General features: G+C 44.7%; 3 protein-coding genes and 1 long non-coding RNA gene across 13 annotated transcripts; 2 read left to right on the forward strand and 2 right to left on the reverse strand.

The window, feature by feature from the left end:
- Positions 1-6029: 6029 nt before the first annotated feature.
- PLAGL2 (PLAG1 like zinc finger 2) lies at positions 6030-20088 on the reverse strand. 2 transcript variants are annotated; one of them, XM_025469673.3, is made up of 3 exons: positions 19939-20088; positions 13978-14351; positions 6030-11151 (listed from the first exon to the last, which is right to left on the reverse strand). In XM_025469673.3, exons 2-3 carry the CDS (start codon positions 14235-14237, stop codon positions 9921-9923), a joined length of 1491 nt encoding a protein of 496 aa, XP_025325458.1. In that variant the 5' UTR covers positions 14238-14351; positions 19939-20088; the 3' UTR covers positions 6030-9920. The 2 variants fall into 2 exon arrangements, with proteins under 2 accessions (XP_025325458.1, XP_025325459.1); XM_025469674.3 differs by lacking the exon at positions 19939-20088 and adding an exon at positions 17912-18354.
- A 65-nt stretch (positions 20089-20153) lies between these two features.
- Positions 20154-49902, forward strand: POFUT1 (protein O-fucosyltransferase 1). 2 transcript variants are annotated; one of them, XM_049100471.1, is made up of 8 exons: positions 20231-20372; positions 21411-21520; positions 22203-22324; positions 27401-27583; positions 29157-29269; positions 40567-40759; positions 42527-42769; positions 46174-49902. In XM_049100471.1, the coding sequence occupies exons 2-8, from the start codon at positions 21466-21468 to the stop codon at positions 46360-46362; spliced, it is 1098 nt and encodes a 365-aa protein (XP_048956428.1). In that variant the 5' UTR covers positions 20231-20372; positions 21411-21465; the 3' UTR covers positions 46363-49902. The 2 variants fall into 2 exon arrangements, with proteins under 2 accessions (XP_025325460.1, XP_048956428.1); XM_025469675.3 differs by lacking the exon at positions 21411-21520 and having other exon boundaries at positions 20154-20372.
- An 8981-nt stretch (positions 49903-58883) lies between these two features.
- Positions 58884-74905, reverse strand: LOC112673789 (uncharacterized). Its single transcript, XR_003145048.3, has 3 exons — positions 74806-74905; positions 74381-74468; positions 58884-59298 (listed from the first exon to the last, which is right to left on the reverse strand). It is a non-coding gene; the product is annotated as an uncharacterized LOC112673789 (long non-coding RNA).
- A 49-nt stretch (positions 74906-74954) lies between these two features.
- KIF3B (kinesin family member 3B) lies at positions 74955-119953 on the forward strand. Of its 8 annotated transcripts, none has more exons than XM_035705673.2 (9): positions 74955-75102; positions 99551-101018; positions 105111-105212; positions 105635-105757; positions 105865-105983; positions 112439-112552; positions 113147-113252; positions 115491-115669; positions 116559-119953. In XM_035705673.2, exons 2-9 carry the CDS (start codon positions 99615-99617, stop codon positions 116653-116655), a joined length of 2244 nt encoding a protein of 747 aa, XP_035561566.1. In that variant the 5' UTR covers positions 74955-75102; positions 99551-99614; the 3' UTR covers positions 116656-119953. The 8 variants fall into 8 exon arrangements, 6 of the variants coding, with proteins under 6 accessions (XP_035561566.1, XP_035561571.1, XP_035561567.1 ...); XM_035705674.2 differs by lacking the exon at positions 74955-75102 and adding an exon at positions 80401-80667; XM_035705675.2 differs by lacking the exon at positions 74955-75102 and adding an exon at positions 94722-94833.
- Positions 119954-129863: the final 9910 nt, after the last annotated feature.

Below are 129863 nucleotides of genomic sequence, written 5' to 3' on the forward strand. Positions count from 1 at the left end.
CCGCCTTCTCTGTCCAACTAAAATTCTTGGGGCAGGACTGATACCTTGTTCTTTGTTCTGTTGGTCCCAGGATCATGCTCTGACACATCTGGATAGTCATTCACTCACACAAATAATTTCTGAGATGCAACAGGGCAAAGCAGTGGATAGGTAGGTCCCTGTTCTCCTGACCTGTCATAGGGAGAAGGAAGAAGAGAGGAAAACAGAACCATTTCAGAGACAGTAATATGGAGGGAATCACATGGGGGCGGGGAGAAGAGACAGAAGCAGATAAAGAATGACTTTAGACAGGCAAGGTGGGGAATGCCTCTGAAGAAGTGGCATTTGGCTGAGGCCTGGAAGAATGGAGGGAGCCAGAGATGAGAATATCTGCAGGAAGAAAATTCAAGAGAGAGAGAAAGGCAAGTGCAAAACCCCTGAGGCCGGAATGTGTTTGGCGTGTTTAAGTAGCAGCAGAGAGGCGAGTGTAGGGTGAGTGAAGAGCAGATCAATGGGCGATGTTGGCAGGAGCCAGACAGCGCTGGGCTTTGTCAGCCATGTTAAGAAATTAGGACTTTTTTTTCCCCTACTGGTGGAGAGTTCCAGATGGGGGAATAACATGATCGAGTTATTTTTTTCCCCAGACTGAAAGGTTTTTATATGTTAGCCACGCAGATAGAAGATAAAAGTGCCGTAAATCCTCTTCTGATTGGACAAAGCCACCCCATGAATATTTGTCTGTTTAGAAGCAGAGACATCAGATACAGCAATGCCCACGACATTGTGATCGCCAGGGCACAGACTCATCAGGACCTTACAGATTTCTTTCTGGAGGGTATCCTCACAGAACGTGGTAACAGCTCGCAGCCTTAGGTCCTACGAAACCACCTTATTCATACTACTTCTATGTACAGGGCTGTATTAGCAGGCCACAACTTGGCAACCACCACAAATAGCCACCGAAGTCTCCAAATGGCGTGGCTCTCCAAATGGAGCAATTACATGTACTTTCTTGTGAATGTTCTCAACTAAAAGCAGTAGGCAGGCCTGGACAGCTCAGTTTCTCCACAGGGGGGAAATGAGGAAGAAGATACATGGGATCTTATTTAAAAGCAGTGAAATGAAAAATGGCGTCCATTTTCCACATTCACAAGTCACACCTGGACCAAGGAAGCCTCCAGAGTTTCAGTGTCCCATTAAAAATTTAATTTTTAAAATTAAAAAACGTTTTTGGTGTGCAGCCCGGGTGGCTCAGTGGTTTAGCGCCGCCTTCAGCCCGGGGCCTGATCCTGAAGACCCAGGATTGAGTCCCACCTCAGGCTCCCTGCATGGAGCCTGCTTCTCCCTCTGCCTGTGTCTCTGCTCACCCCCCTGCCCTTCTGTCTCTCATGAATAAATAAATAAAATCTTTTTAAAAAAGTTTTTGGTGAATCAGAAAAGTTCAGAAGGATCAGGGGGCTCTGCTCCCTATACCCCCACGGTCTCTCAGCCACCAGAGCCTTCCCAGCTGCCTTTGGCTTCCAGTGCATTCCTCTGTGGAGAGCATCCACCACGTTTTGTTCAAGGGCTCCCCAAGTCCTCAGAAGCAGAAGACAAGGCCTTCCATGGGAAGGGAGACTTGGGGAGGCAGCTAACTCTTACCTACACAACCCCACAGTGAGGGGTTGGATCTCTGGTGGAAGAAGAAAGTAGACTGGGGTTAGAATTGGTCTGAAAGAACACAGCAGGGCACAGAACAAAACAATGAACAAGCCCCACCCCTGGGGAGGGCCTTGCTGAAGGGCACAGAGCTTGAGGAAGACCTGCAAAGACCCAGCCCGCAGCAGTCTACAGCTCAACCCTCCCTCTCTAGAGGCTGTCGAAGAGTGGCAAATTCAATAAGAAAGATGATCTCCTTAGCTGTTTTTAAAAACTTTGCTTCTTCGGTTGTTTTGATTCCGAGCTGTCACTTTAAAGCAAATGAAAAGAAAGATATGAGATCTGGGCAGGTGTAGACAGGCCCCATGACTCGAAACACCCCTCCTGTACCTGCAGCCTGGCAGCCTGAAAACAGACAGAGACTGGGGGTGGGGTGGGGTGGCGGGCTGGATTGTGTGTGAGCCCAGTGACTGAGGCTCAGGAAGGTAGGCTCCTGGGAGGGACCCCCATCATTGCCCCTGCCCAGAGTGCATGCCCAGATATGCCAGTGTGCCAGAGTTCCTAGGGAGTTGGGGACTTTCTTGTGCCTTGCAGGTGGTTATTGAGGTCCTGACAGACCTGGGAGCAGGCAATAGTGTTGGTGGCAGCCTGAGCACAACTCAGAAAAGGTGATGGCTAGACATTGGCATGGTACCACAGATCTTGACAAGCAGATGGCAGGCTCTGAGGTAGTACCAACACAGGGGTAAGAAGAGCAGCATGATTACAAAGAATGCCTTACTCACTGCTTCATGCCCTTGACCTCACCCATGCCCAGCAGTTGTCTATGGTTGTGTGACCATTCTACCAGATGCCCAGGAGCCAGTAGCCTGGGGTAGCCTGGTCTGTGATCCTGCAGTCCTGAGGCCCTGAGGATGGAGTGTCCAAGGCTGGCTGATAGCACCAAATGTGTCCACTTCTTCTTGGGTGATGAGACTGCCACAGCTAATATTCTGGATGCACAAATACGAAGCCAAACATGTTGTGGCCTTGAAGTAGCAGGCTGAAAAAAGCACTAGTCCTCCTAGCAATGATTTGTGGGTACCCATATCAAAAATAGGTGAGGAGAGGTACCTGGCTGGCTCAGTTGGTAGAACCTGGGACTCCTGATCTCAGAATCTTGAGTTCAAGCCCCGCGACAGGTGCAGAGCTTACTTTAAACAAATTAGTGAGAAGGCCATGATCAGAGGTAGGCCTGGACCACGAAGATGATGGCAGTACATATCCATAGCATTGGGTGCTTGGAAAGACACGTGGCATGTGACAGCTATGTGATGCATGAAGGCCACATGGAAACAGAAGAGCATGGCCACGGAGGCCACAACTTTGGAGCAGAGTTCCCTGAATATTCAGAGGGGCCAGAGTGCATGAAAACCAAGCAGACAGCAGATTTATGTCATTAGCCTAAGCACAGGTAGAAGGGAGTCTTATGTAGGGGCCAGGTCCCAGCAAGGGACTTAGCCAGATTGGAACCTGTAGAGCCTAGGAGGCCCTCTGTGGGCCACCTTGCCAGACCTCTCCGGCTCTGCGGGGCCTATCCCCAGCACATAGTACTGCACGGGGTTGGGCCACAGATCCTCTAATAATCTGGGCAACCTCGTCAGCCTCTGGGACACTGTGCTGGGAGAACCGGGTGAAGAAGCTGAGAACTGTCCCAGGGTATCCGAACAGGGGGTTCCTGGCCCCTGTGCCATCGGATGCAAGTTGCAACCGACACCACCGGGCCTGAAGATCTGCACTCATACTCATTCGTGAGCACCTTGTTCCAAAAGTAAGAGTTGTTCCGAAAGCGTAACTTGAACTTGCACGGTGCTGGCACACCTGAGCTCCCTCACCTCCAAATTCATCAGGTACCAGAGCTGTCTTCATCACGAGGCACGTCATGGCTGACAGCTGCGGGTGGTTCAGAAAGGCGGTCACCTAGGAGCCACGAATGTTCTGGATAACGAAGCCCCCCGGGCCCGGTGCGGGCGGCGGGCGCGCCCAGACCTGCGCCGCAGCCCAGGCCGTCCGGGTCCGCCGGGGCACTCCCTCCGCGCCTGCCGCGCCCCGGCCGCTCGCGGCTCCGGCTCCTCCTCCGGCCCTTGCGTGAAGATGGCGCCCTGCCAGTCGTCACTTCCTCGGCCTTCCCGCCGCCTCCCGCCCGCGCCCGCGCCCCCGCCCCTTGGCGCCGCGGGTGCCGCGGGCCTCGGCCCCAACGAGCCGCTTTCCGGCTCCCCGGGGCGGCGGGGGCTCCCGGCGGTGGGGCCCCGCGTGCCGCGGCTTCGCGGCCCCCGGCGCCCTCCCCTCCCCTCCCCTCCCCTCGGGAGCCTCGGGCCTGCAGCCGCGCAGGGCGCGTGGGCGGCGCCGCGGGTCCCTCCAGCCTGGCGGCGCCGGCTCCTCCGGGCGCGCCCCACTCCGGGGTGTGATCCGCAGGGGGGCCCGGCTGCGGGGCGGAGGGGCAGGGGGCCGCCTGGTGGGGATGCGGCCGCGAGCGCCAGACAGAACTGGCCCCAGATTTAGTAGGGTGTCGGAGCGGGGTGAAGGGCAGGGGTGTACCAAGCAAGGCGCAGCTCCGAGCCGGCACCAAGGGTGGGGCAGGACTCCCGTCACGGACACACAGAACGTTCCATCACAGCCACCACACGCAGCGATTACTGCCCCCCACCGCTCACCACCATCTGCAGTGGTCAGTGGGGGCCACCCTGCGCCCGCCTTCAACTGCGATTTAGGGGCAGCTATAGGAGACTTGCAGTTTTGCACAGTATAAATTACTCGAGCATATGGAGAACAGACTAACCAGACCCAAACGGGGAGCTGCAGATGATGGTAATTGCTTGGCACATGGAGGTACTAGAAATATTTATATGGAGAAAGAAACAAACTTGGAAGTAAAGGATGCTGGGCAAGGGAATGTCTCAAATGCTGCAAACCTGGAGCAAATTGGCAGGTTTGTAAGAACTGTATTCTCCTGGGCTTGTAGATGGAAAGGTGGACATCTTGTCCTGAGCCCAGGGGCTACCTCTTGCTCTATACCAGACATTTTGCAAATGTGAACTTCAGTCTGAATTGCAGAAAATGTGCTTGGATAGGATGAAGTTGGATGAACCGGCGATGCAGCCCTGATTCTGCTGCAAATGTAGCTGCACTCCTGCGGTCTTGGCTCCTAAACTTGTGCCCTTGGAGGTCAGCCTCCTTTGCCTGGAAGTCCTGCCACCTACTCCAGAAAGCCTTCGGCCTCCTCCTGCCCAATGAGTAAGGTAGCTCTCTGAGCCCCTGGACCCACCTCTCCACCTAGAGAGCAAGGTGGATTCCCTTGGGGCCCTAGCCAGGGATCTGAACCCACTGGGGTCTTAACTGAATGTTTGTGAAGTAAATGGAAAGCCAGAGATGAAAGACCAGCCCACTGCCTTTGTACACAAAACACCTGGTACACACTTTAATACTTGTTACTATCCCACAGGCTTCTGGACTCAGGGATGACTTACACTGTGTGGCTATGGCCACTGGCTCCAGATCACACAAGGTCAATCTGGACAAGAGGATCTCATTACCAGTTCCAGGGCTCAGGATGGGGAGGACTACCTTTGTCAGAGACTGGCCAAGTGGCAAAGTCGGAAGCCATGTCAGTCTCTCAACAGTTTGTCTGAACTCAGTGGGTAGGCACAAGTGTGAGCAAGGTCAGGTCCTAGCTGTGTACTTGCCAGCCATGTACCTTGGACAGGGGACGGCAGGTCTTTTCCTGGTCAACCAGCATTCATTCTTCATCCTAACTGGCCCCAATTTCCTTCAAGAAACCATTCATTTTCTCTCTCAGCTTTGTCATGACTGGCTGGTTTGGGGGAGGGCACAGAGGCCCATCAAAGCCGGTGAGACAGGAGATGCCTGGTGGGGCTCTTGTGAACACGAGGACTCCTCTCTCTTTTCTCTTTCTGGCCGGCACTGTGTGAGAATGACAGGGATGGCATGATGGCAGCATTCTACTACACAAAGGGGCGAGTCACTTTGTAGGGACTGAGGATGAAGTCCCAACTATGGAAGACAGGGCCATGAAAGATAGGACTGCTAAGGCCAACCACGTTTGAGGGGCTGAACCAATTCTAAAAACTGCACTACATCTGGCATTTTTAGTTATATGAAATTTCATTAAGCCAATTTGATTTTCCTGACCCTTACATCCAAGTTTAAGTGATAATATGCCACTTACCTCAAAGACATCCTATTAAGATCTTTCATTTCAAAGTACAAAGTTTGTAGGTACTAATGTGAAGGATTGTTACTGTTGGCCCTATACTCACCATCCCTTTGGATGCTAGATGTCTGGAGTTTCAAGTTCTTCCTCAGGCTCTCTCCAACCCTTTCCCAATCAGACAGGTTCACAACTTCCAAACACATCATTCAGAAGTTTTTAATAAACAACTTCATTATAAAAACTTTTTTTGAAAATGTAATTCTGTAAAACATTGAAAAATCTACTTTAACAAAGATACGCCCTGTGCATTTTCTAATGGCACTTATATTTTACAATTAAAAACCTTGTTTTATATAAAGCCAAAAATACTCCAAGAGGTTATTCACTGTGTTTACAAAGTGCTAGAAGGTTTTTGTCTTGTATTTTTCTCTCTTTAAATAATCTGGCGTTACGAAAGAGTGGCCCCAAAGCCTTGATCACTGGGAGGGAGGGAGGCAAATGAGAAGTGGTGTTTCAGGACTTCTGGTGCCGAATATTCAGTGGAGAGAGGCAGCCACAGAAGTAAGCTTGCATCTGAAGAAATTGGGCTGGAATACTTCTTCCAAACCCCTCCACAAAGGCACTAGATTATCATGGTGAATCCTCCTCCTGTTAGAACCAGAACACCCCTTCCCTTGCCTTAGACCTTACTCTCCAGTGGTGAAGGTCATAGCCAATTCCTTCCACAGCAGGTTCAGAGCTCCAGGAGAGGCCAGGGTGGGGTCCCAGAGGAATCTGGACTTTTCTGGCCAACACCTGCCTAAGGCAAAGTTTATTACATAAATATCCTTGTTAAAAAGCAAAATATTGATCCTGTACAATATAAACTGTTAAAAAAAAATCGTGCTTAACAACAGCTCCTAGATAAGAGGGGAAGTAGAGGGAATGGGGAAAACAGCTACCAAAAAGAAAGGGGGAAAGGGATTCAGACTACTAGAGGAGGCTTAGGGTAGTGGAAGAATTTCAACTTAGGACAATATCTACGAGCAAAAAAGTAATCACACCTGCTTCCCGGATTTCCATTAAATGCCATTTGTAAAAGGTTGGGGGCGAAACTCATTGGTGCTCCTTTTCCCACCTCTCCCCTCTTTTAAAATGTGCACAGATCCTTTGAGCTGACACAGCTGGGTTAGGTCATCCTCTAGCCCCCAGGACTGCACTCCGCCTTGACCAGCTATGTGCAGGATGGGAGGTGCCTGCCTCCCCCCCCTTCAGGGTGGTTCATCACTGACAGAGGTTGGAGGAGGTGGTGGGGAAAGGGGACATCACCCCTTTTTTCCTGGTCCGTTTGGTCTCCGCCACATGCCATGGCTCCTATTCTGGGCAGACACCCCTCAGGCTCTCAGGGCCTCAGTAAAGGTACTGAAGTGGGTTTGGTACTGAGTGTAGGATAAAGCTATTCTTATCCTTTGAACAACCAGGCCAATAAGGCTTTTTTCTTTTCCTTTTTTTTTTCTTTTTAATTTGGGGAAGGGAAGTTTAAGAAGTGGATGGGTGGCTATGGTCCAAAAACAGGTGAAGGCAGATGTTCCTCTGTACCAGCAAAGTTCACAGTGATAGGAAAATTCCTTGTGTGTGGTGAGGGCACTGAAGGAAGAGGGAAGGAGGGGTGGAAAGGGGGGGGGGGCAAGGCCCCAGTTACAAGCCTTTAAATAGTTGCTCTGCCTGTTCTAGGAGTTTCCCAGCATCACTAATGGGTGAGAGAATTCAAGGGGGGACAGGAAAGGGGAGGCAGGGAAGAGTGGACTCCTCTAAGCCTGAGACTTTGTACTCTGTGGCCAGAGACCCACTTGCCTCTATAAACGACAGGTGCAGGGAAGGTGGCAGGGAGCAGGTGAAGAGCTGCTGGGTCTAGTGATGCGGACCAGAGGCAATAAGGAGGATGGCAGCATGGAGTCCTGCTTGGACCCTCACATACCATTTCCTGTAATACGAGTCCCAGTAACATGCACAGCATGCAGGAGGTGGCTGCGTACCAAGGCGGACGCTTTTAAATAAACCTTAGTCCCTGGGACTCACTGAAACTAATTTTTAGAAGCAAATCACCTAGTCTGAATCTAACCTTGCCAGACATATTTATATCTGGTTTGTTTTGTTTCTTTTTAAAGGTATCCCAAGCTACCCTGCCTAAATCAAAACATGCTTGTTCATGCCACATTGCTTCCAATCAAGGGCCAGGGAGCTACATTTTAAGGCTTTCACCTCAAAGAGTACTGGCTGGGCTGAAGTAGAAGCCTGGATCTTGGACCTGCTCAGTTCCGGATGATAAAGCAAAGTGATTTCTAGAAGGGGGAGTAGGCGGACTGGGAGAAGGCTGAGGCAGTTCCTTGGTAGTTTGTCCTGAAACCCTAGTGGAGAAGCCAGCATGAGGCACTGCTAAGAGAAGTGCCCCAAAACTACTGGCTGCGTTTGCAGGAGTTAACAGTAAAGAGGTAGAAGTGTGTTTCTGAATCAGAGTGGAGGTGTCTCAGGAGGGTCCCACATTGGTGGTCCCTGAGAGGCCTCCCTTTGTGAGTGGGAAGAGCAAAGCCCATGCAGAACTGAGAAATGAAGCAGGGATGGGGTTCAGCAGGGCGAGGGCTGTGCTGTCTGTGGCAAGAAGCACCACAAGCCAGAAGAAAATGAATCATCTGTTGCAAGAAGCCCTAAATATTGGGGGCAAGTTGGGGGAGAGGGCACAAGAGGAAGGTGGAATTTCTTTGATGGAGAGCAGAGAGGCCTATGCACAGTGGCCTAGAGTCCACAGTAACTGCAAAGTAGTGGAGAGACAGGGATACTGCGGATAAGAGAAAAGGTTGGTATGGGAGCCAATGACGTACCCATAGGTTAGGACTCAACTATCTGCCCAGCCCTAACTTCCTGAAAACTCTTCTTCCGACAATTCCACAACTTCCTGGAAAAGGAACAAGTAGGAGAGAGACAAATCAGGGGTTCACACCCTCTTCTTTGCTATCCACACCAGCTTAGGACCCGAGTCCCTCCTTCCAAGACTGACAACAGTTCATGATGTTTGGGGTAGGGATTGGGGAATGGGGGTGATGGAAACGGGCATGCCTTTCATTTCTTCCCCTCTCCAGTTCAAGAGGAGGGGGAGGGGTCATGATGTACTTGGAGAAAAACAAAATTGCAGACCTGTGAGAAAACGGCTCCAGTCTTCTTGCCTGTCTTGTGGACACTGCCGAGGAAGGCAGGAACAGACACAGTCATGGAAGATGGCAGAGACTGAAGCAGTCCAAAGTCAGTTTATTTCCCCACAGGGGAAAAATGTGACCTCAAGTGAAGAGAAGTCAGCGAGACCCGACTCCGCCTTGTAAACAGGGCTCCAGTTAACACCAGGTACCAAATGGTTCCGGCTGGTGCCAACTGGAATGGACTGGTGGGAATGGATTCACGACGTGTAAACAATGTTCACTGCAATCATTCTAAGGCTAACAGTTTGGCAAGGGAGGTGAATGGTGTGTCTGAGACGACTGTGTAAACGGTACCGTTGCTGGACAACACTGACTGGAAATGGAGGTGTTGGTACAGGAGGGATGGGGTGGTGGGAAGAAGAGGCCCTCTCTCCTGCCCACTGGCTGGAAGCAGGCGATGGAGCCAAGTGACCCTCTCTCTGCAGCAGGGCCTGACCAACTGCTGTGGGGTCTGCAGGTTGGGACCAGAAGGCGGGCTTCTTGGGCTATTTCTCTCGAGGTCATCCAAAGTGACACCCTCTATGTCTCCAAGAGGTCGCTTCCTTCTCTGAAGAGAAGGAGGTTCTGACACTTTGGAGGGGGAGAGGGCTAAGTGTGGCTCCCGATTCAGATCAAAAAAGTAAAAGTAAAAATACCTGAAGTTCTATGGTATGAGATCTTTTCATGGGGCTGGGGCTCAAGGCTCCTCCTGGAACTGATCCTGGAGCCTGAACCCCCAAACCAAGTGCTCCATACAGATACTGGAATTTTTTCTTTTTGAACCCAGCTCTGAAAGCTCAGCTGCCTTCATGAGGGATGCAGATAGGGTGGGTACAGAGGCTCCCTGACAGAGCCTAAGACTGGACTGAGGGCCTCCTTGGGGGCTACTGGAATGCCTGGTGGAAACGAGGCAGGGTGGTGGTGCTCAGGCCAGAGGTGAAGACAGGAGGCAAGGAGTGCAGAGGTCCAAAGTTCAGTGGTCCCCCAGCTCCTGGGGAGTCTTGAGGCTGAGCTTGCAAAGTGGTGAGCAAGGGCTGTGCCTCGGCCTGGGAGTAGCCCATGACCAGGCCTCCTGTGGCCCCGGGCGGGTTACATGGGGGTAGATTGAGTGGAAGAAAGCCCAGTAAGTGGGAGAAGTCCACATTAGCAGCGCAGAGGGCCTCAGAGAGGTTGGCGGGGCTCTTGGTGAGCAGTGCTTCATCTAGGAGGGCCGCAGCTGCCGCCGGCTGAGGTGAGGCGGGCTGGGGTTCAGCGGACGAGAGAGACAGGCTTCCAGGAAGCTCCGCCAAAAAACTATCCACCTCCACTTTGGGCAATTTGTCAGGCAAGTATGAGGTAGATCCAAGCTGGTATTTTGGAGGAAGCTGAGCTGGGGAAGAGATTGGTGAGGATTCCAGAGGGTAGCTCATACCCATGGGCAGCGTGTTGTGCACCAGGGAGTGTGGCATGCCTGTGCTGGGCATGGTAGGGATGTGGGCACCATACATGCCCATGGGCAACATGCCAGGGAAGGCCTTGGCCCCCATCACGTCCCGAGAGGCCATGCACAGTACAGGGCTCAGCTCTTCCTTCACACTGACTGTGGAGCTGCAGCTGAGTAGGCCTAACATGTCCACTGGCTCTGTCTTGATTTTGAGCAGCTCCTGCGAGTGGCTCTTCTTGACGTGACGTGTCAGGTGGTCCTTGCGGCCAAACCGCTGGGCACAGTACTGGCATAGGAAGTCCTTCCGGCCTGTGTGCACCACCAGGTGCCGCCGCACATCCTTTCGAGTATAGAACCGCCGGTCACAGTGGTCACAGGGGTGCTTCTTCTCCTTGGCACCGCCTGCTACTCGGCGTGAGTGGGCCTTCAGGTGCTCTAGTAGGGCCTGGGTACTCTCAAAGGTCTGCAGGCACACCTTACAGCTGAGGTCACCGCTGCTGGCGGCATGCATAGCCAGGTGGCGCCGGTAGCCTAGCTTCGTATTGTAATTCTTACCGCACTCAGAACAGTGAAGGGCCTCTTTGTTGGGGTCATGGGTCTGCAGGTGATTCCGCAAATGGTCCTTGCGATGAAACATCTTATCACAGTACATACACTGGTGGGGTTTCTGGGCTGAGTGGGTGGCCATGTGCCTGGGGGTAGGGATGGAGGATAGAGGAGAAATAAAGAAGGGAGATCACAAGGGTTGGCCAGACAACCGAGGTGTCCATTAACAGGGAACTAGATTAAAAAATTACAGTCGAGCCATGTGCTAGAACACAAAAGGATACTATGCCAGTCACTATCTAGATTCTCTAGGTGTCCTCACCCACCTGCAAAATCACACATGTACTCCTAGTATTTGCAGCACTGTTTGTAGTAGTTAAAAATCAGGAACAATCTAAATGTCCATCAATACTCACCACTAACAACTGGTGAAATAAATTATGGTAAGTTCATAAAATGACTCAACTTTGTTTTAAAAAGTAAGGCAGCTTTGTATGTTGGGGAACATATAAAGGGAATAAGCTCTTAAGATATATGAAGTGGGAAAAAGCAATGGGACAGAACAGTGACAGAAGAGTGTCTCAAAATGGTACCATGTATAGGAAAAGAGGGAAAATAGATGTAGGTTTGCTCAAAAAGATTTCTGGAAGGATATACAAGAAACTAACAACACTGGTTGCCTATGGGGAGAAGAGATAGGAAACTTACAGGTGTGATGGAGAATTTCATTGTATACCTTTTGGTACCTTGTGAATTTCTGATGTACGTGAATATATTTCCTTTTCAAAAAATTATATTTAAAAAATTTAAAATGACACAATAAAAGAAAAATGAAATATATCTAAACTTCCTGATCTGAGAATCCCAAAATATAAGGGGCTAAGTCAAAAAAGGAAGTTTAGTATAGTGTGTAATACAATCCCTTGTGAAAACAAAAAGGGAAGGGAGTACATGTTTCAATGTCTTAGCAAGGATACACAAGAAACTGACGCCACCGGACACCTCTGGGAAGGAGAATGGTAGCTTCCAACACGAGGACAATTCATTCTTCACTGAATGCCTATTTGTACTATTTGAAGTATTTGCCATATAAACCAGCAACAATGTAAAAAACTGTTCCCATGGTATACCACCTCAGTGTCCCTTGGTTTACCTGCTCCCATCTTGAGGGACAGCAGCTCAGAGTCCAGGAGTTATAATCTGGAACTCCACAGACACTTAGCAAGACTTTGAGGACCCACCATTTACCAGGCCCTGTGTGAACTGTCATTAACCTTGTTCTCCACAAGAGTCCCAAGCACAGGACAGCCCCACCCACCAGTCAGTAAGTGGCAGAAGCTGAATTTGAACACAGTCCTTTTTGAAACCTGAATTCACTTAGGTATGCCACCAATGTCTCCACTAGAGAATGCAGTGATCCTTCCTACCTGGAAGGCATCAAACACAGCCATTACCATCATGCTACGTTTGTGAATGCTCAAACCTGAAGAGTTACTGTGGACCTCCTGTGATATAACAGACATGATAATGTATGAGAGGGAGGTGTTGAGTGATCCACAGTCCAGTTCCTTCATTTTGCAAGTGAGGAAACCAAGACCTTAAGAGATTTAGTAACTCGCCGAAGCTCACACAGTGACTACAGATGGAGTGGGGGCTCCTGCCCCCGCCCAGACCAGGACCTTTCTTGCAGCCTCCCATGGACACCCAGATTGTACTAAGAAAGTCTAAGAGGACGGCCCCACTGGAGTCCACCTAAGACATGGGAGCACACAGAATTAAAGCATTCCTGAGGACTACAGAACTGTCATAAGGACAATCCCGGTCACACACTACCCCGTTACCTGTTTTAGTTCCTTCCTATCAACTGTTTTCCAGACAAGGAACTAAGGCTTTCTGTGGTCAACTTGTTTGTTTACTTACCTACTTGCTATCTGTCCCCACTACTAAGATAGTAGTATCTTATCAAGGTGGGCCAACAACTCCCATCTGCCTGGCTCACTACTCTATCCCTGGCACTCCATACTGTGCCTGGTATGTAGCAGGAGCTCATAAATCAGCGTTGGCTAAATGAACAGATGAAGCGGTGTGCATCGGGTAGTCTATCTCATTTATAAGGGGCATGTTCCTGTTCCTCTGATGGAAAGGCAAGAATAAAATCTGAGCAGCCCCCTGCACTTCCAAGCTGTTCTGCTATATCTACTTTACACCAGGACCTTCACATCCATTTCACTTTATATGGTGCTCTTGGGCTTACAAGTTCCAGAGCAGCTGCTGAACCAGAGGACACCAGGGATTCTACAGAGACAGAAGTAATCATGTGAGTAGCAGGCTCATTCAGAAGATGAGGCACTGCAGGACCAAAGAAACTATGTGAACCTGGGTAAATTACTTCCCCACTCTGAGCCTCCACCTTAAAATTTACAGATGGGGGGTGCCTAGGTGGTTCAGTTGTTTCAGTATGTGTCTTTGGCTCAGATCATGATCTGATGGAGCCTAATATCAGGCTCCCTTTCCCTCTGCCCCTCACTAGTACTCTCTTTCCCTCTCAAATAAATAAATAAAATCTTAAAAAAATAAAATAAAATAAAATTGAAAGACTGGACCAGAGGGTCTCCTTTTCTTTCTAAAGTTCTTTTTTTTTTTTTTCCTTTCTAAAGTTCTAAGACTGATTCCTGACTATTCTCGCCATTACCTGACAAAGGTGGGGAAAGCAGTATTGACAAAATTGTTCAATCTGGATTGTTCATGACTGACTACTTCCCCATCAGAGTCTAATGTCTGAATACAAATATCAGCATTAGTTTTTAGTGAGTGACTTCAAATGGTTAGTGTTCAGGGTACACTGACGGGCCAATTAACCTCCACTCCTCTGCAGTCCTCTGTCACAGATAAAACCTCATACTCAGTGGAGTCGTTTTGGCTTTGTCCTCTGGGAACCTCAGGGCAGAAAGAAATATGGGAATGTCACCTACCTATATAGCTTGTACTTGGAGGCAAAAGCCTTGCCACAGTGCAGCTGAGGGCAGCTATACGGTCTCTGCTCTGGATGGGGGAGGCTGTGAGGCCTCAGCTTCTCCCCATTTGAGAAGGGCGTCCCCGAGATTTCACATTGGCACTTCACTTGACTCTCCGCCTCCCGGCCCCGAGGCCTGGGAACTAGTTTCCAGCCCACTTCCTCCTCCTGCTTTGCATCTTGAATCCAGGGGGGGACGCTGGTGAAAAATGTGGTCATGGCAAGACTAATGGCGAAGGGCCATGTTATTCAGAAAGCCTCCCCATCAGCTCCACACGGGCTCTCTGCTCTGTCACAGCCTCCAACGCAGCCTTCAGAAAACAATCTCTTCACCTGAAACATCAGAACACCTGGTGTTAGGGAGCCCAATACCATGAAAACATGGGCTCTGGAGGCAGACAGATCCTGTTCCAATCCCAGCCCTTCTATTTCAAAGCCATGTGACTTTCAGCCAATTACTTAATTCCCTGAGCCATCTCATTTACAAAATAGGCTTAATAAACTCCTAAATAGTAAGGATGGTTTGAGGATTAAATGAGATAATGAATAGAGAGCATTCAGCAAAAAACTGGGCACCTACTAAGTGTTTAATGGTAACTATTATTACTAGTACTATCTAGGCTAATAGTAAACAAGATAATTTGAGGAAGTAAAAGCCCTGAACTCCAACTATTCTCTTCCAAGTTCACTTTTATATCCTTTCCACTAAACTTAGAGATAGCAGCTCCTCCTCCTCCTCTTTACCCTACCTCCTCCTCACCCACTACTTTCCATAATTCTCCTCCTCATGGAGGTGCTAAAGAGCAATAAAATGCCCAAAAGGCAACAGGGAAGGAAGAAGCCTTTGCTTAGGAATTTACACCCTGGAAAGTCAGTCCCGGGAGCCAGATGTGTTTCTCAGCAGAGCATCAATAAGTAGTTCTGCCTAAGGAGGCAACAGCAGACTCACATTTCTCCTAAATGAAGACTGGTCCCATCCTACCCGCCATCACCTCTCTGGGTCTCCCAGACCATGCTTCTTTAGCAAAGCCTGTCCAACACCCCAGGTGCTGAGCGGTCCCTTCCACAGACCCTTGTAGCACATATGTATTTAATTTCTCCATTACGAGCACATAGCATACTTGCATTAGAACTCCAGCAAACTCTGATTCTTTGAAGGGTCAGATCACAGTTCTTTTGTTTCCACACACTTAGCATCTAGAAAAGGCCTCTCAACTTTCTTTTAGATGGGTAAATTAATCATTGAATGCAAGTTGATGCAAGGCTAACTTATGCTCAGAAAGTTCTGGTTTAATCTGGGGTCACAGCCCTTCCAAAGTGGGGAGCCAATATCTTGAAGTCTGATCCTTTCTCTTATTGAGGCAGGGGGAGGGGAGGTCTGTGAGAAGGGGGAAAACTAGAGCAAAGATGACAGAGCTGTTTTTCTTGACATCAACTCAAAGGAAGAGAGGATGGGAGTTACTGTATGGACTCTCAAAGGGGGACAACAGATCATATTCACACTCACAAACTCATCATAGATTACCAACTGCAAAGCAACTTGCCACAACAGGGGGGATTCCTTTTGAAGAGGTCATGCCAAAATCTGGTCATGAGGCTTTTCCATGTGAAGGGAGCAAAGAGGGTATCTGGGGATTGTCCACGAGAATCTGGGGAGGGCTCCAACCACACAAACAGCTGTGTGCCACAGAATGCTTGCTCAGCTCATTAGCACCTGCTGCTTACAGTGACCATTCATCCAACAGACTGGCCGTGAACGAGATGATGGGATCAGCGGGTTCATGCCCCAGAGAGCTTTGCTCATCATTAACGTGAGCTACGTCCTGTTCAGGAACCATTCCTCTTGTTGAAGAAACATTGCAATGTAATATGATAAACATTTCCCCATCACGAGTGGAGATTTGCCTAGAAAGATCTGCACAAAGGTGGCTGCGTTTTGCATGAGTCACATGCTGGGGAGGGGTGGGCAGCACTAAAAACTAGTCCCACTTGAGCCTTTGAGTCATCGTGGCGTACCTGCCTGCTTCACTATAAATCTCAAAGGCCTCTGACATCTGCCTTTCATGGTTTAAGTTCTTCCTTCTTCTCAAGGGTGGAATTACCTGTTTATAATACCAGTGATTACTACGAACCTTGGAATTGGGTAGAGAGCGAGCACGAGTTTGAACATCTAGTTTGGAGGGAATTTCCCCTACCCTCAAAGTCAAATTCTACTCCCCCTTGTTACCCAGAATCATGCACCTCAGCCTCTGGAAAGCTGGGAATGGCAGCCAGAGGGAAGCAAGTCCCATCACTCTGGCCAACGTGAGAGGGAAGCCTAGCCCTGGAAATTCCAAACAAACTCAGAAAGAGAACAGTACGTCCCCTACCTCCCACACGTCCACCTCTTCTGTTCTCCTGAACAAGCACAAACAAGACACAGCAGTTTAGTATGCTGCTTCTGAAAGAGTGAGTAATGGGCTTCTAGGAAAGAGGCCGGTGGTGGCTAAGGAGAGCTCACGAGGTCGTACTGAGAGAATCAAAGGGGGAGGCAGCCATGTGCCTTCCTTGATCTGCTTTTAATGGAACTATGGCTTTAAAAGGAAACAGCCAACACCCTGATCCTATTCCCCCTACCCTTTTGGGGTTTTTTTATCTTTTTTTTTAAAGATTTTATTTATTTATTCATAGAGACAGAGGCAGAGACACAGGCAAAGGGAGAAGCAGGCTCCACGTAGGGAGCCCTATGTGGAACTCGATCCCAGGTCTCCAGGATCACGCCCTGGACTGAAGGCGGCGCTAAACCGCTGAGCCATCCAGGCTGCCCTACCCCTACCCTTTTAAAAAGGCACAGCGGAAGTCCTTACCTAGAGTCATCAACAGGCTGCTGGATAACCAAAGCTTCCAGTGTTACCTTAGGAGCCCTTTTGGGAATCTAGTCTCTCTCCCTCTGTCCTTTGTCTGCAAACTCCTCTCCTCCAGGAAAATTCCTGGGCCTCTCTCCTTCAGACTTCTTCCTGGGCAAAACTGAAAGAATTCTGCTTCTCTTTCAAAGCCGCTCTTCTGGTCTCACACTCTAACCTTAACAACTGTAGAGAAGCTGACAGAACCTGTTCCCATAAAACAAACACAATCAATCCCTCCCAGTTACTGGTATAACTTGGTATATTTTCATCCAAAGATTCCTTCTGGCGCCTGATCTGAAGAGGGAGGTAGTGTGGAAAGAACCTTGGACTTGCTATCAGGAGGGCTGCCACTTACTGGCTGTGAAACCAGGGGCAGGTTACTGTGTTTCTCTGAATCTCAGTTTCAATTCCTAAAACAAAGATTTACTCCTTACCTAGAACAGTCTCATGGAGGATGAAGTACCTGACATAAAGTGTGTGAGTACATGCAGAGCCGTCTCCCGGGTCTATATACTGTGTCTGCCTCTTTTCCGCACAGGGCCTGAGTAGTACTTCTCCCCGCCCCCCCCCCCCCCCCACCCTTTAATGTCACTTCTCAGGCCTCGGTGTGAGCTTCCTTCCCTTCACAACATCTCCCCAGAATGCAGCCTTCCCCTTTTCCCTCACAGTCAAGCCGCAGCACATCCCCTCTAACCAGTGACCCCTGCGCTCCCTTCCTCCCGCACCACATCCTGGGCTGCGGTTCTCTCACTTTAGGAATCTCTTCTATTATGTTACTAAGGCTCTGTACCCCAAACACAAATGCTTTCTAAAAACTCTCAAAGACCCTCTCTGGAAGCTGAAAGGAGACAAACAGCTCCCTAGTCTCTCTGTCCTGCTGTGTGCCATGATGGCCTGCTGCCCTCTGACGAAACTATAGTTTTTATGGTGTTACATCATCTCTATAGAAACTGTGTTCTTTCTCCATTATTAGCCTGTTTCCTCATCTGTAAAGCTAAAAATACTTACCTCACAGGCTTGTTGTGAGGATTATTTTAGTCAGGTATGCAAAGGGCTCAGCATAGGGCTTGGCTTGCTGTAAGTACCCAACAAAAGGCAGCTATTATCTTTGCCTTTGTATTGAGTTGCACGTTCCCATCTAACCTTCTGCTGCCAGCAGGAAACTCTCCTAACCTTCCCAAAACTGTGGAGGAGCAGCCCCCATGCAGCAAGGAAAGGGTTAATCCCTAAGTGTTCTTAACGAGAGAGACCCATGGAGGATTAACAGCTCCACTTCAGTGACTACCCTAAAATAGCTTTTATCCCTCCAGCCCAAGAGCTACTTGGGGATCTGAAGAACTCAATTCAACACCTGCCGAGGAGGAAACACACCCGGGAACACACCCTGGAACGTTCCTTAGGGTGGACAGAATCTTCCCTTAAGCAGAACCCAAAATAGCAACTGGGAAATTATAAATAGACTGTGAGAGGGGGAAAAAAAAAAACAACAAAAAAAACAGGTCTTGACCTGAGCACCAGAAACAAATCCAAATGACACACTGACTGGCTGGAAAAAAGTGAGAAGGAAAGGGGGGAATGGGAAGAGCTGCCCGCCTCCCTCCCTCCCTCACACACACTCCAGTGGTGGGAGAATTAAATTACAGGGAGGCCGGAGAGTCTCAATGACTTGCATCATTCCAAGGGACATCAAACAGGATTAACAGGGGTTGGATTTACTCTCGGGCTGCTAGTTCTTCTGTCACTGTAGATGGGCCCTCTTTGCAGTCCCTTTGATTCACTCTTTCCTCCCATTCCCGCTGCCTCCCACTCCTGAGGAGGCCTTGAGCAAATGGCTGCAACTCACTACAGCCCCATTCTCATTACGAGGAAGCCTGGATGGACACCCCTAAGGACTCCCCCCGACAACGAGTGGCCTCACTGTGGGGGGCAGGGCTAGAAATCCAAGTCCAGACTCTATCACAGTCCCAAACTAACAGGTGGAAAAACATACAAGCCAGGAGACAGGCTACTCTTGCAGGAGAAAGCACCAACTCCCCCACACGTTGTCCCCTCATCTTCCACCTTACAGGTCCCTTTCCCCCCACCAAGCTGGGGCCATAGCCTGCGATTTTGCAGGGAATAACCAGGCTCCTCTGGCAGCTTTCAGATCACTCCACTGTGTGGTGGAAAATGTTCTATTCCCCTGGAGCTGGGAAGAGATGGGAGTGGACGCCTGCCAGAGAAGGGACAGAAATTCAGGTAGAAGTCTGGGGGAGGTCTCAGGGATGGGAAGGAAGGGAAAGTATAATAAAGAATCATTAGCAAGTTAACTGAATCTCTAAGGGACCTCCCCCTCCCCCCGCCCCAAACAGAAAGGGATGGGGGATTATGAAGGCTGGAGGATTCCAGGGATTGAAGATAATTAGAAGTGAATTCTCTAAGTTTCAATGGTCTCAAAAGCGTAACCAGATGGATGATATCTAAGGTTTGGGAGTATGGTGACTGAGGAGGGAATCATAGGTAGAGCTTATTGGGGTTCTCCAGAACCAGGTATTTGACGGAAGCCTCAAAATGGGTTATGTGGTTCTGGGAAACGAAACGGAGAGTAAAAAGCCGAGTATTTGGAGCAGGAAAAGGGGTTATGTGGGTCCGGTAGGCGTGTCTGAGGGGAGGGAGCAGGTGCAGCTTATCTGCGTCCCCCAGACCCGGGTCCCTGGTAAGGTCAGCAGCGCGTTATCTGGGTCTCCAGGGAGCCTGGGGGTTCAGGAGTAGGGGACCCTCAGGGGGGAGTCCCCAGGCCTCGGTAGGGAGGGGGCCACTGGGGTTTCCTCCGGTCCCACGACCCAGGTATCGGGTCCGCGGAGAGATTTCGTCACCCCGGGGCCTATCTGGGTCCGAACTGGCGTGGAGGGGGCCCCCGGTCGGGGGTGCGGGCGACCGCGCCGTGGGGCCCGAGAGGAGAGGCGCCGCCGCTCCGGGTGCCGGGCGCGCGGGCGCAGCGAGACGGCCTCCCGCCCCGCTCCCCGCCGTCCCCCGGGGCCCTCGCCGGCACTCACCGCGCTCGGGGCCCCGCGCTGCGGGCAGGGCCGCGCTCGGGCTCCGCCAGGCCCGCTCAGGCCCCGGTAGTGGCGGCGGTCGGGCCATTGTGCGGTGCATTGTGGGAGCCGCGCGAGCGGGCGCTCGGGCCGTGGAGGGGGCGGTGCCGCGGGCTCTCTATGATCCCGCCCGCCCGCGGGCTAGAGAGGCCGGGGCGGCGCGCGGGCGGCGCGCGGGGACCGCCGGGAGCGGGGCGGACGCTCGCGCCCCTCCTTCTCGGCCCGCCTTCGCACCACCGCGCGCTCGGGCCCCCGAGCCGTCATGGGCGCCGCCGCGTGGGCTTCGTCGCCCCTGCCGCTGCGTGTGTCTCTCCTGCTGCTGAGTCTGCCGCTCCCGGGGCTGCCCGTGGGCTCCTGGGACCCGGCCGGTTACCTGCTCTACTGCCCATGCATGGGTAAGGCCTCCCGAGTCCTCTGCTCAAATGGGGAAACTGAGGCCCAGAGAGGCGAAGGCCCTCTTCCGAGGTGCCCAGAGATGCCTTGACATGTCCACGAGAGAACCCCAGCGTGGGGGCATGGCCTGCTGCTCGCCTCTCTGCCCCAGTTCCGACGGCCCTGAGGGGCCTCTGCGTCCAACCTTCCATTTGGCAGATGAGGAAACTGAGGCCAGGAGAGGTTATGCGTCTTGTGAAAGGTTTAAGCCAGCCCAGAGTTCAGTAAATGGAATTAGTGGGGCAGGACTTGATATCATTGACTCCACGTTGGCTCTGGACGATTCTTTCATCGTTCAACAAATATTTGTAGGATCCCTACTCTGTGCCCAGCCCTGTTTAATGTTCTGGGGATACCGCAGTGGTAAGACAGAAAACGCCATGCCCTTGGAGAACCTTCATCATCGCTGGGAAAGAAAGACGATAAAAGATAAGCATTAAAAAAAAAAAAAAAGTAATTATACATAGTATCTTAGAGGAGGACGAACGCTATTGAAAAATGAAACAGAGAAGAGTTAGGGAGACTCTAAAAGCGACAATTTAAATGGGGTGGTGGATTGTCATCGTAAAAGGCCTTCCTTCTTAAAACCCTCCAGACTCCAGGCCCTGGCGATTTGGCCCTCTGCCCATCATTACCACCAGTCCTTTCTCCCCATGTCCCTGAGCTGCAGCCACTCATATTCCCTCTCCTCCTCACACATACTCAGGTCCTGACACCTGTGCTTTTCCCACTGACCGGAACACCTTCTTCTTCACTTCTGCCAAATGAACTCCTTCCGTTTCTTAGGTCTCAGCTTAAATGTCACCAGAAAGGACTTTGATGACCTCAACACAAATAACCTCCATCTTATTGTTCTCCATCACCAAACTTTTCCCATTTCTTCCTTGAAATTATCAGAATTTACCACAATACACTTATTTTACGTGTTTAATGTCTCTAGCTGGACTGTGAGTGCCTCAAAGGCAGAGACCTTATCCTTCTTGTTGAATCCTGTATTCCAGCACGAAGCAGAGAACCTCGCACAGTGCAGCCTCTCAGTATTTGTTGAATGAATGAATGGACGTCATGCTGAGGATAACGAAAAGTATCAGACAGGGCCCTTGCACCCAAGGTATTCACAGGCTGAAGAAACAGGGAAGTAGGAAAGGACATTTGAGGAAAAATAAAAAACCATAAATAGCTCCAATCCAAGGTGGGAGGCAGAGGAGGGGATTGAGTATAGCAGAGGGTTGGTGAAAGGATCCCAGTGAATGAGGCATTGGAAGGATGCCTGGGTGGCTCCGTGGTTGAGCATCTGCCTTTGGCTCAGGGCATAATCCCAGTCCTGATTGAGTCCCACATTGGGCTCCCTGTGAGGGGCCTGCTTCTCCCTATGTCTGTATCTCTGCCTCTCTGTGTCTCTCATAAATAAATAAATAAAATCTTAAAAAAAAAAAAAAAGAATGAGGCATTGGAGTTGGCCCTTCATACACAGATGAGTGAAGATAAAGGTGGAAGGGTCCTCCTGGATGAGAGAACAACAGGAGCAAAGGCATAGGGTCCAGGTGGGAAATGTAGAGCATGTCTGGGAAAAAGCAAGGAACCTGGAGCACCTGAGGCAGAAGGGTAGGTAGGATCTGAGGGCCTTGAGTGTCAGACCCACAAGTCCAGATTTGATCCAATGCTGCCAGCTCCCCTGGCTCTCTTTGGTGTCCTGGCCCTCCCCTACCCTTGGCCCTGTATCCTTTCTGAATCCTGGATGCCCCATGCCCTCAATGCCCCAGGCCTCACCTCAACCACCATATACCATCCAGGGCGCTTCGGGAACCAGGCTGATCACTTCTTGGGCTCCCTGGCTTTTGCAAAGCTGTTGAACCGCACCTTGGCTGTACCCCCTTGGATCGAGTACCAGCATCACAGGCCTCCCTTCACCAATGTGAGTACCTCCCACTGGCCTTAGCCCTTATCCAGCCTATGCCAATTCTGCTTACCTCCTCTTGACCCCACGTCCTTCTCTGGGCTTTTCCTGCTCCTCTGAGCCTTCCCCACTCCCCATCCCAAACTGTCTTCCCTGCTAACTGGCTAACACTTATCCAGTGCCTTCTGTCTGCCAGACACTGCTCTGAGCGCTACTTGAGGACTAGCTCTATTATTCCTCATCACATTCCTATGAGGAAGTGGGTTTCAAGAAGTCAGATAACTTGCTCAAGGTCACGAAGCTTGTGAGGAGTAGAGCTGGAACTCAAGTCCATGTCTGTTGGAGGCGATCTGAACCTAAAGCTCCATTTCCACCCCTGTCTGTCCCACCCTCTCTTCATCCCATTAGTCAAAGGGTGATGGATACTGTTGTCAGTTTGAAGGAGAAACTGAGCTATGAGTTAGTTAATACTGTGTTCAAGGTCACAAACTCAGCCAGTCTGGCTCCAGAACTGTCTCACCCCATCATGGTCATACTCAACATCTTCTAATTCCTTGTTTTTCTTTGTGTCTTCTCCTGATCGTCTGTCTTTGCTCACACTGTATCCCCAGGGGCCTGGCAGTAGGAACTGAATTAATCTATTGAATTGACTTTATCTTTTTGTTTGTTTGTTATTTATTGTCGTTGGGAATTTATTTATATATTTTACTTTTTTTTTTTTACTATTTTATTTAAATTCAACTTGCCAATGTATAGTATAACACCCAGTGCTCATCTGATCAAGTGCCCTTCTTAGTACCCATCGCCCAGTTACCCCATGTTCCCACCTTCCTCCTCCCCTTATGAATTGACTTAAAAAATTTTTAATAAACCTTAAAGAACTATGTTTGTATGTACAAAACACTGTATTTCATTCTTATAACCTTTTCTCTGAATAGGTTTTATTATTATTATTATTATTTTTAGATTTTATTTATTTATTCATGAAAGACAGAGAGAGGCAGAGACACAGACAGAGGGAGAAGCAGGCTCCCCGGAGGGAGTTTGATGCAGGACTCGATCCCAGGACCCTGGGATCACGCCCTGAGCTGAAGGCAGACACTCAACTGCTGAGTCACCTAAGTGTCCTTATTTTAATTATAATAATTATTATTATTTTTGCATGCCTGTATTTAGAGAGGTTTTTATCAGTTAGAGGTCAAAAGTAAGAGGACTTGAGATCAGAGTTTGGCTTTGTCACTGACTAGCCATGTAACCTGGACAGAGTACTTGACCTTTTTGTGCCTCAGTTTTCTCATCTTTAAAAGAGGCAGGTAGTAACTATGTAACCATAATGAGTTAGCGATTGTAGCATGCCTCATTGTATGCCCCTCTCTTAAAATCAGCAGTTCATCAATGCAAAGTACAAAGGACATAGGAAGTCCTCAGTAACTGGGAACCACTGATGGACTGATTTTTTGCACTCACCGTTAGAATTGAGTCATTGTCCGTTTGTCTCCCTCTGCCTTGTTTTTTTGTTTGTTTGTTTGTTTATTTTTGTTTATTAAGAGAGAGAAGCAGGCTCCATGCAAGGAGCCTGATGTGGGACTCGATCCTGGGACTCCAGGATCACACCCTGGGCTGAAGGCAGGCACTCAACTGCTGAGCCACCCAGGCATCCCCCTCTGCCTGTTTTCTTTCTCTTACCTTGCCTTCTCAGCCAAGAATCTTTCTGAGTCTCTACTTCTTTCTTTCTATGGATTACTCAACCTGTCCCAATTAGGCTCCCCTTCCCCATTGGGACTGTTCTCACAGTGGTCACCAGGGACCTCAGAATTGCCAAATCTAGGGGCATTTTCTTAGTCTTCCAGCTATCCTCCTGGTGGCACTTGGGCCTGTGAACCTCTCCTTCCTGAACATCTCTATTCTCATATTTTCTAAAACACAGCCTGCTCCTGCTTTAGTCCTCACCTCTCAACATTTTCCTCTTTGTGCTGTATCAGGGATTTCTCTCTACCCACTGTTGAAATGTTGGTGTGTCTTGGGGTACTTAGGTGGCTCAGTCAGTTAAGCTTCTGACTCTTGATTTCAGCTCAGATCATGATTTCAGGGTTGTGAGATTGAGCCGTGTCAGGCTCTGCACTAGACATGGAGCCTGCTTAAGACTCTCTTTCTCCCTCTCTTTCCGTCCTTCCACCCACCCCCCCGCCGTCGCCCGCTCCCACACATGCTCTCTCTCTCAAAAAAAAAAATAAATAAAAATAAAAATAATAAATGTTGATGTGTCTCCTCTTTCTGTTTGCTTATTAGTTATGTGACCTCAGATGAGTTATCTAGATTCTGTCTGCCTGGGTTTCTTTATAAGTAAACTGGAGGTGGTTGTATTCCTACCTCTTAGAATTAGATGAGCAAGTCCATGAAATGTGATGAGTATAGCACCTGGCACTAAGTCAGCACTCAGTAAATATTTAGTGCTATTATTACCATCATTTGCTTTGCTCTAAATTTCTGTTCAGTCTTATGGCTTTCACTATTCTCCACATACCTCCTAATTTTATCTGTGGCCCAGACTCTCTCCTGATCATAAACCTGTGTTTCTAATTCTTAAGCCCTTGAGTGTACTTGGATATCCTGGGGACACCTCAAATTCACAAAGACAGAGCTGAACTTGGCATCTTTCCCTCTCAAACCTGTGTCACCTCTTATATTCCCAGCTGTAGTTTATGTTACCTCCACATACCTGGATACCAAGCCAGGAATCTAGAAGTCATCCTAATGCCTGCCTCCTTTTACCCTGTACTCCGCTTTACTTCTCCTAAGCTGTCCGTGCCCTCCATCTTCACTTGGACTTAACGCTTAAGAATACATGGTGAGGGGCTCCTGGGTGGCTCAGTGGTTGAGCATCTGCCTTCAGCTCAGGGCATGATCCCAGGGTCCTGGGATTGAGTCCTGCATTGGGCTCCCACAGGGAGTCTGCTTCTCCCTCTGCCTGTGTCTCTGCCTCTCTCTCTGTGTCTCTCATGAATAAGTAAATAAAATCTTAAAATAAAAAGTACATGTTGAGTAAGTACTTGAACAAACAAAAGGCCCATGGCAGTAGCCTCCTTATTCTTCTTCCTCAACTAATCTTACCATCCATTCGTATTCTCCTCTACCACCAGAGTGATCTTTCTAAAAGGCATATCTCTTATCATTTCTGTTTAAAATACTTCAGTAAGGGGCACCTGGGTGGCACAATCAGCTAAGCATCCTACTCTTGGTTTCAGCTCAGGTTGTCTCAGGGTCGTGAGATTGAGCCCTGAGTCATGCTCTGTGCTCAACAAAGAGTCTGCTTGAGATTCTCCCTCTCCCTCTGCTTCTCCCCATCATGTTGTCTCTCTTTCTAAAAAGTAAATAAATCTTTTAAAAAAATAAATGAAATCCTGCAGCAAGACCTAGTTGTTAATAGTTAAGTATCCCAAATCTGTTCATTGGGGTGCCAGTGGCTCATGAAGGAAGGGTGCAGTGGTTAAATTACTTTGGGAAATTATATTCTCAATTCCCCATCCTGCAAAATTGGAGATTCAAAATACACATTAGCGTACTGAAGAAGTCCTGTAGTGAAGACATCAGCTCAACATGGCATTTCCCAGGTCTGTTTATCTCTGGTGCCTTTTGATTGCAGAACTCTATCCCCCTGAACTAGTAGAACATGCTTGGGAACCCTGATCTATAGGATAAAGTCTAAATTTTTATTCCATGGTATTCTAAGAAAATTTTTTTAATCCAGAAAAATACAGAGATTAGTACAGTCATCATCTGTGTACCCACTGCTAGAAGGGATCATCATTAACGTTTTCTCTTTGCTTAATTTTTCTTATTTTAAAGAAATACTAGAGATGAAGTTGTTTTTGTTTTTTGGGCTTTTTTTTTTTTTTTTTAGAGATGAAGTTGTTAAAAGATAAAGTCTCACATGGTTCCCCAGGCTAGTCCCACTCCCTCCTTCCAGCCCCAGAGGCAGCCACTATCGTGGATGTAATGACTTCGGAGCAGCTCCTTCTGAGGTTTTTCTTGTACTTCTGTTGTGGCAGTGAGCATCCCTATACCCATCTCATGGTGTAAAGTGGAAGAGCTTCTCTAGGGAAAATACACAGAGGTGGAAGGAACATTTTATTTTTTAAAAATATTTTATCTATTTATTCATGAGAGAGAGAGAGAGGCAGAGACACAGGCAGAGGGAGAAGCAGGCTCCATGGAGGGAGTCCGATGCGGGACTCAATCCCGGGTCCCCAGGATCATACCCCAGGCCGAAGGCGTCCCTAAACCACGGAGCCACCCCAGCTGCCATGGAAGGAACATTTTAAATTCTAGTAGTTGCTGCAAGATTGCATTCTAAAGTGGTTGTTCCAGAACAAACACTTCAACTACCACCCATGTACAGCAGCCCTTGCTTCCCCACATCTTTTCCAACAATTAAAGTTAAGCTTTTAAATCTTTGCTGGTCTAATGAGTGAGAAGTCATCTTGTAATTGTAACTTGCTTTTTTTCTAATTATTAGTTTGTACATCTTTTGAGTGTATTGGCTATGTGAATTTTCTTTTTTTTTTTTTTTTTTTTAAAGATTTTATTTATTTATTCATGATAGTCACAGAGAGAGAGAGAGAGGCAGAGACACAGGCAGAGGGAGAAGCAGGCTCCATGCACCGGGAGCCCGACGTGGGATTCAATCCCGGGTCTCCAGGATCGCGCCCTGGGCCAAAGGCAGGCGCCAAACCGCTGCGCCACCCAGGGATCCCGGCTATGTGAATTTTCTTTGCTGTGTGTTGTTTGCTTCTATCCTTTGCTCACATTTTTCCCTTATATCTTTTTTTTTCATGTAGATCAGCAAGCATTTTTTTTTAACACAAAAGATGTTACTAAAAAAAAAAGGTGTTACTATTTCTTCATTAGTTGGCAGATAAATTCTCCTAGCCTTTTTCTGTTCTAGTTTTGGTATCTTTTTCCAAAAGTTTTCCATTGGCTTATAGTCTGAACTGTCTGCGTCTTCGAGTGTATGGTTTTGATGAATGTCTTTAAATTAGCCACTAGGATACTGAAGAGGGACCTCTGCCTCTCCTTTTGTACCTTTTCCTGTAGCTCCATGTGTCCTACCAGAAGTACTTCAAGCTGGAGCCCCTCCAGGCCTACCATCGGGTTATCAGCCTAGAGGACTTCATGGAGAAGCTGGCACCCACTCACTGGCCCCCCGAGAGGCGAGTGGCATACTGCTTTGAAGTGGCAGCCCAGCGAAGCCCTGATAAGAAGACATGCCCCATGAAGGTGGGTCTGGGGACCCTTTCTGCCTGTTCCATATCCTCTAGACCCCTGAGACACTATGATAGCAATATATGGGAAAAGGCACTAGAAGGGCTTAGAGTAGAAAGATGGAGATTTAAGACCCATTTCTGACATTTGTCAGCAGTGTCACTTTGGGCAGAAGACCTTGATTCCTCTGAGCCTTTATTTCTACCTGCAAAATAAAGACACCAATCCCTGCTCTGTCTCACTCATAAATATCAAAAGGACTAGGTCCAAGAGTGCTTATAATCTGTAAAGTGCTACATCAATAACAATACCATACTTTTTTTTTTCAGATGAGTAGAAGTGGGGGTGGGGTGGGGGTGGGGGCAGAGGGTGAGGTAGGAGAGAGGGAATCTTAAGGAGGCTCCACTAGCCTGATGACAGGAAGCTTGATCTCACAATCCTGAGATCATGACCTGAGCTGAAATCAAAGAGTTATACACCTAACCAACTGAACCACCCAGGTGCCCCAAATAATAACTAATACTTCAATGGCACTTACTATATGCCAGGTACCATACTAAGAGATTTACACATATTAACCCACTTAATTTTCAAATCGTTCCATGAGGGAAGTACTAATAATATCCCCATTTAAAAAAATATTTTATTTATTTATTTGAGAGAGAGAATTGGAGCAGGAGAGGGGTGGAGAGGCAGAGGGAGAGGGAGAAGCAGACTTCTGCACAGAGCTCTGCTCTTCGCTGCACAGAGCAGGGAGCCTGACATGGGCCTTGATTCCAGGACTCTGGGATCAAGAGACAAATCTAAGATGGACGCCCAACCAACTGAGCCACCCAGGTGCCGCTTAATATCCACGTTCTATAGAGAGGATACTGAGTACAACACAGAGAGGTTCAGTATTTTGCCCAAGGTCACATAGCAAATAAGCTAGGATTCAACCCTAGGTAATTTGATTCTATGGTCTATTTTCTTAACTTATATATTTTTCTGCCTGAGGCAGGTAAATAAGAAGCTGTCATATTTTACCAGGAGAAATCTGTAATTTTCTAGCACTTTGGGAATAAAATAATCCCCAGGATGTCTTTCAGTGCTAAAGTCAATGAAAGGTGGTTGGAGGAGCCATGAAATTTGAGAAAGGAGGCTGGGCTTATAGTCTGAACGTTGCCTTCATTTGATGTGTGACCTTGGGCAAGTGTCTTACCCTATCTGGGCCCTGGTTTCCATCTTCAAAATAAGGGCATTGTGTTAGCTTGTCTTGAAAGTCTCTGGAAGCTCCAGTCCAAGATCCAAAGCCCAAATCCAAGGTCTGCTTCCTTCCTCTATCCCCACCAGTGCTGCAGGGTCAGTGGGATGTGGTATGTCAGTGAGAAAGACTCCTTTAGACACTGTGGTGAACATCTGCTGGAAACCAGAAGGAGGCCAAGCTGTACTCCTCAGTCCCCAGCCCAGGATTTACAAAGTGACATTCTTTGAGGTGTTTCAACCCAAGTTTAGTCAACCAGGGGTCCCCCACTCACAGTTTCTAGGCCCCATCCCCAGAGGTCACTCCCACCTTCTCAGTAAGTCTTTGATCACTCTCTTTCTGCAGGAAGGAAATCCCTTTGGCCCATTTTGGGATCAGTTTCATGTGAGTTTCAACAAGTCCGAGCTTTTTTCAGGCATTTCCTTCAGTGCCTCCTACAAAGACCAATGGATTCAGAGGTACTTGGAGGGGACAGTGTTGCTGGGTTTAGGGGAGGTGCATGGGGCCCCTGAGCGTGCAGCACCATCCTGGCCCTCTCCCCCTCTACCACACCCTGATGTATGAGACCAAAGGTGCAGCCATTCTGTCTGTTGAACTTGGGATCCTGTGTGATCTCTTCCCATCTCAGCGCCTGACGCGGTGGGACATTGACCTGCCACAAGGTTGAGCAAGAGTTTATCAGCCGATAAAGGATGTCATAAAAAGAATATTGTGCAGTCACATGGGTCTCAATTTCCTCCTCGAGGCGTGAGAATCACTCCCCTGTTACCTTCCTCTTCACAGGGTGAAAATTGGAAGCTGCTTCTAGAGAAAAGCAACTTTAGGTGCAGCCTGAGAAATGATGTCATCCTGATAATAATTGGCTGTGCTTTATTAATTGTGCTCCAGTAGGCCCTATTAAAAAAAATAGGTTAGCAGGGCACAGGCACAAGCTGTGAAATATTTATAGAGCGTCTGTCATGTATGAGACATAGTACTCAAAGGCCAGAGGTGATATATAAAAATAAGGAAGACCCAGCCATAGCCTTCAGGGAGCCACAGGCTAGTTATAATGATGCTAACAAACAGAGAGCGCTTGCCTTGATGCTATAGCATGGCGAGAAGGAATGTGGGCTTGAAAGTTTGACTCGGGTTCGGGGCTGTGAAGAACATATGAATTTGTACATGGTCACCGCACTTGGCATCCTGGAGACCAAGGATAACTTGATGTAGAGAAAGGAATCTACGCTCAGGGTCAGACAGACCTGGGCCTCAGACTCAGCCCTGCCTCTTTCTCGGGTGACTCGGAGCAGCCTCTCCAGCTGTCTGGCCTGAATCTCCTTGTGGTTTAATGGAAGAAGCCCTGTGGTATCTGCCTCCTAGGGCATAGAGCACATGGCTCATAGTAGGGGGCCAACCAATGTTAGCTGTTAATACTATTCACATTCACATGCTTTATTTCATACAAAACTTAGAGAAGCTTCATGAAGTGGGCATTATGATTGATTTCCATCCGATAAGGAAACCGTTCAAGGAGGTAAGATAACTTGCCAAGGGTAACCCAGCTGTTGAGAGGGCAGCTACAGTCCAAATGTAACTCTAATAGGTAATAAGGCTACCATTTATTTAGTGCCTTCTGTGTACCAAACACTGTTCTAAGTTTTCATTTCACCGCCTAAGTCTTCTAAGGTGATAACTCATTTGATCTTTCCACAAGTCTGTGCAACAGAAGTTACTGTCTTCTGTGTTTACACATAGGGAAATTGAAGCAGAGAGGAGTGAAGTCACTTGCCCAAGGTCACACAGCTTGAAGTGGCAAAGGAGGGATTTGAACCTAGACAGTCTGATTCCAGAGCACCCATTCTTAATCACCGTTGAGAATAGCTGTGCCTGTAACAGCTGCCAATTTCCACCTGGGACTTCTAAGCTCATTCAGGAGCTACTGAGGATACTTAGTCATGACAGGTTCTATTCCCCTCCCTCGTGGTTGATCTCAGAGCATTCCCATTTGATCACCTCCTTGGTTCTCCTTATTCAGTTCTGAATGACCTGGAGCTTTTTGCCTGAAGGTAGATCTGTTCTCAAAGGATGGAGATTTTTCTCCTATTGACAAAATGCCAGGAAAAACAAAAATGAAACCAGCTCTAAAAGTAGTTCTAAAAGCAAATTCCAGACAGCCAAAAATATCACACAATCCTAGTTAGAAGAGAAGGTGCAATGCTGCATGGAAGCGCCAGTTAGGAAATGTCGCTCAAACACTTGTTCAGTGCCCGCACTGCCCTGTTTGAGTTCATTGTGTTGTAGGAGTTGCATGAGGGCTTGGGAACCTTTGTACCTTACAGCCGAATTTTGGGGAAAGGAAGATGATTGGGGAAGATGAGATCCTGGAGACAGTTTCAGAGTTAGAGCCACCTGGATTGCTGCCTTCCTTCACTTCTTCCTTCTACACATTTAAGAAGTACCTCCTGGAGTGTCAAGTACTGGTCTGGACCCTGGGAATACAGGCAAGAGTAAGGCCAATAAGGTCCCTAACCTTTACGGAGCTGAGTCTAATGGGAGAGATACTGTGAATAAGTTTTTATATCAGATAATTCTAGAAGATACAGTGCTATGAAGGACATAAACAGGTGATGTGTGATTTTTTTTTTAAAGATTTTATTCATTTATTCATGGGCGACACAGAGAGAGAGAGAGAGAGAGAGAGAGGCAGAGACACAGGCAGAGGGAGAAGCAAGCTCCATGCAGGGAGCCCGGCATGGGACTCAATCTGGGGACTCCCTGGGCCGAAGGTAGACGCCCAACCCCTGAGCCACCCAGGTGTCCTGGTGATGTGTGATTGGAGGGCTGAAACCATGTCTCAGTCAGCTCAGGCTGCTGTAAGAAAATAGCACAGAGCGGGAGTGAGGGGGGTGACGCTAAAACTATAGTGTTTATTTCTCATGGCTCTGGAGGCTGGGAAGTCCAAGATCAGGGTGCCAGCATGGTTGGGTTGTGGTGATCTTTGCTTACAGCATTTTTTGCTGTGTCCTCACATGTTGGAAGAGAGAGCAGGCTCACTTATGAGGCACTAAGCTCAACACGGGGGCTCTGCCCTGATGACTTCAGCTAAACTTAGTGCCTCCCCAATGCCATACCTCCTAATATCACATTAGGGATTGGGACCTCAGCTATGAAAGGGGTGGGGACAGAGGGCAGGACATCAACATCCAGTCCACGAGAGACCTGAAGAGAAGGAGCCATGCATGGAAAAAGCTGGAGGGAAAGGTAGTCTTCATGGCAAGGACGTAGAGCACAGAGGCTCTGAGGCAGGAACAGGCATGCTTGCAGGTGGAGGGGAAGACAGAAGGCCAGTGTGGCTGATGTGGAGTGAATGAGGAGGGGAACAGAGGACTGTTCCATTGTCGGTTGCTGCAAATAAACCATTCCAAAACTTTGCTGCTCCCCAGCAGTGGGTAATTATTTTCCAGAGCTCTGTGGGTTGACTGGGCTTAGTGAGGCAGTTCTTCTGGTTTTTGGTTTTCCATTTTCTTTCTAGAATCCCAGCTGTACAAAGTTTCAATCCATGTTAATTTCTTGGTATAGCGGATCCCTGGGTGGCTCGGCGGTTTAGCGCCTGCCTTTGGCCCAGGGCGTGATCCTGGAGTCCCGGGATCGAGTCCCATGTCGGGCTCCCAGCATGGAGCCTGCTTCTCCCTCCTCCTGTGTCTCTGCCTCTCTCTGTGTGTCTCTCATGAGTAAATAAAATCTTTAAAAAAAAAAAATTTCTTGGTATAAATATCCTTTAGAATACCACCATGGATTTGGTGGGAGATTTTAAAGTGTTTTTTTTTTTTTTTAAGATTTTTATTTATTTATTCATGAGGGATACAGATAGGCAGAGACATAGGCAGAGGGAGAAACAGGCTTGTTGCAGGGAGCCCAATGTGGGACTCGATCCCAGAACTCTGGGATCATGCCCTGAGCTAGAGGCAGACACTCAACACTGAGCCACCCAGGCGTCCCAGATTTTTAAGTTTTAAATAAAAGAATTACATTTACCCATAATCCACCCTTCCTTCAAAAAGCACTCTTAGCAGCTTGGTATATATACTTCCTTCCTCCAGGTACTTGTACATACCTATGTACCTGTAGAGATTATCTTAAAATGAAACTACTGTGTGTAGTTTGTAATCGAGTATTACTTAACTGTCTTTTCTGAGGAGTAATTGATACCAGGTTAGTAAATATTGCTAGTAGGATCAGTTTTAAATATAAACAAATATGAAACTTCAAAAAATGGTTACTGGGGTATTTATGTATATTTGTGCCAATGGAGTGTGTGTGTGTATGATTTATTTCTTTACCTTTGTAACCACTTTTTAAAGTGTACAATTCAGTAGCATTAAGTACAGTGACATGTTGTGTGCTATGACCACCCCTGTCCATCTCCAGAACTTTTTTGTCACTCTAGACAGAACCTCTGTACCCATTAAACAACTACTCTCCATTCTTCCACACATCCCTGTCCCATTTCTCTATTCAACTTTTCTATCTCTGAATTTGCGTATCATGGGTCTCATGTAAGTAGAATTATATGATACTAGTCTTTTTGTGTCTGGTGTATTTCACTTAGTGTAGTATCTTCAGGTCTTGTCCATGTTCTATTTATCACAATCTATCTTAGTCCTTGTAAAGCTGAATTGTTCATTATATGCATAGACCACATTTTGTTTATCTATTCCTCTGTTGACGGACATTTGGGTTAGCTGGGTGCTTCTTGCTTTTGGTCTCATATGGTTGCAGTCAGCTGTCAGCTGAGGTTGGAGTCTGAAAGCTCGACTGAGCTATGTGTCCAAGAGGGCTCATTCATAGCTAGCCGTAATACTGGCTGTCATCTGAGAGCTCAGCTGAGGCAGTTGGTTGGTGCGAGTACACTTGACCTCTCCATGTGGTTTGTACTCCTGGCAGCATATCAGCCAAGTTCTGAGAGGGTATAACCAGGGAATGTTTCAGCCTGGGCCTGGTGACTGGGACAGTATCACTTCTGCTACATGCTGTTGGGAGGGGACATTGAGCCCATCTAGTGAGAGGAGGTTTGAAGAATTAATCTGCCATACAGGTGAGGAGATTGGAGAAGTGAGTTTAAACATTTTCTAAAGTAGCAGACGCTTGCTGTAGAAAGTTGTCCTCTGGGGGCAGAGGTATGGGTATAAGGAGAATGGCATTGGAAAGCATCAAGCTCTTGCCCAGCTCACCGTGTGACTAGGTAGATTGCTTCTCTTCTCTGGCCAATGTTCCATCTGTAAAATGAAGAGGATGAGCAAGGTCTGTGACTTCCACACTATTCCTTAGAGTTCTTGAGAAGGGCCTGTAGTGCCGTGGGGCTGGCAGGGCAGGGTGAACTTAGAGGGACTCGGATCCCTTTCCCCACCATCTTTAACCAGTAATCCTCTTGTATATCCACTAAAAGTTTGGATGGCCACAGGTCTAGGGATAGCAGGCTTTTTTTTTTTTTTTTTAAAGTTTAATTTTTATTTATGATAGTCACAGAGAGAGAGAGAGAGGCGCAGAGACACAGGCAGAGGGAGAAGCAGGCTCCATGCACCAGGAGCCCGATGTGGGACTCGATCCCGGGTCTCCAGGATCGCACCCTGGGCCAAAGGCAGGCGCCAAACCGCTGCGCCACCCAGGGATCCCGGGATAGCAGGCTTAATTTAAGCTACATGTTACAGAAAACCCCAAATAGCAGCAGATTAACAAGATAGAATTGTATTGTTTTCTTAAGTAAGAGAAATACTGGGATATCCAACCCACCGCTGGATGGCAGCTCCGTTGTGTTGTCAGGACTCAGGCTCCCATCTCTGCCCAGCATCCCAGCGCTTTTATCCTCCGTGTCCTCTCACAGGGCTGATGAAGCTTTAGCCATAGCAACCTTGCCCCAGGCAGACTGGAAGAAAAAAAAAAGGGCAAAAGGGGGCCACAGCCTCACCTTTTTAAGGAACCTTTCTAGAAGTCCCATATAAACTTCTTGTATCTCATTGGCCAGTTCTTGGACACATGGCCATCTCTTAGCTGCAAGAAATACAGAGAAACCTATTTACAATCTCACATTTACCATGTGTCCAGCTAATTCTAGGAGAAGGGGATAAGAGATATTTCTTCCCTACTAGGGAATTTCTCAGAATCCTTCTATCTCTGCTGCTTCTGAGTCTGTGAATACCCTGGCAGAGGTTTAATTCAGCAGATATTTATCACACATCAAATGTTGAAGGACCATCAACCATCATGCTGAACCATTTTCATGGCATGAGAGTAACAGGTGTATGGAGTTCTTTTTTTTTTTTTTTTTTTTTTTTTGGTGTATGGAGTTCTTAGGAAATTAGGAAATTCTATCACCATAACCATCATCATTGTCCTCTGGCTTGAAACCCACTGCAACTTTTTAGAAATTTAATTTAATGTGTTAGAGATTTGGCCACATTGATCATGTCAGCTTCTCTTGAAGTTTTCCGTTTTGCACAAGTAAACACAGCAGTGCTGCAGTGGGCATGTCCCTTTCTTCACACCCAACCCAAACACCTCCCAACCGTCCAAGACCAGCTGCCACTCCCAATCCTTAGCTCCTATGGGAGGGCTCCCTGTCCTGCTTCTCCTTTGCTGCCTTATGCACACTGATATGCTCAGCAACCATCTTCCCCACTCAACCATCAGCACTTATTGTTACCATGCTCCCAGGCTGAGCCTTCCTCAGAGACCATACACAGGCGATACGTAATTGGCAGGGCTGGGACCAGACTGAGACCTGAAGGATGAGGAGCCATCCCTGAAAAGAGTGGAAGAGAGAGAGGTAGTCCTTCATGACAGGGACATTGAGAGTAAAGCCCTGCCTCATTCATAGTCCTCCAGCCTTTGCACTCAGCATGGTGTTCACCTGCTATCTCATATAGATACTCTGGATGTTGTGCATAGAGAAACCAGCTGGGTGGGAGATCTCAGTAGTGTAGGGGTGGTGGGGAAGAACACCAGAGGTTCACTGCACCCAGCAACAATAACATGTGCCTTTTTTAGCTGGATGGTGACCAGGGTCAGATGGAATTGGTCAAGTTTTCTTTCCAAACAAGACCCTTCGTACTCCCTTTCATTCCAAACAACTCTCTCTTCTTTCATTGGGAGTAAATGAGCATATCAGTCTGTGCCTCTTGATGCTCATCAGGTCAGAGCTGATGTCCCAGTGGGGCAGCCATGTGCCAATCCAGATCTAGGGAGATGGGAAGGACATTCCAAATCTAGAATTCACCAAAGGCCTACAGGTTCTCTCCAAGAGGTCAAAGAGTGCACAGTTCCTGATTTATCCTAGTGTTCCACCCCCCGGGAGATTAGAAACTCTGGCTTTCCATTTGAAATCTTTTAAGGTGACATCGGAAAGGAGTTTGGCTGAGGGCCTGATGGTAGTAGATGTTCCTCTAACATCTGACAATCTGGCCTGGTCTTTCTGGTAAGACCCCTGAATCCTTCTCATTCCCTCAATCATGTATTGCTTGTACCCATTGTGTGTTGAGGCCCATGCTAGGGGCTAGAGATCAGAAACATAAAGTACAGACTCATTTTTTGAGGGGCTCATTGATGGCAGTAGAGTCGCTGGGAGTGAGGTACATTGCTATGAATACAGGTTCTCTGGGCAGCCCCGGTGGCTCAGCGGTTTATCGCCGCCTTCAGCCCAGGGCGTGATTCTGAAGTCCCGGGATCGTGTCCCACGTCAGGCTCCCTGTATGGAGCCTGCTTCTCCCTCTGCCTGTGTCTCTGCCGATCTCTCTGTGTCTCTCATGAATGAACAAAATCTTTTTAAAAATTTTTTTAAAAATTAAAAAAAAAAAAAAAAGGAATACAGGTTCTGGAGCAGATAACCTAGATTTAAACCCCAACCCCACCAATTCCTAGTTGCATGATTGGGCATGTTATTTAATCTTTCTGTGCTTTGATTTCTTGATCTGTAAAAGGAGAATAACAATAGTGCTTACATCACAGGGCCCTTGTGAGAACCAAATAAGTTCATACATGTAAAGCAAGTGGAATGTTGCCTGTCACATAATAAGGTTAGATAAATGATTCACATACATGTATATGTAAGATTATTATAATGAAATATAGTGTTATATAGAGACAGGATGTCAATGAACACTTGCTTATTGCTTCCTTGACACAGCCCTGGACCACTGTGTGTGGGAATTGTGGTAAGTAGAATTGCCAAGGCCCCTACCCTCATGTGCTGACAGTCGAGTGGGGAAGACGGTTGCCAAGCACAGTGTGCAGAAAGCAGCAAAGGAGAAGCAGAACAGAGAGCCCTCCCGTAGGAGGAGCTGAGGATTGGGAGTGGCAGCTGGTCTTGGACGGTTGGGAGGTGTTTGGGTTGGGTGTGAAGAAAGGGACATGCCCACTGCAGCACTGCTGTGTTAACTTGTGCAAAACAAAACTTCAAGAGAAGCTCACACTATCAACGTGGCCAAATCTCTTAACACATTAAGTTGAATTTCTAAAAAGTTGCAATGGATTTCATGTCATAGGACAACATGACATGATGGTGACAGTCAGAATTTCTTTTTTTTTTCTTTTTTTTTTTTAAAGATTTTATTTATTTATTCACGAGAGACACAGAGAAAGAGAGAGGCAGAGACACAGGCAGAGGGAGAAGCAGGCTCCATGCAGGGAGCCTGATGTGGGACTCGATCCCAGGACTCCAGGATCGTGCCCTGGGCCAAAGGCAGGTGCTGAACTGCTGAGCTACCCAGGGATCCTCCAGTCAGAATTTCTTAAGAGCTTTCTAAGTGCCCAGTACTGTTCTAAATACTTTGCTTATATTAATCCATTTAATCTTCTCAAGAGCCCTGTGAGTTAGGAGCTATTATTAGCTCTATTATACAGATAAGGGAACTGATGCACAGAATGGGTAAGTCACTTGCCCAAGTTAGTAGGTGGCATAGTCAACATTAGCACAAGGCTGTCTGGCTTGACAGCCTGTGCCTTTACCATTACACTGTGAGAAAAACACACAGAATAATACCTTTTTGTACAAACAGTAAAAGTGTAGTCATGCATAAAGCCACAGTATCTTCTGGGAAGAGGAAGTAAAGGAAGGAAAGATGATAGGATAGACCTTTTATTTTGGTGTCTCTTTTTTTAAAAATCTGAAACAAAGCGAAGTATTAATATCTGCTAATTTGGGTCACATGTATGTGGATTGTAAGATTATTTTCTGTATTTTCCTGTATGCTTTGAACTATTTAATAACTTTTTTAAAGATCTTATTTATTTATTCATGAGAGACACGGGGAGAGAGGCAGAGGCAGAGGGAAAAGCAGGCTCCTCAAGGGGAGCCCGATGTGAGACTGACTCCATCTCAGGACTCCGAGACCATGCCCTGAGCCAAAGGTAGATACTCAATCACTGAGCCACCCAAGTATCCCACTATTTAATAACTTTTAATTGAAGATTTTGTTGAGGTAATTGTAGATTCACATGTTGCAAGAAATAACAAAGAAAGTAAAAAGGAAGGGAGGGAGGGAGGGAGGGAGGGAGGGAGGGAGGGAAGGAAGGAAGGAAGGAAGGAAGGAAGGAAGGAAGGAAGGAAGGAAGGAAGGAAAGAAGGAAAGAAGGAAAGAAGGAAAGAGACAGAGAGAGAAAGGAAGAGGTCCCAGATACTCTTTACCCAGTTTTGCCTATTGCTGGCATTTTGCAAGACTGCAGTACAGTATCACAACCAGGATGTTGACATTGATACAATCCACCCAACTTATTCAGATTTTCCTAGTTTACTTGTACTCACTTCTGTATGTGCACGTGAGTGTGTGTAGTTAGGTCTGTTCAGTTTTATACATATGTAGGTCTGTGTATCCACCACTTCAGTCAAAATAACCAAACAGTTCTAACTTCACAAGGATCTTTTGTGACCAGTATATAACTACACGCGTGTGCCTAAACATGCACATGCACACACATACATGGGCAAGGACACCCTAGCCCCTGACAACCACTAATCTCTTCTCCACTTCTGTTCCCCATTATGTCATTTCAAAAATGTTATATAAATGAAATCAGGGGTGCCTGAGTGGCTCAGTCGGTTAAGTGTTTGCCTTCGGCTCAGGGCATGACCCCAGGGTCTTGGGATCAAACCCCACTTGGGCTCCCTGCTTCTTGAGGAGCCTGCTTCTTCCTCTGCCTCTGCTACTCCCCCTGCTTGTGCTCTCTCTCTCTGTCAAATAAATAAATCTTTTTTAAAAATAATAAAATATAAATAAATTTGTTTAAAAATAAATAGGGCAGCCCAGGTGGCTCAGCGGTTTAGTGCTGCCTTTGGCCCAGGGCATGGTCCTGGAGACCCGGGATCGAGTCCCACATCGGGCTCCCTGCATGGAGCCTGCTTCTCTCTCTGCCTGTGTCTCTGAGCCTCTCTCTCTCTGTCTCTCATGAATAAATAAATAATGAAAATCTTTTAAAAATAAAAATAAGTAAATAAATGCAATCAGACAGTATATAGGATTGAGGGTTTGGCTTCTCTCACTCTGCATAATTCCGATGAGATCCATCCCACATTGTTGCCTGTCTCAGTACTTTGTTTGTTGGTATTTCTGTGTCAGATTCCATGGTAGGATGCACCACAGTTTGGTTAACTAACTATTCACTTCTTGGATGTTAGAGTAGTTTCCAGTTCAGGGCTATTATGAATAAAGCTTCTATGAACATTTGTATACTGGTTCATGTGTGAATATAGGTTTTCATTTCTTTGGGATAAATACCCAAGAATACAATTGCTGGGGCATATCATAACTGCATTCTAGTTTTAGTGAAACTGTCAAACCATTTTCCAGAGTGGCTATGCCTATTTTATAATTTTAAGAGAAGGTTTTTTTTGGCTGACAGAGAGAAGGCAGTCCAGTCCAGGTATGCAAGAAGCATACAGAGCTCTGGAGCTTGAAAGTGCATTCAAGTTGATGGAACCATCAAGATGTTTGGCTTGCTAGGACAGACTCTGGATTTAGCTGAAGAGGAAGAAGCATAGGTTCGTTCCTTACTCGTTCAGTCAACAGATATTCACTGAGCTCTTACATGTGCCAGACACTGTCTTAGGCACATGGAGGCACTGCCTTCAGAAGTCTGTGTTTAGCAGAAAAGACAGGGTGAAATAATTACAAAACGTAGTGTACAAGGAGGAAGGAGAGCCGTTGGAAGGGTATGATGGGCATCTGCAGATGGCAGGTGCTTTTCATGAGGGCAGGGACCATGCCTGTCTTGTTCTTCCCTGGGCCTTAGCAGTCAACAAATACGTGTTAAATGTCGAGTGAATGTTCTTACCCAGTATACACATTGCCTGTGAGCATGACCTGTCCACAGTCCTCTGTAAAGCTGCTGCATGTCCCAGTTCTGCCATGTGGGTAAAAGGGCAGAGGTGCGGTCCAGACACCCCACCCTGGAGTGAATTACCACACCACAGATTGGAAGCCAGCATGACATACAAAAGGTTGGAATGCCCTACTGTAAATTTTTAATTGTTAAACAAGCAAAGAGGATTGTAAATTCCGTGCGGCGGGACAGTATTGTATATTGTGCCTGTTGTCACCCGCCGCAGTTCCTTATCAGCCTGTTGGGGTTTCACAGCCTCTCGTGCTTCTTGCATATTAGAGGGGCCCCTTTCTGCAGGGTCTCTGGGGTATGGTGCAACACCATCCTTTGTCCTGTGGGGGCAGCGTCCAGGCTGTCTGTGTGTCCTCTGTCATGACCTTTCCTTGTTCTGTCTCATGCCTAGATTTTCTCCAAAGGAACATCCAGTGCTGGCCCTGCCGGGAGCCCCCGCCCAGTTCCCCGTCCTGGAGGAGCACAGACCACTCCAGAAGTATGTGGTATGGTCAGATGAGATGGTGAGGACGGGAGAGGCCCACATTCTCACCCACCTCATCCGGCCGTACGTGGGCATTCACCTGCGCATTGGCTCTGACTGGGTAATTTTTCCCTTCCTTTCATGGCCAGCATGTCCCTGATTAGGGCCCATGCCTATGGGTATTAAACATTAAACACTGAACCCACTGCACAGAATCCCAGCCAGAGTAGAGAAGTTTCACTCAGCCAAGTCCACAGGGCAGTGTTCCATAATCCTGCCATAGACACATCAGAAATATGGCTTGCTTGCCAGCCCTCAATTCTAACAATGGCCACTTTTGTCCTTATTTTGCAGATGGATAAATAAAATCAAGCTAGACTCCAAGTTAGGCAACAAGCCAGAGAAAGACCCACAGCCCAGGAGTCCTGTGGTCCAGCTCAGTGTTCAGCCAGTAGACTCTTTGTTGAAAAACAGGCTCTGGAGATTGGGTGGGGCTCCCAAGAAATGAAGATGTCATCTTCCAAATTTGGAGGCCACTTAAATGTGCAAAAACTTCATCAGATTATCTTCTGTATGAAAATAATAAGGGAAATGTAGACAGTCTCTTTAATTTACATAAGATATGTGTATGTCTGTATGTTAGAAATGCTCATTGCTAAAGACTTGAAAAATATTGCAAAGCATAGAAATTAGATCAGAATTCACTCAGAGTTGTTCAAGGAAGTACAGTTGACCCTTGAATAACATGGGTTTAAACTGCATGGGCCTGCATACATGCTGATGTTTTACAGTGCAGGGGTGTACATGGGTTTTCTTTTCCTAATGACTTTCTTGTTTCTAGCTTTCTTTATTGTAAGAATACAATATGTGATGGATATAATATATAAAATATGCATTCATTGACTGTTTATGTTATCAATAAGGCTTTGAATCTGCAACAGGCTATTAGAAGTTAATTTTTGGGGAAGTCAAAATTATATGCAGGTTTTTTTACTGCGGTGGGGGGGTGGCCCCTATGCCCTGTGTTGTTTAAGGGTCACCTGAAGTCACACATTTATGCACTTGACTCTCTTCCTGCCCTCCTTTCATAAAGAAAAGAAACCAGGCTCAGAATATCTTGGCCCAGAATAGAGTGGTTTCAGCCAATCCTTTAAGAAACAATTTTCATCTATACATACTTAGAACATAAAAAGATATAAGATGTTATATTTTTATAGAGCAAGCATAACACTAAACCAAACTCAGATAAAGTCAATTCAGAGGAATAGAGCTCATTCTCACAAACATAGATGCACATACCCTAAGTAGAATATCAGCAAGTAAACTCCAGTAATGTATTAAAGAGCGTACAAGTAAACTTTATCCCAAGAATGCAATGAAATTCACTATATTAGCACCCAAAGAGGAAAAATCATATAATCATCTTAATAGAGGCCAAGAAAGCATTTGATAATAGTCAATACTCATTCATAATTTAAAAAAAAAAAAAACACCTCTTAACCAACAGGGAATAGAAGGGACCCACCTTAACTTGATAAAGGCTATCTCTCCGAAACCCACAGCAAACATGTACTTCATGGGAGCTAACAGAAGTTTTCCCACTGAAGTCAGAGATCAGATAAGGCTGCCCATTATCACCACCATGGTTCAGAATTCTACTGGAAGTCCCAGATAATACAAAGACTAAGAAAAAAATATTTTGTAGAAAGCCAATATGCCACTACACAGAAACAACTATTACTCTTTTGATACATTTTCCCCTTTCCGCAGTTCCTTTTTTAAAAAACACAGTTGAGCTTCTGTATAGCCTTTATGCACTTAGTGGCTCTTGCTTCTGGGTTCCTGGGCCGGCTGCTGTCTTTAACCCTGTCCCCTGACAACCCTGCAGAAGAACGCCTGTGCCATGCTGAAGGACGGGACTGCAGGCTCCCACTTCATGGCCTCCCCACAGTGTGTGGGCTACAGCCGCAGTACGGCGGCCCCCCTCACCATGACTATGTGCCTCCCCGACCTGAAGGAAATCAGACGGGCCGTGAAGCTCTGGGTGGAAGCACTGAATGCCCAGTCGGTCTACATCGCCACGGATTCCGAGAGTTATGTGCCTGAGATCCAAGAGCTCTTCAAAGGGAAGGTGTGTATGGTCCCAGTGGGGGTGTGGGAAAGGGAATCAAAGGGAGCTCCAGGGTGGTCCCACTGCTTCCTCTGCATGCTTCATGTCCTCCCTACACTTAGACACCCACTTCTGCTCCAGTGCCTATCCTTTCTTCAAAGCCCGACCCAGGGCAGCCTCAGTGGCGCAGCGGTTTAGCGCTGCCTGCAGCCTAGGGTGTGATCCTGGAGACCCGGGATCGGGATCGAGTCCCACATCAGGCTCTCTGCATGGTGCCTGATTCTCCCTCTGCCTGTGTCTCTGCCTCTCCCTCTCCCTCTCTGTGTCTCTATGAATAAATAAGTAAATAATCTTTAAAAATAAATTTTAAAAAATTAAAAAAACAAAAAAAAAAACAAAGCCCGACCCAAACACCTTGGCACATCCTCTCCTGGTTTCCAGCACTCTTATAGCTGTTGTGTCCCTACTGGAGCTATCACAGCAGTTTATCACATCTGCTCTTGAGGCCCTGTCTAGCCTGCATGGGGCTGGAAATACGGCCCACTTCCTAAGAGTTATGCCTCCTTAACAGTAGAGTCCAAGGGTAACTCATTGTTCTGTCCCTCGGCATCTGGGGGCCTTGCCATCACCAACATCTAGGACAGTGCCTAACACAGTAGATGCTCAGTAACTGTTGAATAAGGATGTGAAGAGTGGGTCCTTGGGAGAAATCTGGTAGAGCAGAGAGATTAACGGCCTGGACTCTGGAACCAGAGAACCTAGGCACTACTCACTGTACAGTTTTGTGCAAGTTACTTGAGCTCACTGTGCTTCCGTTTCCTCTTCTGTAAAACGGGCCTGAGAGTAGTCCTATCTCACTAGGTGGTTGTGAAGGTGAGATATAAAAAAAACTAAAACAGATCCAGTACAAAACAAGTCCTCGATAATGTTAGCAGTCACTGATAGTAGGAGTAGGTGGTTGATGAATAAAGGGAAGGCTCTTTTGTGCTTAGTAAACACTTAAGGAAATGGTGAAGAGTAAATATTCAGCTAGTAAATATTCAGTGACTAAAGAGTGGATGTGATTGGTGCTGTGTCAGGGAAGGATAGGTATTAAGTAAGTATGTATCAATGAAATGATTAAATTAATAATAAGCGTTCAGCAAGTTTTTTTAAAAAGATTTTATTTATTTATTCATGAGAGACACAGAGAGAAAGGCAGAGACACAGGCAGAGGGAGAAGCAGGCTCCCTGCAGAGGAGCCTGATACGGGACTCGATCCCAGGACCCTGGGATCACAACCTGAAACAAAGGCTGACACTCAACCACTGAGCCACCCAGGTGCCCCTCAGTAAGATATTTGTGGAATGGATGAAAGTCCTAAATGCTTATACAGACCTTAAAAGATTTGCTTTCTAGTAGGGAGAACCCTGGGCTTTATGTGAGGGGCCCCCTTCTCACTTTTACCCCAGACATGGGCTGGAAGCCCTGACTTGTAGAGAAGGTGCTAAAACAGTGCATCCTGGCCTTCCTCCCACCCACCCACTTTATAGAAGACCATCAGCGCTGGGAGACCTCAGGGCTCCTCTAACCCATCCCCTGCCTTTTATAGCTGAGGAAACTAAAGTCCCAAGAAGGGATAGGATTTACCCAAGAGGTCTCAGAGCTAATTATAGTGGGCATGACACAGAGTGGGTAAGTTTCAGAGCGTGGGTGGAATTGCTTGGGGATTTTGGCCATGATTAAACTAGTATTATTTCTTTGCTACCATCCACATAGCAAGATGATGATTTTTGTTACATCAGAAATCTCTGTGTGACAGCAAAGCACTTTCAGCCCCAGCTCTGCCCACACCCATACCTCTGTACCCAGTTGAAGCATTTGGAGAGTCCCAGGGAGTTTTTTCATGAGTTTTTAGAGTCAATATATTTGTTATGCCTGGAGCTTCTTGCCCTTCTCTGTTTCCTGTTCCTGTGCCACTACCCTTGGCCTCAGTCCCTTTCTCCATGGGTTCAGAACCCACCCTTGCTCCTCATTTAAGCTGGGTGCCCCCTGCTAAGCTGGGGACACTGATGAATAAGATGTGGTCCTGCCCTCCAAGGCACCCAGTCTAGACTCAGGACAAGAGACTTTGCACAAAACTCTAATAGATGCTACACAAAAGGCCCAGGAGCTTGAGTGGGGCAGGGACTCATTCATTCACTTGCCCAGTCAACAGATATTTATTGAGGCAGGCCCCAGCCAGCAGTAACCAGAAGACTGCGAAAGTCTCAACCCCATCAGGTGCAGGAGACAGATACTAATCAAAGTAGAAACTACAAACTGCGATGTCTGCTCCAAAGTAAAGGAACATGGTTCTGTGAGAGTATAGAGCAGAGGGACGCCTGGGTGGCTTGGTGGTTTAGCACTTGCCTTTGGCTGAGTCCCACATCGGGCTCCCTGCATGGAGCCTGCTTCTCTCTCTCCCTATATTTCTGCCTCTCTCTGTGTCTCTCATGAATAAATAAAATCTTAAAAAAGAGAGAGAGAGAGAGAGAGAGAGCAAGCATACAGCAGAGGACTCTGGCCTAGACCGGGGTCTGCAGAGGTGAGACTGGAGCTGCAGAGTGAAGTTTAAGTAAGAATTAACCAGACAAAAAAGATGAGCACCATGAACAGAGAGAAAATGCATACAAAGGTCCTGAGGCAGAAGGGAACCTGGTGGGTAGTGGCTGGAGCTCAAGGGGGAGATGGAGGGAGATAGGAGAGGTGGAGAGGTGGCTTGAACAGAGCTTTCTTTGTAGGCCCAATTCAAGATTTGTCATCTTTATCTGAAGAGCAGTAGGGCACCATTTAAGAGTGTTCAACTTGGGGTGGAGGGAGGGACAGAAAAAGTTTTCCCAGCTGTTCTGCTCTGTGGTAAGGGGACACATGAGGAGGCAAGAGGTTGTGGTGCCTGGGCCTAGGAAGTGTTAATCCACCAAGAGAAGGGTTCACTTTTAGGAAATACCTCAGGGATAAATCGAATAGGACTTAGGGCTCAGAGGCATCCAGGCAGCAGAACAGGGTGGGTGGGGTACTATTTGGCCAGATTACAGTTTGATGGGGAGAGCCATATCCTGCCAGACTAGGGCTTCATGAGAAAGGTGGAATTTGAACTGAGCCTTGAAATGTACAGGAAAAAGGCAGTCCAGGCAGAGGGAACCACACTAGTGAAGGCATAGAGGGCGAATGATGGTGTGTTTGGAGGGATGTTCTATGTCGGGGTGTGCCGAGACAGCCACTGGGCAACACTGCTGTTAGAACGCCTGACCCCAGGTCTTAATCTTCTCTGCCCACCTTTTGTGTCTGTCACTTCCTCGAGAATGGGGGAGGAAGGCTGGGGGTATAGCTTCAGGCCTTGGCCAAACTGGGTCCCCTTGGCCTTCAGCCACCCTGGTAAAAATGTTCTGCCCATCTTCCTACAGGTGAAGGTGGTGAGCCTGAAGCCTGATGTGGCCCAGATCGACCTGTACATCCTTGGCCAAGCTGACCACTTTATTGGCAACTGTGTCTCCTCCTTTACTGCCTTTGTGAAGCGGGAACGGGACCTCCAGGGAAGGTTGTCCTCTTTCTTCGGCATGGACAAACCCCCTCAGCTGCGGGATGAGTTCTGATGCTGGCTGGAGCACATCACCAGTCTGAGCTGGTCCCATTTGCCAGGCCTGGCAGCTGGCAGTGCTCCCAGGATTGATTCCCAAGAGTACAAGCTCTTCTGCTCCCTGGCCAGAGACAGAAAAGCACCAGGGACTTCTGGAGGAGAAGGACTCCATCTCCCAAGACACAGGGCTTTCAGGCCTCCTGGAGCCAGAGTATCTCTGCTCCCTGTCTGCTTCCTATTATTTCTCTTGGGAATTTCTCTTGCTGGCAAAGCAGTCCAACCTCTATCTTTGGTCTAGCCTTCTCTGAGCCCCCTGGGGGGGCTAAACTCTCTTCAGAGATTTTTTTATAGAGACCCAGAGATTTTTATAGTTTTGATATGAGATCATGATTATTCTAGAACCCACCCTCATTTTTAAAAATCAGTGAAGTTCATTAACATAGGGACCTAAAGTGACCTTGAATTAAGGATGAGGCCAGTGGTGGAGTGGTTGAATTGACCCTTTCCCAGATGACCCAGAGTAACCCTTAGAGCAGGCCAGAGCCATCTCCACTGCCTGGCCAGAGCCATCATCAACCCCTCTTCCAAGGTCATTTCCAGGGTTTGGGGCATGAGCACTCATCTCCATTGTAAACACTATGCAAACAGAAGTTCTTGATCAGGATGCTGTGCAGTGCTCTGCAAATACTGAGTGCTGCTCACATAGCACATTCCAAGCAAGGAGCACCTGCCATCGAGCCAGATCATCATGGCTCTCAGAGTCTCCTAGTGGTTGGTGGCCTGCCAACCACAAGATCTCACAGTAGAGATCTTGGAGCACATCACCAGGGACCAGGGCTGAATGACCTGGGAGCATCCATCTGAAGGCTACCCTTTCTTCTGTGTCCCAAGAGGCCTGGTTGCAGAATTTTGCCATTAAGTTGCCATCTAATACCTGTTATCCCAGACTCTTTCCTGGAGCTGGAGCCAGTCCTCAGGCCATATTCTCACAAGGGCATGTTTGCCAAACCTCTGAGCAGATAGATAGAAGATGCCCATGACCCAGAAGCCATCAGATTTCCAATTTGCCCCTCGTTCAGTGGAATCTCTACCAACCCCATGATGCTTAAGGTATTTAGTCATGAGTTTCTTTGTCTCTCAGATGCTAGAGTTGTGATAATCCATGACTCCTAAGAGTCTGTGATGTTTTGTCCTTTTATTCTAAAATTCCTGTCTAATACCTGCTGGTCTCTTCCTGCCACATGACTTCCCTTGGCCTTCGATCCTGGGAAGGTGAAGAAAACTGATGAGAGCCAGGCCCAGAGCTCCATGCAGGACTTCCCCCTTGGATTACCTTTGGGAAGAAACACTGTCTCATTCAAGGCAGACTGGGTCAGAGATTGCAGAGCAACAAAGATCTCAAAGACTAATGGTGGCATTTGCTGCTTAGAGCTGTTGCCCAATTTGAAGCAGAGAAACTTGAGGAAGGGCTTTTGTGTTTTCCCTCTTGGGAAAACAGTAAACTGTTCTAAATCCTGTGTGGATTCTGAGAGATGGCTTGTCTGTTCAGACATGTTCACAAGCTTCATTCAGAGGTGCGGGAGCCTGTGCACCCTGCCCCCATGGGGTCATTGGGAAGGTGTGGCTCACTGGCAGATTTTGTTTGCTGAATTCATCTGCTGATCACAAGCTTACACTGGGCACATGCTTTAGAGTTTGAGGCTATAATGGGCCTTCCCACTTTGATTAACATTGGCAGTGATAACAACTTAAGTTTCTGGACAAGAGGGTGCCACGGTTGTAGTCAGATTCAGTTGTATTCCATAAGCAAGCACTTTGCTCCTCTTTGACCCAGTTGCCTCACCTATAAAAATGGTGATAAAACTGACAGGGTTGTTGAAAGGCTCACATCTGATAAAGCAAGCATAAGAGTGCTTTGTAAACTGCAAAGACCCAAAGGCACGTATATGGCTGTTGATTAATTTGACTGCCTCTTGCCGCACACCTACCCTCTGCCAGACACTATGCTTGTTAAGTGCTTTATGGGAATTTAGTCCTGACTCCAGTCCTGGGGAGTAGGGGCTGTTAATATCCTTCTCCTTCTGCATAGGGGAAAATAATGCTCAGAAAATTCTCCTAATTTTCTCATGGCCTCATAGCTGGTGGTGTTAAGCCAGGATCTGACCTCCCAAAGCCATTACCGTGAGCACGTGCCCTTCTGCCACCAGTTCACAGGATGTACTTTACATCCTGTGTGTGTGTGGGCCTCAGGTAGGAGAATGATCAGCCACTTTAGTTCCCGCTGGGCTCCTGCCATGTATGGGTCGGTCTGTCACTGCTAGGAGGTTTGGGGAAGGAGAGAGCACCCAGAAAAGAAAACCCACGTGAAGCTACAGTTTTGGGGGGTAGTTATTCAGGCCACCATTCTTTCATTTAAATCAGCTGCTGTGTGCCAGGCACTGTGCTAGGTACAAGAATTCAGCAGAGAATCAGACAAAGCCTTTGTTCTCAAGGGCTTGGCACTGCAGTAAGTATACTACCTAATAAATTATCAGGAAAGGTATTAACTGCTATGAAGAAAAATAAAAGACATGGGGGAGTTGAGAGAGGGAGCAGTGCTGTTTGGGATGAGGAGTTAAGGTAAGGCCTCTCTGAAGAGCTGCCAGGAAGAAGGAGGGGACTACTCATTCAGGTATCTGGAGGCAGCACATTCCAGGCAGAGGAAACAGCAGGTGCAAAGGTCCTGGAGCTGGCGTGAGTGAGTGAAGAATGGCAAGGAAGCCAGCATGGTTGGAGTGTCCAGAGCAAGGCAGGGAAGAGAGCAGTAGGTGAGAATAGGCAAGGTCCTATATCCTGGAGGGCAGTGGTCAAATCAACACTTTTATTTGGAGAAATGGGAAGCTTTTGCAGGATTCTGAACAGAAAAGGATCAAGATCTATTTATAATTTGAAGGACCCCTTGAGCAGCCACATGGAAAAAAAGATGGAAGGGGTAGAAGCAGGGAGACCAGGGCCAGGCAGATCCAGGGATGCAAGCAGGCCAGAGGGGCTCAGGCAAAGGTCATTGTATTGAAGGTAGTGGGAAGTGCACAGATTCTGAATATATAAAATTATTTTTTAAAGTTCAAACTTCTTTATTTTTTTAATATTTTATTTTTAAGTAATCTCTACATCTAATATGGGGCTCAAACTTAGAACCCCAAGATCAAGAGTTGAATGTTCTGAGCCCGCCAGGCACCCCATTAAATTTCAATCTTTTTTAAAGATAGGAGTCTTTGTATAGTTTTAATCATGCAGCATATAAATTTAATGTCTTGTTTTTCACTTAATAGTGTATCAGGGATCCCTGTGTGGCGCAGCGGTTTGGCGCCTGCCTTTGGCCTAGGGCGCGATCCTGGAGACCCGGGATCGATTCCCACGTCGGGCTCCCGGTGCATGGAGCCCGCTTCTCTCTGCCTGTGTCTCTGCCTCTCTTTCTCTCTCTGTGACTATCATAAATAAATAAAAATTAAAAAAAATAGTATATCATATTTTCCATGTTGGTACATGGCCTGAATAAATGTTTTTAATTACAAGATTCCATTGAGTGTCCCATAGCTTATTGTCCTATTAGGAGAACTTAGTATATTCCCAATTTTTCACCATTATTTAAATAATATTTTTATTTGCACTTTTTTTCTGTATCTAAAATGTTCACTAAGATAAATTCCCAGAAATGGATTTTTATTTTTATTATTATTTTTTTTTAAATTTATTTATGATAGTCACACAGAGAGAGAGAGGGGCAGAGACACAGGCAGAGGGAGAAGCAGGCTCCATGCACCGGGAGCCCGATGTGGGATTCGATCCCGGGTCTCCAGGATCGCGCCCTGGGCCAAAGGCAGGCGCTAAACCGCTGCGCCACCCAGGGATCCCTAGAAATGGATTTTTAGATCAAACACTTAAACATTTTTATTATGGAAAAACTCAAGTCTACATAAAAATTGTGAGTAATAAAATGAACTCCCAATTTCAACAGTCCTCAACATTTTACCAGTCTTATTTCATTTACTGTTCCACCCCCGAAGTCCATGTGTTAGAGTCTTTTAAAGAAAATCTGAATTTTTTAAGATTTTATTTATTCATGAGAGACACACAGAGAGAGGCAGAGACACAGGCAGAAGGAAAAGCAGGCTCCGTGCAGAGCCTGATGGGGGATTCAACTCTGGGGTCACGCCCTGGGCCAAAGGCAGAGGCTCAACCACTGAGCCACCCAGGTGTCCCTGAAAGAGCCAGTAGAATTTGCTGACCCACTGAATGGAGGCTAGGAGGGAAACCAGAAGGCCAGGAGGTTCTAAGTTAAGACCCAAGCAACAGGAAGGAATTGTCCCTGATCTGCAGACTTGACGGTGAGCCACCTCCCATTGAGCTCCAGTTGCTGCTAATCATGGTCCAGGCAGTGTTTCTCAGAGGTAGTCTTCAGAGATTCCTTGGAGAACTGGTTGATAGGGTAGGTTCCAGGAATCCACCCGCCTGAGGAATCAGAATGCTCTGTGGGTAGTGCCTGGGTACCTGCATCTTTTTTTTTTTTTTTTTTTTAAGATTTTATTTATTCATGAAAGACAGAGAGGCAGAGACATAGGCAGAGGGAGAGGGAGAAGCAGGCTCCCTGCAAAGAGTCTGATGTGGGACTCGATCTCAGATACTGGGATCATGCCTTGAGCCGGAGGCAGACACTCAACCACTGAGCCACTCAGGCGTCCCGACTGCATCTTAAAAAAAAAAAAGATTTTGTTTGAGAGAGAATGCGCGCGCGCGCGCGCGCGCGCACACACACACACACACACACACACGTGCAAGCGGGGGAGGAGCAGAGGGAGAGGACAAGCGGACTCCATGCTGAGCACAGAGCCTGACACGGGGCTCCATCTCATGACCCTGAGCTCACAACCGTGATATCATGACCTGAGCTGAAATGAAGAGTCAGACACTTAACCAGCTCAGCCATCTAAGCACCTGCCTCCCCTGCTCTCCAGGTATCTGCGACTTAAGAAGCACCTATAAGTCACTTTGATGCCCAGTGGTCTAAGACCTACTTAGCTTGTCCTCAGACCAGCAGCATCAACATCACCTGGGGCAGCTTGGTAGAAATGCAAACTCCACCCAGACCTGCTGAGTCAAAATCCCTGGGAATGTGGCCCAGGAATATTTTAACAAGCTCTCAAGAGCTAAAGTTTGGGCAACATCACAGAAGGATGTAGGGATTATGCACTGCAATCTGCTAGCAAGCATTAATGGAGGGCCTTCCCTGCAGGCCCCTCCCTGGCTTGAAGGTTCCACTGACCATGGTTCTACCAGCCAAGGTCAATGGGGTACCTTTAGATGCCTGGTAGTGTTGTTTGGTTTGTAACATTCTTTTCTCTTAACTGTGTATGGGGGAAATATAAAACTAGACAGAATTTGATTTAATGGATTTCATTGTTTTAGGATGGGACCAATTTTGTATAAGTAAAACAATGGGAATTATATTTTTAAAGAAATGAAGTAACTACCAGTAGAGGCAGATTGAAGATGAGGCAGAAATGAAGAAACTGTATTCAAAGGAACCAAAGCTGGGAAACACTGTCCTAATACATCATATATCCTTCCTAATAAGGAACAGAGGGGAGAAGGGAGGAAAGAAAAAAGAAGGGAGGGGATCCCTGGGTGGCTTAGCAGTTTAGAGCCTGCTCTCGGCCCAGGGTATGATCCTGGAGTCCTGGATCAAGTCCCACGTCAGGCTCCCTACATGAAGCCTACTTCTCCCTCTGCCTGTGTCTCTTGTGAATAAATGAATAAAATATTAGAAAAAAAAAAAAAGAGGGGATCCCTAGGTGACTCGGTGGTTTAGCGCCTGCCTTTGGCCCAGGGCACGATCCTGGAGTCCTGGGATCGAATCCAATGTCAGGCTCCCGGCATGGAGCCTGCTTCTTCCTCTGCCTGTGTCTCTCCCTCTCTCTCTCCCTTTGTCTATCATGAATAAATTTAAAAAAAAAATCTTAAAAAAAAAAAAAAGGGATAGAGGGAGGAAGAGGTGAGCTCTCATTTCTGTGTTCTGATCACTTCAAAAAAGCTTAGTGAATAATAAGATTTCCCTGGCCCAATAATAAAGATCCCTTTTCCTCCTCAGTTTTCACTCTTTGTTTAGTGGGGTTGACAGAAAAAAAACCCATAGCCTGAAGGCAAATCCTGCCCTCTGGATTATATTGTCAGAATTAATTCAAATTCTTACTTGAAACCTGGTTTATTTCCCAGTTGGGACGTTTACCTTGAAATAACATTATTTAAGGACAAGCAGGTTTGGTTTGTTTTTACATCTAATCCTTTATTGATCATTGGTTCCGGACACCAAGCCCAACCAGGTAAACAGTGGTATGGAAAGGGACAAAAGGCATTCTCCAGAAGCTGCCTTCTTCCCCAGGTCCAGTGACTCAGCAGAAGTGGGGAACAATGCCCACCCAGGGATGGCAGAGGAGGAGCCTGGGAGTATGCCCCAACCCTCTCTGAAAATCTGCCGCTGTGGGGGAAAAAAAAAAGCAACATGCTGAGCCATTTTTGACATGTATTGTCTTGTGGAGGGTGTGTGGATATTTCCCTTTCTAACGGCGTAGGCGATATTTTAGGAGGTACAGGACACTAGCAAAAAGAGAATTATCTTTTTTTTTGTTTTCTCAGTCCTGCTAACAATGCCAAAAAGAAAGTCTCAGTTCAATGCCAGCATGTCATTAATTTCTCTACCATTTGCTAATAATCTGTCCTGGTAACAGAGAGCAGACCTCCAAGTCAGACATTAGCTAGCTAGAATTTAGTGACACTGTTTTGCTTTCATTATATTTATGTTGGAGATGCTTTGTATTTGCGTTTTTTTTTTTTTTCACTTACAGATGTGGTTTACAGTTTCCTTTTAAGAAATGTATTTAGTTTACAAAAAGCTGATTTAGAGAAATATATTAAGTAAAGGATGTGGTGTGGATTATGAAGATGAAATCTGGGAGCCTCATCTTTATACTAGGCCCTGAAGACCCTTAGAACAAGACCCCTGATAATGTCAGAGGGGAAGAGCAAGGATTGAAATTACTGTAAGAGAGACACTCTACTGTGCATTCATACTCCACTCACCTTTCATAACTCCACACTGCTGTGTAGACTTTCCCTCTGCTTATAGCATACTCCATAGTGTTTCAAGATCTTAGTCTAAGAAATTTTCTTCTCCTAAGCTGCCATAGCACCCTGAAATTTTGGTAATAACCAATATGTATCATTTACCACTTGCCAGGCTGTGTTTAAGCCCTTTATATAAGCTAAACCATCAAGTTCACCAAATAACCCTGTGTAGTTGGTCCTTCTATTATCTCCATTTTACAAATAAAGACACCAAGGCACAGAGAGGTGAAGCAACTAGCTCAAGGCCACACAGCTTATGAGTGGCAGAGCTAGGACTTGAACCACAGAAGTATGAGATAAGAGCCAGTGTCCTTAACCCCTCTGTGGGACTGCCTCTCAGGTCACTTATATGAAGACATTTGCTTCTTGGTTTCCCCAGCTAGATTGGAGCTTCCCCAAGAGCAGGCATGTATCACCTTATACCAGCACCTGACCCAGGATGCAACTTAGAACCCCCCACCGTATATAGGTTGAATGAATGAAATGCAGATGAAGTGGTCTGGGAAGCTGAGATGACTTCTGTCAATGGTGGACGTGTAATCAAGAGATGCACAGGCAAAAGAGGAAAAGGAATTCTGGATGGAGGAAACCATGTGAGCAAAGGTACAGGTAGGGGACCACAGTTTGTCTAATTTGGTTGGATTGGGGGAAGAGTTTGAAAAATTCTTGGATTTGGAACACGGTGGGGTGGGGGCAGTGCTCAAAGGCCAGAGTGAAGAGCTTGTATTTATGGAAGCATTAGGAACCGTGTAATACAAGGGAAGTGGCACAGGCAGCACTGAATGTTGGGGCAGTTGATGTGACTGTGGTTTTAAAACAATTGAAGGGGGCAGCCTGGGTGGCTCAGAGGTTTAGCACCGCCTTCAGCCCAGAACCTGATCCTGGAGACTCGGGATCGAGTCCCATGTTGGGCTCCCTGCATGGAGCCTGTTTCTCCCTCTGCCTGTGTCTCTGCCTCTGTCTCTCTGTGTCTCACGAATGAATAAATAAAATCTTAAAAAAAAAAAAAAAAAACAATTGAAGGGAAAGACTATAAAGTGTAAACCAGAAAGGGAGATAAGTTTTTGGGGAGCAGTGAGCAGTACTTTGTGGAGATCTAGGGCTGTGGAGATCCAAGAAGGTGTGTAGGGCCTAGAATGCCAAGCTAAGAGGTTTGTCTTTTCCCTACGGTTACCAGGGGAGGCTTTTTAAACCTAGAGCGTTTGATTGGGTATTACTCAGGGCTTGTCTCTGGGTCAAGGGCAAGTGAATAGGCGATAGTGGAAAGCGGGGCTTTTCAGGGCTCACTAAGGGCCACCAGAGCCCTCTATGAGTGATGGGTCCTTGAGGGCAGTGCCAAAAGCCAGAGCTCTGTCTGTATAACTTATCCACAAATTGTATTGAAAATAAAGTCATGTTTAAGTAAAACATTCAAAAAAATACAAAAGAATATACCCATAGAGTGAAAAATAAGTGCCTGCTCCTATCCCAGAATGTTCCCCAGAGGCAAACACTGTAAGCCTTTCAGAAATTTTTCATGTTATCTCTAGGAATACATCCATGTGTATGTCTTTTGTAAAACAAAACAACTCATAAAATCATACTGTCTGGCTTTTGCTTTTTTCACATAACACCCTTAGAGCTTTTTCAACATCAAGTATGCAGATCTTTTTCATTCTTTTTACCCTCTTCCTAGTATTCCAGGACATGAAGGGACTATAACACATTTAGCCTCTCCTGAGATATTTAAAGTTTGATGTTTTGGCCATCATGAACAAGGCTGCATTGAACAGGTGCCATTTCCCACATGTGCAAATACATCAGTAGGATGTGTTTTTGGCAGTGGAATTTGTTGGTGAGATGCCTCAACTTGTTTGGGTGTCCTCACAACACTGGCTGGTTTCCGCCAGAGTGAGTGATTCAAGAGACCAAGACGAAAGCTGCAATGTCTTTTGTGCCCTGGCCTCTTAAATCATACACCATCACCTTCTGCCACTTTTATTGGCCATACAGGCCAGCCCTCTTCAATGTGAGAGGGCTCCATGCAAGGGCAGGAGCATGAGGTGGTGAGGTGTCAAGATCGTGGTAGGCCATCTTGAAGCCTGACTACCACAATTTTTTGTTTCTTTCTTTCAATTAGCATCCAGTAAAATTCACTCCTTTTTTTTTTTTTTTTTTTTTTTTTTTTTTGGTGTATGGGTCTACAAATGTTAACACATGTACATTTACGTAACCATCACCACAAACAGGAAACAGAACAGTTCCATCACCCTTCAAAAAACCCTTGTGTTAAAAAAAAAAAAAAAAAAAAAAAACCTTGTGTTTCCCATTGTAGTGACACACTCTCCCCACCCTAAACCTGTGTTAACCGCTGACCTATCACTATAGCTTTGTCTTTTGGAGAATGTCACATAAATGGAATCATGCAGTATGTCACCTTCTAAAACTGGCTTCTTTCACTCAGAATGATGCCATTGAGACTCATCTAAGTTGTAGCAAGTGTCAATAGTTCATTCCTTTTTATTGCCAAGCTGTGTTCCATTGTATTGATAAACCACGTTTTGTTTATTGATTACCCCCTGAAAGGGTTATTTCCAAATTGGGAGGGATGATGAAGCATTCGTGCACTGGACTCTTTCTCCTGTCCTTCTGCTACTCTGATGATAGCTATATTAGACCTTTTGATATTGTGTCACAGGTCCCATAGACTCTGTATTTTCTTTTTCAACTTTTGTTCCCTCCATTGTTCAGATTGGGTAATTTCTACTGACCTAGGTTGGAGTTCATAGATTCTTTCTTTCCTGTGACATCTCTGTTCTACTGTTTTTTTTTTTTTTAAGATTTTATTTATTTATTCATGAGAGACAGAGATAAGCAGCGACACAGGCAGAGGGAGAAGCCAGCTCCCTGTGGGGAGCCTGATGCGGGACTCGATCCCGGTACCCCGGGATCACGCCCTGAGCCAAAGGCAGATGCCCATCTGCTGAGCCACCCAGGCAACCCATCTGTTCTGCTGTTTAGCCCATCCATTGAGCTTTTAAATTTTGGTTATTGTATTTTTCAATTTCAAATGTATATTTGGTATCTATATATGTAGATAACAAATGGAAATTTTAATATATATCTTCTATTTACTAAAAAGCTGAAGAAAGTGCAGAGTCTTCATCCTTATTTCTTGGAGGTATTTTTTTTAAGTAGGTTTCAGACCTAACATGGGGCTTGAACTCATGACCCAAGATCAAGAGTTGTATATTCTAGCAACTGAGCTAGCCAGGCACCCTTAAAATGTCCATTTTCACCAATTTTAATTATACAGTTCAGTGGCAATAAGTGCGTTGACCTTGTACAATCATCACCCCCATCCACCTCCAGCCCCTTTTCTTCTTCCCAAATTAAAATTCCATCCTCATCAAGCACTAACTCCCCATGCTCTCCCTGGAGGATTTTTACAGCAGTTGCTTTTTTTTTTTTTTTTTTAAGGTTTTGTTTATTTATTTGACAGAGTGAGAGAGAAAGAGAGAGAGAGAACAAGCAGGGGAAGGGGCAGAGGGAGAGGGAGAAGCAGGCTCCCCACTGAGCAGGGAGCTCCATGTGGGACTCAATCCCAAGACTTCTGGATCATGACCTGAGACAAAGGCAGAAGCTTAACCAACTGAGCCACCCAGGCACCCCTACAGCAGTTGCTTTAAGGGCTTTTTCAGATCATTCCAACATCTTAGAGTTGGCATCTTTTCATTATCTTTTCCCAAGCAAGCTGAAATTTTCCTGCTTCTTTATATTGCATGTAATTTTCCCTGGACATTTTAAATATTATGTTATGAGCTCTGGGTCTCATTTAAATCCTGTAGAAAATATTGATATTTTTGTTTTAGCAGGCAAAGTGGGTTCAAGCTGCAAGCTCTGCTTGCCTTCTCTGGGTTGTGTTTCCAGGGTCAGTCCTGTTTTCAAACCCTGTGTGATGTCACATGCATGAGTATAATTTATTGGCCAGAACTCAGGCATTGGCCTGGCTCATGATTCTGTTTTTCAAAGTCTGGTGAGTTGTGTAGACTAGATCTGCTCATGTACACCTAGAAACTGAGCCCAGAAATCTGGAAATAACTCTGTGCGGTCACTTTCCCAAACTCCTCTCTCCTTGCCAACTCCGTGCAACTTTGTGGTTCCATGAGGCCTTATGTACTCGACTCTGATGTGCATTTTCCACAACTGTACCCATATCTGGGGCCAAAGCAATATGGGCTCATCCCATCACCTTGGGACCATAGCTTCTTCAGTTAGAGAGGAAAGTTCTCCTTCCTCATGGTTTCAGGTTCCTATAGGTACCTGCCACTACCTTGACCATCTGGGAGGCCTGGAAGCTAGGATACAAGAGAATGGGGAAAAGAAATAGGGATCTCTCTCACTCTCTCTGAAGGTTGGAGACCTCTTTCCTCATTCCTGTTTCTCCCTCCCCTTGCACCAGTGCTCACTTCTAGGTTCAAGGCTGCACTGACACAGCCCAGGAAATACCAGAGGGAAAACCAAGTGTGAATTCACTGCCAGATTGGTGGTACTTCTTCCCCAGCCTGCCTGCCACTGTTGACTTTTCAAGGCCTGATCTAACTGCTCCATGCCTCTGTCCAGAATTTGGAGCTACCTTCTGCAGAGGTGAGGTAGAGACTGCTTACCCATATTACTGGAACTGGAAGCATGACCCCAGGTTGCATCACATCAATCCTTCTGGCTTTCAAGCATACAATGGACTGAAAGGGCTAGGCTGGAAGCAAGAAGGCCTGTGGGATTGATAGGAGAACAATCACAGAGATGACCCCTGGTTTGAGTCTTAAAGATTGGTGGCTGTTTTCAGAAGGGTGGGGGGCTGGGTAGAGCATGCAGGGCAGAGGGATCAGCATAAGCAATGTCTTGGATGGGTTTTAGAGCAGATCGGAAGTGTGGGGTGAAGGCTACAGGACTGAAACAGGATGGAGAGAGAGTACCATGGGAGAAAAGTCTGAAAAATAGGCTGGGACTACATGTTGGGAGATGAGTGGTTGCTTTCTGATTTCTATGGGTTGAAGAAAAAGGCCAGATAATGTTTTCCACTAGTGTGCACAGAAAGGAAGCCCCCACCCCCAGACCTGAGACAGGATGTGGGGATGTATGTGGGTGTCTGAGGCCTTGGCAGGGAAAAATGGCATCTAGGCTGAAAAGGCCAATGGCCCAGTTCCTGTGGAGAAAGAAGGGCACAATTTTACAGCTACCAAAAAGGATCGCCATACTGCTGCAGTCTTTCTTGGGTCAGATGATCAGTGATCATCCGTCATCACATCCATTAGAGGATCTGTACCCAAGATAATAAATCTGACATTTTCCAAGAGCTTACTCTAAGTTAAGTAGGGCTAGGGAGAGAGGATGGTAGATCAGGTGAGAGTTTAGAGGTAAGAGTGACAAAGAGCTTTTGCTACATGCTTGTTTATATTTTTTAAAAACTTGAACTACATATAGTTATATATTGTTGCAAATAAATTATGCAGTAACTGACTAAACTCAGTAGCTTAACATGATGAAAATTTATTACTTCATGTAGTTTCTAAGAATCAGGCATCTGGGATCAGCTTTGCTGGATGGTTCTGGCTCAGGGTCTCTTTCATGAGGTTGAGCTAAGATGTTGGCCAGGGCTGCACTCATTTGAAGGCTTGACTGGGGCTGGAGGGCCTACTTCCAAGATGGCTCATTCACATGGCTGTTGGCAAGAAGCTTCAGTAAATCCCCGTGTGGGCTTCTCCACAGGGCTGCTCATGATATGGCAGCTGTTTTCCCCAGAACAAAATATCTAAAAGAGAGAGATCAAGAGACTGAGCCAAAGCTGCAGTGCCTTTTAGAAACCTAATCTTAGAAGTGACACACAAACATTTCTTCCATATTCTCTTGGTCATACAAGTCATTGCAGTTCAGTATGGGTGGGGACTGTACAAGGATTTGCATGTAGTGGGATGGGGGAAGTCATTCAGGGTAGCCTTGGAAGGTGGGTACCACAACATGTAAATGGATCACTACCAATTCAGTTCCTTTGTAAATTTAAAACGATCACTGAGGCTTTGTTATTGAGAAAAAAGCAAGTTGCCTTGTTATATAGTCTATATAGATATATAGAGGCAGAGACACAGGCAGAGGGGAAGCAGGCTCCATGCAGGGAGCCTGATGTGGGACTCGATCCCAGGTCTCCAGGATCACACTCTGGGCTGAAGGTGGCGCTAAACTGCTGAGCCCCCCAGGCTGCCCTACGGTCTTACTTAAATAAAAAAGAAACACAAGGGGCACCTGAGTGGTTCAGTGGTTAAGCGTCTGCCTTTGGCTCAGGTTGTGATCCCAGGGTCCTGTGGGGAGCCTGCTTCTTCCTCTGCGTGTGTCTCTGCCTCTCTCCATGTCTCTCATGAATAAATAAATAAATAAATAAACAAACAAACAAATAAATAAATAAAATCTTAATAAAAAAGAAACACAAAACCCATATATTTCTATTATACATACATATGTAAAGAAAAGAAAAGTATAGAAAAGTCTGGAAGGATATACTTAAATCTGCTAACAGGGTTACCTGTTACTTCTGGGAAGTGAAATGAAATGAAATGTCATGAAATGGAATTTACCGCTTTTACACATATTTTCTTTATGGCTTGGATTATTAGGTTATTGTTCCAATTTTCTGCAGAGCAAGAAATTTTCTGGAGAGCAAACTGCCCCAAACTTAGTGATATAAAACAACAATCCTTGTATTCTGCTCACAGATTCTATGAGTTGGGAATTTGGATAAAGCACAGCAGAACTGGTTTGTCCCTGCTCCAAAGCTGGGGGACTATGACCGTGGGAGTGGCTTCATTTGTGGCACCTGGGCTCAGATACGGCCACTGTTCAGAATACCTACAGATGCCCTCTCCGTGTGGCTCAATATCTCTCGCAGAATTAAAATTTTGTTCCAAGAGAAAGCGTCCTTGAAGGAAGCATCTGGAGAGAAGATATTCCAAGAGAACCAGGCAAAGCTGTGTGTCTCTTCTGCCCCAATCTCAGAAGTCACATAGCATCACTTCTGCCATTCTCTATTGGTTAAATTATCCACAAGCCCATTCAAAATTAAGGAAAGAGGACATAGATCCACCGCCCCCCTCAATAGGAGGAGTGTCAACAAATATGCAGGAGGGAAAAAAACCCTTCCATGGCTAGTTTTATAATTTTAAAGATTTGTTTATTTATTTGAGAGAGAGAGTGTGTGTGTGCATGCAAGTGGGGGAAGAGGCAGAGGGAGAGGGAGAGAATTCCAAGCAGACTCCCCACTGAATGCAGAGTCCAATGTGGGGTTTAATCCTACAACCCTGAGATCAGGACCTAGACCAAAATCAAGAGTAGGACACTTAACCATACCTAAGCTCATACTCAAAACTGCGACATCCAGACTCTTAGGTTCTTTATGTCCTTGAGTTGGACTGGAGAATTTCAGAGAAACTGAGATAACTTAACAGTTACAACTCATACAAGCTATACAGGTTATACAACTTACAATTCTTTTTTGCTGTTGTTTCTTTTCTGTTCCTGGAACCAAGCCCTTTATGTAAATACTTATTATAAATTTATTTGTTCCCCATGCCTGTTCCAAAAAGGATTTGAGGAAACTTTTAAGAATTCATATGGTGTAATTGTTTGATCAAAATACCAAGGTGAAGGGAAAGTTGAAACAGTAAGTTGAGACCAGAGGAGAAGTTAGTTCTTAACAATATATGCTGCAAAGTCTAAAGTAAATATTTAGCACTGCAGGACTAGACTAGAAGGGACTGTATGTTATTTGACCCAATCCCCCAACTGGCTCTTGAAATCTTTTTCCAATATCCCTACCAAGTAGCCTGCTAGCCTCAGTTTGCCCGCCTTTGGTGACAATATCCCAAGGCAAGCCCAACTATTAGAAGGTATGAACCTAGGAGTCATAAACTCAAATCATTCCAAGAGCCAGACAGGCAATAAAAATGAATGAGGTAGGTCTGTGGGGGGCTGGGGAGCATATAATCAAGTGGAACACACACATTGGTTGTATCTGGGGCAACTGTTACTCCCTCAAATGATTGCCAGGTGGAAACCCACGTCCAGTGTGGCCAAGTCCTTGGATATTTCTTTTTCTTTCTTTTTTTTTTTTTCCCTTGGATATTTCAAGAGAAGTTGCATATCCCAATGTATATGGGAAATCTTGTTTTTAAATATTGGCAATTAATTCTTTATAAAATATTGAGTAGGCCAAATAAAACACAACTGCAGGCAGATGCTGCCTATGATCCACCACTTTGTGAGTCCAGAAAAGGCCAAAGTTGTGGGCTTTCAAGTTGGGTTAGAACAGTCTTTGACTGAGTCTCTGTCCCTTATTCATCTGGTAATCACTGTAGCCTCAGTGTTCATCTGTAAAATTGGGATAATAATAAGTCCTTCCTCTTAAAGAGATAGATATGTGATAAGAAAGATAGACTGTGGATCCCTGGGTGGCGCAGCGGTTTGGCGCCTGCCTTTGGCTCAGGGCGCGATCCCGGGTCTCCGGGATCGAGTCCCACATCGGGCTCCCGGTGCATGGAGCCTGCTTCTCCCCCTGCCTGTGTCTCTGCCTCTCTCTAGCTCTCTCTCTGTGTAACTATCGTAAATAAATAAAAATTAAAAAAAAAAAAAAAAAGATAGACTGTAGGGAACTTGGGTGGTTCAGTGGTTGAGTGTCTGCCTTTGGCTCACGGTGTGATCCCTGGTTCGGGGATTGAGTCCCACATTGGGCTCTCTCCAGGAAGCCTGCTTCTCCCTCTGCCTATCTCTCTGCCTCTCTCTCTCTGTGTGTCTCTCATGAATAAATAAATAAAATCTTAAAAAAAAAAGATAGACTGTAAAGTGCTTACCACAGTGCCTGACAGATAGGAAGCACCCAAAAAATGCACTCCTATAAATAAATAGTTCATAAATAAGAAAGGGAAAAAGAAAGAAATAAAGAAAAGGAAGGAAGGAGAGAGAGAAGGAGAGGGAGGGAGGGGGAAGGAAGGAGCAAAGAAATAAAGAAAAAATATTTATAAATAAATATGCAGTTCTAAATAAAGGCAATTAATAAACACACTATGAAGGCCTGTCTAGGCTTCATCCACTGATCCCAAGTCAGCCTATGAGGGTTTTTGAGGTACATTCCAAAATTTAGGGGACTTTGTTTTAATTTTAATTTAACTGTCTTAATTTAATTTAATTATGCTCAATTGTTTAATTGTTCACATTTTCCTCCTAACATGCAGCATATTCCTATGTCCAGGTGGCAGTGCTGAATGGATAGGGACAGGAATGTGCCGTGCTTCTGTGTGTGTGTGTGCGCACGCGCGTGTGTGTGTGTGAGGGGGCTCAGGGGAGAGGGCATTCCAGGTGGGGAGACCTCCTAGAACAAAGGCATGGAGAGACCTGTCTGCTCATGGAGCCAGGCCAGAGAGAAAAGAGAAACATGTCCAACAGTAAGGTAGGTCCACATTGGCAGGAGGACCCTCCGGCCTTTTCCTCTGGGAGGTGAGGAGCCATCAGAGAGTCGTGGGCAGGGCAGGTCTGCAGGGGCAGGACAGGGATAACTGAGAATTATCATGGTTTGCCAGTCACTGAATGAGCTTCCACAGGCCTCACCTCAAATCAGAGTAAAGAGTTTGTGTCTCCTGTCCACAAGTCTGGGAGCCTCTGGGGAAGGAGGGAATGAATATTTCTTTTAAATCTTGTTGCCTTAGAGACAACACCCATTATCTGCAGAGGACATGAGAGAGTGAAGGGCCTGTAGTGGGCCACCTGGCTGTGTGCAGAGGGGAAGTGTGGGCTCCAGTCTCAGGTGTTAACTACGTCCCGTTGGCCAGTTTGCGTATCTATAGGGTGGGGATGTAATAGTACCTTCATACTAGGGAATTGTAAGGATTGATGTTCTTGACTCCTTGTAAGTGCTCCATAAATGTCCCTTCTGGGACTTTCAGCTCTCCCAGTGGCCTTCCCCTTTGTCTCCTTGCCATAGGCCCTCACCTTGTATATGTGGATTATCTGTCTCCCCATCCCATCTGCTCTTTCTCATTTTATCCCTGATCCCACTTTTCTACTGGTTAAAAATGTGTCTTTGAATTTCTTTCCTTCTGATGTTCTTTGGGAAAGGCCAAAAGATCACACATAGCTAATAAATGGCAGACATGGGTCTTGAATCCAGGTCTGACTGACTCTTCAGTTCATAAGCTTTGATGCCACAAACTTTTGTGCTCCTTGGGCCTGACACTCGTTGACTGTGAGAAATTGAGTGTCTTGCCCAAGACCCCACAACATCAATGGCAGAAATGGGATCTAACACCAGATCTACCTGGCTCCACAGCTGGTGATGGGTGATTCTCCCTTAGCCTGCGCTCCCCAGTTCTCATATGGAATCTTTAGTTGTACTTGAGAATAATCACTATGCTTCTTCCATCTGGCCATTAAATAATGAAGCATTTTACTATAGCACTTCATTATCGACTCTCCCATAGGAATTCTGTGAGGTCATCTAGCCAGAGTCACATCCAGTTCATGGATGAAGAAACTGAAGCTCAGAGAGGAAAAGCAACTTGTCCAAGGCCACATGGAATTGGTATATCTAAGACTCCCTCACTTCCACAGTTCTAGCTCAGTGCAAAGTCCACATCTTAGCCACCTTCAGGTGCCTTGTTATTCCTATAGTTACTCTTGCCTCCTATAGTTTTTCCTATAGTTACTTTAAGCAAACATTTCCTGATGGGTTGGCTACCCAGTATCAGATGCCAGCTTTTTGCAGAGACTGGGTCTGGTTGTGAGCAGCACCAGAGATGGCCTTGCTGCTCAGGGGAGGGAAAGAGAAATAATCATGTCCTAATGGATCTTCATGCTCCTCCAGGTGTTGGTCATCCTGTAATCACCAGCTCCAGGATGGTGGGATTGCTAATGACAGATTTCATTAGGATCACAATACCTACTTAGGTTCTTTTTTTAAGAGACTTTATTCTTTTAGAGCAGTTTTAGGTTACAGCAAAACTGAGGGGAAGGTACAGAGATTCCCCACATACTACACGCATGGCCTTCCTTGTTTTCAATGTCCCCAACCAGAGCTGTACTTTTATTACAATTGATGAGCCTCCACTGAAACATAATCATCATCCAGAGCCTATAGAAGCTTACAGTAAGGTTGACTCTTGGTATTATACATTCTTTGCATTTGGGCACATGTATAATAACATGTATCCATCATTATGGTATCCTATTGAGAAATCTCACTGCCCTAAAAATCCTCTGTGCCCTGTCTATTCATCCCTTCCTGTAAACTCCTGGTAACCACTGATCTTTTTTGCCATCTCCATAGTTTTGCCTTTTCCAGAATGTCATAGAGTTGGAAGCATACAAAATGTCTTTTCAGTTTGGCTTCTTCACTTAGTAATACAGATTTAAGTTTCCTCCTTGTCTTTTCATGGTTTAATAGTTCATTTCTTTTTAGTGCTGAGTAATGTTCCATTGTCTGGGTGTACCACAGCTTATTGACCCAGTGAACAACTCCCTATTACCCCCTCCCTTCAGCCCTCGGCAGCCATCACTCCGTGGTCTGTCTCTATATTTTGACTATTTTAAGTACCTCCTATACTTGGAATCATACAGTACTTACCTTTTTATGTCTGGCTTACCAGACACTTAGCATCATGTCCTCTAGGTTCATCCACTGAGGTTCTATAGCATGTCAGAATTTCCTTCTTTCCTTCCTTCCTTCCTTCCTTCCTTCCTTCCTTCCTCCCTCCCTCCCTCCCTCCCTCCCTTCCTTCCTTCCTTCCTTCCTTTCTCCCTTCCTTCCTTTCCCTTCCTTCCTTCCTTCCTTCCTTCCTTCCTTCCTTCCTTCCTTCCTTTTTTCTTTCTTTCTTTCTTTCTTTCTTCTTTCTTTCTTTCTTCCTTTCTTTCTTTCTTTCTTTCTTTCTTTCTTTCTTTCTTTCTTTCTTTCTTCTTTCTCTTCCTAAAGATTTATTTATTTTTTCATGAGAGACACAGACTGAGAGAGAGAGAGAGGCAGAGACACAGATAGAGGGAGAAGCACACTCCTTGCAGGGAACCCGATGTAGGACTCGATCCCAAATCCCAGGATCACGACCTGAGCCGAAGGCAGGTGCCCAAACCCTGAGCCACCCAGGTGTCCCTGTCTGTTTCTTTCTTTTTCTTCTTTTCTTTTCTTCTCTTCTCTTCTCTTCTCTTCTCTTCTCTTCTCTTCTCTTCTCTTCTCTTCTCTTCTCTTTCTTTTCTTTCTTTCTTTTCTTTTCTTTCTCTTCTCTTCTTTTCTTTTCTTTGCCTTATGCCCACTCTGGAGCTTGAACTCACAACCCTGAGATCAAGAGTTGTAGGCTTTACTGACTGAGCCAGGCACGGACCCCTTAATTTCCTTCATTTTTAAAGTTGAGTAATATTCCATCTCATGTCTATATCACATTTTGTTTAGGACACTTGGGTTGATTCTACCTTTTAGCTATTGTGAATAATGCTGCTATGAACATGGGTGTGCAAATATGTCTTTGAGACCTTGCTCTCAGTTCTTTTGGGTATATATCTGGGGGTCAAATTTCTGGATCATCTGGTAACTCTGTTTTTAGTATTTTGAGAAACCACCATACTGTTTCCACAGTGATTGCACTATTTTATATTCCCACCAACAGTGCACAAGGGTTCCACTTTCTCTGACCAACACTTGTCATTGTCTGTTTTCTGGAAATAGCCATCTTAATGTGAAGTGGGATCTCATTGTGGTTTGGATCTACATTTCCTCTAATGATTAGTGATATTGAGCTTCTTTTCATGTGTTTATTGACCGTTTGTAGATTTTAGGAGAAATGTCTATTTAAGTCCACCCATTTTTTAATCAAGTTGCTTTTTTGTTGTGTTGATTGTAGGAGTTCTTTATACATGCTGGATATGATTTGCAAATATTATTTTCTGTAGGTTGCCTTTTCCTTCTGATGATTATGGAAGAGACTTTCTCAGTGACCACCATGAAGCGCTGAAAGTTTTCCTAGTGGGATGCCTGGGTGGCTCAGTGGTTGAGTGCCTGCCTTCGACCCAGGGCGTGATGCTGGGGTCCTGGGATCAAGTCCCACATCGGGCTCCCTGCAGGAAGCCTGCTTCTCTCTCTGCCTATGTCTCTGTCTCTCTCTTTCTGTGTCTGTCATGAGTAAATAAATAAAATCTTTTAAAAAAAGTTTTCCTAGTGGACATAAATATATATCTTTCCCCCTTTTTTTAAGGGGGAAAAGATTTTATTAATTCATTCATGAGAGACAGAGAGAGAGGCAAAGACACAGGCAGAGGGAGAAGCAGGCTCTTTGTGGGAGCCTGATGTAGGACTCAATCCCAGGACCCTGGGATCACGCCCTGAGCTGAAGGCAGATGCTCAACCACTGAGCCACCCAGGCATCCCTCCCCTTATTATATTTTCATGAACATTTCCCCATATCATCAGATGCTCTTAAAAAACATCATTTTCAGTGGTAATCTAATATTCCTTCTTACTGACAAATCTTAGTTTATCTGGTCATTCTCCTAATATCAGACACAATATATCCCTATTGTGAATGAAGCCAGGATGAACATACTGGTGACTAATTCTTTAGGAACATCTCTCATTATTTTCTCACAATTGATTCCTGGAAGTGGAATGGGCTGACTCAGATGGTTCTTAGTCATCATGTTCATTTTCCTTATGATCTGTGCCAATTTCATCCCATCAGCAGCAGGATAAAAGTGATCCTCTCTCTAATCTTGCCAACGTTGAGTATCATGCTTTTAAAAATCTAATGTGAAATACAAATGTTGATAATATATATTTTTAAATTGTGTGTTGTGTGTTGCTATGTGCCAGGCACTGTGCTACGCCCAGAGGATACAGATAAGTAAGACAAAACCCAATCCTGGGACAATGATTCAATGATTCTGGAGCATTGTCCAGTCACCAGGCATCTATGACCTGCTTCGGGCTCTGAGATTTCAGTTATCATTGTTTTTTCTTCATCCTCATGATTTATGGTACCTTAAAGCTGGGAGAGCAATTTCTTACCCATTCTCTGGGTAAGTTCTCACAGCAGCCCTTCCGGGGGCAAATAGGGAAACGAGGTCCAGAAAGGTGAATTAACTTGCCCAAGGACATACAGCCAGTTAAATGCCTGAGGAAGAAGCAATTAGCAGCCAACTCCCGTCTGGTTTTCTTCAGAAAACATCAAAGATGTGAGTTTAGAAGGCATTAGCTTGATTCTCAGCTGGCAGGGCCTCCCTCAGGTCCCAGAGCCTCATCGACACTGGGCACTCAGCCAAGCAAGAACCATCCAGGTTATCTCAGGTGCTTGGCCTCCATTCAAGCCCGGCATCTTGTTTCTTCTGGAAAGGGGCTCTGGGATGCCACCTCCTTGCATTCTAATAAATCATTCCCTTTACAGCCCGTTTTTAAAAAATTGAGCTATAGCTGACATAATATTATATCAATTTCAGGTGTACAACTTAATGATTTGATATTTGTATATGTTGCAAAATGATTACCACAATAAATCCAGCTAGCACCCATCACCACATACAGTTACAAAAAGTTTTTTTTCTTATAATGAGAACTTTCAAGATCCACTCTTTCAGCTACTTTCAAATATGCAATATAAAGATCATTAACTGGGACGCCTGGATGGCTCAGCGGTTGAGTGCCTGCCTTTGGTCCAGGGCGTGATCCTGGAGTCCCGAGATCGAGTCCACATCGGGCTCCCTGCATGGAGCCTGCTTCTCCCTCTGCCTGTGTCTCTGCCTCTCTCTTGGTGTGTCTCTCATGAATAAATAAAATAAAATAAAATAAAATAAAATAAAATAAAATAAAATAAAATAAAAAGATCATTGACTATAGTCACTCTGCTGTATGTTACCTACTCAGGACTTATTCATTCTATAATTGGAAGTTTGTACCGTTTGACCCCCTTCACCCATTTGGCCCACTCTCCACTCACCACCTAAGGCAACTACCAAACCAATTTGTTCTCTGTTTCCATGAGCTCACATTTTCGTTGTTATTGCGGTTTGTTTGTTTTTGATTTTTGGTTTCCACATATAAGTGTGATTATAGGGTATTTATCTTTTTCTGTCTGACTTATTTCAGTCACTTTTGCAGTCTTTTTACACAACCCCTTTCAACCCTCTTCTGCAAATGATATTACATTTCCCAAAATATCCAACTCTCTTAACCAGCAGGACTCCTTACATTTGCAATTATTGTTTCCCTGGAGGACACTAAGGCCTTCATCCAATAAAGGAAGAAAAGACACCCACCATTTACAGAGCACCTACTGAGTGCTAGGCACTGTCTCACACCATATCTCAGTCAATTCTCACAACAAACTGGGGCAGTAGCATTAATAGCCCCATTTTGCAGATGAGGAAACTGAGTCCAAGAGAGTTAATGTGATTTACACTGAATCATTCAGCTATCTGGCGAGAGGTGGAGCAGAGATTAAACCTAAGAAAACCTAAGACCATCTTGACCCCACAGGCTTGTTATTTTTCATAGCCCAGAGCTGCACTATCCACTTAAACTCAAATTAATTCAAATTGAGTAAATATAATTCAGTTCCTCAGGAGCACTAGCCGTATTTCAAGCGCTCAATAGCCACATGTGATTGGTAGGTACCATATTAGACACTGCAGACATAGAATATTTCCATTACTGTATAAAGATTTTTTGGACAATGCTGCTCTAGAATGTCAGAGGGAAGAAAGGAAATTTGGTGATTTTCCCGTTGCAAGAGGAGTCAGGCCATCTGTCATTTGTCAGCCCTGTGGGGTGTCCGTCAGAAGCTATTTTTCCTGGGTGAGGTCATAATAAAACTGTCCATGGGTGTCCAGGCTATGATTTACCTTTCTCCTGGTTTGGTAGGAGACTGCAAGCTGGTTCCATTCAGTCTGACCCAGGCTAGGTACCAGCAGATCCCTTTCTTCACTCTCCTCCTGCTCCCAACTGCCTAAGTATCCAGTGCCCTCCACTGTTGCAGAGCATTTGGGATGCCTCCAGCCACTAAAATGGGATGTCCTCACAGGATAAGACAGATGAGGACTGAGCAAAATTGCATGGCACAGAGGGCTTCGTTCTGGCTGGGTGGTCACTGGGTGTCACGTTTGCCACCGGGCAGAGATATCCTCACTGAGTGACAATGAGGGGGAGGACTGATGGAGCTCATTGGCAAGGAGATGTCTGGTTGTAATGAGATATTTTTTTCTTGCATAGCAACACAACTCTTTCCAATGTTTGGGAGTTCTCATTTTGTAAATGAAGGTAGTCTTTCTGCCACCAGAGAAACCCAAAAGTTCAGATGTTTGCTTTAACAGCTTCTACTACAGGTAAGAGATAGACATATGATCAAAACTTAACCACTCATGGCAGCCAGGGTGGCTCAGTGGTTTAGCGCTGACTTCAGCCCACGGCCTGATACTGGAGACCCGGGATCAAGTCCCACGTCGGGATCCCTATGTGGAGCCTGCTTCTCCCTCTGCCTGTGTCTCTGCCTCTCTCTCTGTGTCTCTCATGAATAAATAAATAAAAATCTTAAAAAAAAAAAACCTCACCCATTCAGAGCTTGGGTTACAAAGGAGCTGGGACTATGGAGAATCCTTATGGGGAGGGTGGATGAGAGTAATATTGAGACAATGCCCATGGTCTGTGGTGAAAGCTGGGCATCCTCCAGTCTGGCCAATAGTACATGCTCCCACATGACCTGGCCTTCCTCATTCCTGGCCACTTCTAGAAAATTCCTGGTGATTTTTTGAACTTCCCATTACCCCTTTAATGAATCTCATTTCTGTTGCCTTCAGTTAGAGTTGGTTTCTATTGCTTTTGATGAATAGTGCTCACTGGAATTAGATCATTTCTGGTTCGGAGTTTGCTCTATCTGGTAGGGAGGAGTCTCTTCTCTGGCCCCCATGATCTTTCTATATCAGGACCTTTTGTTCCCACCCCATTGGCCTCATTCCCCTTATTGCATTCTTACCATTGTTTCCCTCAAACTTAGCAAACCTCTGGAAACGAGGTTGGAAGCTCTGATCTGACTTGTCAATACTTCTTTCATTCTGAATCCCCTCTCCAGGAATTTGGGGACTTAGACAATCTTTTCCCTATTTTTCTTCCAAAATAACTCTTTCCTGAGCAATAAATGCCTCACAGTCCAGGTTGGATCAAAAAGGTATCACACTGTGAAAAGGAAATGGAACATACTAGTAATGTATCAAAAAAATTATCCTACCACCCTAAATTAGCTACCACAGTTTGCCCAGACCGAGTGTTTTCTTGGGACATGAGACTTTTGGTGCTTAAACAAGCAAAGTCTTGTGCAAACCAGAAGGAGTTGGTCACTCTATGCTTTAGTACTACTACTATTACTCCTACTAATCCTATTCCTCTACAGAGTGTTACACAGATTGCTGTGGGCTCAATCAGCACCACACTCTCATCAACACATCAGCAGTGCTTTATCAAATGTCCTTTTTCTTTCTGATTAAGTGAAAAAAAGTCTTACAATTGTTTAAATTTCCATTTCCTTTATTTTATTTTATTTTTTACTAAATATTTCATTGATTTATTCATGAAAGACACAGAGAGAGGCAGAGACATAGGCAGAGAGAGAAGCAGGCTCCATGCAGGGAGCCCCATGTGGGACTCGATCCCAGGTCTCCAGGATCACGCCCTGGGCCAAAGGCAGGTGCCAAACCGCTGAGCCACCCAGGTGTCCTCATTTCCTTTAATATGAGTGAGCAGAAGCATGTTTTTGCATGTTTAAAGGCCATGTTTTCTATTCTTTTTCTTGGAAATATCTGTTCTCCCCTTTAATCCACGTTTGTTTTTGAAAATTATGAAGCAATAAAGACACCCAGTTTAATATGGTGGTTTGATGACACCTATATGAACTCCACTTTCTATATTTATTTATTTATTTGTTTTAAAGATTTTATTTATTTATTCACAAGAGACCCAGAGAGAGAGGCAGAGACACAGGCAGAGGGAGAAGCAGGCTCCATGCAGGGAGCCTGAGGCGGGACTTCATCCTGGGTCTCCAGGATCACGCCCTGGACTGAAGGCGGCGCTAAACCACTGGGCCACGGGGGCTGCCCGAACTCCACTTTGAAAAAAAAAGATTTTATTTATTTATTCATGAGAGATACACAGAGAGAGGCAGAGACATAGGCAGAGGGAGAAGCAAGCTCCCTGTGAGGAGCCTGATGCAGGACTTAATCCCAGGACTCCAGGATCATGCCCTGAGCTGAAGGCAGACACTCAAACACTGAGCCACCCAGGTTCCCATGAACTCCACTTATATGACAACAAAGAATTTTAAAAAATGTATCATCCCATGATGCTAATGGTACAGGAGGAAGATATTAGTGGTCCAGCAAGCTTTTGGCTGACAAAGACAGAGGACAAGTAGTAACTGACTTAACAGAGGGAGGAAGTTATGCCTCAGACTGTGCAGAAGGGAATATTGATGACTGAAAGATGAATCCAGAATCCTTCCACAGAGAGGATGGATGCTAAAGTTGAGGAAATCTCCCAGAGAGTAGAACAAAAACACAAAAAAAAAAAATTTAAAAAAAAGAGGGAAAATAAGAGAAAAACAATGAGAATATTAAGAGCTCAGTTCATGTGGTACAACTTCTGACTAAGAGATGTTCCAGAAAGAGAGAACAGAAGGGGAAAAAATAGGAGAAAATTATCAAAGAAATAATATAAGGAAATTTCCCAGGACAATGAGATACACGTCTCCAGATTGAAAGGATTCAGCTAGCACAATGAGGAACAGCACTCACTGGGGGGAATCATCATTAAATATCATAACATTAGATAAAGAGAACAGCGTAAAAGCTTCCAAAGATTAAAAAAAAAAAGAATTAGTCATATACAAAGGAACAGGATTCAGAATAATGTTAGAGGTCTTAAATGTAGATACCAAAAGATAGTAGAGCAAGGCCTTGAAAATTCCAAGAGAAAATAATTTTCAACCTAGATTACTATACCTTGCTAAACTATTAATCAAGTGTAAGAACAGTATAAAGACATATTTAGACAAACAAGGACTAAACATAGTTGCTTCCACGAACCTTTTCTTAGGAATCTAGTGAAAGATGTGCTACATGGAAATGAAGGAGTAAATCCATAAACCAGAAGGCACTGGGTCTGGGGAACTGGGAATCCAAGCCAGGAGAAAGACATAGGAAAGACAGAGAATGACAGTTGTGCATTAGGTTTGCAGAGCATTAGTACAGATTGGAGTTGAGGTCTTCAGGAGAAAAAACAAAACAAAACTCATATACTATTTGTGATGTTTAAGTATCCTGAAAATTCATTGCTGAGCATTTTCCTGATTTATTGACCCTATACAAAGAAAATTGACAATAGCTATAAAGAAAACTAATGAGGGGATCCCTGGGTGGCTCAGCGGTTCGGCACCTGCCTTTGGCCCAGGGCGTGATCCTGGAGTCGCAGGATGGAGTCCTGCGTCGGGCTCCCTGCACGGAGCCTGCTTCTCCCTCTGCCTATGTCTCTGCCGTTCTCTCTCTCTCTCTATCATGAATAAAAAAAAAAATCTTAAAAAAAAAACTAATGAAAAAGAAAAAAAAATCAAGACAATTATTAGCCTTAGAAAGCACCAAAAGATGTGGAAGAAATGAAACATTGACTTAATGAAACATGAACATAAATACATTATTTGATTTAGTAGAAAACAGTATTTGTAGTCATTATAGGGTAAACATGATTTACCTACTTAATTTTATTGAATAATGGTAGGTAGAATAGTAGTGTAGGTTAACAGGGGAAGGAAGTAAACTGGGACCCAAAGGATGATTCAGAATTAGGTATCTTCGTTGGGACCAGCTAACTACTGTGACAAAAAGCCTCCACATCTCAATCACTGAATCCAACAAAAGTTTATTTCCTTGTCCATCTTAAATAATGGAGGTTGGCCGGCTTCCTGGCCAGCTCTCCTCTAAGGGGTGTCTCATTGATCCAGTTTTTTTCTTTTTTTTCTTTTTTTCATTGACCAGTTTCCTTCCACTTTGCGGCTCAACCATTTCCGAAAGCCTTGGAATACTTCACTTTTTTTTTTAAGTTTTTATTTTAATTCCAGTTAGTTAACATACAATGTTGTAAGTTTCAGATGTACAATGGAGTCCTTCATTTTAAAGCAGAGAAAGTGTGAACAGGTATATGGGAGGTTTTTATGGGCCAGGCCTGAGAATGCATGCATCATATTCAATTGGCCAGAAATTGGTCTTAACTGCAAGGAAGGCTGAGAAGAGGGTAGTCAGTCTAGTTGTGTGTTCAGGAGCAAGGAAGAAAGGGGAGCAAGTACCAATATCTGTTAGAATAGGTAAAGGCAAGGTGTGGAGTGAGGAAGAGCATCTCAGTATCCATTCATGTAATACATATTTATTGAACACCTACCATAGACTAAGCAAGGTTTTAGGCATGGCAGCTACAGTGGTAAAAAGAGACTCTGCTCTTGTGGAGCTTCTGTTTGGTGAGGAATGGCATATGGATTTTTTTTTTTTTAAGTGGGTCCCATGCCCAGTGTGGAGATGAACACGAGGCTTGAACTCATGAACCTGAGATCAAAACTTGAGCTGAAATCAAGAGTCAGAGGGTTAACTAACTGAGCCCCCGGGGGCCCCCAGCATATGGATTTTTATGGGGGTGGTGGTGGATTAGAACCTAGCCTTTCAGACCAATGTGGCTGCAACAGACTTGTCTCAATCTTGTAGGAAGTCATAATGGCTTTAGATTTGATTCTAAGAGCAGTGAGATTCCATCAAAGGATGTTAAGCCAGCAATAGGACATGATTTATTTTACCTTTTGAAGTGATCAGCCTGGCTCCTTAGGGGAGAACGGCTTGGCAGGGCAGGGCTGGACATGAGTGGAAGCAGGTATCAGGGTGGCACTGGAGATGGAGAAAGGTGGAGAGATGGGAGAAATATTTGAGAGGCAGATGGAGAGAGATGATGCGTGAGTGGATGAGGGAGTGAAGGAGAGGGAAGAAAGAGGGGTAATTCCTAAACTTTTATGGCTTGAGTGACTGAGTGACCCTACAAGTCTTAGTAGCAGTTCGGGACTTAATCAGATAATGGGTTTGAAAGCGCTTTGGGAAAGGTCAACTGGCAGCTGAAAACGCGTGACCTCGCGTGGCTCGACCAAGGCGCTGAGTCCCATTTTACAGATGGGGAAATTGAGGCACGAGAGCCCGGCAGATGGAGGCGGGCACAGCGCGCTCGCCTCACCTCCTGGGTGGGTGAAGGACCGAGGCGCGCTGGGCGCCTACTAAGCGCCAGTGCGGTTCCCGGCCCGGCTCCCTGCGCCGGCTTCCCTGTTCGCCGCTCGTGCTCCAATAAAGTTATTGAAATTGACATCGGTTGCTAAGGAAGTGGGTCGCTGAGCCGGGTTGCTAAGGAAGTGAGCGGCCGCCGTCTCTCCCCATCCGGGGCAGCGGGGAATGGCTGAGGCCGGGGCTTGCCGCCGCCCCCGCCGCCGCCGCCGCCGCCGCCGCCGCCGCCGCCCGCTGTCGGCTCGCGCCGCAGGTGAGTCGGGGAGGGGCCCGAGCTCCCTCCGGGCAGGCCGGTCGCGCCCGCCGCTAGCGATCCGCCCCGAGGCCCGCCCTGGCGCCGCCGCCTGGCTCTGCTGCTCCACGAGCCGGAGCATCCTCTGCCCAGCCTCCCGGGCATCCTCCGAGGTCCGGGCAGCCGCGCCCCTCCTCCTTCGGGCGGAGGTGCGGCCCGACCCTCCGACCCGGCCTCGAGGCGTCGGGCTCCGCCCGGAGGGCTCTGGGGCCGCGGTCAGAGACCCAGCTCCGGAGAGAGGCAGAGCAGCGAGAGCCCGGGGTCCGGACCTCGCCGCTGCCCCTGGCGCGCTGTGTGACCTTGGGCAGGTCCCTTCCCCGGTCGGGCGTCAGTTGACTGTTTATCCAGGGATCTCCTAACACTTGATGCTCAGAGCGGTTAAGATAATGAGCTGTGTACGTTGAAAGGGCCCTGAATGGGGAGAGGCAGAATTCTTAGGGCACCCTGGAATGGGGACCAAGGCTCCAGTTTCCAGCCGACAGTGTCTGAGTTGGAGACTCTGCATCTACAGTAATTGTGTGGCCTTGTCTTGGACAAGTTAATCTCTGAGCCACCTTTTCTTTATCTGTAAAACGAGTTGATGAACTGATGCAGATAGCCAATGAAACAGGGCATGTCAAGTAGCTTGGCACAAAGCAAGCGCCCGACAAGCTATCAGGAGGTGTGAGGGGTGGTTTGGGCGAGGCTTCCAGGAGATGACTTTGGGACTGGTAGGGTTTAGGTGTGTAGAGTACGAGCTCCTATGTGTCTTCCTTTGCTGTTGACATCCTCTTGCCCCCAGTTTCACTTTTCCATGCTGCTCAGACCCAGGGAGGTGATGTGGACCTGCACAAGTGGCCCTGGTGGTGGAAACCCCTGAGAGCAAGTTGTAGATGATTGGGGTTATGATCTTATTTTCACATACTTGGGCTTTGTTGACTCTTTCAGAGAGCAAAAGAGTCTTTTCCTGTGTCTTTTGGAAAGTGCTTAAAGCTTAATCACTATTTGAAAGTATATGATTAAGAAGCACTTTTCGGGTACATTATCTCACTTAATCTTCACCTAGACTTTGCCAGGTAGGTGGTGGTGGTGTCTGCATTTCACAGGTAAATCCTATATTTCCCCCTGTACCTCGCTGTCTCAACAGTAGCTGTTACAAAGCCGCTGTGTATTCTTTCATTTTTTCTAACCACTATGGCTAGAGCCTTTTTTTTCCAGTGGCAAGGAAGTAAGATCTTTTAATTTTCTTTTTTTAAGATTTTATTTGTTTATTCATGAGAGACACAGAGAAAGAGGCGGAGACATAGGCGGATGGAGAAAGCAGGCTCCCTGCAGGGAGCCCAATGTGGGGCTCCATCCCAGGACGGAGGGATCACGACCTGAACTGAAGGTAGATGCTCAACCACTAAGCTGCCCAGGTGTCCCAGGAAGTAAGATATTATATAAAGCTTCATTTAAATATATATCATTCAAAATGTGGACCTCACAAAAGAGCTGGCATGTTCAAAAGAGGATTTCTCTGTCCCTCAGTCCTCTCCTCTTTAAAATGGAAGAAGAGGACTAGATGACATCTGAAGGCCCTTTCAGTGCTGTTGTGCAATTCCGATTGCAAGCTAGCGTTTTAATAGCGTGGAGTCCGGCTGTCTGGGTTCCAGGCTTGGCTCTGCCACCTCCAACCTGCTTGCCACTGAGCAGTTGACTTCATCTCTGTGCTGGCTTCCTCATCTGTAAAATGAGGATAATAATAGTATCTACCATGTATGTATGGCTGTTGTGAGGATTCATTTGAGTCTAATAAATGTAAAGTGCGTGCCTGGCATTTTTGATAAATGTTAGCCATTATTATTTGGGCTTAACATAGCACCCATACAATACTTTATATTCTATTTATGGTTGGTGAGTGAATAAATTAAAAATTAAAGTATGTGCTCCTAACAGCAGGTTTGTCAACCTCAGAAGGTCACTGCAAGCTTGAAGCAGTAGCTGTCACAGTATAACATAAACGTTAGTATTATTACAGGGTGGCTCCAGGAACCTATAACTCCATGCTAGAATGGGTTGCAAAGAAAGATGAAAGCTCATGGTAGGATGTTAGGTGTGGTAGCCCAACTCTCAATTGAATAAACATGTACTAAGTCCCTCTGTTGCCAACTGCAACAGAAGGTGTGGAAATCAGTCCCCATGCTGATTATATATATACTTCAAGGACCTCCAAACTTAGTTTGCATATTACTAGCTTTGCAAATGATGTGACTTCTTTAAATGAATTCACATCTTGTGTTTGCCCCTACTGCAGAGTAGAACTGCTGGTTCAGGGGATCCCTGGGTGGCGCAGCGGTTTGGCGCCTGCCTTTGGCCCAGGGCGTGATCCTGGAGACCCGGGATCGAGTCCCACATCAGGCTCCCGGTGGGTGCATGGAGCCTGCTTCTCCCTCTGCCTGTGTCTCTGCCTCTCTCTCTCTCTCTGTGACTATCATAAATAAATAAAATTAAAAAAAAAAAAAAAAAAAAAAAAGAACAAACTGCTGGTTCAAATCTTTTTTGTGACCTAGGCTGCTGTTGGGTTCCTGGGTTAGACACTTCATTTTGACAACTGATGTATGGGTCCCTGAGAAAGAGTCTTCTCTTCTGCTGGTAATAATACAGTACTGTCTGCATGGTACCTAGTGGTTTACAAAAGTGTTTAAGTGTGCCTTCACTCATTTGGTGTTATTAGTAGCCCTACAAGGAAGATAAGGTGCAGATTTAAGATCCTCATTTTGCAGGCAAGGGACCTGAGGTAAGAGAAGCCATGCTGTTAGTAAATGGCCCATTTCACCTGGGAATTAGGTCTTCTGGCTCTGGGTTCAGTTTTATTCATTCCATATTTGCTGAGCGCCTGGTATGTGTCAGGCCCTGTTCTAGCCTGGAGACAGGATGGTTAGATGAGGTCCTTGCTTTCATGCAGTTTACATTCCAATGGCAGCAACAGAAATATAAATCCATAAATGCACAAGGTAATTTGGACAGAAATAAAGACTGTGATGTCAGAAAGAGTAACTTCTTATGGAGATTAAGGTGCTGCTACTTTAATCGGATGGTCAGAGAAGGCCTCTCTCTAAGGTGGTGATTTTTTTAAAAAGATATTTAATTAATTTATTTATTTATTTATTTATTTGAAAGAGAGAGAGCATGAGGGGGGAGGGGCAGAAGGAGAGGGAGAGAAAGAATCCCAAGCAGACTCTCCACTGAGCACTGAACCTGATGTGGGGCTTGATCCCAGGATTCTGAGATCATGACCTGAGCCAAAATCAAGAGTTGGACGCTTAACTGACTGAACCACACTGACGCCCCTAAGGTGGTGACAGTTTTGCTGAGATTTGTTGCCAGAAAGGGGCCAACCATTTGGAAATGTGGCAGAAGGAATAGCTAGGGTAAAGGGTCCAAGGGAACAAGCTTGGTAAGTTCTGGGAACTGAAAGAAGACTCAGAGTGACTGGAGCAGATGAGTTGGAGGTGAAAGGAGAGGTGGGCCAATGAGGAGGGGTGAGGGCTTGTAGGCTAGAGTAAGGGATTGTGATTTGATTCTAAAAGTGTGGGAAGCCACTAAAGGCTTTAAGAAGGAGAGTGACAATAGTCTATATATATATATTTTTTTTTAAATCACTTTGGTCTCTGTGTGGCCAATGAATTTTAAGGTGGATAAGCATGGCAGCTGGAAGGGAGGTTAGGAGGCTAGTAGAGAGGTGATGGTACCCTGCTGGAGAGGTAGCAGTGGAGATGGCTAGCAGAGGGTGGATTGAGGATGTGTTTTGGAGTCAGAACCAGCAGGATGGTGGTTGGGAAAAGAGCCGAAGGAATTAAGGATGACTCCTGGGTTTTTGGCCTGAGCAGTTAGGTAGATGTTGGTGGTGCCATCTGCCCCTAAATGATGAAAGAATTTTTAGATAAGGTGCCCAGTGAGGAAGAATTAGCAGTGGCTCACTCTGAACTTGTTGGAGGGGCAGAAGGTATAAACATCACACCTTATAGTCCTTGGGGAAGAGATCCCAGCTTATGCTGCCCGAAGACAGCCCGATGCATCTCATTGAAGCCCCCACCTTGGACATCCGCAATCCCTGCTTTCCTTGCACTCTGGCTCTTTGCCAGTTTGTGGAGTGGCAGGCATGGGCTTTGCCAGGGCAGTGTCCATCTGTCTCATGCTGTTGGAGTTGCTGTCCTGACTTGAGATCTTGGCTGATGAAGGCTGGAAGCAGGCTGGCCGGCTCTGAGAGAGAGAATGGAATCACTGGTGAAGCTCACTGTCAGTGCCTCACATGGCCACAGTTTCCCTGCCAGAGTGGTTCTTTCCTTAGCCATCAAATGACATTTCTAAAGTTTCAGAGCTTTGGATTTGGGGATCCCTTGAGAAGCTGTTGTGTTCTGCCAGAATTCCTAGAGGATTCTTGAATGGAATATCTCTTCTGGGCAAGAGAATTCAAGCCTTTTTTTTTTTTTTTTCATATATGCTAATAATGGCTTTTGTAAATTTAGTCTTTACAATGATGTAAGTTCCATACTAGGAATAATAAGACTGATGATCCCACCACCTTCACTTGTATAGCCTTGTTTAGAATGCTCTTTCCTATGCATTCTTATTGACTAATGCCAGTCAGTGGAACCCATGTGGAATATGTACTATCCTCAGTTTACAGATGAGGCATTAAGATGCTAAGAGGTCATTTGTTTTTGTCCATAGTGTTAGGCACCTGCTAGGTGCTGGGTTCGGTAGGTTCTTGCTGCTCTGAGTGTGTTTTGTGTGACAGAAATACGCATGTCTCCTGAAAGCTTATTAGAAATCTGGGCCTAGGGGCACCTGAGTGGCTCAGTTGGTTAAGCGTCTGCCTTTGGCTCAGGCCATGATGCCAGGTCCTGAGATCAAGCCCCATGTTGGGCTCCCTGCTCAGTGAGAGTCTGCTTCTCCTTTCTTTTTTTTTTTTTTTTTTTAAGATTGTATTTATTTATTCATGAGAAAGAGAGAGAGAGGCAGAGACACAGGCAGAGGGAGAAGCAGGCTCCATGCTCACCAAACCGCTGAGCCACCCAGGGATCCCCCGCTTCTCCTTTCTTTCTGCTGCTTTCCCTCCTCGTGTTCTCTCTCAAATAAATAAATAAATAAATAAATAAATAAATAAATAAATAAAATCTTAAAAAAAAAAAAAAAAGAAGAAATCTAGGCCTAGATCTAATACACCAAGCTGCATTTTACCAAGACCCCCGGGTGTGTCCTGTGCAAGTTAAAGCTTGAGGTACACTCATTCGGTAATAAATGGCAAAACTAGGCCTTGCCAATGATAATGATAATAAAAGTAATAGGAATAGCCAACAGTTATTGAGCCAAGCACTATCTTAAGTACTTGACACAGGTTATCTCATTTAGTCCTCAAGGCAACCCTGAACATGGGTACTATTATGAACCTGACTTTTCAGAAGAGGAGAGTAGAGGCACACAAAAGTCAAATAACTCCTAGATCTGCTGAGGCCAAGTCCATTGATCCTTCTACCACTGAGTTGTTCATTCATCTTTCAGGTGGGTAGTACATCCCTGCTGTCTTTGAGAGCCATTCTCTTCTGTTCGTGGGTAACTAATGTTGGATGCTGATGAAAAAGTGTCTTCAAAGAATGTTTGAAGAAATGAGGGGGAAAACCTTTGAGCTACTTTAACTGAATCTGGATGTCAGTCACTTGGCCAATAAGTCAGTAAATAGATATCCAGTTTATAAGATAAGCCACCTCTCACACTTAGCAGCCCGACACTCGAGGCCCAAACCGCTGACACGGGTAGGACCTGCAAGCTTGTACCGAGTCATTCGGCCCTACCCTGATTGTTTGTTTGTTTCTTTCTTTCTAAATTTTATTTATTTATTCAAGAGACAGGATGAGCAAGGGAGAGAGAGCACGAGCAGGGGCAGAGGGAGAGGGAGAAGCAGGCTCTCTGCTGAGCAGGAAGCCCAATGCGGGGCTCAATCTCAGGACCCCAGGACCATGACTTGAGCTGAAGGCAGATGCTTAACTTACTGAGCCCCCCAGGAACCCCCCTACACTGTTTCTTGATGGTGGTGATAACATCTGTATGGGTGAGACGAAGGCAGCCCAAGTCCCACACCACCTGCTGACTAACTGCAAAGATTCAGCTTTTTGGTGCTTCAGTTTTTCCTGTCTGCCCAATGGGCTCATTATTTTCCTTTCAACATCACCTGATCTCCCCAGAGTCTTAGAAAGATTTCTTGGTCAAAAGGTATGCCATCACAGGATGTGTGAAAAGTGGGTAGGATCTGGAGGGTTGGGGCAAGAATTTTAGTAGCAGTTCTGCCATTCACTGTGTGACCTGGGGCAAATAACTCAACCTCTCTGGCCCTTAGTTTCTGTGTATGCAAAATAAGGACCTGGGACAGCCTTCTTAGGCTCTTCCAGCCCTGCCTAGAAGACTGAACATGGAGTTGAGTGGTATTTTCTTCCTTGGTGACTTCATACTGGGCTATCACCCAGACCTTGCAGGGTGGGGCTTTTAGAGCATATTTCTTGGCAGCCAGAGATCATTGATTGCAATCAGCTCATCTTATCAGTGTCACACATCTGCACTGCAGCTCGGGATGTTCATGTTTAAGGCTCAATTAGTCATGGTGACACATTGTGTCTTCTCACTTTGTCACACTGCAGGCATTGAGCTCTTCACACACAGGCAGATCTATCTTTAGTATGCTGATTTATTTAAATCACGGTTTGCATTAGAGAGCACCAATGATCATTGTGGTGGGTGTGGTTTTATTTTTAAAGTTTTTGGCAGGATATTTGCAGCACTTGCATTTTGTCATATTTGAACACGGTGTATAAATGGAAGCAAGTTCAAGGGAACTAGAAATTGCAGTAGATTATTGGGAGTTAAAAAAAAAAAAAAGATTATTGGGAGTTGAAACAGGATGCGGGCTTTTACCTAGTCTGGGGTCCTTCATATCACCTTCAGCAGTGGTTCCAGGAAGTGCTTGCTTTGGGGGCTTTTGTGTGGGAATAAAGCAAATAGAAACTAAAAGCTCATAGCAGTCTCCGGAGGTATAGTAGATTGCAGTAATTATTAGTTTATAACACATTTCAATAACCTAAGCAAAAAAACTTAGCTAGTAAATCACAAAGATTCCATTCAGGTGAGATAAAATATCAGCTCGGGTTACTTAAGACAACCGCAAGAAGATAGTTCTTGGTGGAATTAGTTACTGGTTTTGCAAGATCTGCAGTAACGAATCAGATTCTAGCCTAAGAAATATATAGCATGTTTTTCCTTATTGCTTCAGTTGCCAACGTTTTAAATTAACTAGTTAATTGTTTCCCAGCATTTTTTATTTTTAAAGATTTTATTATTTATTTATTTATTTATTCATTCATTCATTCATTCATTCATTCATTCATGAGAGACACAGAGAGAGGCAGAGACATAGGCAAAGAGAGAAGCAGGCTCCATGCAGGGAGCTCGATGTGGAACTTGATTCCGAGATTCCAGGATCACACCCTTAGCCAAAGGCAGTCAACCGCTGAGCCACGCAGGCGTCCCCCCAGCATTTTTTAATAGAATTTTTTTCCCCGATTATAAAAATAATGAATTTCTGTTGAGGAAAAATGAGGAAAGTCCTGAAAAAGATTAAATAAGATTCACTTTGGGTTCCTGGTTGGCTCAGTCAGTGGAGTGTGTGACTCTTGGGGTTGTGAGTTCGAGCCCTGTGTTGGGTGTGGAGATTACTTAAAAATAAAAACTTAAAAAAAAAAAGCTTTAAAAGATTCACTTTAAGTCCCACTACCCAGAACTAACCACCATAACATCTTACTATCCAAAGGCAAATATATCCTTAAATTATTTTTTCTCTGGGATGTATAGTTGTTACCTATTTCCCCTATTGTCATTTAGGCTAGTTTCAATATTAAATATTATAAATAATGCTACAGAGAATAACTTGATGAATATCTTTGCGTAAACCTTTATCTGCATTTCTGACAATTTCTTTGAAATAGATGATTTGTGGGGATCCCTGGGTGGCTCAGTGGTTTAGCGCCTGCCTTTGGCCCAGGGTGCGATCCTGGAGTCCCAGGATCAAGTCCCGTGTCAGGCTCCCTGCATGGAGCCTGCTTCTCCCTCTGCCTGTGTCTCTGCCTCTCTCTCTCTCTCTATGTCTATCATGAATAAATAAAATCTTTTTTAAAAAAGAAGCTTATAAAAAAATTAAATAGATGATTTGTTAAAAAACTTTAATTATAAAGGCAGCCTCGTTCAATAATGTTTTTAACAAGGCAATGTCTAAATCAGGTTGCAAAAGCAGACATTATTACAATTTAGTGGGGAGGGATTACCTGTGAAAATGGTATCCTCTCTCAATTTCAGTAAACTTGTCTACTTGCAGATATATTTTTAGATAAATATACCACCCAAAGCAGACTTTTCATTTTGCATTTGGAAATGTTCATTTAACATTTCATAACCATGTTTTCATGTTACCATGTACCATTTACTACAAAGTTAATTCTCCCTGGATTGGGCATTTGTTTCCAGCTTTTTATAATCACATATAGTGCTCTAATGAACATCTCTGCTTCTTTCTCAGCCTCATAAGAGAACAATTCTAAATAAATACTTCGGGGAAAGTAAGAACTTAAAAAAGTTCTAAAGTAGAACTGTATATTTTCTTTCTTAAAATCTTACTAGGATCCTCTAAAAGTATTTTTTAAAAACTGGCTCTAGGGATCCCTGGGTGGTGCAGCGGTTTAGCGCCTGCCTTTGGCCCAGGGCGCGATCCTGGAGACCCGGGATCGAATCCCACGTCAGGCTCCCTGCATGGAGCCTGCTTCTCCCTCTGCCTATGTCTCTGCCTCTCTCTCTTTCTGTGTGACTATCATAAATAAATAAAAAATTAAAAAAAAAACTGGCTCTATTGAGGTATAATTCACATACCATAAGGATCTTCTAATAAGTTTTTTCAGTCCTCTTTGCTGCTTTTCCTTAGTCCACTTTTCTTTTTGATACAGAATTCCCAATGTGGAAGACTCAGAACATGGGCATATTTAAACCCTCCATTCCCTGAATAGGGTGTTGTTTGGTGACATTAACCAGAAGTACTGTACATACATTGTCAGGTTTGTGCACTGTATGAGCTGTGAGAGCATGCTACCATTGTGGAATGGTGATTCCACAATGGTACCAATGTGCCATCGTTTGATGGCAGTACTGGTGAACCTTTTTTTTTTTTTTTTTTCCTTAAGATTTTACTTATTTGAGAGACAGAGTGAGCAGGAGCAGGGGGAGAGGCAGAAGGAGAAAGAAAGGAGAAGCAGACTCCCTGCTGAGCAGGGAAAGACTCTGGGCTTGATCTCAGGCCCCAGGGATCATGACCTGAGCTGAAGGCAAACACTTAACTGACTGAGCCATCCAGGAACCCCACTGCTGGACTTTTGTAGACTTTTGTAGATTTTTTTTTTCTTTAAGTATTTTACTCATTATATTACTGAAATAAATCCTGTGATTTATAGGAAATTCTGCTTCATAGACTTTGGGAACTGTTTACTATAGTTGTAGCACATTTGGCAGAGCTCCTCGAACATTAACACACACACAAATCACTAGAAATTTTGATAAAATGGGATTCTGATTTGGGGTATCTAGATGGGGTTAGATTCTGCAGAGTTAAACCAGGTGGAACAGAAGACTTTAGGTGGCACTCAAATACCACATCCTTAATTACATTGAATGGCATGGTGAGCATTATTTCCCCCCTTATTTTAATTATTTTTATTTTTTATTTTTTTTAAAAAAGTATTTATTTGACAAAGTGAGCGCTTGCACAAGTAGGCAGAGCAGTAGGCGAAGAGAAAGGGAGAAGCAGGCTCTGCACTCAACAGAGAGCCTGATATGGGGCTCTACCCCAGGACCCTGAGATTATAACCTGAACCAAAGGCAGACACTTAACCCTTAACCAACTGACCCACCCAGGCACTGACCCCTCTTTTTTTGTTTTTCAAGATTTATTCATTATTTGAGTGAGAGCCTGAGTGCAGGGGAGTGGGGAGGGGTGGAGGGAAAGGGAGAGAGAAACTCTAAGCTGACCACGCTTCAGCATGGAGCACAGAGCTCAAGCAGGGCTCTGTGTCTGGACCCTGAGATCAGGACCTGAGCTGAAACCAAGAGTTGGACTTAACCTTAGCCGATTGTGCCACCCGGCACCCTGAGTGTTATTCCCTTTTAAACTCATTTAGTTGTTCTGACTGTGTCAAGGAGAATGTTTGTTTGGTTCCTGTCTAACACTTGCTAAGCTGGCTTTCTAACCAGGGGTGATGAGACCTCAGCCCTTAGAGAAGCCACAGTATATAGCTAGAATTTAGTAACGTTGTATGTCCTTATATTTATTTTCATAGTTACCTTCTATTTACAGCAAGTGATACTGATTTTTTATTCATGAAGTGATAAGTTTCTTTTAAAAATAAATTTGGATTAAAAGAAAGATTTAAAGAAAAACCTTGAGTAAATAATAATACAGGTGGTGCATGGAGTTGGTAAAAAAAAAAAAAATGTGAAGAGGCAACCCAACGACTGATATCTTGGGCTGTGTGGAAAAAAGGGCCATGAACTTTGGAGCCAGGTAGACCTGGTTTCTGCGTATTTTGCCACTTATTAACTTGGTATGTCATGTTACTTCCCTCTCCCCATCTCAGGATTTTTCTCCTCTAAATTTTTCTCCTCTAAAGCACCTCCTGTGGGCCAGGCACTGTAATGCTTGTCTCTTCTGATCCTCACACAACCCCAAGCAGCAGGGTATTGGTGGTCTTCTCGTTTTACAGATGAGCAAATAGACTGAGAAAGGTGGAGGAACTTGTGCAGAGCCCCAGAGCTCAGGAGGGTAGAATTGGGATGGGGTAACTGGAAGGGCACTAAGGAGGGCACTTGATGGGATGAGCACTCAGTGTCATACTATATGTTGGCAAATTGAATTTAAATTAAAAAAAAAAATGGTTTTCAATCTTAGGTGTCCCTGAATCTTTAGTCGAGACCACCTCCCTCTTTAAAATGTAGATTTTGTGCTGGCTCTCTACCCAGTTGAAAGGCAGTCTGATTAAAATGAGAAGTCATTAAGGGAAGCCTGGATGGCTCAAAAGGTTAATAAGCCTCTGACTCCTTTTTTTTTTTTTTTTAAGCCTCTGACTCTTGATTTTGTCTCAGGTCTTGATCTTAGGGTCCTGGGATCGAGCGCAGAGTCTACTTGAGATGTGTTTTCTCCTTTTCCTTCTGCTCCTCCCCTTGTTCATGTGCGCACGGCGCGCACGCTCTCTCTCATAAATAAATAAATAAATAAATAAATAAATAAATAAATAAATAAATCTTTTCTAAGATGAAAAATAAATAAATAAATATTTTTAAAAAAATGAAAAGTCATTGAGTAGAATACACCTATGTTCACTACAGCATTATTCAGAATAGCCAGGAGGTGGTAGTAGTTCAGATGTCCATGCACACACAGGTCAGTAGATTTAAAAAATGTGGCATATACATACAATAGGATATTATTTAGCCTTAAAAAACAAGGCAATCTTGTTCCATGCTACAATAGGGAGGTGGAGTGGTAGTTTCCAGGGGCTGGGGAGAGGGGGAAATGGGGAGTTTTTGTTTGATAGGTATAGAGTTTCAGTCTGGCAAGATGAAAAAGTTCTAGAGATCTGTTGCACAACAATGTGGATGTAATTGACACTACTGAACTGTACACTTAAAAATGGTTAAGAGGTACATTTTATATGAGTGTGGGTTTTTTAAAAGTAAGAAAAAAGAAAAGTAGAAAAAAGAAAAGAAAAAAAAAGAAAAAAAGTAGAGAAAAGAAAAAGTAGAAAAAAGAAAAGAAAAAAAAAAGCTGTTGGTCAGAAGGCATTTTTTTTTTTTCATTTTGAGAAATTTTAAGCATACATAAAAAAAGAATAGTATAATGAACCATGAACCCATTACCCACCTCTAGCAGTTATCAGCACATGGCACTTCTGTTCTACCAATAACCTCCCATCCAACCCGCCCCACTCTGGTTTATTGTGATCCCAGACAGCACAGAACTTTATCTGAAAGCACTTTTATATGTATGCCTAAAAGTAGGAACTTTCTTTAAAAAAAAAACACCATCTGGGATCCCTGGGTGGCTCAGCGGTTTAGCGCCTGCCTTTGGCCCAGGGTGTGATCCTGGAGCCCTGGGATGGAGTCCCACGTTGGGCTCCCGGCATGGAGCCTGCTTCTCCCTCCTCCTGTGTCTCTGCCTCTCTCTCTTTCTATGTCTATCATAAATAAATGAATAAATAAATCTTTAAAAAAAAAAACAAAACACCATCTTCACACCTAAAAAAAGTAATAATAATTCTTTAACGTCATCTAATATCCAGTGTTCAAATGCCGTTGGTTGTTTCATACATTTTGTAATAGTTGGTTCATATGAATCAAGTTCCAAAAAGGGCCCCAGTCAAGCACCAAGTGTTATATTTGGTTGATTTTAAGTGTCTTACATCAACAGAGTGTACATTTTTAGCAGAGAAACATCTTTGTTTCTTTCCTGGCTTAGTACATGCAATGAGAAGTCCCTGGCAGGAAGGCTTTTCCAGCTTCATAGCCTCGTGGTGGTTATGAGTGTAAGTTCTATATGTTAAGTGGGTATAGACAACAGGGTGCACTGGTATTGGGGGGATTAGTGAGACAGTGGGGAAAGGGAGCAAGATGGCACCCTCTATCAAAAAGGAACATGTATAGCTTTACACCTCTGGGAATGGATCCTGCTAACTACTCCTCCCTGTAGTTAAAGGTCTATGTTCAGGATATTCACTGTAGCATTGTTTATAGTACCAGAAGACCAGAAACCATGAAAAAATCCCTTAGTAGCAAAATAATCAAATACATTATAAATTTATTTTATTTTATTTTAAGTAAACCCTACACCACTGTGGGGCTGGAACTCTTGACCCTGAGATCAAGAGTTGCATGCTCTGCTGACTCAGCCAGTCAGGTGCCCCATCAAATATGTTATAAAGCAACTACACCATGACATCTGGGCAGCTGTTTAAAGGAGGAGGTGGTACAGAGTTTGCCTCAATGATCTATAAAGTAAGATGGAGAATGTTACATAGTATACTTCCACTTTATTTTTAAAAAGGGGGGGAAGAAAAAATGGTGGGAGAACAATACAGATACATTAATGCTTGCAAATGCATTGAGTATCTCCCCAAGGTGTAGGAAGAATATTACTTGTTTATTGTATACTTACCTGTACAGCTTGAATTGTTTTAATCTATGCATATATTGATGCAGACATATATATGTGTGTATTAAGAATAAGTTCATATGGGCAGCCTGGTGGCTCAGCGGTTTAGCACTGCCTTCAGCCCAGGGCCTAATCCTGGGAACCCAGGATCGAGTCCCGTGTCGGGCTCCCTGCATGGAGCCTGCTTCTCCCTCTGCCTGTGTCTCTCATGAATAAATAAATAAATAAATAACTCTTAAAAAAATAAAGAATAACTTCATATGTAGGTCTTTAAATAAGATAAGCCTAGATTTGAATCCTGACTGTTCTACTTAATTATTGTGAGACCTTGAGCAAAAAATTTCTCTGAACCTCCCATTCTTATTTTTAAAATAAGGCTAATACTATGGCTCCTAAAGTGATTTTGAGGATTAGATTAGGAATAAACATGAAACTCTTGCTAAACTATGAGTTGTGACTATTAAATACAACAAAACCCCAAACCTACACTGATTCTAATGAGAAGTATCCTCTAGATTTTTTTTTAAGATTTTTATTTATTTATTCACAAGAGACACAGAGAGAGAGGCAGAGAGAGAGAGAGAGAGAGAGAGGCAGAGACACAGGCAGAGGGAGAAGCAGGCTCCATGCAGGGAGCCTGACATGGGGCTTGATCCTGGGTCTCCAGGATCACACCCTGGGCTGCAGGTGGCACTAAACCGCTGAGCCACCAGGGCTGCCTATCCTCTAGATTTGAATATATTTTTATGAATGTCTCACAATTGGATTACACCCCCCCTCAAATAAAAAGAAAAAGGATTTTTCCCCCATCTTTCCCCCCCCTCGATCAATGCTTTCTTTGTTTGCCTGTTTGGGTTATCATCCCTCGTGCCCATTTGAATTCAGGGCAGGAATTTATTTGTTCATGTTTCTTGTATGTGACCTTTGTAGGTTTCTCTCCAGATAAGTAGACTGTCTTCCTAAGATACTTAACCTGAAATCAAGGTGCTAGACATTTTTCCCCCAAAGAAAAAATAGCTTTGGGACGCCTGGGTGGCTCAGTGGTTGAGCATCTGCCTTCGGATCAGGGTGTGATCCTGGAGTCCCGGGATCAAATTCCACATTGGGGTCCCTGCATGGAGCCTGCTCCTCCCTCTGCCTGTGTTTTTGCCTCCCTCTCTGTCTCTCTCATGAATAAATAAATAAAATCTTAAAAAAAAAATAGCTTTATTGCTGTCCTCCCACTTGATTATAAGAAACAAAATATATGCACCTATCAAAAAGGCCAGAGAAAGAAAAAAAAATCACTTGCAAGCTCACTCCCTAGATCAATGTTGTTTGCATTCTATGAGTGTTCATTACACATCTTATGCTAGGCTAAGCACTGAGCATTTATTAGTTTATGTAATCCATAGACTATTTCTTTAAGGTACGTGTTATTTTTAAAAATATTTTATTTATTTATTCATGAAAATCACACAGAGAGAGGCAGAGACCTAGGCAGAGGGAGAAGCAGGCCCCCCACAAAAAGCCCTGAGCTGAAGACAGACACTCAACTGCTAAGCCACTGAGGTGTCCCAAGATAGGTGTCATTAACTGCATTTTATGTAAGAAACTATGAATTATGTAACTTTCTCAAGATTTTGTAGCTAAGGGATCCCTGGGTGGCGCAGCGGTTTAACGCCTGCCTTTGGCCCAGGGGGCGATCCTGGAGACCCGGGATCGAATCCCACGTCGGGCTCCCGGTGCATGGAGCCTGCTTCTCCCTCTGCCTGTGTCTCTGCCTCTCTCTCTCTCTCTCTCTGTGTGCCTATCATAAATAAATAAAAAATAAAAAAAATTAAAAAAAAAGATTTTGTAGCTAAGTGGCAGTGCAGAAATTCAAACCGTATTGTTGAACACTAAAGTTCATGCTTTTAACCCTGACTTTACACTCTTTACTCCACATCTTTCTCTGCACATGTGCATGTCCACATGTAAACATAAATCACATCATAATAACTCTTCTGTTTGGTAGTCTGCTTTTTTTCACTCAGCAAAATGTCATGAACATCTTCCTATAAGTAAATACCTAGAGGTGTATTGTCATTTTAGTGATTGCATAATTTCCCACTGTAGAGATGTATCTTAACCAATCCTTTATTGATGAGTATTTAGGTGGTTAGAGATGGTACTGTAAATCATTATAGACATATATGTACATCTTGCACATATATTCGGTTATTGATATCCTTAAAATAATTCTAAAAAATGGGAGTGGCTGTTTCCAGGGATTATAACATTTTGAGTATTACATTTCAATGGATTGATCAAGATATTGATTACTCAATTCTTCTCAAATAGTCTATGCCAGTTTGAGAAGCTACGGCTCTCATATGTACCATATGTATATATGTACCATAAGGGACAGTTTACAGGATTTTAGACAGTTTGCACAACTGTCTGGCTATAAACATTGCCTGTAATAACAACAGACTATATTTAATTAGTCTAGTATTTTGACATCTTTGCTTTAAATGCTTTTAGGGCTGAGGCTACCTAACAGGCCACAATGACATTAGAATGTTAAAGATGCCATTACCATCGACCTCATGGAAGCTCTTTTATGACACTTAACCATAAAGTTGAGATAAGTACTTTTACTTCTAGGGCCCTTTGTTCATCAAGTAAAACATTTTTTCCTTTTTTTTTTTTTTTAAAGTTACTTATTTATTTTTATAAGTAATCTCTACACCCAGTGTGGGGCTCAGACTCATGATCCCGAGATCAAGAGTCACACGCTCCGACTGAGCCAGCCAGGCATCCCAAAGCATTTTTATTACCTTATATTTATGGTGATCCGTGAAACTAGATAGATGAAAAGAAGAAAAGGATGAATTTTAACATCTGGATATTAGTTTACTAATTAATTTCACAAGATTTTTCCATTTCATTTTCCCCCTAATTTTATTTTTCTGATCACACAATATATTCCCACGACTTAAAACTCAAGAGGTCCAAGGGGTATACATGCAAAGTCTCCCTCCTACTCTTGGCCCTCACCAGACAGCTCTTTCCCTACAGGCAACTGGTATTGGTATCTGGCTCATGAATATCCCTTCAAATATATTTTATGCATATATGAGCAAATATAGAAGTGTTCCCTCAACACAAATCTATGTCCTTTTTAAAGTTCTGCAGGGCAATGATGTTATTTTTCAAAAGGAGATGAATAATCTTGCTTTAAAAATTATGTAACTCACATTTTGATAACTGGCCATTATGGGAACAAGAGGCCTAGAATTGGACTTGCTCTCTAGGGGTAGTTCAGGGATTGCAAATAAGGAGTCATAGTACTTCAACCCAATTAGCGGCCATTGTGAGAGAGTGGTGTTGATGGTGATGAGGTGGATACACAGTAGAAGCAGCTGCTTCCCCTGAGAGAAACTTGCACAGGGAGTTGTTTTGGGCTAGTTAATAGGGAGTTGCTTTATCTTCTTGCCTGAGAGTTGCAGTGTTTTTTCAGATGGCCCATGTGATCTGTGGCTTTAGCTGCCTTCCAGATACTCTGAGTCCTTGAACTTCAGGCCAGGCGGTTGGCAGGTGGTTGCCTGGTATGATCTTAGAGGACACTGTGTTGGAATGCATTGATTAAAGATGCATTAGTATGCACTCTGCGCCTGCAGATTGCTCCTCCTTGCAGGGGTGTTTCTGGTGAATTGCCAGACCTTTATTTTTTCCCATTTGAAGATACCACATGCTCATGAAAGAATATTTGGAAAATACAGGATTGTTGAGGAAGCAGGGGAAATCACCTATAGTCCCATCATCCAAAATGGACCACTGTTGATGTTTTCATGTGTCTTATTTTTAGAAAATTGTGATTGTATGCATTCAACTTTGTAAACTGCTTTATGATAAGCATTTTCCATGTCATTATAGAACCTTGGTAAATGTCATTTAAAAAGATGGGCTAGGGCAGCCCTGGTGGCTCAGCGGTTTAGCGCCGCCTTCAGTCCAGGGTGTGATCCTGGAGACCCTGGATCAAGTCCCACGTCGGGCTCCCTGCATGGAGCCTGCTTCTCCCTCTGCCTCTCTCTCTCTCTGTCTCTCTCTCTCTGTGTCTCTATGAATAAATAAATAAAATCTTAAAAAAAAATAAAAAGATGGGCTAGCATGGCGAGCCTTTCTAATCAGATCATATGTACATGAATTTGGTTATAGATAGAGATGCCTATAGGAGCCAGGCAGGAAGTACAAATGGGCAAAGCATGCCAGGAGTGAGACAGTAGGGAGCAGGTTTGGGGAGGATTGGAGAGGTCAGGTCCTCCAAAGAGGCAGCTGTTTCTCAGCTCCCGTTGCTGCCAGTTAGGGCATGGGCCAGCGGTTGTCAGATATTACCATTCTTTAAGAAAAGCAAAAAACTTTGTTTCTTAAAATGTAAAATTGGGCAGCCCTGGTGGCTCAGCGATTTAGCGCCTGCCTTTAGCCCAGGGTGTGATCCGAGACCTGGGATCGAGTCCCACATTGGGCTCCCTGCATGGAGCCTGCTTCTCCCTCTGCCTGTGTTTCTGCCTCTCTCTCTCTGTCTCTGTGTGCGTGTGTCTCTAATAAATAAATAAATAAATAAATAAAATCTTTAAAAAAAATAAATAAAATGTAAAATTGGTAGGTTTTTGTTTTTGAGAAAATTTTGAACATTCAGAGAATATGAGAAACAATCAGAATTGACAGCTGTTTACATTTTCTCTTACTTTCTTCAAACCTCTTTTCCCTGTTTTTGTTTTGTTTTGTTTTTTAAGTATACTTTACTCCCAATGTGGGGTTCAAACTCGCAATTGTGAGATTAAGAGCCGCATGCTCCACCAACTAAGCCAGCCAGGTGTACCTCCCTGTTTGTTTGCTTTTTTTTTTTTTAAATAGAAATGATAAAATATTACAGATAAAAGTGAAATATCCTTCCCATTTTTTTAAAAAGATTTTATTTATTCATAAGAGACACAGAAAAAAAAAATAAGAGACACAGAGAGAGAGGCAGAGACACAGACAGAGGGAGAAGCAGGCTCCATGAAGAGAGCCCAACATGGAACTCCATCCCAGGTCTCCAGGATTACGCCGTGGGCCAAAGGCAGGCGCCAACCTGCTGAGCCACCTGGGCTGCCTAATCCTTCCCATTTTTAATCCCATTCTCCACCTCTCCCTCTCCCCAGTTTGGGCAGCTGCTATCATAAGTTGTTTTGTATCTTTCTATCCCATTTTTTAATACTTACATATAAGTAAATGCAACTCCACGGGCACCATATTTATAAATTTTTAATCATAATTATCACTCTGCACTTGCTTTTTCATTCAGCCTGTTTATTTATCCATGTAAATATATATGTCTAATTCAAAGTTGGCAGACTTTTTCTATAAAAGATTAGGCAGTAAATATTTTAGGTTTTGTGAGCCAGACTGTCTCTGTTACAGCTACTCAACTCTGCCATTTTATAACTAGTGCAGCCATAGATAATATGTAATATGTAAACAAAGGGGTATGACTATGTTCCAATAAAATTATATTTACAAAAACAGACTGTGGGCTGCATTTGGCCCATGGGCTATAGTTTGCTGACCCCTGCTCTAATTTATTCCTTTTACCTACTGAATTGTATAGTGTCTATGATATGATTTTGCCATATGTTATCTTTCAATTCCCCTGCAAATAGATTTTTAAATTTTTTTAAAGATTTATTTATTCATTAGAGATGGAGAGACACAGAGGCAGAGGGAGAAGCAGGCTCCATGCAGGGACCCGATGTGGGACTCAATCCCGAGGCTCTGGGATCACGCCCTGAGCCGAAGGCAGACGCTCAATCGCTGAGCCACCCAGGCATCCCTGAAAATAGATATTTAGGTTGTTTCCAGTTTTTCTATTTTAACATGCTGCTGGAAGCATCCTTGTCCATGTTTCCTTGTGTACAGCGTGAAGGTTTTTCACTAAGACATACATGTAAATACAAGTGGAATTTCTGAGCTTTTTTTTTTAAAGATTTTATTTATTTAGTCATGAGAGACACAGGGAGAGAGAGACAGAGGCAGAGACACAGGCAGAGGGAGAAGCAGGCTCCATGCAGGAAGCCTGACGTGGGACTCCATCCCGGGTCTCCAGGATCACAACCTGGGCTGAAGGCAGTGCTAAACTGCTGAGCCACCTGGGCTGCTCTGAGATTTTTTTTTTTTTAAACAAATAAAATGGTCCAAATAAAATATTTCAGGTAGAATGTGATGAGTTTGTGACTTCTGTCCCAGAATTTTTATAGGAAGCCAATAGTTAGTAAGAATCCAATCCACACCTGGTTCTAGAATTTGAGGTAAGACTCCGTGACAACTAGCAAAGGTAAAGGTGCATTAATCCAAATATAAGAGCTGGAGAATGATCTGGAAGAGTGTCATTGCCATGAGAAATGTGTAACTGATTTCCTCAGTGGACAAAAGAGGTGAAGTTGGGGAGAAACTCGGTTTTTCATGTGTAGTGGTCAAACAGTGGTTGTTGGAATGACAGGTTCTAACAGAAAAGGTATTCAGGATGAAGGTGACGAGCTGCTGACCTGTGGTTGCTTTTTTCCTGGCAATACTGTGAGTTCCTTTAAAGATTTATCACTGTAATTAGACCCGCTAGAAGGAGAGTAAGGAAGGTAATAAAGTAAAGAAAGAGTGTCAGGGCATCCTTCCAAGAAAACCCTCTCCTTTGAGGAGGACCCAGAGCAAGTTTTTAAGCCCTGGTGGCAGGAAATTAAATTAGCCCATCTTCCTGAAGCACTACGTCAATAATACATGACTAGTGCAGTGGAGCTCAGTGAGCTCTGAAAAGAAATGGTGTTCTGTGTTCTGAGTTGAGATTTAATTAAGGGGACGCAGGCTTTGGGAATTCTTTCTTTTTAAAACATTTTAAACATGATTGTAGGTCATTATCATTCCTTTGTTTTTATCGTTTTGGAGAGCTCAAAAAACATACGGTGCCCTAACACAAGCAGCTGAATGTCAAGGTCACCCTGCTGCAGGTTTTTTTTTTTTTAAACAAGCTTGGGGCCTCATTGTTTTGATAGGTAAAAACTGCCTCTTCAGGGGTGTGCAATGCAGAAAAATTGGTCTCTCCACTGACACATTCTCCACTTAACCCCCTCACATTTCTTTCTTTTTTTTTTCTTTTAAGTTTTATTTATTTAAGTAATCTCCACCCAAAGTGGGGCTCAAATTCATGACCCTGAGATCAAGAGTTGCAGACTCTACCAGCTGAGCCAGCCAAGCATCCCCTCATTCCCACCCCTTATGTTTCTTACACTGGGTCTAGGACTTTGTGTAAACCATCCCATGCGCAACAGCAGAGGCCTCCCCACAGGAGGCTCAGGGGGCTGGGGTTTGAGCCTGGCACCTGGACAGCTTTTGCAGGTCTCTGCTGACATGGAGGTAGAGATAGGCAAGGGATCGACTGCAGTGGTAGCCTGGGGACCATTGCCCCAGAAAAGAAAGGGAGACACAGTAAACAGACTGGCCATTCTAACATCTCGTTCTTTCTTATCATTAGTTAAAATTGTAATAGCATGTTGAAGGTGAGGAATGAGGGACTCTCTTTTACATGGTTGTCCTTAAATGGCTTGAGCTTCACTTCTAATTGAACACTGATTAGGTATTTGGGTCTCAGTTTAATCGATTTTTTTTAGGATGACAACTACAAACTGAACAAGAGAATAAAAGGACTCACCAATAATCTGGAATGACCCTTTGGCAAGGGTTTTGGATGAATCTGTATCAGTTCATTTTAATCCAGCTTTATATTAGTTCATAAAGTATCTCCACCTTTGTAAGTACCTCTGAGTCTCACAATCATCCATAAGGAAGGAGAATTATCCCTGTTTTACCAATTTTACAGAAAATGGGTTCCAGGAGGGTTAGAGGTCTTCTAGCTCTTTATTCTATATATTTTTTTTTAAAGATGGGTCTTTTTTTTTTTTTTTTAAGATTTTTATTTATAGACACACAGAGAGAGGCAGAGACACAGGCAGAGGGAGAGGGAGAAGCAGGCTCCATGCAGGGAGCCCGATGTGGGACTCGATCCCGGGTCTCCAGGATCTGCAGGCGGCGCCAAACCGCTGCGCCACCGGGGCTGCCCTAGCTCTTTATTCTAGACATTATTTTATTACCTATAACAACTAGAGAAGTATAGAAAGTAACTTTTCATGTGTCCATGTGCTTAGCAGCAGCAGGATTTTTAATAAAAGCTTAATGGGGGAATATATTGACTATTTTTATTATCTACAGCACAAAAGCCATAGACTGGCCTATCACTGCCTCTCATTCTCCCATTCCTTTGTTGGCAGAGAATAGGTCACCCTCACAACTAAAAAGAAATTGTTAAAAATAAATAAATAAATAAATAAATAAATAAATAAATAAATAAATAAATAGATAGATAGAAATTGTTAGCACTGTCCTGAGTGTTTATTAAAATTACAAATGCAGGGATCCCTGGGTGGCGCAGCGGTTTAGTGCCTGCCTTTGGCCCAGGGCGCGATCCTGGAGACCCGGGATCGAATCCCACGTCAGGCTCCCGGTGCATGGAGCCTGCTTCTCCCTCTGCCTGTGTCTCTACCTCTCTCTCTCTGTGACTATCATAAATAAAAAATTAAAAAAAAAAATTACAAATGCATCTATCCTGTGAACCAGCAGTTGTACATTTAGAAATTTATCTTATAGGTATATTTTCCCACATGTGAAAGGATGCGGACCTAGTTTTTTTCACAGTAAAATATCAGAAACAGCTTAAGTGCTAAGATTGTGATTAAATTGTGACACTTCCATGCAATGGAATATTTTGCTGCTGTCAAAGAATAAGGTAGCTATATATTTATTGAGGAAACAAATTCCAAGATATGTTGTCTAGTGAGGAAAAGCAATATGCAGGACACTGTGTTATTACTGAGTATAACATTCTATGCTTGTGTTAAAAAGGAGGAGGTAAGTATGTATTAGTACGTATTTGCTTGCTATGCGTGAACTAGCTCAGGAAGATTAAAAATCTAATAATGCTTGCCTCGTGGACAGGGACCTGAGTGGCTAGAGAAGGAGAGGGACTTTTCACTAAAGAGGTCACTGAATTGAGAAGCAGGCAAATTATTTGTTAAAAAACAAAAAATGCCCCACACTGAGGGTTTTAGGAATTTGGGGTCCTCATATGTACCTCTTCTTCACTCTGATCTGCTTGCTTGCTACCCCTTCCCAAAGGACCCATTTAATCATCCTTTCTTCTGCTCCCTGAGTTTTCCAGCACCAAATGAAGTTATCATTTTTGTTTTTACTTAAAAAATTTTTTCTTTTAAAGATTTATTTGTTTATTTTAGGGGTGGGGGAGGACAGAAGGAGAGGAGAGAGATTCTCCAGCAGACTCCGTGCTTAGCACAGAGAGCCCCACATGAGGCTTGATCTCACAACCCTGAGATTACTACCTGAGCTGAAATAAAGAGTCAGTTGCTTAAGACCAACAGCCACACAGGCGCCTCTACTTAAAAAAAAAAAAAAAAAAAAAGGAACACCTATTTTCTTTCTTTCTTTCTTTCTTTCTTTCTCCTTTTTTTTTTTTTTTTTTTTTTTTTTAGATTTTATTTATTCATGAGACACAGAGAGAGGAGGCAGAGACACAGGCAGAGAGAGAAGCGGGCTCCATGCAGGCAGCCTGACATGGGACTCGATCTGGGGACTCCAGGATCATGCTCTGAGCCAAAGGCAGATGCTCAACCACTGAGCCACCCAGGCGTTCCTAACACCTATTTCTTATTTGAATTCAAGTTGTATTCAATTTGTTGGTTGCATAGGTGCTTTCTGTGTAATGTATTACACCACGTCCTCAATTATTTGCATACATTTTGCACAAGCCATAGTTTATGATTTTAGAATGGAAGAGTCTTGTTGGCACAAGATAGGAAATCCAGACAGTACAAATGAGTGTACTGTGACATTTTCTCTCTCTTGACCTGAGAATCCTCTAGGCCCACAGTTTCCCTGCTGAGACTGCCACTGGTACCACTTTTATATGCATACTTCTAATAATATTGTTTTGCATATCAAACATAAACGTATATGCATATATTCCCCAGCTTACGCACCATGCTTTTTTTTTTTTTTTAAATTCTGAGCTTTGGCTTCACCAGCTTTTTTTTTTTTTTTAAAGATTTTATTTATTTATTCATAGAGACACAGAGAGAGAGAGAGGCAGAAACACAGGCAGAGGGAGAAGCAGGCTTCATACAGGGAACCCGATGCGGGACTCGATCCCGGGTCTCCAGGATCACACCCTGGGCTGCAGGCGGCGCTAAACTGCTGCGCCACCGGGGCTGCCCCACGCACCATGTTAACAGTACTATACACCCTGTTCCTCATCTACTTTTTTCATGTAGCAGTATATCTTAATATAGGGTTACATTTATTTATTTTTATTTTTTAAAAGATTTCAGAGAGCGCGCAAGCATGTGAGTACAAGCAGAGGGAGTGGCAGGCAGAGGCAGAGGGAGAAGCAGGCTCCTTGCAAAGCAGAGAGCCAGACTCGGGGCTCAATCCCAGAACCCTGGGATCATGACCTGAGCCTAAGGCAGATGCTTCGCTGACTGAGCCACCCAGGCACCCTGAGGGTTACAATTAGACTAGCAAGCACATTCTTTTCAGTAAATGCACAGGATTCCACTATGTATGTGTTTTTACATATATATTTAATTTATTCAGTCAAGCCCCTCTTGATGGGAATTGGGGTGGTCCACAGTCTGTTGCTACCACAAATGATGCCACACAAGTATCCTTCTATCTGTTGGATAAATTCTTAGAAATACAAATGCTACATCAAAAGGTATTGCTAGATAGTTCCACATTGCTCCCTGAAGAGGTTGTAGTAGTTCAACAGGACATAAGGCTATCCAGGCTTTTACAAGATTTCTAGCTGCTGCAACCTGGAATCTAAGATAAAGTATCAGTCAAAGGGAGGACAAGCTCGTTTACACTACTGGTGGACTAAAGTTTTTACTTTTCCCACTGAAGCTCATTAAGATCCTGTGAAGAAATACAGTGTGTATTACAGTAAATGTAGCTGTCAGAAGGTTAGCAAGATGAAGGTGACAGTCCTCAGTAACAACTGTACTGTCCTTACTTACTTTTGCTTTTTTTTTTTAGGACCTTAGCATCCTGAGACATTTTGGATTCTTAGCCCTCAAGGTTGACCCGGTCAGAGTTCATCATGTCAAAGTTAAAAAGCTCAGAGTCAGTCAGGGTGGTGGTTCGCTGTCGGCCCATGAATGGCAAGGAAAAGGCTGCTTCATATGATAAGGTGGTGGATGTGGATGTGAAGCTGGGGCAGGTGTCAGTGAAGAACCCCAAAGGAGTGGCCCATGAAATGCCCAAGACCTTCACCTTTGATGCAGTGTATGACTGGAATGCCAAGCAGTTTGAACTCTATGATGAGACGTTCCGACCACTTGTGGACTCTGTCCTGCAGGGTTTCAATGGGACGATTTTTGCCTATGGACAAACTGGGACTGGGAAAACCTACACGATGGAAGGAGTCCGTGGTGACCCTGAGAAAAGAGGAGTTATCCCTAACTCATTTGACCACATCTTCACCCATATCTCTCGATCCCAGAATCAACAGTACCTTGTCAGGGCTTCTTACTTAGAGATCTACCAGGAAGAGATCCGAGATCTGCTCTCAAAGGATCAGACCAAAAGGCTTGAGCTCAAAGAGAGGCCTGACACTGGAGTGTATGTGAAAGACCTGTCCTCCTTTGTCACCAAGAGTGTGAAGGAAATAGAACATGTGATGAACGTGGGGAACCAGAACCGCTCGGTTGGTGCTACCAACATGAACGAGCACAGCTCACGCTCTCATGCAATTTTTGTGATCACCATTGAGTGCAGTGAGGTGGGCCTTGATGGAGAAAATCATATCCGTGTAGGGAAATTGAACCTTGTGGATCTCGCTGGCAGCGAACGGCAAGCCAAGACTGGTGCACAAGGAGAGAGACTCAAGGAAGCGACCAAGATCAATCTGTCCCTCTCAGCCTTAGGTAATGTCATCTCTGCCCTGGTGGATGGGAAAAGCACTCACATTCCTTATCGGGACTCAAAGCTGACCAGGCTCCTCCAAGATTCTCTTGGTGGCAATGCTAAAACTGTGATGGTAGCCAACGTGGGACCTGCCTCGTACAATGTAGAAGAGACTCTGACCACTCTGAGATATGCCAACCGTGCCAAAAACATTAAGAACAAGCCAAGGGTCAATGAGGACCCAAAAGATGCCCTCCTTCGAGAATTCCAGGAAGAGATTGCTCGGCTCAAGGCCCAGCTGGAAAAACGGTCCATTGGCAGGAGGAAGAGGCGAGAGAAGCGGAGGGAAGGTGGTGGCAGTGGTGGGGGCGGGGAGGAGGAGGAGGAGGAGGGAGAAGAGGGTGAGGAGGAAGGGGATGATAAGGATGATTACTGGCGGGAACAGCAAGAAAAACTGGAGATTGAGAAGCGGGCCATTGTAGAGGACCACAGCTTGGTTGCAGAGGAGAAGATGAGGCTGCTGAAGGAGAAGGAGAAGAAGATGGAGGACCTGCGGCGGGAGAAGGATGCTGCTGAGATGCTGGGTGCCAAAATCAAGGTACCACACCCTTCCCCAGGCCCTTTCTTTTGGTGCTTTCTGTTTTATCAAAAAAATGGCACGAGGGATGATGTTCCTTTCAAGTATTACATTCCCAACAGCTCCATGGGGTCCAGTGTCCAGTAAACATTTGTCAAGTTGACATAAAAATCATTTCTTCAAGTTTATACTGAACCTGTAGGAGGAATAATGTTTACCTACAGGCAAGGTGTAAAAAGCAGCAACAACACCGACGCCCATGGGTCCCCCAGCCAGTGTGAGAAGTACGATGTAATCCATATCTTAATAAGCTCTTTGTGCCTCCCTCCCCCACAGGGTAGCCCTTGTTTTGGATTTGATGCTTATTGTTTCCTGACTTTTCTTTATAGTTTTTTCATATATGTCTATGTCTCTAGAAAAAGACAGTTTTCATTTCACATCATTTTGTACCTCTTTATAAATGGAATCTCACTGCTGCGGTTTGCTTGATCAACTTTATGTAATGAGATTTGTCCATATTGATGCTTGTTGCTGTGACTCATTCATTATTACTGCTCTGAGAAGTGTGTGGTATTCCATTCTCCTCATAGTGGGTTATTTCCATTTTTTTGTTATGGGTGTTTTTGTGCTTGGCTCCAAGAGAACATATATATGAGCAAGAATTTCTTACCTGGTGCCATTAGGTCCTTGGGTACATGCAGCCCAATTTTATTAGATAATCAAAAGTTGTTTTTGGCCATGTGAATTGAAGCTTCTACACAGTGTGAACTCTGATTGCTCCTTGTCCGGAAACCACAACTGGGGAAGAGCGAAGGAAGGGAGGGTGCGGGAGGGTGCGGTGAGGGGGGCTGGTCTTTGGTATGGCTGTGTGGATGATGGCTTTTATCGTTCTTTCTTTTTTAGTTGTTGGTTCTTTTTCCTTTCTTTATTTCTTTCTGTCTTCTTTCTCTTCCTTCCTCTTCCTTTCCTTCCTTCTTCCTTCCTCCTTTTCTTCTTCCTTTCTTTCATTTCTTGCTTTTTCTTTCTTTCTTTCTTTCTTCCTTCCGTCATCCTTACTTCCTTCCTTCCTTCCTTCCTTTCTTCTTTCTTTCTTTTCTTTCTTTCTTTCTTTCTTTCTTTCTCTTTCTTTTCTTGATTTTATTTATTTATTTGAGAGACAGAGACAGCAGCAGAGAGCACAAGTGGGGAAGAGAGGGAGAAGCAGGCTCCCCGCTGAGCAGGGAGCTCACTGTGGGACTCAATCCCATGACCCAAGCTGAAGGCAGACACTTAACTGACTGAGCCCCCCAGGTGCCCTTGCCTTAATTTTCCTATGTCTGATGTATATAAAATGGCATCTCATGTTGAGGTTTTGTGCATGTCTGTTTGAACTCACCACCCTGAGATCAAGACCTGAGTTGAGATCGAGAGTCAGATGCTTAACTGACTGAGCCATCCAGGCATCCCTCATTGTGATTCTAATATGCAGTGCCCCAACCATACAAGATACAGAACAATTCCATCACCCCCCAAATGCTCCTTTATAGTCAACCCCCTCCCTCAACTTCCAACCCCTGTGAGACAGTGGCTGACTAACATTCTAGAGTGTGGAGACTCCTGTATATTTTCCTTCTGGTGCCAGTATGCTATTCTATCAGGTGTCTGGACTCGGGGCTGCCACAGGGCTTTACTGGCAGAGGAGAGGACAGAGCTAGCCCTGGAAATCTGGGGATGACTGCTGCCTGACCACAAGCCAGAACGGCTCTGAGGTTTTGGGTTATTTCCTAGTGAATTTATATGAACTCTGATTTCAACTCTCAAATGTATCCTTGTTTATTAATTTAAAAATGACCAGTGAGTTCTTTGTTGCCTCCCCTTTCCCCACTGTATGAAGCTGTCCTTTATCTGTGACTCCATAGTAGCTCTTTCACAGAGCCAGTTTCTATATTACTTCAGAGGCAGGAGTCCTTTCCAGAGCTTTAAAGACCTGATGTGAAAATGGAGTCCTATACAACACAATTAGGAGATCACTTTGTTCCAGCGAGGGGCTTATTGTGGAATTCCTTAATGTCAGATGCCACTTCCTCCCCTCCTTATTTCTGCACTTGAAGTGTAATGGGTATGCCCATGTTTGATGCACATGCTGCTTTTTAGGATCATGTCTGTTATTCAAGCCCAGGAATACCCAGACTCTTTAAACAAACTGGGTTATTTGGGCAATTCTTGGAGGACAAGTGGGGCAGGACTCAGTATTACCTCAAGGTTACTGAATCTCTTAAGACATTTTGTTTATGGGAAAATGATATTACTTCTGTTTCTCGAAATCTCTGGATGCTGTAAAATCATAGGACAAAAGTATTTTAGAGCTGGAAGGAGTGTGTGTGTGGGGGTGAGGGCAGTTAGTAATCCAGTCCAACCACATCATTTTGAAAGAAGAGGAAACAGACCCAAGGGTTCGCTGAAAGATGGCAGCAGGGATACTGTTAATTTTTAAAGTTTCTTAAAAGCAAGGTTATAGAGTTTTTGGATTCTGTGTTTTTCTTTTTTAAGATTTTATTTATTTATTTGAGAGAGTAAGTGAGAGAGAGAGAGTGCACAAGAGAGATGAAGGGCAGTGGGAGGAACAGACTCCCTGATGAGCAGGGAGCCCCATGTGGGACTATATCCCAGGACCCTGGGATCACGACCTGAGCTGAAGGCAAGTGCTTAACCAACAAAGCCACCTCGGCACCCCTTGATTTTGTGTTTTTCAGGTGCAAATCCTTCCAATGGCTTTCGTCACCATCTGAATGCTCACAGTGTCCCATCTGTTGAGCCAGTTCAGAGCTGTCTCCTAACTTTCTAGCCTAAATAGTCTCTGCCTATTGGACATTTCCAGAGATGGCCACGGCCACCCAGAACCTGTTCCTGCCTGCCTTTTCTCAGTCAAGCCAGACCCCCTAGGAATTATCCCTGCTAGCTGTCCCTTGATCCCCCTTATAGCCCAGTCAGTCCCAAGGCCTCTGAATCCTGTGCCATCGGATCAGAACTCTTGCACCCAAACACTTTGCTCTCTCCCACCATTACTGCCCCAACCCAGGCCTGGATCCTCAAAACAGCCTCCTGGTGGTTTCCCTCCACCCGGCCTGCCCTTTTCCAGTTATTCTTCCTGTGGAGGGAGAAGAATGTTTCTAAAACACAAATCTGACCATGTACCCTATGCTCCAAGAACAGTCATTGTGATCCCTATGGTTCTCAGGATCAATTTCAGTCTCTCTTAACAGGGCTTTGATGTTTTTAGATTGACCCTTGATTGCTTTGCCAACTTCATGCATCACCACTTCCTACCCTACCTTCTCACACATGATTTTTTTTTTTTTTAAGATTTTATTTATTTGAGAGAAAGAGACAGGGCATGTGTGAGCAGGAGGAGGGGCAGAGGGAGAAGGAGAGAGTGAATCTCAAGTAGACTCCTTGCTGAATGAGGAGCCCAGCATGGTACTTAATCCTGTGACCCTGAGATTGTGACCTGAGTTGACATTGTGAGTCAAATGCTTAACCAACTGAGCCACCCCTGCATTTTTTTCTCTTAGCTAATTCCTATTTTTACTTCAGCACGCTTGAGATGGGAAGCTTTTCTCAATTTCCTCCAAAAGCCTGGATTCTCTTCCTCCCCTATGCCTCTCCCATATTACTCTTTTCCTCCTGATGGTGTCTGACTCCATAGGGTAAGAACCTGCTTACTTGTCTGTGGCCCTCAGTGGACTCTTCAGCTTTGTGATTTGTATTCAGTTGCATCTCTAGCACCCAGCACATAGGAGGTGCTCCATAGGTTTTAAGTAGGGTCAATACACTAAAACCAAAAAGAAAAAAAAATTATTTTAAAAGAAAGCTGGAAAAAAAAAAAAAGAAAGCTGAAATTCCTCTCTGCCTGGAGAAGCTGTATCTTCAGTGTTTCTAAGGTAAAGCCCCAGTGGAGCCACCTCAGCCCCACCCCAGTGATGGTAAGGACGCTGCTGAGCACAATCTGTTTTCCCCCAGAGTTCACCCCTTTGGCTTAGTCCCGAGCTCCTTATGTTTTACAGGCTGCCCTGTGAGGAGATATGTTCTGAGAGAGGTCATTCACGAGATGGATTCTACTTTTTTCTCACTCAGGCCATGGAGAGTAAGCTACTGGTTGGAGGAAAAAATATAGTAGATCACACAAACGAACAGCAGAAAATCCTGGAGCAGAAACGGCAGGAAATCGCAGAGCAGGTATCTCTTCATTCCCTCCTGAGGAGAACGGGCTGGGATGAGGTGCGCTAAAGCCACAGAGCAAGTATCTCTTGTATTAGAGGCTTTCTTTCTTTGTAAAGGTTTTATTTATTTGAGAGAGGGAGAGCGAGCGAGAGAGAGCATGAGCAGAGGGAGAGGCAGAGGGAGAAGCAGGCTCCCCGCTGAGCAGGGCGCCGAATGTGAGACTCTGTCATAGGACCCTGAGATCATGACCTGAGTCAAAGGCAGATACTCAACCCACTGGGCCTCCAGGGACCCCTCTTGTATTAGATTCTTCAGAGGGAATGAAAACGAGGTGTTCAGCCCCTTCCTAGTGAGAGACTGATCTGGATCACCCAGCCCTGTATTCTTATATAGACACGGTCTCAAGGCAAGCTGATGAATTTTGTGATGTTACTCAGAAACGTCGAGAAAGAGAAATCCAGCAACAGATGGAAAGCAGAGATGAGGAGACCTTGGAACTTAAAGAGACATACAGCTCATTGCAGCAAGAGGTGGACATCAAGACCAAAAAACTCAAGAAGGTATAAAGGAACGAGGCCAGGCAGAGGTGTCTTGTGGCTTGGGGGAAGGGCAGAACTTTGTTGTCGGGACGGCTCCCCTCCTCACCCACCTCTCCCCTTGGTCCCAGCTCTTCTCCAAGCTTCAGGCAGTGAAGGCAGAGATCCATGACCTCCAAGAGGAGCACATCAAGGAGCGCCAAGAGCTGGAGCAGACTCAGAACGAGCTCACAAGGGAGCTGAAACTCAAGTAAGTCTGGGCCCTTTGTGGCACCTCCAGCCACTTGCAGGTTTGTTGAGTAAGAAACATGTCTTGAAGACAGGGCCCCTGCCTACTTCTCCCCAACTCATGTTCTGCCGCCTTGTCTGTTTTCTGTTTATTCTGGAGAGAGTCACTTTCTGTCTCCGCATCCCATCTGTTAGGTGAATGACCAGATGATCTCTAAGTTTCTTTCCACCCTTACCTGCTTGAAGTTTTTAAAGGCTCCAGCCTCTGTTGAGAAGGGGGAATCTTTTATTAACTAGAGTTTTCTGAATGGTATAATGAACACCCACCACCCAGATTCATTATAAACAATCTTTTATCGTTTATCTCTCATAGAAATATTCTAAAACCTCATGTAACATTAACTTCCTGTTATTCTCACTCCTGCATATCTACATACATGATCATGATGCTGTTTTATTTTTTTTATTTTTATTTTTTTTAATTTTCATTTATTTATGATAGTCACACAGAGAGAGAGAGGCAGAGACATAGGCAGAGGGAGAAGCAGGCTCCATGCACCGGGAGCCCGAAGTGGGATTTGATCCCGGGTCTCCAGGATCGCGCCCTGGGCCAAAGGCAGGCGCTAAACCACTGCACCACCCAGGGATCCCCATGATGCTGTTTTAAAAAAATGCTTTACTGAGGTATAATTCACATAGCGTATGATTCACCTATTTTAAAAAATATTTTATTTATTTATGAGAGAGAGAGAGAGAGGCAGAGACACAGGCAGAGGGAGAAGAAGGCTCCATGGAGGGAGCCTGACGTGGGACTCGATCCCAGGTCTCCAGGATCAGGCCCTGGGCTGAAGGTGGCTTTAAACCACTGAGCCACTAGGGCTGCCTTGATTCACCTATTTAAATTAGTATACAAGTCGCCTGGGTGGCTCAGTTAATCATCCAACTCTTGATTTCGGCTCAGGTCATAATCTCAGGATTGTGAGTTCAAGCCCCGCATTGGGCTCTGTGCTAGGCATGAAGCCTGCTTAAGATTCTCTCTCCCTCTGCCCCTCCCCTCAACGCCCCCCCCCCCAATAAATAAATAAAGAATAAAATAAAATAAAATACAAATCATTTTTAAAAATGCATATTTACAGGGTTGTAAAATCACCACAATCTGATTTTATTTTTTTTTTATTTTTTATTTTTTTAAATTTTTTATTTATTTATGATAGTCACACACAGAGAGAGAGAGAGAGGCAGAGACACAGGCAGAGGGAGAAGCAGGCTCCATGCACCAGGAGCCCGACGTGGGATTCGATCCCGGGTCTCCAGGATCGCGCCCTGGGCCAAAGGCAGGCGCTAAACCGCTGCGCCACCCAGGGATCCCCACACAATCTGATTTTAAAACGTTTTTTGTGTCCCCCTCCCCCTCCAAGGAAATCCTATACCAGTTAGCAGTCATTCCTTATTACTTGCCCCCCTCCAGCCCTAAGTACCTACTAATCTTCTTTCTGTCTCTGTAAATTTGTATATTCTGAACATTTCATATAAATGGTGTCTTATAATCAGTGGCCTTCTATGACTGGTTTCCTTCACTTAACATGATGCTTTCAAGGATCATTCATGTTGTAGCATGTCAGGACTTCATTCTTTTTTATGGCTGAATGATATTGGATTGTATGGATATATCACACATTTTGTTTGTTTATCAGTTTATGGACATTTGAGTTGTTTCCAGTTTTTGGCTATTATGCTGCTGTGAACATTCATGTACAAATTTTTATATGAACATGTTTTCATTTTTCTGGGATATATACCTAGGAGTGGAATTGCTTAAGTCATATGGTAACTCAGTGTTTAACATTTGGAGGAACTGCCAAATGGTTTTCCAGAATGGCTGCATCATTTTCCATTTTCTTTTTTTTTTTTTTAGTTTTTTTTTTCATTTTCCATTTTCACCACCAATTTTCCCACATCCTGTTGACACTTGTTACTGTCTATCCTTTTTATTATAGCTATCCTAATTGGTGTGAAGTAGTATCTCATTGAGGTTTTGATTTACATTTCTCTAATGACTAATGATATGGAATGTCTTTTCATGTGCTCTTTGTCCATTTGCATATCTTCTTTGGAGAAATGTCTGTTTAAATCCTTCGCCCATTTTAAAGTTGGGTAATTTATTGGGTCTTTTTGTTATTGAGCTGTAAGAGTTCTTCCTATATTCTGGAGACAAGTCCCTTATCAGATATATGATTTGTAGATATTTTCTTGCATTCTATGGGTTGTCTTTTCACTTTATGGTATTTTGTTTGCAGCACAAAAGATTTTAATTCTGATATAGTCCAACTTATCTATATATTTTATTGGTATTGTATCTAAATTTTCCTATTCTGGATATTACATATCAATTTATAATGGAATAGTATGGCCATTTGTGGCTGGCTTCTTTCACTTAGTATAGTGTTTTCAAGGATCATACATATTGTAGCACATATCAATATTTCATTATTTTTTATGGTTGAATAATATTGTATTGTATGAATGTACCACATTTTATATACCCATTCATCAGTTGGTGGAGCTTTGGGTGGTTTGTTTTTAGCTATTATGAATAATAACTGCTGTGAACATTTGTGTACAAGTTTTATTGAGGACTTATGTTTTCAATTCTCTTAGGTCATCTTAGAGTCTTAAAGTTTTAGGTTTTACATTTAGGTCTATGATCCATTTTGAGTTAAGTTTTGTATATAGTATGAAGTAGGGTTCCAAGTGCATTCTTTTGCATGTGGATATCCAGTTGTCCCAGCACTATTTGTTGAAAGGGTCTTCTCTCATTGTCTTTGCACCCTTTTTTTTTTTTTTAAGATTTTATTTATTTATTCATGAGAAACAGAGAAACAGAGAGGTAGAGACACAGGCAGAGGGAGAAGCAGGCTCCATGCAGGGAGCCCAACATGGGACTCTATCCCGGGTCTCCAGGATTACGCCCTGGGGCGAAGGCGGCGCTAAACCACTGAGCCACCCAGGCTGCCCTGTCTTTGCACCCTTATTGAGAATCAGTTGATCATAAATGGAAGGGTTTATTTCTGAATTTTCAATATTGTTCCACTGATCTATTTGTTTGTCTTTATGCCAATACAGCACTGTCTTGATTACTATAGCTGTGTAGTAAGTTTGAAATGAGGAGGTATTAGTCCTCCAACTTTGGTGTTCTTTTTCAAGACTGTTTTTGACTATTTAGGATTTCTTGCATTTCTGTACACATCTTAAGATTGGCTTGTCAATTTCTGTGAAAAAGCCAGCTGGGATATTGATAGGAACTACATTGAATCTATAGATCCATTTAGAGAGTACTATCGTAACAGTTAAGTGTTTTGATCCATGAATGTGGGGTGTCTTATTTATTTAGATCTTCTTTAATTTCTGTTAAGAATGTTTTTAGTTTTCAGTGGATAAGTCGTAAACTTCTTTTGTTAAATATATAGCTAATAATTTTTATTTTGCTATTGTATATGGAATTGTTTTTCTTTTTAAAAAAATATTATTTAAAAAAATAAATATTATTTCTTTATTCATGACAGAGAGAGAGAGAGAGAGAGAGAGAGAGAGGCAGAGACACAGACAGAGGGAAAAGCAGGCTCCATGCAGAGAGCCCGATTTGGGACTTGATCCCGGGTCTCCAGGATCAAGCCCTAGGCTGAAGGCGGCGCTAAACCACACTGAGCCACCCGGGCTGCCCTGGAATTGTTTTTCTTAATTTTATCTTCAGAATGTTTACTGCTAGTGTATAGAAATACAATTGATTTTTGTATACACAGTGATATCTTTCCACCTAACAAAACTAACATTGGTTTCTTAGTGTGCTCCCATGCCTTGCCCATATTCAGATTTTATGGGTTTGTTCATATTAATATCTATATAAAGACCACATATTGCATTTGGTTATTATTTCTCTTCAGCTTATTTTAATCTGAAGGAATCCCTTTTCTTTTTTTTTTAATTTTTATTTATTATTTATGTTAGTCACACACAGAGAGAGAGAGAGAGGCAGAGACACAGGCAGAGGGAGAAGCAGGCTCCATGCACCGGGAGCCCGACGTGGAATTCGATCCCGGGTCTCCAGGATCGCGCCCTGGGCCAAAGGCAGGCGCCAAACTGCTGTGCCACCCAGGGATCCCTAGCAATCCCTTTTCTTTTTAAAACTTTTTTCACAGTTGGCTTATTGAAAAGCCAGGTCAGGCTATAGAAATATCTGAGTCTGGATTTTTTTTTTTTTTTACTATTTTATTTATTTTATGTATTTATTCATATGAGAGAGAGAGAGAGAGAGAGAGAGAGGCAGAGACACAGGCAGAGGGAGAAGCAGGCTCCATGCAGGGAGCCTGATGTGGGACTTGATCCGAGGTCTCCAGGATCAGGCCCTGGGCTGAAGGCAGCACTAAACTGCTGAGCTACCCAGGTTGCCCTCAGTCTGGATTTTAAATGAAAGCAAGCACTGAAAAAAAAAAAGAAAGCAAGCACTGAAGCACTGGTTCTCAACCTTCGCTGCATACTGAAATTATATGAGGTCTTTTAAAAAGGCCTCACCCTGAAGATTCTGACTTAATTTGTCTAGGGCAGTGGTCCTTAAACTTTAGCAGGTACCAAATCACCTGAAGGGCCTGTTAAATATATATTGTGGGATTCCATAACCAGAGTCTGATTCAGTACATCTGGTATGGAGCCTGAGAATTTGCATTTCTATCAGGTTCCAGTTGTTGCTCCTGTTGGTTCTGTGAACACACTTTGAGAACCAGTGGTCTCTCATGAGGTCTGGACAAGATATTTTTTTAAGTTTGCAAGTGATATTAACATGCAGCCTGGCTTAAGAACCGCTGAGTTAATGGTTTCAACCAACAACAATTTGTCTGTAATGATTCTTTCATTAGGGGTTGCAAAATACTGTTTTTCTCCATCAGTCCTTCCACAACTGAGATTTTTCTTTTCTTTTTTAAAGGATTTTGTATACCCATTTGGGGCTTGAACTCACAATCCCAAGATCAAGAGTTGCATGACAGGTGCCCCTAGCTGGAATTTTTCTTTAAAGAGCTTTTCAGGGATCCCTGGGTGGCTCAGCAGCTTAGCGCCTGCCTTTGGCCCAGGGCGTGATCCTGGAGACCTGGGATCGAGTCCCACGTCCAGCTCCCTGCATGGAGCCTGCTTCTCCCTCTGCCTGTGTCTCTGCCTCTCACTCTCTTTCTGTGTGTCTCTCATGAATAAATAAATAAAAATATTTGAAAGAAAGAAGAAAGGAAGGAAAGGGAAGGGAAGGGAAGGGAAGGGGGAAAGGAAAGGAAAAAGGAAAAGAAAGAGCTTTTCAGAGGGATTCTTTAATGACCAAGTTTTAAATTTGGAAAGAGCTCTTACAATTAAATGTGTCCTCTTTCTAGGTATGTACACCTAGAAAAAAATCAGAACAAAATATGTCAAAATATTAATAATAGCTACCTCTGGTTAGTGAAATTATATGTAGATGTATTTTTCACATTTCCTACTGTATAGATAGGACTTTTAAAATCAGAAAAAAACAAATATATGTCATAAAAAATAATTTCTTAAATGTTTCAAATAAAATAAATAGAAAATTCCATCTCTCTGAAATATTTTTCCCCAGGGAAGCCTTTTTCATTTCATTGTTATATCTCTTATTTATATCTTTTGAATAAACAGTGAGTCAGCCTCTTTCTCACGGTCAGTACCCTACACCTCTGTGGTGTGTGTTGTGTATCTTTCCCACGTTAATACCCCTTTGGTATTGTTCTGTCCTGAGGTTTTGAGAGTATGAAGGCAGAGATGTGGCAGGGGACAGTCATCACTATGGAGAGACACAACCCAGTGGGTTCCAGTTTCACTGTTTGCTATGTTCCCCAACACTTCTCAGGCTGAGACTCTTCTCAAGAATGGTCTTTACTCTCAGTGGTCTGAGGGACTGAAATCCACTCAGTCTTTCTCTTTGTCCTGGTGATGAGAGTGGGAAGTTTTCTAGCTTGGGCAACAATCCATGGCATCAGAAGAAGGCCGTTTAATTTCTAATCCATTTTCAGCATTTTGGAAGTTCATATGCTGGGTTGGCAGTACCAGTGGGCCCCTAGAAGACACTTCTGTTAGCACATGTTCACTCTGGTACAGCGTGAGCCTGGCCACTTGTCTTCAGTCTCTTCACCTCCTCAAGCTGCTCCTCCTTGGGCAGAAGTGACCTCCCTAGAGTTCTAGAGCAGCCCACCATCAGCACCTGTTGTATCTAAGAGGGCTGACTTCTCTGTCTCAGGCAGGGACCAGGTATCATTCCTGTCTGTACCCTAGCTGTCTGTCTGATGGTAGGCCCATAGTGCTTGCCCTGTGAGTGTTTGCTGAGTGGCTTGACTCTCATCTAATGACTCCCATGCCTAGTATAGCCAGTACTCCACTTCTGTTCTTTCTCCACCTGTGTCCACTCATGTATGTGTGCTCTTACAGGCATCTTATTATAGAAAACTTCATCCCTTTGGAAGAAAAAAGTAAAATTATGAATAGATCCTTCTTTGATGAAGAGGAAGATCATTGGAAATTACATCCTATAACCAGACTGGAGTAAGTCACTATTGATTTTAAGGTGGGGACGAGGGGGAAAAAATAAGCTAGACTTAGCCCAAGGGGTATGGTAGGATGTATTGTTAGGAATTGGGAGACTATCACAGTGAATTCACAACCTTTCCCAAGTTCCTGCGTTTTTGCCTACTGAGCCGTCAAATGAAGCATGCTAGGCCAAAGGAGGGGCAGTACCCAGACGGGTGTCATATCGTATGGCAATCTGAAACAGCGTGGAGGAGGATTTCCAGTCTGTCTGGGTCTTGCTGGAATAATGGGAGAAGGTCGGCCAAGGATGTGGGGGTGGGAACATTAACAGCTCAGCTTTGCGCCTGCCATCTAAGAACTGGATGATGACTGATCCCTTCCAGTTTAAGAGAGAGGCATGATGTTCACATTTGAATAAGAATGTGACTCATACAGAAAATATAAGCAGTTCTTTACCCATTTGCATGGCAGCCCTCAGTCCAGGGAGTTACTAGGTTTAGGTTCTGTTTAAATAGGCTCAGTGTCTTCTGACAGATGGTTCCACAGGACGGTCCTGGGACTGTGGAACACACTCCAGCCAGGGCTTTAACCACTGCAGTCCATTTCCAGGAATCAGCAGATGATGAAGCGGCCAGTCTCAGCTGTGGGGTATAAGAGACCATTGAGCCAACACGCAAGAATGTCCATGATGATTCGTCCAGAGGCCCGATATAGGGTGAGAAGATCATCCTTGTGTTTCTCTCCTATCTCTTTTCAAGGAGTTTAGATTTATATAAACCCTCAGGCACCATTCTGCAGAGTTCGTATCTTGACTCTTTCCAGAGGTTCCTGAGGACATTTATATTAACATAACAATTATAACAAAATAAGAAATAAATATACTAAGTAACAAAAAGAACAAATAATTATGAAAAAGAAGGTAAAATAGAATGAGATTTAGAAAATTAGGACTAGGAAAGAGGAGGGTACAAATATACTGTCGATAATGGCTAGTAAACATCAACATGAATCCTGAAAATGGCTCTGTGTGAAGGCTGGAGGGAATGTAGTCATGTAATGACAGGAGGTGGAGATAAGCTAAAGAACTTTGGCTACTTCCATTTAACGGAATGTGGGTCAGTCAGGTTGTTATTTAAAGTGATGTAATTGAGGACTACTGACCCAAACATATTTTACAATAATAATACTGTGCAAGTTTCTACTCATAACTACTTGCTGTATGCTAGGCATGTACTCAGCACTTTATTGCTTCTCTAATTGAACCTTCCTACCTCCTCTGTGTAGCAGGTCCTATGGCTTAGTAGGTAGCTGGTAAGTGGATGAACCAGGAGACACAATACATTGTTAAGTTATAAAACAATCGGTATTAGACATTTACATATGAAATTTAAAAAGCTGCTGCAAAATGTATCAAAATGTGAACTGATTATCTCTGGTTAATGGAAGTGTACTCAGTTTAAATTGCCTTCTTTTTGCTTATCTGTATTTTATTTTATTTATTTTTGTTAAAGATTTTATTTATTTATTTATTTATTTGAGAGAGAGAGAGTGTATGTGCACGAGTGGAGAGGCACGGACAGAGTGAGAGGAAGAAGCAGACTTCCTGCTGAACAGGGACCCCAACTCGGGACTCAATCCCAGGAACCTGAGATCATGACCTGAGCTGAAGGCAGACAGTCAACTGAATGAGCCACTCAGGCTCTTCATCTGTATTTTATATTAATAGGGAATCTGTGGGTTTGGAGTTTTTTTTTTGTTTTGTTTTGTTTTTTTTTTTGAGGATAGATTCTCATGTGAAACATTTAATGTGTTTTTGAGTCTTCCTTGGCCACCAAAGGAGAGCAGATTGGGATTAATTAGTCCCTCAGGTGCTATTCTTCCTGGTGTTGAGTTATTTAAAATAAAGGAAACAAAAAAAATAAAAAATAAAAAAAAAAATAAAGGAAACAAAGCAAAAAAAATCACAATAGGGGGCGCTTTCTGTAGTGGAAGGTGAATAATGTATCAGGGTCCTCAGAAGCATTTTCCTTGAAGTTTCAGAGGGTGCATCTCTTGCCCATTATTTCATGTCTCAAAACAAAAACGTGATTTCAAAGCCTACAAATCAAAATGTGTGGATTTCCAGGGGGCTAACCTGATCCAAAGGTAGAATTTAAAGCAATGGCTCTCAGAAGTTTGTAGCAGTGGACCCGCTCCATTAAGAAAAATTTTAGGCAGCATCTCAATATATAAAATTGATTGATGGAGCCACTCCATCTCTCCACCTTCTCCCTGCAGTGACCCTTCTGCCCCCTCTGGACTCGACTGGGTGGGAGTTGCTGAAGGAGGAGATGTGTACCATGGCTGTTCTTCCCTCTACTTACTCATCTCAGTATGTAGGAGCCAGGGAAAGGCCCACCACAGGCTATCAAGTGAAGAAATCCAGCCACAAGGCCAGTTATGAGGCAGGGCCCAGTATGATTTATAAAATATGGTTACAAGACACACACTGCCACATGCCTTCCACATATGTACTCCCTACCTGCCTCCTTCCCTTGGCCACCAGAAGGTTCATGAGAACTGCTGTAGGTGGTGAAATGGTCAGTGATTAATATCTTCTTATTTATATCTTTTTGTGTTTTCACATTGACTGCAGTAAGTGGGTTCTACTTATTATTTTCCCCTGCTTATTCCCCTTAGGGTATAATATATGTTCATTGTTTAAAAAAAAAAAAAAACACACACAAAAAAACACTTTTTTAAAAAAGGAAATAGAAGAAAGCCAAGAGAAAAGATAAAAACATCTGTATCCTCACCAGGAAAAAGTTATAAAACCGTGTCACTACAGGCGCTTGGTAGGCTCTGAGTAGCAAGAAATGTGCAATTCTGTTTTTTGGAGGGGGTCAGGACTGCTTGTTCTCTCTGTCTGATCGATCAGAGGCCAGCCTGGCTGGTTATGGCTGTGCTTCTGCAGGCAGAAAACATCGTGCTGTTAGAGCTGGACATGCCCAGCCGGACCACCAGAGACTACGAGGGCCCCGCCATTGCTCCCAAAGTTCAGGCTGCACTGGATGCGGCTCTGCAGGATGAAGATGAGATACAGGTGGACGCATCATCCTTTGAAAGCACTACAAATAAGAAATCCAAGGCCAGGTGAGTGGCTTTTGATGGCCTATGGCTATGCAGAACATGCTTGAACAAGGACAAATAAAGGTAAAGGTTTGTCAACACTTTACGGAACACACCAGAAAGTATTGCCATGTTACTCCTATGTGTATTCATATATTCCACAAATATTTATGGCTTGGGCATCATGTCAAATCTAATGAACACTGGAATGCTTGATGTGCCCCGGGTCCTATCATGAGGAGTATATGTTCTGGTGAAATAAAGGACAGTTCTTTGGTCCCTACCAGGTACTAGGCAATTCTAAGTGCTTTAAAAAAATTCTCTTAATGATGTCTACACAAACTTGTAAATATTACCAGTAACCCCATTTTATAGATTGGAAAACTAAGTCAGAATTTTACAAAGTAGCCAAGTTTAAGGAAGGAAGTACAGAGCCAGGGTTCAAACTTACGTGTGTCTAAATCCACAGCCCAGGCTCCGAGCCTCAGTGCTGAATTTACCTCATTTAAATAACCCATTGAATTATCAAGTACTTAATGTGGTGCTAAATTAGAAACTCTGCCTTATTAAACTTTGGATTAGAAACTTAAGGACAACAAATAGGTGAAAACCAAAAATGGAATGCAAACAGTATTTTTTACCAATTCAGAGAAGATAGTCAAGATCCGATTTAAATGGAAGGACAGTGGCTGAGAAGCAGGTTCCTTCCCTGAGGTGTCATGCCTGGGTTGGCAGGTTGTGTTAGCCATGCACAGAGGATCAGGCTATGCCAGTCTGGTGGTTTTACAGTTGAAAGTATACTGGCTTTCAGGCCACTGAGGAAAGGCTAAGGGTACTTGTTGAGAAAAGAACATGATCTGTGTCAGCAACAGAGATGGGACATGACATGTAAACATGTGCTTGACTCTTGCAGGCCTAAAAGCGGAAGGAAGTCGGGATCCTCCTCCTCTTCCTCAGGAACCCCTGCATCTCAGCTTTATCCACAGTCTCGAGGGCTGGTTCCAAAGTAAAGCCAGCTCCTCCTCTCCCAGGGTGTAAATAGCATTTGCCTTCTGAGAGAAGAGACGAGCAAAAACCTGCAGAGAGGACTTCAAGCCCAAACTCAGAACCGTGCCCCTGGGGAGAAGCTATGGCCTCTTTGCAGATTAACCACCATACTCTGGTTGAAGCGTGCTGTCCTAATCTGGCACGCTGTGACTCTGGGAAATGTCCTTTAATTAGCATCTCAGAAATGCATGGGTAAGGTAAAGTGTGCTAGTCGAAGTGGAAAGCAAGAGAATGACCAGTGACCTTGCTTCCCTTCTCCCTTGCCTCCTCTTCTTCCTTCCCTCGCCCTCCCTCCCTCTCCCCTCTCCTTTTCTAGCCTGTTCTTTGTGCCAGGCTCCTTTCTTGTTGAACAACGGGGCAGAATCAGGAGTCACCTGAGCAGGACCCAGTCTTCGGAGCCTCAGGATAAAATGACAGTGAAGTTGAAAAGTAAAAGCCCTAGAATTGAATAGGTGCTTGTTCCTGTCGGTAGAATGAGAATTCTCATTTGGATCCAAGCCCCCGATAGGCTTGATTGGCCTTTGGGATCTGCTGAATAAAGAAATGTTTTCCAAGAATGTTGGAAGCAATAGAAACAACATTCCCTTTGCCTCCTTAGAGAGTTCAGGGAAATAGCTTCTTTAAAACCTTAAAACCATGACCATAAAGCCGTAAATCTGTAAGCTGATGCCATGTCCATACACTGTGTCACTTTACTCTTCATTTGTCACCATCTTTTCCCTTGCAGATATCCTCTGAGTGTCCCTGCCTAGGCCCATCCTCTGCCCCCAGAGCATGCTCAGTTGTGGGCCTGTTTTATGAGAAAAGAGACTGGCTCTGCTTTCTTTGATGGGACAAGAGTCAGGGGAATGAGACATACAGTGGCACTTTTGAATTCCCCATTCTGTTCCCTGTTTGCATGAGGGTGATTAGGCAGTGCAGAGACAGAGACGTGGGACTTGGGAGCGGTGGGAGAGGAAGATATAATGAATGAGAGCGAAGGAGTCCTGTCTGCCAGCAGAACACTCACCTGAGGTTAGATCTGTGGCTCCCTGTGGGCAGAGCCAAACATGGTGGCCAGAAGTGGCCGCACCATTGAACAAGCTCAGAGGAGAGAGTTAGGAATTCCCATTTACATACACTAGTTTGGTTCATAAGTTTTAGTTCGTTGTATTATTGAAATTCAGAGCTTCATTTTATGTTGGTCATTAGGTGAATGTTGCTCACTTTTCCTCCCCTAGAGAAACTCCTAAGTGTGTGGGTGTGCAAGCACAATGGTGCCTGTGTTTTTTGAGTGTCCGTGTGTGTCTGGAAGAGAGAGACCAAGGACTTGCCCAGTGTTAGAAATACACTAACGTGCAGTTTTGCCTTTGTCTGTATTAAAGGCCCACTGAATGACTGATCCAGGCTAGAAGTGCTCCCATGTGAGTGTCTGAGTCCATGAGCCAAGCCTGAGGGGACAGTACGAGTCCCTAGGTCTGCCATACTGGCGCACCTTGCTGGCACGGTGCCTCAGGAAGGTGGCGACTCAGGTGGGCCTTGAGTTATAGTTTAACTCCGCTGCTGAGTTCCCAGGGCACATTTCTGGATCAGAACCCATGGGAAAGAGGGGGTACCAAGTGCAATGTCTTAGCATTCTACAAATGGAGATCTGGCATCTGGCAGCTTATCTCCTTTTTAGTTACCATTCTTTCTGAAACCCAGAGCCCTTTTCAGCAATTCCCAGAGCATAATGGAGCCTTCCCTCATCTTTCTTGGGATCAAACCCTGCTTCATATTTATTAAGAACTTACCTGCTTGAACAGGAACCAAATGATGAGGTGGATAGTCTGAAATGATTATCTGCCAGTTACACCTGCCTCTTGCACCACATTCCCTCAAAGCTAGTCTGAATTCCATAGGCTGAAAATATTCATCTAGCAAATCAGAACTGAACACTGCAGATAACACCATACCTTAATACCGATGTCTCAAGGTGGCTATTCTGAGCAAGGGTGGTTGAGTGACCGTGGAACTTTTCTAAGGGCAGAAAGAGAAAGCCAAGTGGGCAGGCAGGGTTATTAAAACAGGCTTGCCTTATACACAGCTGTGTTCGTCCAGCAGTCCGTGAGAGCAGATAAACAGCTGTGAGGAGGTGGAGCTATCCCTCCCCAAGCAGTCTCTGGTGCTTTTCTTCTCTCAAAATGGATCCGATAAATATTTGAGTAGAGCAGACAGGAGCATGGCTTACTGCTACCAGAAAGCTGCTGCTTTGGGCTCTGAATTGAGCCAAATGTGTAGAGGACCGACCTGGTTTTCATGTCTGTAGTCACACTAGAATGTTCCAAGCCATCTGAGGGTCTTCACGCAGGAGCAGCCAGCAAAGTCTGGAAACAAGTCTGAACAGGCTCTAAGAAGATCACCTGGGAGAAGGAGTTTAAGACTGTGTGTGCAACCTTCATCGAGCCCCTTTTTGCTCTGATCAATAAGAATGTATGTATCTGCCTTCATATTCTAAAGTCACCTGTCTCCCAGATCCCTGGATTCAGACCCCAAGGCCACAAATCCTAGGCATGAAGCACTTTCTTAAGACTCTGACCTAATGTTGGATTGTTCCCCATTGAATGCCTGCATGCTGCTTGAATTGTACCACCCACACCTCCATGACCAAGGGCGTCAGAGAGTTCTACAGTTCAGGCCTAGGCCACTCTCTGCTTTTCCTGTCTGACTCTTGTAAGTCCTCCCTCACTGAATGTAGAATTGTTGCTGAGTTTTTGAGAAGTGTTGATTCCCTGTTAACATGGGGTATCAGTTCTGCCTCACATTTCCCACTTACAGTCGAGGCTCATTGCAAACAACACCTTGGGCCATCTCAACACCATCCGTGGATGAAAATGGGGCTATTAATATACACTCTAAAAGCCATAATCAAAATGCTCAGAGGGAACTGGATAAGGACAGTGGGCCTGGCTGTTGTCTACTGCGCATGGTTTTGTCTGGTACTGTTTGGAAATCTGCCACCTTCTCCCCGCCCTTGTTATTTTGAATGAAATGCTTTTGAGGTTATTTATGAAAGGAGTGATCCTGGGGCAGGCAGGAGGCAGTGGGCTTTATGGCTCTTTGGAGTTACTATTGAGCTTGACCTTCTCTTTGGCTACTTTTAGACAAAGAATATGCCAATACTTGGGCTCTAAGTTTTACAACTGATATTTATTTGTATCATCTCTTTGTCTAGGAATGTAAAAGTGACTCTAAACTAAGATGTGTAATAAAAATCAATCAGATTTATTGTACCTACAAAAAGGTGTCCTTATAAATGACTAACACTTTTGAAAATGACATGCCAGTGGCTGACATGTGCCACTTTCTTTAAACATTTAAACTTTTCTAGTGAAAGGAGGGTGGGAGTGGAAAATGAAGACTGAGTTGGGATGCTGGCATTAAAAAAAAATAGCAATAAGGTAAAGGGACATAAAATGAAGAAAGGGTGACAAGGGCTTTTCATGTGTTTCTGTGGGGGTTCCTGAGATAGGCCTGGGCAGCCGGCAGTGGCATTTTTTTGAACTTTTGTGTTTTGGGTTCAAAATTTCTTTAAGTTCATTCCATATTATACTTTAAGTTGTGTCCCCCCTTTTTTTTAACGCAAAAATATTTTATGCTATTTACCATCAGGTAAAAAAAGAAATACCAGAAATGGGCCACAGGTTGTTCTTGTGATCTCTCATATGCTTTGGCCTATTGGACAATACTCCTGGAGAGTTGAGAAAAAGGGGCACAGACTCTAGCCTCTGAGCTGGGTTTGAGTTCTGATTGTGTTTGCCTTCTAGCTAGGTGACTGTGAGGAATTTAATTTACCACTCTGAACTTTGGTGTCTTTGCTTATAAAATGATGTAGTAATCCCCACTTTGCAGGGCCATTGTGAAGATTAGCAATGCATTTAAAGAAACATCCCACAAGTTTGTGGACTATAGCAGTCATTTAAAAATGTGGTTATTGTTGTAACATGGCCCTGTGTTCAGAAGACACTATGAATAGTTTGTATTCCAAGAAACTAGAAGCTGCCACTGGGCATATCATGTTTAGAAAATCCTAGGCCTTTACAGAAAAGCTGCTAACCATTTAACAAATATATGTTAAGTTCCTACCATATGCCACACTGTTCTGGGCACTGGGTATAGAGATGTGAGCAATATTGTCTTGGTACCTGCCCACACAGAGCTTGCACTTTAATGAGGAGGGAGGCAGGATGTTAACAAAATGCACACAAGTGTATAATCACAAATTATGACAGATACCATGAAATGGTATTGTAGCATTTTATAGGAGACTAATAGGGTCCTACTTGGGATTGGGTGAGTAAGTAAGGGAATGGCTTTCTGAAGAAATGGCATTTACAGTGAGATCTAAAGGATGAGAGATTTGGGGGACCTGGCTGGCTCAGTTGGTAGAGCGTATGACTCTTGATCTCAGGGTTGTGAGTTCAGACCCCACTTTGGGTGTAGAACTCATTAAAAAAAGGGGGGGGGGGGCTTAGTTGGTTAAACATCAGCCTTTGGCTCGGGTTGTGATCCTGCAGTCTTGGGATCGAGCCCCACATCAGGCTCTCACTCAGTGGGGAGTCTGTTTCTCCCCCTGCTTATACTCTCTCTCTCTCAAATAAAATCTTTAAAAACTAAACAAAGAGTATGAGAAATTAGCTGGGTAAGAGAGGAGAGGGAAGGAGTCTGTGAAGGTCTTGAAGCAGAATTTCACAGGAAGGCATCTCTAGTCCTTTTTACCCTCACTACAGGGAAGCAAGGAGAACTATTCAGGAAAAAATTATAGCACAGGACTTAAACAACAACAACAACACCAAACCAACAAATTTAAAGAGCATGGAAAGGATAGCATCCTATGTGACTTAGGCAAAGGATTTTTAATTGTGTTTCTTTATAAGTCGCCTTCAAACTATATGTAATGTTCGCATAACTTCCTTTCTTTCAAAAAGAGTTAAAAACCATAGCTTGGCTTAGCCTAAATAATTATTAATGTCGAATGATTCAAAATCCATTAGCCAGGGGATCCCCGGGTGGCTCAGCGGTTTGGTGACTGCCTTCGGCCTGGGGCGTGATCCCGGAGTCCCGGGATCGAGTCCCACGTCGGGCTCCCTGCATGGAGCCTGCTTCTCCCTCTGCTTGTGTCTCTGCCTTTTTCTCTCTCTGTCTCTCATGAATGAATAAATAAAATCTTTTTGAAAAAAAAATCCATTAGCCAGAAAGCCAGAGTTCAAAATGTGATTTGAAAAATTCTGAGTGCGTTCTTGAAAGTGACAGAAATCTGGATAGGCCAGAGGCTAACTCATAAGGGAGGCATAGGGCAGGGCGGCTGGGCAACTTGGAAACTCCTGTGACTCACCAAGTTGTCTTCTCATCTGCTGGGTTCTTTAAAACAAAAGAGATCCAGGGATCCCTGGGTGGCGCAGCGGTTTGGCGCCTGCCTTTGGCCCAGGGCGCGATCCTGGAGACCCGGGATCGAATCCCACATCGGGCTCTCGGTGCATGGAGCCTGCTTCTCCCTCTGCCTGTGTCTCTGCCTCTCTCTCTCTCTCTCTGTGTGACTATCATAAATAAATAAAAATTAAAAAAAAAAAAAAAAAAAAAAAAAGAGATCCAAAAACTACACAAACCTTGTGTGGTTCAATAAGAAATGTGTTTGGTCTTTGTCCCTGAAGAGCTTCTACAACCCTTGGAATTTGAGTGACAGAGGTGATAGGAGGATCTTTTGGTATTCCCAACAAAGCCCTTTCAATTCTGCCTGAACCTATGCTACAGAATGACTCTTGGTGGGTCCCTAGATGGCTTCTAAATGGGGGGGCTGGTGGCCAGAGCAACAAATCTTGGGAGTAGAGGGTTGGAATTTTCAGCCCCACCTGCTGACCTCCTGGAAGGGGGGAGGAGCTGGATTAAGTTAATTACCAACAGGCAATGATTTAATCAGTTGTGCCTATGTAATGAAGTCTCTGTAGAAGCCCCTAAATGATGGGGGTTCTAAGAGCTTCCAGGCTGGTGCACACATAGGGGTGCTGGGAGGGTGGCACATCTGAAGACAGCATGGAGGCTCCACACCCCTCCCCCATACCCTGCACTGTGTGTCACTTCCATTTAACTCTTGTTGAGTTGTATCCTTTATAATAAATTGATAATAGTAACTAAAACACTCTTCTGAGTTCTATGAGCTGTTCTAGCAATTCTTGAACTTGAGGAGTGGGTGGTAGGAACCCTTGAGTTATAGCCAGTTTATAGTTGGGTGGAAGTACAAGTGGCAGCCTGGGACTTTGAGCTGGCATCTGCAGTGGGACAATCTCATGGGACTGAGCCCTTAACTTGTGGAGTCTGTGCTGACTCTGGGTAGGGTCAGAATTATAGGACACCCAGCTGGTGTCTGGAGAATCAAAGATTTGGTTGTTGAGGAAAAAAACTATATATTTGGTTGTCAGAGAGTTCTGAATAATAAGAGCAGTTGACCTTGGAAATTGTATTTTGGGGCAGCCCCGGTGGCGCAGTGGTTTAGCGCCGCCTGCAGCCCGGGGTGTGATCCTGGAGACCCCGGGATCGAGTCCCACGTCGGGCTCCCTGCATGGAGCCTGCTTGTGTCTCTGCCTCTCTTTTGCTCTCTCTGAATAACTAAATAAATAAATATTAAAAAAAAAAAAAGAAATTGTATTTTGAACTTCACGCTAATGGCTTAAGTCTTGGGCGTATGATTTTGGCAAGCTTTCTTGTACTAGAGTTGTCCTCTGAAGTTTACCCTGAGAATCTGGTCTCCAAGGGCCATGTGGTAGTCACATCTGTCAACTGGGTTGTCAGTAGCATTTGTCAAGGACGTAACTGTAGCTCTTGCAGCTGCTTCTGTTTTGACCCCTGTTTCTATCACCCGAATTGTGGTTAACCATCACCGGGTGCTTCAGTTAGGTGAGCCAACTGGGGACTTGCTTTTGGAGCTGGAGAATGGGCAGAGAGAGGTTGCTCACCCACATCTCTGGGGGCAATGTAGCCCTCAGGAACTTGTTGAATGCCTGTTTTGCACCAGGTGTCTTGCTCTGCGCTGGAGATGGGGAGGAATAGAATGTTCTCAGGCTGAATTGTTCTTCGAGGAAACAATTCAGAGTGATTAGGACCTACAAGATGCCGCCTCCTCTCCTCACGCTGCTCTCCCAGCCCTTTGCAACTGGAGCCACACAGCACTCCTTTTGGTTCCTTGGTTATGCTAACTGCTTTCATGCCTTGGCACCTTCATATGCGCTGTGTCCTCTTTCTGGAAACTTCTCCCCACTCTTTGGTGGGCTACCTCCTACTCATCCATCAGGTACCAGTTTAATGTAACCTCTTCTAAGAAACCTCCAAGCATCCATTCTGGTTCCCCCCGCCCCTCCACCTGACTGTGGTATCCTCTTGTCTTATTTCCCTCTTAGCCCTTTTCCCAATTTATGATTATATATATATATTTGCTTTCCTCTCCCCTGCCAGACAGTAAGTTCTCTGAAGGTATGTCCTGTAGTCTTCTCCAAGTTTGGCACTTACATGAGTTGGATGGTTAGATGGGTGCTGACACCTATAGCTAAGAACAGTGTTTTCTGGCAGAGGGAGGGGTGAGGTGCCACTCCAGGAAGGAGAGGTAGAGCAAGGCTTTGCAAGGGAGACAGCATTTGAGCTGTGCTCTGTGAAAAGGGGGATGGTTCTACCACCTGGGAAGCAGGGAGGAGCATGCCAAACAAAGGGAACAACTTGAAGGAGCTCTTGGGGGAGTTCTGGTGATTGGGGAACCAGAAAGTAATGGGAATGAAAATAACTGGGCTGGGAAGAGTCATGGCACAGCCTGAAGATAGCGAGCCTTCAAAGGCTCTCTCTCTCTCTCTCTCTCTCTCTCTCTCTCTCTCTGTGTGTGTGTGTGTGTGTGTGTGTGAGAGAGAGAGAGAGAGAGAGAAACATGGCCCTATTTACACTTGGGTATGTTCTTCTTAAGCCAGCCTCATATGCTATTATTTCTCTTTGAGATAACAGAAAGCAATTTCACTAAGTGCTGCCTTAAGTTTGCCTGCTGTTCACACAGGTTTTTCTGGACTCAGCTGGCAAATTCCATTTTGCAGGGAGCTTTCCCTGGCACAGCTCACTACCCAAGGAATTCCAAGAAGCACTTGAACTTTATTTCAGGGTCTTAGTTTCCTAGGAATGGGGCTGAGGCATTTGTCAATGCAGTGGGCTGGAAGGTGGCTCCTCTGCTGCCTTTGGGAAGAGAGAAATTAAATTGCTGTTGATTTGGAAATTTCTCTTTGTTCGGTCAACAAAAGATTTAAGTATGCTGTTCAAGTCTGCGCGAGGTATTGTGGGCTACAGCTAAGGACCTTGCCTTTCCGGAGCTCCCAGTCTGGTAGGGAATTACTGCCATTCACAAATAAGTCCAGTGCAAGGTTGTCAGTGGCCCCTCTGACGGGGTATAGAGAAGGTCACAAATTTGAGCGAAGAATGTGTCAAACACAGTGATCTGTCTCTTTGCTGGATTATCCGAGGGGCTACGAGAGAAGCCAAAGCTTTGGCATTAATGTATTTGCTTTTTTTTAATATCTGCTGGGTTCTAGGCATTATTCTAGTCCTAGAGTTCCAGGATGAAGCCCTGTACCCAGGAATGTCACATTCTAGTGATGGAGGCAAATGGTTAACAAAGAAGTATGTGTTGGGGTGCCTGGCTGGGTCAGTCAGTAGAGCACGTTTTGATCTCGGGGTGGTGAGTTCAAGCCCCATATTGAGGGTAGAGTTTACTTAAACAAAAAAGAAGTATGTGTTATGTTGTATGTTAGGCGGTCAGAAGTGCTCTGAAGGAAAACCAGGCAGGTCAGGGGTGAGAGTGCCAAGCTATGGGAGGTGGGAGCTGGGTTAGATTGGGAAGCCAGGGAAGGCTTCTCTGTAATGGTGATGTGCTACATTTGAGCACAGCCCAGGATGAAATTAGGGAGTAAGCATGTGGGTGTCTGGTATCTGGAGGAAGAATATTCCAGGGAAAAGAACCATAGTATAGAGAAGAGAACCACTGGAGGTGGGAATGTGTTTGGGGACAGCAAGGAGACAAGAGTGGCTGGTGGGCAGTGAGTTTGCAAAGGTGGCCAGGGGCCAACTCTGAACTGTAAGTGAATTTTATTTTTAGACCATTGGAGGCTTTTAAGCAAAAGAGGGAAATCTGACGGGAAAGCTTTAAACAGATCTCTCTGGCAGCTCTGTGGAGAACAGAGGTAGAGCGCAAGGGGCAAGGCAAGAGAACTGCTTAAGGGGAGGGGGTGCAGTAAGTTGGGGAGCCCTGACTTGGACCAGGTGCTGTAAGAGGAGAGAAGTGGGTGCCTCAGGTGTTGATGTCTGCTAACGGGATGTGAGAAACGAGAGAACTAGAAGAGGCAGCAGTGGTACCAGTGGTTCCAGGGTGTTTGATCTGAAGTCAGTGGAAATTCCACCACTGCTACTTCCTCCTGTGTGTCCTCCTCTCTTTCGAAATAAAGGGCTAGATTAAGATATAACTCACTTACCACACTGTTCACCCATTTAAAGTGTCTAATTCTCTGGTTCTTAGTGTATTCACTGAGCTGTGCAACTATCACCACCATCAATTTTAAAACATTTTCATCACCCAAAAAAATTGCCATTAGCAGCCACTCCACATTTGCTCCCAACTGCAGAGCATCAGGCAGCCACTGATCTGTGTTCTGTCTGGGTCTGGCTCTTTTAGGGTCTCAGGACCCCAGTTTGTTCATCTATAACTTCACGGGGCAATTGTGAGGTTTAAAAGAGACCATGAAGACACACATGAGAGCATGCCTAACAGGCCACACAGACCAGCCCTGACCTTGATGAGTGCTTTGGGGTGGCTCATCCCCCGCGCCCCCTGCTGCTCTTGGTCCATCACCTTACTGAGGCAGCATGGGCAGTGGTGAACAGTGTAGGCACTGGACCCTCACCGCTGGATTATGAATTCTGAACTCCCTATTTACTAGCTTTGTGATTATGGCAAGGTTTCTTAACCTCCCTGGGGCATTAGATTCCTCAACTGTCAGAAAGGGGTCATAGCAAGTAATTTCCAAGTTGCTGTGAGTCACTGCAAACAGTGCCTGGTATGTAGCAAGTATGCAGTGAGTGGTAATTGTTACAGTGTTGTTATCACTGAATCGATTAAGGAATCCTGCAGGCAAGTGGTGACTCCCGACTTCAAGGCTAGGAATGGACACTTCTGAATCCAGATGGTTGCGGAGGTAATGGAGACAGAGAGTCCATGGACCTATTTTTAGTGTAGTCCTCTTGCTGGATCTGTACTTTTGCAAAAGTCACTTCTTGCATCTAAGCCTCAAGTTGCTTAAAGTGGGGATAAAAGACCTTTTTTTTTTTTTTTTAAGATTTATTTATATATTTGAGAGAATGAGAGCGAGCACAAGTGGGGGAATGGAAGGAGGGAGAGGGAGAAGCAGACTCCCCACCGAGCAGGGAGTGTGATGAGGGACTCTATCCCCACACACTGGCCTGAGATCATGGCGTGAGCTGAAACCAAGAGTCAGATGCCCAGCCGACTGAGCCACCCAGGCACCTTGGTACAAGTCACTCTTACTTCACGGGGCTCTGGGGAGGATTTAGTGACCTCTTGAGCCACCTATTTGCCAGGCACTGTTGGGAACACAACAAGAAGAAAACCTTGCCCTCCTAGAGCTTTATGGAACTAGTGGAGACAGAATAATCATAAGCATAATAATCAAAATCAATAAAGTACACATGAAGGAAATAGAGTATATGTAAACCACCCAGTGGTGGTTGACCTGTGGCAAGCACTCGGTAAGTGGTAGCGATTGCAGTCACTCTGTGAAAGCACTCTGTAAAGCCAGCAGCGCAGCACAGAGGCAGGGCTCCAGGCGACAGACTGTGAGCATCTTGCCTTCATTTACGTCTCTGCGCAGTTACATTTCCTCCAACCTCCAAGACCCCTCTTGAATCACCAGCTTGAAATCAGTGTCTTTTTTTTTTTTTAAGATTATCCATTTGAGACAGAGATACTGAGAGAACATGAGTAGGGAGAGCAGCAGAGGGAGAAGGAAAAACTGACTCCCTGCTGAGCAGGGAGCCCAACGCGGGGTTCCATCTTAGGACCTTAGATCGTGAGCTTAAGGCAGACGCTTAACCATCTGAGCCATCCCAGTGCCCCGAAATCCATCTCTTACACTGTAGAGCTTTCTGCTTTTCAGCCAGCATTTAGTGACTTCCACTTTTGGTGGACATTGGGCTCACAGGCAGTAGGGGTGTGGTGAGGAGGGCGGATGGAGGGAGCCCAGAGGCCCGGCAGAGGAGAGCCAGACTGAAGGAGCACTGCAGCCGTGGTTGTACTCTGCCAGGAGAGACCCTGAAGGCTTCTGAGCTGGATGATAAAGTTAAGCAGATCAACTGAGATTTCAAAGCATTCTTGCTTCATTACTCCACCGTGAAAGTAAACATTTGCATCTTGGTGAAATGAGTAATCTGTATGTAAGCACAATCAAACCAGAGAGCAACAAGATGGAGATAGAAGTCAGGACCCAGGTAGGAGCAAAGACCCCAGGGCAGATAGTGCCTCAAGGTGAAGACCATATGCTACCAGACCAGCAAGAAATGTGGTGAAATGGAGCAGGGAGGTTTTGGAGCTGGATAAACCTGGGTTAGCACTTAGTAACCTCAGCAAGCTCTTGCACCTCAGTGAGAGGGTTAATAGCAAAACCCTGTGCTGTTTTTGGAGTCCATCAAATGCCCGCACTTACTAGGCACATAATAAGAGGCATATATTATTAAATATCAGCGGAATCTTAGTTATCAGTAACGGGGCAGCATTATCAAGAGAGCTCTGTGTGTCAGCCAGAACTGTGTTCACATCCTGATATGTCCAGCACAAGTTGCTTAACCTTTCTAAGCCTCGAGTTGTCTGACTTCCTGTAAAATGATTGAGTAATGCCTTCCTTGCTGGGTTGGGGTAAGGAATAAATATGATAATGAAAAGTTTCTAGGCTGTATAATAGATGTTCAGTTAAGTGCTATTTTTTTTTTAATCAAAATGCAGTGAGCGGGCAGCCTGGGTGGCTCCAGCGGTTGGGCATCTGCCTTCGGCCCAGGGCGTGATCCTGGAGACCTGAGATCAAGTCCCACATTGGGCTCCCTGCCTGGAGCCTGCTTTTCCCTCTGCCTGTGTCTCTGCCTCTCTGTGTGTCTCTCATGAAAAAATAAATAAAATCTTAAAAAACACACACACACACACAATGCAGTGAACTTTATTGAATAGTCTGATTATGGGGGATCCCTGGCTGGATCAGCGGTTTCGCGCCTGCCTTTGGCCCAGGGCGGATCCTGGAGTCCCGGGATCGAGTCCCGTGTCCGGCTCCCGGCATGGAGCCTGCTTCTCCCTCTGCCTGTGTCTCTGCCTCTCTCTCTCTCTCTCATAAATAAATAAATAAAAATAAATCTTTAAAAAAAAAGAATAGTCTGATTATAAGAATGATATGTTCTGATGACAGAAAATTCAAACAAGAGAGAAACATTTAAAGAAGTAATGACAAATCACTAGAAATTCCATTTTTTTTAAAGATTTTATTACCATAGATAGCTGATGGCCAATCTTTTAGGTAACTCCTCATACAAACTTTTAGTTTGATCTTCATAATATACATGGGTTCATAATACACACATGTCCAGTTTTTACTCAATAACATGTTCTGGACAAATGTCCAGTTAATAAATATAGAGTTATATGATCTTTTTAAAAAATATTTTATTTATTTAGTTATGAGAGAGAGAGGCAGAGACACAGGCAGAGGGAGAAGCAGGCTCCATGCAGGGAGCCTGACATGGGACTCGATCCCGGATCTCCAGGATCAGGCCCTGGGCCAAAGGCGGCGCTAAACTGCTGAGCCACCCGGGCTGCCCCTATATAATCATTTTTAATGGCTGCCTGGCAACTTACTTTATGGAATATTAGAATTTATTTAACACTATTGGTAGTTACTGAAGTCATTTCCAGATTTTTATTATTTAATACAATGCTGTATTAAGCAAACTTGTACATAGATCATTGTACTTGTGTATAGATTCACTTGTTTAATTTCCTCTCTTGGGGGGACACCTGGGTGGCTCAGTGGTTGAGGGTCTGCCTTTGGCTCAGGTCATGATCCCGGGGTCCTGGGATTGA

Source organism: Canis lupus, chromosome 24 (assembly GCF_003254725.2).
Source record: "Canis lupus dingo isolate Sandy chromosome 24, ASM325472v2, whole genome shotgun sequence".
In the NCBI taxonomy this organism is placed as follows: domain Eukaryota; kingdom Metazoa; phylum Chordata; class Mammalia; order Carnivora; family Canidae; genus Canis; species Canis lupus.

Bases quoted from the DNA above. Each gene is read 5' to 3' on its own strand.
- POFUT1 (XM_025469675.3), top strand. From the start codon at position 20,240: ATGGGCGCCGCCGCGTGGGCTTCGTCGCCCCTGCCGCTGCGTGTGTCT. The intron at 20,373-22,202 runs GTAAGGCCTCCC...TATACCATCCAG, and splicing joins GCTCTACTGCCCATGCATGG to GGCGCTTCGGGAACCAGGCT. The intron at 40,760-42,526 runs GTAATTTTTCCC...ACAACCCTGCAG, and splicing joins TGCGCATTGGCTCTGACTGG to AAGAACGCCTGTGCCATGCT.
- KIF3B (XM_035705673.2), top strand. From the start codon at position 99,615: ATGTCAAAGTTAAAAAGCTCAGAGTCAGTCAGGGTGGTGGTTCGCTGT. The intron at 105,758-105,864 runs GTATAAAGGAAC...CCTTGGTCCCAG, and splicing joins AGACCAAAAAACTCAAGAAG to CTCTTCTCCAAGCTTCAGGC. The intron at 112,553-113,146 runs GTAAGTCACTAT...GTCCATTTCCAG, and splicing joins CATCCTATAACCAGACTGGA to GAATCAGCAGATGATGAAGC.
- PLAGL2 (XM_025469673.3), bottom strand. From the start codon at position 14,237: ATGACCACATTTTTCACCAGCGTCCCCCCCTGGATTCAAGATGCAAAG. The intron at 11,152-13,977 runs GTAGGTGACATT...CCCTACCCCCAG, and splicing joins TCCAAGTACAAGCTATATAG to GCACATGGCCACCCACTCAG.